The sequence below is a fragment of the Medicago sativa genome, chromosome 1, assembly GCF_051527215.1.
Source record: "Medicago sativa cultivar Bolivia chromosome 1, Bolivia_mono, whole genome shotgun sequence".
NCBI classification, from domain to species: domain Eukaryota; kingdom Viridiplantae; phylum Streptophyta; class Magnoliopsida; order Fabales; family Fabaceae; genus Medicago; species Medicago sativa.
Window position 1 is genome coordinate 18,395,201 of NC_140749.1, and position 122,777 is coordinate 18,517,977.

General features: G+C 33.9%; 12 protein-coding genes, 1 long non-coding RNA gene and 3 pseudogenes across 39 annotated transcripts; 7 read left to right on the plus strand and 9 right to left on the minus strand.

The window, feature by feature from the left end:
- Positions 1 to 4,013: 4,013 nt before the first annotated feature.
- LOC146953311 (ankyrin repeat-containing protein At2g01680-like) lies at positions 4,014 to 7,396 on the plus strand. Its single transcript, XM_085708644.1, has 3 exons — positions 4,014 to 4,450; positions 5,379 to 5,788; positions 5,940 to 7,396. The coding sequence occupies exons 1-3, from the start codon at positions 4,135 to 4,137 to the stop codon at positions 6,810 to 6,812; spliced, it is 1,599 nt and encodes a 532-aa protein (XP_085564770.1). The 5' UTR covers positions 4,014 to 4,134; the 3' UTR covers positions 6,813 to 7,396.
- Positions 7,397 to 8,445: 1,049 nt separating this feature from the next.
- On the minus strand, positions 8,446 to 19,728 carry LOC146953312 (protein VAC14 homolog). Its single transcript, XM_085708635.1, has 20 exons — positions 19,268 to 19,728; positions 19,064 to 19,177; positions 18,697 to 18,762; positions 16,260 to 16,349; positions 16,056 to 16,175; positions 15,878 to 15,906; positions 15,099 to 15,241; positions 14,922 to 15,016; positions 14,512 to 14,598; positions 14,262 to 14,369; positions 14,023 to 14,114; positions 13,755 to 13,836; positions 13,298 to 13,363; positions 12,665 to 12,780; positions 12,448 to 12,568; positions 10,845 to 11,006; positions 10,541 to 10,669; positions 10,139 to 10,207; positions 9,260 to 9,583; positions 8,446 to 8,907 (listed from the first exon to the last, which is right to left on the minus strand). The coding sequence occupies exons 1-20, from the start codon at positions 19,355 to 19,357 to the stop codon at positions 8,809 to 8,811; spliced, it is 2,202 nt and encodes a 733-aa protein (XP_085564761.1). The 5' UTR covers positions 19,358 to 19,728; the 3' UTR covers positions 8,446 to 8,808.
- A 3,113-nt stretch (positions 19,729 to 22,841) lies between these two features.
- Positions 22,842 to 27,908, minus strand: LOC146953313 (methyltransferase). 4 transcript variants are annotated; one of them, XM_085708561.1, is made up of 10 exons: positions 27,790 to 27,908; positions 26,446 to 26,576; positions 26,301 to 26,366; positions 25,380 to 25,724; positions 24,812 to 25,064; positions 24,606 to 24,663; positions 24,428 to 24,514; positions 24,142 to 24,273; positions 23,899 to 24,037; positions 22,842 to 23,198 (listed from the first exon to the last, which is right to left on the minus strand). In XM_085708561.1, exons 2-10 carry the CDS (start codon positions 26,553 to 26,555, stop codon positions 22,979 to 22,981), a joined length of 1,410 nt encoding a protein of 469 aa, XP_085564687.1. In that variant the 5' UTR covers positions 26,556 to 26,576; positions 27,790 to 27,908; the 3' UTR covers positions 22,842 to 22,978. The 4 variants fall into 4 exon arrangements, with proteins under 4 accessions (XP_085564687.1, XP_085564692.1, XP_085564694.1 ...); XM_085708566.1 differs by having other exon boundaries at positions 26,446 to 26,643; XM_085708568.1 differs by lacking the exon at positions 26,301 to 26,366.
- A 1,251-nt stretch (positions 27,909 to 29,159) lies between these two features.
- LOC146953314 (uncharacterized) lies at positions 29,160 to 30,005 on the plus strand (annotated as a pseudogene).
- Positions 30,006 to 30,228: 223 nt separating this feature from the next.
- Positions 30,229 to 31,299, plus strand: LOC146953315 (uncharacterized). The gene has a single exon (XM_085741408.1). The coding sequence runs from the start codon at positions 30,229 to 30,231 to the stop codon at positions 31,297 to 31,299; it is 1,071 nt and encodes a 356-aa protein (XP_085597534.1).
- A 36-nt stretch (positions 31,300 to 31,335) lies between these two features.
- Positions 31,336 to 32,295, plus strand: LOC146953316 (uncharacterized). Its single transcript, XM_085741417.1, has one exon. The coding sequence runs from the start codon at positions 31,336 to 31,338 to the stop codon at positions 32,293 to 32,295; it is 960 nt and encodes a 319-aa protein (XP_085597543.1).
- Positions 32,296 to 49,586: 17,291 nt separating this feature from the next.
- Positions 49,587 to 54,668, plus strand: LOC146953317 (putative UDP-3-O-acyl-N-acetylglucosamine deacetylase 1, mitochondrial). 2 transcript variants are annotated; one of them, XM_085708655.1, is made up of 7 exons: positions 49,587 to 49,743; positions 49,833 to 50,141; positions 51,660 to 51,866; positions 52,539 to 52,640; positions 53,085 to 53,149; positions 53,892 to 54,036; positions 54,182 to 54,668. In XM_085708655.1, exons 1-7 carry the CDS (start codon positions 49,591 to 49,593, stop codon positions 54,233 to 54,235), a joined length of 1,035 nt encoding a protein of 344 aa, XP_085564781.1. In that variant the 5' UTR covers positions 49,587 to 49,590; the 3' UTR covers positions 54,236 to 54,668. The 2 variants fall into 2 exon arrangements, with proteins under 2 accessions (XP_085564781.1, XP_085564789.1); XM_085708663.1 differs by lacking the exon at positions 52,539 to 52,640.
- Positions 54,669 to 57,869: 3,201 nt separating this feature from the next.
- LOC146953318 (E3 ubiquitin protein ligase RIE1-like) lies at positions 57,870 to 62,596 on the plus strand. Its single transcript, XM_085708674.1, has 5 exons — positions 57,870 to 58,562; positions 60,107 to 60,226; positions 61,077 to 61,209; positions 61,297 to 61,455; positions 62,160 to 62,596. Exons 1-5 carry the CDS (start codon positions 58,081 to 58,083, stop codon positions 62,319 to 62,321), a joined length of 1,056 nt encoding a protein of 351 aa, XP_085564800.1. The 5' UTR covers positions 57,870 to 58,080; the 3' UTR covers positions 62,322 to 62,596.
- A 1,204-nt stretch (positions 62,597 to 63,800) lies between these two features.
- On the plus strand, positions 63,801 to 66,340 carry LOC146953319 (uncharacterized). Its single transcript, XM_085708684.1, has 2 exons — positions 63,801 to 64,551; positions 65,998 to 66,340. Exons 1-2 carry the CDS (start codon positions 63,877 to 63,879, stop codon positions 66,154 to 66,156), a joined length of 834 nt encoding a protein of 277 aa, XP_085564810.1. The 5' UTR covers positions 63,801 to 63,876; the 3' UTR covers positions 66,157 to 66,340.
- Positions 66,341 to 67,241: 901 nt separating this feature from the next.
- LOC146953320 (uncharacterized) lies at positions 67,242 to 69,742 on the minus strand. Of its 2 annotated transcripts, none has more exons than XR_015009748.1 (2): positions 69,262 to 69,742; positions 67,242 to 67,574 (listed from the first exon to the last, which is right to left on the minus strand). It is a non-coding gene; the product is annotated as an uncharacterized LOC146953320 (long non-coding RNA). The 2 variants fall into 2 exon arrangements; XR_015009746.1 differs by having other exon boundaries at positions 67,242 to 67,597.
- Positions 69,743 to 72,959: 3,217 nt separating this feature from the next.
- On the minus strand, positions 72,960 to 74,612 carry LOC146953321 (gallate 1-beta-glucosyltransferase 84A24 pseudogene; annotated as a pseudogene). Its single transcript, XR_015009727.1, has one exon. The product of XR_015009727.1 is annotated as a gallate 1-beta-glucosyltransferase 84A24 pseudogene (transcript).
- Positions 74,613 to 77,765: 3,153 nt separating this feature from the next.
- Positions 77,766 to 81,588, minus strand: LOC146953322 (uncharacterized). Of its 21 annotated transcripts, none has more exons than XR_015009794.1 (6): positions 81,225 to 81,572; positions 80,862 to 80,979; positions 80,523 to 80,591; positions 79,660 to 79,742; positions 78,944 to 79,333; positions 77,766 to 78,174 (listed from the first exon to the last, which is right to left on the minus strand). XR_015009794.1 is itself a non-coding variant. In XM_085708714.1 (4 exons), the coding sequence occupies exons 1-3, from the start codon at positions 81,484 to 81,486 to the stop codon at positions 79,664 to 79,666; spliced, it is 381 nt and encodes a 126-aa protein (XP_085564840.1). In that variant the 5' UTR covers positions 81,487 to 81,588; the 3' UTR covers positions 77,766 to 78,167; positions 79,660 to 79,663. The 21 variants fall into 21 exon arrangements, 3 of the variants coding, with proteins under 3 accessions (XP_085564840.1, XP_085564832.1, XP_085564857.1); XR_015009789.1 differs by having other exon boundaries at positions 77,766 to 78,167; positions 79,163 to 79,333; positions 81,303 to 81,571; XR_015009787.1 differs by having other exon boundaries at positions 77,766 to 78,167; positions 81,303 to 81,571.
- A 6,177-nt stretch (positions 81,589 to 87,765) lies between these two features.
- Positions 87,766 to 89,156, minus strand: LOC146953323 (uncharacterized). Its single transcript, XM_085708801.1, has 2 exons — positions 88,347 to 89,156; positions 87,766 to 88,035 (listed from the first exon to the last, which is right to left on the minus strand). The coding sequence occupies exons 1-2, from the start codon at positions 89,071 to 89,073 to the stop codon at positions 88,001 to 88,003; spliced, it is 762 nt and encodes a 253-aa protein (XP_085564927.1). The 5' UTR covers positions 89,074 to 89,156; the 3' UTR covers positions 87,766 to 88,000.
- Positions 89,157 to 99,082: 9,926 nt separating this feature from the next.
- Positions 99,083 to 103,120, minus strand: LOC146953324 (receptor-like protein EIX2). Its single transcript, XM_085708780.1, has one exon. It carries the CDS (start codon positions 103,013 to 103,015, stop codon positions 100,160 to 100,162), a length of 2,856 nt encoding a protein of 951 aa, XP_085564906.1. The 5' UTR covers positions 103,016 to 103,120; the 3' UTR covers positions 99,083 to 100,159.
- Positions 103,121 to 104,842: 1,722 nt separating this feature from the next.
- LOC146953325 (gallate 1-beta-glucosyltransferase-like) lies at positions 104,843 to 106,385 on the minus strand (annotated as a pseudogene).
- Positions 106,386 to 109,525: 3,140 nt separating this feature from the next.
- Positions 109,526 to 121,145, minus strand: CPSF73-II (cleavage and polyadenylation specificity factor 73 kDa subunit-II). The gene is made up of 13 exons (XM_085708790.1): positions 120,955 to 121,145; positions 120,689 to 120,866; positions 120,529 to 120,601; positions 119,204 to 119,321; positions 118,663 to 118,736; positions 117,414 to 117,550; positions 116,541 to 116,604; positions 114,886 to 114,951; positions 114,143 to 114,212; positions 113,564 to 113,668; positions 112,372 to 112,513; positions 111,561 to 111,657; positions 109,526 to 110,565 (listed from the first exon to the last, which is right to left on the minus strand). The coding sequence occupies exons 1-13, from the start codon at positions 120,977 to 120,979 to the stop codon at positions 110,110 to 110,112; spliced, it is 1,605 nt and encodes a 534-aa protein (XP_085564916.1). The 5' UTR covers positions 120,980 to 121,145; the 3' UTR covers positions 109,526 to 110,109.
- Between the last annotated feature and the right edge of the window lie 1,632 nt (positions 121,146 to 122,777).

Sequence of the window (122,777 nt, forward strand, 5' to 3'; positions counted from 1 at the left end):
GTAATATTTTCAACAGATCTAATCAATGAAGCGTCAAATTCGATCGATCCTATACTATTGTACTGGCCAAATATCAAGAATATGGTTCTCATGTCGTTGTCGTTTTTGAGCTTCATCCGGCTGAACCGAACAGCTCCGGCAGAGTCAATTGATGAACGTCGATACTCAACATCATCCATCCTCTTTGTACCTCTATGGTTGAGTTGACTATTGATTTGATCTAGGTGATCCTTCAATTCGGAGAACGTTATATCAGTGCGAATCATGAACAGATGGGGTGATTTTTCCCTGTTGTAGTAAACTGCAACTAGTTTGATGTTCGGATGAATGGCAAAAATGTCTATGATTTTTTTGGGTGTGGTTTAATGCTTATGAAAACAGGAACACTAATTTATAGAAGTTTTAGAGCGTCGTGGACCACATAAACTGTCGGTGTAATGTGGACCAGATAGAAAAAATTATGTACATAAGAGTTTCAGATTGTATAATTCTAAATATTGCTCACCCTATAAAGTATGAAGTTTAACTCATTATTAAAGCATTTAGGATTGTATTATCCGAAAGTATCTGGAATATTTTCAGATTGTATAATCTGAATCAGCTCAGAGTGTTGGACGGTTACTTGCTCAGAAAGAGTAACTCATGGAACACGTTTTTCAAAAGGTTTTTATCAGCTTTAATGGCTGGTCAGGTTCTTTGAACACATTTCTTTACGCTCGTTTATGAATCGTTTCACTTTACGCAACTCATTCTTCACAAATATCCCCTACAAATACCCTTTAATCCTTCACAATTTACCATCACATCATCTCGCACTCTCTCCTCCTCATTTCTTCTACAACAATGTGTTTCCATCGTTAGTCTTTCATACAAAAAGGATACTCTAGAATTTTAGGGATTGTATGATCGGTCAATGGAAATGGTGTCATGCTGCAAAGAAGTGCCATATGTTTGGGTGTGAGAATTGGTCTGCTAGAGTGTAAGGTTGACCATCAAGGTCTCTTTCACCCTAAATAGGAAACAAACCTTACCACAGCCTCCATGATGTAGTTTTTCTACATGTTATATAACTATGTACACGTGAGTATATATAGGATCGTTTTCCGCAGGGAGTTGCGTTAATCATAAGCATTTTCACAATAGTTCACATTAAGGTATCCTTTATAAATTGTTTGTTTGTAAAACTAAATTCCTAAACGACATAAAAGTAAAAACAAGAGAAGATCGAACTATTTCGCTTGCGGTATAAGATAACAACCAAGCATAACAGCAGCAATCTCTCGATCGATTAACAGACTCTAGCTTTATAACCAATATTATCACAATCATTTCTACAACATCCTTCGTGTCCAAAGCGATATCGTTATTTCTAAATTATCGTTTAAACATTCGTGTCCAAATCCCTTAAACGATAGCAAAGTCGATCGGATAACTTAATCGACCGTGTCCAGCCTGATTAAGTATCCGAAAGCATTAAGTTCTTGATTAAAAGCAATTATCAAATGTTTACAAACTTGTCAAGAGTGATATAACTTAAGATAGATTGTTATTCTAGTTCTAGATTTAAGAGTTCGTGTCCAAATCATCTTGAATCTCTTTGAAAGCATTAAACACAAGAATAACAACAATATTGAATCATTAAGCTATAACCTTATACATTAAAAGATCAAAAGATTACATAATAGCTTGTTTGTTTACCTCAATACTACAAGAGTAGATAATAGCTACACATAGACATGTAAACTATGCAAAGGATGAAGGAAAGATGAAGATTCCATGTCAAGATCCTTCGTGTCCAAAGCGATCTTGAGTTGAATCTACTCCTAAACCACTTGCTTTGTGTTTCTCTCTTTGAAATAGCTCTAACCTCTCTCTTAAAATGTCTAAAATTATCTTAATAAAACAGTGAATGAATAAAAGAGAGGTAAAAAATCTATTTAAATGGGGCTGAACTCGTGTTGGACGCTTTCGCGTCCTCTGGACGCTTAAGCGTCCTTCACAAAATATCCCCCAGTGACCAATTGCAAGCTGCCACCTCAGTAATGAAAATATCTTCTGGCAGAAGTAGATGAGTACGCTTTCGCGTGCTGATGGCGTGCAGAAAGCGTCCTACGACGGTTTGTTCTGGAGCTTGCACGCTTTCGCGTGCTGAGGACGCGAAAGCGTCCTACTTGATTCATGAACAGCATGCTGGCAGCGTCCTGAAAGCGTGCTCTAAGCTGCATTCGACATTTCTCACGCTTTCGCGTGCTGAGGACGCGAAAGAGTCCTACTTCAGATGACCAAAAAGCATTCCAAAAGCGTCTTGAAAGCGTGCTGAAAGCTGCTTTCGACATTGAGGTCGCTTAAGCGACCAGAGGACGCGAAAGCGTCCTACCTTTGGTTCAAAAGCTTCTTTCTTGTATCTTGCTTGTTATTTCCTGCATAAATTGGGTAGAATTAGGCATTTAAAGCATAAAGGGTATAAATACAACAATTGGTAGCTTTTCCTTAGATAACTTGCATAACAAGTCACTAATATGCCTCTTTTAATACATGAAAACTATTACTTTTAAGAACTTATCACTCCATCCCCCACCCCACCCCATCTTCCCGAGCTTCAACTTCATTGTAAATATATTGATATATTAATAAAAATGAGAATTTATATCATCTTTGTCCCTCTAATTTTGATATATTTATATTTATTTTATGTTTTTGTCATTTATAATTATGTCATTGAAATAATATACGCCACTGTTTCTTTAAAAATCTGGGCAAAACATAATTCGGATTATATAATCTGAACAAATGGTATTTTTGAAAGGAAAAAAAATTAAGGCGCGTGAAAAACGGTTAGGATGGGAAAAATAATAGTCATTGTTTTTAAGAAATAATACAAATAGGCTAAATAGAATTTTCATTGAGAAATTCTTTTCCTACCCTCCAATTGGATGGCGGCAAATGTAATTCAAACTTCTTTCGTAGGAGGTGGGGTAGTTTTTTTTAATATATTCAAATAAAAGAAAATTGATTATATATTTTAACATAAGATGAGAAAAAGTATAATTCAAACTTCTCGTAGAGCATAGAGATGTAATTTACTTTGATTTGATATTAAACGATTCAAATTACATAAATTGATTAATTTTAAATGATCTTGATCAATGTCGGATCTCTTTAGAGACACATAGGTGCCACAATACCACCCAACTTTTTTTTTTTTTTTTGTATATAGACATTACTAAAATACTCTTGATACAATTTTAACTTACACACATAGTCTCTTTTTGATACCCCTCCATTCACACATGCAAGTATTTTAGTAGGCTAGTTTTAATTCTCTAAAGCTAAGATTGGCTATCTAGTTAGTAGATAGTATATTTGGAGCTTTAGTTTTGTGTTGGAGTTGTTACGGTGATATTTTTTTGAATGAAATTGTGTATAACTTTTATGAATTTCGATCAAAATATATTAATTAATATATGTCACTTCCCCTAATATTTTAGGCAAAATCCGTCACCGATCTTGATAATTTATTTGGATTGAACGGTCCAAATCTAAAGTGGTGGGGAATCTATTTCCCTTAAAAAAAAACTAGAAAGACCAACATAGGATATGAACCAAAACAAAGGGACAAAACAAAACTACAGTTAAAAAAATAAACAAAACTACAGTTAACATGAATTTTATGCATAGATAGATTTATTTATTTTTTGTGTTTTCAGAGAAAATGGACATTTATAATTTGGAGTTTCGCCACAAGGTAAATTAAGTCTAGTAAAAAAAAAAATTAATCGAATGTACTTAAGAACAATTCGTTTTTTGTGGAGTTAATTAATCATTTGAGATGATCACTGCTTTGCATAGATAGATATTTAGATAAGAAAACCGGCAACAAGTACAGGTACAAGGAACCAAAAAGATTCTGAAGAGACATCATTAAAAAGACAAAACTAAATACAATCCATCACCTTCATCATCACATGCATTTTCTGTGCAACAAAACCAAACGACAAATATATTACCAAAATAATGCAACACTTTTGTCTTCAAACTCTACTTAGATTCTCACTCCTCTTCATTCACATGTGTTTCTCTTGTCTCTAAACAAAAACACTTCAACTCTTCAACTGTGTGTTTTTGTTGCATGACATGGATTCAAAGTCACTATGTTTCATGACCCATCAAGATATTTTCAATGTGGTTCGATCTGGTGATCTTGAAGGACTCAAAGAGGTGCTGAAACATGTTAACAAAGGTGAATCCTCAAATGGGCCATCATCATCAATTTCTGAATTCTTGTCCATGCAGAATGATGCTGGAGAAACGTTATTGTATATAGCTGCAGAAAATGGTGTTAACGATGTTTTCAGCTTCTTGTTAAGGTTATGTGATTTGGAGATACTCAAAATCAGGTCTAAATCTGATATGAATGCATTTCATGTTGCAGCTAAGCGTGGCCATTTAGGTATATTGTTTTTTCATATTGTTTCTAGCTATTCATTTTCATTCTTTTTCAGCAATTGGGTATATTTTATTGATGGATCAAACCTAGACATATTTTTTTGTTACTCCACTGAGCTACACCATCAGAATAGTTTCTGATTTTTTGTTGTTGTTATATACATGTAACATGCCATGTTTTAGAGTAATTTGTTCTTTTTATTCTAGTTGCGATCGTGATTGTGGTTATGCTGCGAGCCTTTATATTGCGGAAAAATGTGGCTGATTAGGTCCAAATTGATGTCGCGATATCGTTGCAGAGACCTAATGATTATGTATATTGCGATCCTCCCAATTGCGGTTAGGGACTCCGATTTTTTAAAATCATGTGATTAGTTATTCTACTTTTTTTTTTTTTTTGAAAGAATGATTAGTTATTCTACTTGAATCATTAGTTTTTCTCTTTTTATGAACCTGCCATGAATGAAATAGGTATGGTGATATAACACATCTTTTAAAAAAATTAGGATAGTAGCTGCAGTTTGATAATAATTCCTAAGCTTATAACTGCAATATCTGCTAGCTGCAGTATCTGCTACATATTCATAAGGTCTCACATGACAGGTCCTACAAAAGTAAAATATCAAGGCTAAGGGATAGTTACAATGTTGTCAATCCTAGTTTGCGAAAAATCGGAGTTTGTTCAAATTTCGTAATGCGACAATGCTATAGCACTGATATAGCAGCTATATGAGTCTGACCACAATTTGTACTTAATTGCATATCACGAAATAACAGCAGTTTGTTAAAATTCCATTGCGCTATAGTACCGCTATTATTTGACAACACTGGATAGTCATCAGATTGCAAATTTGTATTCTTAATTTCCTTCAATATTGCTGATATTAAGGATTTCAATTATGAAATATTAAAATGTCAATCTTTTTTTCCAGAAATTGTGAGGGAGATTTTGAGTACTTGGCCCGAGGCTTGTAAGTTATGCGACTCCTCGAACACTAGTCCACTTTATTTAGCTGCTGTTCAAGACCATTTGGATGTGGTGAATGCTATTTTGGATGTTGATGTCAGTTCAATGATGATAGTAAGGAAAAACGGCAAAACAGCGTTGCACAATGCGGCTAGGTATGGCATTCTCCGCATAGTGAAAGCACTTATTGCAAGGGACTCGGCAATTGTTTGCATCAAAGATAAAAAGGGTCAAACAGCACTTCATATGGCTGTAAAAGGACAGTGTACTTCAGTAGTGGAGGAGATATTACAAGCTGACCCAATGGTGTTAAACGAAAAAGATAAAAAGGGTAATACAGCTCTTCACATGGCTACTCGGAAAGCTCGTTCGCAGGTTAATTAAACCATCTTTTATTTCAGTTTTTTACCACTTGGTTGCTTTGCTTCAGTTTTGTTATAAACTAGTTCATCCATTATTTTAGACCTATGCATAATTATGTCATGTTCGTAGTTTTCTTGACACATTGTTATTCTATCTATTTCAGATAGTGAGCTTTTTGTTAAGCTATGCATCTATGAATGTCAATGCAATCAATAATCAGCAAGAAACAGCCTTGGATTTGGCAGATAAACTTCCGTACGGAGATTCATCTCTGGAAATCAAGGAAGCCCTTTCGGAATGCGGTGCCAAGAATGCCAGGAATATAGGCAAAGTGAATGAAGCCATGGAACTTAAAAGAGTTGTGAGTGATATAAAGCATGAGGTGCAGTCACAACTCGTACAGAATGAAAAAACTCGCAAACGAGTTTCTGGTATAGCTAAGGAATTGAGGAAAATCCATAGGGAAGCAATCCAAAACACCATAAATTCTGTTACAGTAGTTGCTGTCCTTTTTGCATCAATAGCCTTCATGGCTTTGTTCAGTTTGCCAGGTCAATATAGAAAGCAACAGCCGGAGGCAGGGAAGGCGAATATAGCTCACGAAGTTGCCTTCAGTGCTTTCTGTCTTTTGAATGCCACGTCTCTTTTCATTTCTCTCGCAGTTGTTGTTGTTCAAATCACTTTGGTAGCTTGGGACACAAGGGCTCAAAGACAGATTGTGTCGGTGATTAACAAGCTAATGTGGATGGCTTGTGCGTGCACTTGTGGAGCTTTTCTCGCAATAGCTTTTGTGGTTGTTGGAAAGGAAAGATGGATGGCTACTACTGTAACCGTTTTGGGAACACCAATTCTAGTTGGGACATTAGCTTACTTGTGCTACTTTGTGTTTCGGCGACATTTTGGATTCCGAAGTGAATCCCAGAGAGTACTAGCTAAGAGACCAAGTGGAAGCAAATCATTCTCCTGGTCTTACTCTGCACATATATCAGACGAGGAGGAATATAATTCTGATATTGAGAAGATATATGCTCTTTGAGCCGAGCGAGTGTGTTTATCCGGCCGATATAGAGAGAAAGTGAAACGTTAAAACAAGTTCTCTTAAGATTTTGAATGGCACAGTGGGATCATTTGCAGTCTCTCCTGCCTCTGCAGCGAAATCTCAATTTTAGGATTAACTAACAGCCGAGAGACTAATACCTTCGACCATTAGATTGATCCAACACCTGAGATTTGACTCGAGCAAATGGAGGGACTGGAGAGTATCCGAGACTTCAGATGGCCTTGTCATGTGAAAATTTTCTCTCTTTTGGAAAATAAATAAGTGGCTTCTATCAGAATTTGTAAATGTATATGATAGGAGAGATAAACATAAAATTCTCATGTGCCACTGCCAAGGTCTGGTAAACTTTAAACAGGAGAGTTTTTACTACATTGTTTGCTAGGATTTGGCTGCTTAATTTGCAGTTAGCTATTAAGCTTTTCTGAGAAAATTGGTGGGATTTCATATTATGTTACTGATAATATGAAGCCTGATGTTGATTTATGTATATAAAAAAAATACAAATAAACTTCTACTATGCTTGTACCTTGCTCTGGAATCATGAGAAGAGTTTCACATAATTTTGTTGGGGTTAGACCTTGATTATTAAGCTTATGAGAAGCTTTATTTTGCTATGAAATTATTTAGGTACAAGGAGGGGCTACTACACACTATTTATGATTGTTTCATTTTCTAAAATGCCAATTTGGTTGCCTTACAGGTTACTTGTTTAAGAGTAAAATGAAGTAATGACAAAGACAGTCAAAAAAGTGGGTTGGATGCAAATATCTCTCTAATATTTATAAGTTGATAGGCATTAGCAATGCATTCACATTGGGAGTATGTCTTAGATATGAAATGAGATTCCTATAAATTTCATCTGATAAAAAAATGTACATTGAAAAGAGGGTTTTGGTAGTATTCTTTGTTGGAGTTTGTTTGTTAATGCTAAGCAAAGGGGGTTTTTACCAATTTAGTGCCTTTGAGAACTTCAGAAGTGTCTTTTTGGGATTAATTAATTAAATTTTTAAATGAAAACCCTTCTGCAAATTGCATAAGGTCATTGGTAGTTAATCACACTCATTAGGCGGTTTTACAAAACTTTTGGCATCATATGAAAGATTAAATACATTGTAAAATGCGATAATTTATTTTTAATTAGAAATGTTTAAAAATTTAAACCATAAGAGAATAAAATTATGCTGTACTACTAGTACCTATTTTTTTGCACTATTTATGGCGTTGGTTCATCTTTTAACAGGAGTTCAAGTAGGTTAATTATTTCTGTACGATGCCTATATTTCAAATCCATGGACGACTTATGTAAATGATTATTATAATATTATGACTTAATGTGACTTTTTTTTAATATGGTTGTGTTGGGTTAGGATGTGAAGCACACGTGCTTACAGGAAAGATATGTTAGGGCAAGCAAGGCATCAAAGTGTTAGGGAGTAGTCAAGTAAACTCAAATTAGCAATGCATATTTTTTTGTTTTTGTTTTTTGGTGGTGTGCAATGCATATGTTTATAAGTGTCAATTTAAGTTATTTTACACAAAATAAAAAAGTTATAAATAAGTGAAAGAGTGTATAATGAGACATTATTCTTTTTTAATAGTACACTCGATATAAAATGGATAAAACATATTTTAGCATTATTTCTATCTTTCGGAGGCATAGGAGGAGCATATAATTTACCCTAAATTATAAGAAACTTTACTAGATAAAATATCCCATCTAGGCTCTAGCCCACAAGGATTTCAACAAAAATAACAGAACCACGTGAGCATCACGTTCTTCTACAAGGTCAAAAGAATAGCCCAGAAAACCCCCAAGTTTCATCTTGATTCCAAAACCCAATATTCACCATCCCAACCTCTATAAATAAAACGAGCTACTATGATTTACAATTTTACAAATCATACCCGACCGACCCCATTCAAAGTTCATATGCACTGATTAGACTCCACATAGATAGAAACAACATTAGAATTATAGTTGTAGTTGCCCTGAATTTCTCCTTGATCTTGAAGGAGGGACATTTAGATCAATAGACTGAGGTTTCTGTGGCTCTTCCTCTTGTTGCGCCTCCTGCAAATAGTGAAAACAATGACATCAGAAAACAGAGTGAATCAGAAGGATTTCTAAACTCATGCACCAATAATTTAAATTTGATAAATTCTCAACTAATAATTTATGAATTTAATTCATATGCACCGACAGGGTAAATATTTTTTACACTGACAGTCAATCACAATCATCGAATCACTAAAAAAATTGAGTTTAACTATATTTATCTTAAAAAGTCTTACAATGGGTGATTTGTGATTGATTTGACTGAGTAAAAATTTTTACAATGCTAGATATGAAAATAATCACATACTCTACATGAAACATTTTAAAATAATAAAAAATCAACAAGCAGAATGAAGAGGCTAGCAACCTTTGATAATGAAGGGGACAAACTGAGGCTAGCGACTTTTGGTAATGAAGTGGATAAACTGCGTGACGTTCTTCGTGATTTAGCATGTACCCGATGTTGCTGCTGCATTTTCTGAAACTGTTGTAGCCTTGCAGCAAAGTTAATTGCATTATATGAGCTCCCACCATCTTCAGTAACATCACCATCCTCTTTTGTTCCATCAGGCATCTGAGGAAGAAATTGGTAATAATCCCCGGAAGGCTCTCTATTCAGTTGCGCGCGATTGAAAGAATACGACGGCACAGCTTTTAAACGAGTTTTTAGTATCTTAAAGGCTGCACTTTGCTGCATAGTGGTACAAAAATATGAGTCAAACTGTAAACAGCATGCCATAAATTCAAAACTTGCACCAGTAGATTCTGAACGACGACATATATACTAGGTATGTTGATAAATGTATGCTTTTTAGTTACACAAATGTTGTTATATGCACTGATTGAATAGTTCTTCATAACTGACTTATTATATACTAATACTAAATGTCTTGCAAATCAAAAGGTGTGCAAAATGAAGGGAATGCATATAATATACCACATCCCTTCCTCAGAAATAGCTATTACATAACTGAATTAAAATAAGAAAAGTATCTATTTTAAGAACAGAGTAATATACACCAGTAAAAAGAGTAAAGGGGAGAGAGAGAGAGAGAGAGAGAGAGAGAGAGAGAGAGAGAGAGAGAGAGAGACAGAGAGAGACAGAGAGAGAGAGAGACAGACAGAATTCAAGTAATAAAACCAGCGCTGAAGTTTAAAAAATCACCTCCTACCAAGAAAGGATGTTGAAACACACTCGACTCTTACAAGACAATTAAAGAGCTAACAACTTTTTAATTGCAGATACCTGAGGTAGCAACATCAGAAGACCATACAATGCTTTGAATAGCCATAAATATCTTGCAGGATCGAGAAGCTGCAAAGTTAAAGTTCTAGTACATGAGAGAAGTAAACCACAAGTTCAAAATAAAACTATCCATTAGCCACATAACTAATGAGTAATACTATTATAAGCACAAAAAACACCATAAGAATCATATTTTATACTCCCTCCGGTCCTCTTTATAAGAGAAACTTGAGTCAACAAAAATTAATGTATCTGGTTATAAATTCAGTCTAGATACATTGAGTTTTGTTGACCCAATTTTCTCTTATAAATAGGACCGGAGGGAGTAATTAGGGACGAATGGAGCATTACAAAACTTAAACATGCACATTGAATTAAAAATGGTCTGTTTTGATTAAGCACCTGCAATCTAAGATAAGCAAAGATTGGAGTTTCCAGCAAGCGAATCAATTTATCCAGTTGGACTAAAAACTTCACATTTATATCCTCCTCCTCCAGAGATTGAATAACAGCACTTGCATGTCGGTAAGTCTGTGGTGGAAAATGCAAAATTTAATTACATAAATGGGGGTGTGAACCAAATAAAGCTAAAGCTAGATCCACAGAAAAAAATCGTTTACTGTGTGTCCAATTGCACAATGGGCTGGAGAAAGAAAGATTTAAAATGGAAACAAATGAACATAACCAAGTTATAGATGATATATACCTGAGCTACAAAGCAGAGACTTATAATTGCCATTGGAGAATGACACCAAGAGGCATACAAAGAAATATACAAGTCCTTCCCAGCAGGATTTACTAGTGATTGCTTTAAAAGATCTCGAATCTCAGACAATTCTGATGATGTAAGTAAGATCAAATTCAAAGCCTGAAAAGTTTTTTCAAAGGGAAGAAAAACATATACAGTGAATACTGTTTCACCACATAGGATTGTCTGAATTTCAGACTCATAAAAAACAAAGAAATCGAACAATGAAGCAGTTAAAGGCAACAAAAAGATATTATTGCCAATGGTGTCCCGGAACTGTTACCCCAAAAACATCTAAAAAAGGGCAGCCTGGTGCACAAAGCATTAACTTCTGTGGTTCTATAAAATGGATTATAGCCTACAATAGAGGGCCATACAGCATTTTTAGGTCACCAACAAAAACAAATTTCCATCAAATAGCAGAAGCCATGATCATTGCAATCTTGCACTTCCAACTCCATTGAAGTACAATTTAAGTTTGTTAAATATGCTGTTGGCTAGACCCTAAAAAATATTATGATTTTCCCATTAACCCTTCCATTACATTTCACTATTATCTAAGCACCATTAATTATGTTTTCGGTTTCTAAAAATATCATAATGACCTTAACAAGTCCTCAATATAATATTTTGTTTACCAAATGCTCTGTCTAGTTGCATGCCACGTGTGCACTTAACAATTGAATGCAACTGAGTACCAGTGACGGACCCAGGAAATTTGAGTAGTGAGGGCAGTATTTAAAATAATGAATAAGTAAATTCAATTTAGGTTTAAAATATTAAAAAAGTATGTTTTAAAAAAACAAACCAAGGAAAAGAAGAATAAAATTGGAAAGAATTTAATTAGCGTATTCTATCGGTATATAATTATTCTACACATACATCCAATGATGTGCTGCTACGAAGAAGACTATTTTTGACTAACAAAGTGCACAATCAATGACTATTTTAAAATTTTGATACATTTAGGGACTATTGTGACTATTTGTTACACATTAAAAGACCAAAATGATCATTACCCTATTATTATATTTTATTATACTTATAAATATATGACATTAAAGAAGAAGAGACCATAACTAAGAGTCAAACTACAAGCTAAACCAAGTAACATAACCAAGTAACATATATATGAATGGAAAAAAATTAAAATTGGTGTGAGGGCCTTGGCCCACATAGCTCTCTATGTGGGTCCGTCCCTGCTGAGTACTGACAAAGAGATCATTTGGTAAACGAAATAACTTTATGGAGGACTTATTTTGAAAAAATTTAAAATAGGGCAAATGGGAAAATAGCAAAATTTTGAGTGACCAAAAAACATGTACTCCATAATATTTTTTAAAACATGAATGTTGGATGAATCTACAGCGTCCAAAAGCTACAGTAACCTTGCAAAGTTAGCTAGTTGTGTTGTAAGAAAAGAGTGAACACCAAATCCTACCCATTAATCGAAACAGTTATGTCTCTCCATCCACATAACAAAGCATATTATTATTAATGAAACAACAACATGAAAATCTAAGGCAGCTATTTGTTTAGCTCAGGGAAAAGTCAAACAAACCTGAACCATAATTGATGCAAAATCCAAATCAGATTCTCCTTCTAATATTGTAGAAAGTTCACGGTAGACTCTCTCGGCATTCAAAAGCACACAAAGGCGACGGATTATCAAAGCACCACGCCTAGATTTAATTGTATAAAATGAAAATTTTAGTGAAAGGATAAACTATTATTTAACTGGAAGAATACATATGACCGGATGAAGGAAAATAGCTTACTTTTCCAAAAGAGAATTATCTAGTCTGAAATTGTGCACAAGGAAAACGACAAGATGCCGGAAGTGCTGAGGATCTCTTGCAATGCATGCATGAACATCAAGAACTAAAAGAACAACCTATTTGATATTAAAAAATTCAGATGAATTAATGATAATTCATGTGAATAATTTCCAGGTTCCACAATTAAACAATATAGCATACAAGGGAATCGTCAAAAATATCACTTCTTCATTCAGTCAGGCACAAGAGCAATGTTTAAATAACAAACCAGAGACTAATGGTAATCAAGAGTTTCAGAATTATAGAACAAAAATGAGTTTTTAGAGTGAGATTGATTTGTTAGAGATAAGAAATACATAAAGGGTAAGAAGTCATTCCTAATATGAGGGCGAGCCAATGTGGCTTCAAAGAAAAATAAACATGTATAAGAACAAGTTGAAATCCTTTGGCTTGTGATTAGAAATAGAGAACCCAAGCCACTCACCTGCTCCACCTTCCAAAACACCATATTCGGTATTGCAATTATTTGTCAAGGCATTTTAGTATGTATTTACACATTTTCTAGATATTTAGAAGTAAATTATTTGATTTAATAAAAAAAATGGGATATAAGAAGGTATTAGGTGAAATTACCTCATCAGATGGATCTGAAAGTGCTTTGAGTAGGGTGTCAAATATGTCATTTAGGTATGTCAAAACCTGTTTCAGACAAGTAATCAGTTGCAAGTCATAATCACCAATGGATATATGGAATGTAAAGCGAAAAAAGTGATTACTCCGAGAAGGGCTTGACAATTACAAAATAAAGTTTTACACAAAATAGAGAAAGTCAGAATAAATTGGTAGACTAATGTATGTTTTCCAATCCTCATGACCAAACAATAAATTGAAGTGCCCGTGTTTCATTGGCTTTTGGACTGACGGTGAACCTATAATCAAAAATCTATACATAGGGCATAAAAAATAGAATGTTTCAAGAGACAGTAGCGTCAAAATGGGCATGACATTGAGCTCTATGATAGACATCAGGGAGGATATTAATATAGCAGCCTTTATGTATCAAAACAGAAGATGACAATAATCTAATCACCTCAATGCGATGTCTGTTTAACAGGGTTGATATCCAATGCAAAGCTTCGATTCGAGTAGCCTCCCATTCACTAGAGAGTTGCCTAACCAAGCAAACCATTCCCAAAATAATAATCAGTGCAAACTATAGTTGGTTAAACAAAAGGGATTCTCTCGCGATCATTTTACAGTAGCCTGACTATTGCTCACCACTGTAAAAATCATTTTTTTTCAGTTACAAGTTATATGAAATTCAAACCCAGCCTTTTTCCAAGGTTAGAAAACTACACCTCCTTGCAATGGAGAGGATTGCTCCTACATCAAACGCTTCAGCTGGATCGGCATTGATTGCTCGTAGCTCTTCATTGGTTTCCCGAGCAACCTTACAAATAAGCCACAAACAAATTATTTCACATTCGTTGATGTACTTGTACTGAGTTCTACATGCCAGGCAACACTAAAATATGGGACAAAATGGAGAACTTGAAAAGTAAATTGTAAAAAGAAAGTGAGGAAAACACAACCCTACCACTCTAATTTTCTCTTCTTTATCGGATATGCAAGGCAGAATGGCTCCAAGAATGTCAGCATAGTATGGAACAAGCTGGTCTCCACCAAGTTTGACAAATTCATTTATCTGTTGAAACATCAAAGCAGACATTATTTGAGAAAAATAATGAACAAAACAATAATAATTTTAACAGGATGCCAACGCTAAGCAAAACACTGATGACAGTAAAGACTTGTTTAACAAGTCATAAAATTGCAATGCCACTTACCCATGTGATAGCTGTTAACCTAGTAAATTCATCTGGAGAACCAGCCCTCTGTACCAGAATTTCAGCCATTCGACCATAATCTACAGACTTCAAGAGTAGCACTGCTTGAGTCAGAAAATTACAAATGAACAAAACATATTGCAAATGCTTCAAAATAGTACACATAAATGATGCACAGCATAGTTAATCAACACAAAATGCACAAAAAAAAAAAAAAAAAAAAAAAACAGTAGTCGTCAAATAGATAAATCCTTAACATGGGAAACCTACAAAAGTGGATAATAGCTGCAATTGAATCTTCCCCAGTGAGCTAACAGGGGAAAAATGACAAAAGCAGAACTGGCACCTGAATAATTCCAAAAGATTTGCTACTAAAACAAAATATAAAAATATAATAGAAGAAATCTTACTGGAGAGTTCTTTATCTCTTGAAGAAACTCAGAAAGAGCTGAATCAGCTTGTTGACGTATTTCATGACTTGAATCACTCAACATATTAAACAAACCTGAGGCATTTATAAATGATTAGATGGTTTGATTTTGTACAAAGATGTCGAGAAAAACTCGTTCTTTGATTGATGCACTCACCATCAAGAAAATCAGGAAGAAAGCCCAGCATATCAATATCTGGGACACTGTCCAATACAGTAATCCATCCTACCAAAAACTGGCGGACATATGGATTTAGTACATTCATGCGCTCCCTCAATAATGGTATAAATTCTTCAATACTGAATATCAAAAAATGAAAGAAGAGGGGTATGAAGCAGTATAAGTTACATTAGGAGATTCACATGTCAAAAGTCTCTTTGAAAGGCAAGATAGTCATACAGAAAAGCATATACAGTTAAAACTCTATAAATTAATAATGTCAGGACCGGAGAAATTTATTAATTTAGAGAGTTATTAATTTATCGATAAATTAATAATTATTAATTTAAAGAGTTTTTAAGTAATTATACTGTACATACCAAAGAAAAAGGCAAATTAGTGTATGCCTCTTAGAATTACGTTGCAGCGAACATTGGGACTCAACGTAAATTAGTAACTACTGTGTTCATATGCATTGGAAATCAATAATGACTTTTGAAGTACAGTAAATGTAAACAAGAGGAACAAATGTGTTCAATGTATTCTTAATATATTTTTTTCAATTTCTATGAATTATTAATTTATGATTTTCTTGGGACCGAAAATTATAAAGGGATCTCCCGAAAAATTATTATCTTATTATTTTATCGAGTTTTTCAATTTTTTACATTGGCCCAAATCGGGACCGGACAAATTTATTATTTTAGAGAGTTTATTAATTTACCGAGTATTAATTTAAAGAGTTTCTACTGTAGTTTAATAGTAAGAGAGTGCACCTGAACTGATCACTTTCGGTCACAATATCCTGTGTTAAAAGATTAGAGTGTAATCAATAGTTAATCAAAAAAGATTTGAATCATTAATTAGCTAATCTCTATTTGGATAACATTTGATGTATGAAAGCATGTAGGAGTTTTAAAAGGCTTGTTGGAGTTCAGGAGAAACTTATTATACCTTCACAAGTCGATCTAAGAGATGTGCAGCACTTTGTACATTGGCATCTGAATCTGCAGAAAGCTTGCATAAGGCATCAAAGATCTGGTTGAAGAATACAATAAAGTCTCCTCTCACAACCTAGCAACAAAACACAATTCACATTGGATGATTTTATATTATTCGATTCAAGCTTTATATAAGTAAGCATAATCAACTCCTCACCTTAGCAATGTTATATAGTGCTTCACAAGCATAATAACGAACTCTGCTATCTTGATCGGAGAAAGAATTTAACACAGGAGGCACAATTTGCTATCAAACAAAAGATATGTAGGTAAGAAGAACGAAAATGAAAATACAAATACACATTATATACACACAAAACATACTCTCATATAACACATGTTGTCACGCACATATGGAATAATGTCAATTAAGCTTTCAAAAAAATAAAAGATGATACTAAATGACGTGGTTTTCCAAAATTAATTGTGCAAATAGATAATACTAAATGACGTGGTTTTCCAAAATTAATTGTGCAACAGATAATACTAAATGACGTGGTTTTCCAAAATTTCTCATGCTAAATAGACAATGCAAAAGTGCAGTTGGAGTATGTTCAACGATAGTAAAAGCAACGCATTGATACAGAATAATAATGAAAATTATGTGGTTTTCCAAAATTAATGTGCAACAGATAATGCTAAATGACGTGGTTTTCCAAAATTTCTCGTGCTATATACACAATGCAAAAGTGCAGTTGGAGTACGTACAACTATAGTAAAAGCCACGCATTGACCCAGAATAATTATGTATATGACGTGGTTTTCCAAAATTAATAGTGCAACAGATAATACTAAATGACGTGGTTTTCCAAAATTTCTCGAGCTATATAGACAATGCAAAAGTGCAGTTGGAGTACGTTCAACTATATTAAAAGCCACACATTGACACAGAAAAATAATGTGAATGACATGGTTTTCCAAAATTAATTGTGCAACAGATAATACTAACGACGTGGTTTTCCAAAATCAGCAGATAATGCTAATGACATGGTTTTCCAGAATTTATCGTGCTATATAGACAATGCAAAAGTGCAGTTGGAGTACGTTCAACTATAGTAAAAGCTACACATTGAAAAAGAATAATAATGTAAATGAGGTGATTTTCCAAAATTAATTGTGCAACAGATAATCCTAAATGACATGGTTTTCCAAAATTTCCCGTGCTATTTAGACAGTGCAAAAGTGCAGTTGGAGTACCTTCAACTATAGTAAAAGCCACATATTGACACAGAATACTAATGTTTCCAAATATTAGAATTAGAATATCTTACTTAAATCGCAAAAATAATTTTACACACCTACATGTGTACAACTGTAAAATATCAACTTTTATAAGCAATCCCAAGGAAGCCTGATATAAACTTAAATGGAAAGCAGTTCAAAAAAAAATTACTTTAATCATAGGCTTAATAACACTATGTTCTTACTCAGTAGGAGGGAAAAAGTGCTACATACACTAAAGAAAGGATTTAATGCACCATGAAAAGTGAATTATTCAACCCCATTATAAGATAAAGCGGGAAGGCTATATGAAATTTTGCACCAAGATACTTTCTTATATTGTTTTCTACATTCGAAAAACTTAAGTGATTCGTCAAATCCCTTCATCTCACCCTCAACAGAGATTTGTGTTATGGGGTGCCTAAGCCTCACGTCGACTGGTATGGGATGCTCAATGAAGTACTTAATTGGATTTGTTCTACAAAGAAGCATGGGTGATTTTAAAATGGTACGGGTATGCCTACCGTACCCGTGGGACTCCTGTATTTCTCGTATTCCGTTTTAAGTGAAATTTGCGGTTTTTCATATATTAATGTAATAACATAAACACATAATATAAGTTGTGTAGTTGAGCTTCTTTGTTGTTGTAACCTAACGCAATTTTTAACTTTAAAACTTTTATTGCAATGTTTTGATCTGAATTGAGCAGTTTAGATCTCTCACGTTACGTTATAGAATAAAACTCTCATACTTTAGATTGATGTACCCATACCTAGATTAATTTTGAAAATGACATATCTCGTACCTGGTACCAGACACATACCCATGCATCATGGGCTCTAACCAATTGATAGCTAACTTTTAAGGGAGGACTTCCAGAGTACTTTGATACTCATCAATTGATATCAGAGAGGGGTTGACTGGAAAGGCCAAATGAATCACTAGCAGAATACAACTGACTGAACTTCAGCATTCAAGAGGGATACTATGTTAGTAACTCAGGTATTATGGGTGTCTAAGTCCCGCATCGATTAGTATGAGATGTTTTGTATAGTAATTTAGTAGCTAGGTTTTTTTCCCTTCATAGAATGTTATTTAAGTGCTCAGGTACTTATCGATTATCATATGACAAACACAGCCCTGAAGCTTATACTCTCTCTCTCTCACACATACACAAATATTCTTTTCCATAAGATCCAATGTCAACTACCAAGATTCTAAGTACACTATAATAAACTTTACATAATTTCGCAAGATGCAAACTACCAAGACTCCAAGTACAACCATATGAAGCATAGCCCATCACAAACACACGCACATAGTTGTCGCGCACAAGCACACAAATATTAAAGTAACATGTATGCAACCCTCACCTCGAGATGCTGAGCAGCTTCATTGGTCAAACCAACAGTAGCAGCAGCTAAACTTATCAACCCACCCTTTAACAAACCAAAACAATAACAATAATCACAACATACTCAAATTATTAAACTAAACCAATAAATCAACAATACCAAAATTCAAAAACATAAGTTTAAGAATGAACACCCATTTCGGTCCCTCACAATTTTCATTAGTCGCCGACATTTTCATACAGATGACAAATTAGTCCCCACTCATTACAACAAAGAAACTAATTCATCCCAGTATGAAAATGTCGAAGACTATTATGGGTATTATTTTTTGTCAGAGACTAAATTGGACCGCGGTAAAATTGTGATAATTCACTCTTAAAACTACCTTGCGATGATTGGCTTGTGGTGAATAAGTAAATTCAGTAGTCAACAAAGTAATGACAGCAGTAATCTTATCATGATCACCAGCAGAAGCAAGCTGCTTCACAATCCCCTCAACCTAATTCCACAACAATTCCCTCAAATTTCACCAAATTTTCAACAATCAACTGAAAAAAATTAAAAAATTGAAAATCACGATGAACAAAACCTCGAGTGCAGCATTTTTGCGTTTTTCGTAAAGCTTATCGGCGAGGTTACGGAGCACGGCGGCCGGCATGACAGTGAGAGCATCCGCCATTGAAACAGGTTGAAATCAGAAACGAATGAAGTGAAATTGAAATTGAAATTAATATGAAATTCGTTTTCGGATCATTTCCTGCTCGAAACGAAACATTGCGGATTTCGTTTCGAGAATGGAAATTTTGATTTTATTGGAATTGCGATTCAGGATTCAGAAGAGAAATTGAAAATCAGATCTAGAAATTGGAATTGGAATTGAATTTTTCCGTTTGTGTGAAATTGTAGTTGAAATTTGGAGCTATATGAAATTTGAAGTTTCTTTTTTAGGATTTAAGATAATTAATAATAATTAAGGAGTGAATGAGTGTGTGTTTCTGTTTCTGAGAAACTGTTGAGCTGGAAAAAAGAGGAAATCACGGAATTCTCCTTAACTTTTTTAGGAGTGAAGACGATCCACAATAAAAAGGTCTTAACTCTTACCTGTGAGCCTAACTCGAATCTCGGACACCCAACTTATTCATTTATAAGGTGAATTCTAGTCATTAGATTAACTGAAAAAAAAAAAAAAAAAAAGTCTTACCCTATAAGTTTTGGTATTTATTAAGTATTAGTACTATTGTCGAAGATAACAGAGGGAGAAAAATAAGGAGAGAATTGTCAAAAAATTATCACACTAAAATAATTGTACAAATATCATTTATCTACGATCTTATATTCAAAGCAAGAGAGTTGAGTTCATGTTGTTTTAAAATATTGGTCGGCTAATTTTATTATTTTTTGCATCATCCATCCAAATTACTTTCCTTTATAGTACATTATCCTATTTTGAAAAGGTATTTTGTCCACAGTATTGTTTAGAAAGAAAAGTGATGAACCAGTTTGCTTTTGGCTTTGGGTGTGGCTATGGTTTGATGATTTTTTTTAATTAAAGATTTGAATTTTTAAGTATTGAACAATTTTTTGTTTTGATGGACAACATGTTATTTTCTTATTTTAGATAACTTGTATCGCAGATAAAAAAATTGTATTGTGATTTAGTGAATGACAAGAATGATACTTTGTGTCGAGTCTCTTGCCCCCCATTTGTCCAATCACATGAAAGAAATTAAAATCAAACACACTAATTGTCGTGTCTTATCTTTTATTTTTTAGGGACTAATGAGAAGTTCCAGAAGCAATTTTGGTTCAATTTGGCAAACAAACTAGCAAAGGCAGTGAGCAAATTAGCAAACAAATACCGTAAAAGAACTCAACAAAGCAAACACAGTGAGCAAATCAACGTTTTTGGTTCAATTTGGGTTCAAGTTCAGTTTTGGTTTTTTATCAAAAAGGTTCAGTTCAGTTAATAACAGTTCTTTAAGTATGGTGAGTTTCCCTTGTCTACATCAGGTTGCGGTTGGTGAAGCTATTGGTTTATTTGAAGCCCTCCAATGGCTTAGCGACATGTCTTTCGACAATGTTGATTTCGAGCTAGATTCAAAGGTTGCATGTGATGCTTTCCTTTCTCTTAGAGATGATATTTCCGAGTTTGGGCATGTTATCGCATCTTGCAAAGCTCTTTTTTCCGCTTTCTTTACAAACTCCAGGATAGAGTTCACTAGGCGACAAGCAAATGCAGCCGCTCATGTTCTAGCAAGAGAGGCTATATTTCTAGCTAGTCCCATTATTTATTATCATATCCCATCTTGTATTAACAATATTATTATTAATGAAATGCAATGAGCATGTTTCTTTCAAAAAAGGTATGGATCAGTTCATAACTTTTACATAGCAGTTCAGTTCGGTTCAATTCGGTTCAGCAGTTCGGTTCAGTTTTGGGTTTTTTTGCCCACCCCTAGTTAACTCTCGCTCGCTACTCAACTGCAGTTACCTGCCGTTATGCCAACGACAACAGTTAACCATCGTTGTGTTCTGGCTTATAACAGAATAATAACTCAATTTCCTTCAAAGCAAAGATTGCATGTAAAACAATATAAAATGTTGAATGACACTGAAAAGGAAGGTGTTCAGAGATGTTTTAATGAACTTGATCCAACTGCCCTATCAACTGAAATATTTTTATTGGCAAGGCAGCATGATCAAATTCAAAACAACATCTTCATGTTCAGATCCGCTGGAGAAGTGTTTTTATAAGATGAAAGTGAAGGTGTTCCAAGATGTTGTTATGAGGTTGATCTGGTTGCCTACCAATGACATATTTCTATTGACAGGGTAACTGGATGAAGCTCAAAACAACATCTTTATAGTGAATTTCGCCAGAGAAATTTTCATAGTTATTTATTGAGTTTACAACAAATGAACCAAACACACCTACTTAAAGAACTTTCTGTGCATCGTGAACCACAAAAATTATCGATGAAACCTCAACCATATAAAATTGTCAGCAACAACAGTTAACTGTCGCTAGAACCAACGACGGTTAACTGCAGTTGACATCAACGACATTTAACTGTTGTTGCTCCCAGATAACAAAGGCAGAAGCATTCTTTAAAAAATTGCTTCTACACAAAATTGCATTAAGAATCACCAAAATTTTCCTTAATTTGTAACCCATCATACATGCATTCAACCCCTCATTCAAATAATTTATAAAAGAAACACAATAAAACAAAAGTCAATTCATTGCCAAACGAAACAAAGATCATTCAAAAGTCATTTATTTTCATATGGGTATAGAGGTCTATCATTTTTATTTTTTAAATAATATTAAAACAAAATATTTTCTTAGTAAATATTAAAACAGAATGTTGAAAGGATAAAAATGAGAGCCTAAATTGTTGGACTAAAAACAAAACAAAGGCTAAAAAAGAGTAAAAAAACGACGAGTGAGGTTTTTTTCTCTTAACAAAAGTCATAAACTACTTTCTCTTCCACCTTGTTTCTCAAAACCTCACCGCCACCTCCTCCACTTTCACACTTCCTCTAGCGAAAAGTGGCATTTCTCCATTTTTCTCTGTTTTTTCCTTCTATTTTCCTCCTGTTCGATTTTTTTTCTCATCTTCTCACACACCCTCTCATCTCTCCTCAACATTGTTCTCTCTTTCATCCACCATGCAGATCATGTTGCTTAAACTCATTGGAGAAGTTACCCTTGGAATAGTGGTTACACTAATGATAGACCACGCTCACTCCATAGCAAGTACACTAACTCTTTCTCACCTATAAAAAACAGTTTTTTTTATTCAATCAAACTATAGAGCAAACATTCACTCCACATTTTTTTATTCAATCAAAACTAATTACAAATAAAAAAAAAAATTAACATGTGGGGTCAAGTTTTGGTTCTCTATAAACAACCACCATTAAAATAAAAACTACTTAAATCATACACGACAATTTGACTCCACAAAAAGTAACTTAGTGTGTCCATTTTAGTTGCTCTCGTTGAAGATGCTCTTACATACATGGTAAATGTCTTTTTTTTTGTGTATAAACACTATATACCTTTAGTCTTGTGACCATACAAGAATAACTAAAAAATAACACACTTCCATTTCAATTCATTGAATTACGACGAAGATAATAAAATAAAAATAAATAAATAAATAACAAACAAGTAATTCTTAATCCCCCAAGGTATTTCAATACATCGCAAAGTACATAATCAACCAGACAAGACAAGAAATTTAACACAATGTTCACAAGGGATACAAGATAAAGAAGAGAAGGATATAAATAATCAATTCAAAGGTTTAGCTAATAGTAAATGATTTTCAGGAGAAATGCTTGGTGGAACATATCTGACAAGCTTTGCATCTAATCCACGTTCTCTTAACCACATCAACCTCCCTATGTCAATAATCCACTTGCACTTAAATCCCAGTGCTGCTCGTTTTGTTGCTTCCATTTCTGAAAGAATTTTTTCAACTCCATCCGAATACTCATTTCCTTGCTCCTTTCTACAACCAAAACACAAACTTTTAAAATACAGATTTTAATAACTTATTTAACTTTTCTAAAGAAACAATGATCCTCTAAAATGATAGAGTAAAGTGAGTAATATTAACCATTGATAAACAAATTGTTGATGTTATATGCACTTGCATTACAGAACCATGGGTGGTTACAATATCAACCATCGATTTTCTCGCTTTACTAACTTCTCGTCTTAGACGAGCCAAATCCCTTCGAAAGTGAGTAGAAAGTAAAGTAACTGATATTTCAACACACCCATGATTTGCATGTAATATCAAGTTATCAACCATAGATTTATTCATCAATAGTTGATATTACTTCAGATAGTTCAATAACAAGGTTTGAGGCAGGTAGCTAGTAAAATTAAGGGTTAATTAAGTAAATGGTCCCTATAAATATTCAGAATTTCATTTTTAGTCCCTACAAAATAAAATCACACTTTTTAGTCCTTGTAAAAAAATTCGTCAGCATTTTTAGTCCCTGTAAAAAATTTCATCAACATTTTTAGTCCCTGTAAAAAATTTACGTCAGCATTTTTGGTCCCTAAAATGCTAAAGGAAAATATCATAGGGACTAAAAAGTGTGATTTTATTTTGTAGGGACTAAAAACAAAATTATGAATATTTATAGGGACCATTTACTTAATTAACCCTAAAATTAATGATTAAAGAATGGAAGGATTACATCGATTGCAGATGCGATATACAATTAGTAGTATCGGGAAGATCTGAGTCATGATTAGCATCTACTGCCCAGCTGGTAAACCATGTAATGGCATGAAATTCTCCCTTTGTCATTCCCAAATCTAAGAAAAACTTTTTATCTGCAAGGTGACGATAACAGTTAGCTAGTAACCAGAAGTTATCAATATAAACAAACTATAGTATTCATAGGTAAAGAAGAAGATTAGGTAAAGAAAAAGATTACTTGTATAGTGCTTCCACTGGCAAAGATGGTGACAACATGTTGCTATAGCTAAACCTCCAAAATTAATATTAGAAATGTTTTGTTCGCTACTATCTTTTATATATTCAGGAAAGCAGCATCTCAAAGTCAAATCTGAGGAAACAATTGGATAACCATTTTTTAATTAGAAAAATTACACAAATCATTTATGTTTTCATCAATAAAACATCACTATGCCATGTAACCAAAAAAAATAAAACATCACTATGAATTTCATCAGAGTGCATATTTAAATTGCATAAATTACCTGTTGCAGCTCCACATAAGTGTTTACCAGTGGCCAGAAATGGAACTCCTTGCAAAGACTCAACAGCATTCAAATTTAAATCTTCAACTGCAAAGTTGGATTTTTGAATTTTATCGGGCTCAGAACAATATCAAGTTCAGAAAATATCTTATACAACAAGAGTACTGAAGACACTCACTGTCAATTCTCAAACGCTCTAACGTCAAATTCTCATTCTGTCGCAAGGATCGATCAGCCTAGAAATAGTATTGGCATGACGTTAGTAATAAATATATAAACAACTAATAAATCAAAGATCGCTGCACGGTCAAACACTTCAGGAACATCTCCAAATATGATTGTCGTGATTTATAATTTAGTAGCAGTTCCAGGTCTAAGTCCCACCTTCAACTTGTATGCCTTTCGCTCGACGAGGAAGACTCTGTTGATTCCATAACAATCTGCAAGCATTTGTGTTAAATACCCTCTACCAGCTCCAAACTCAATGACCGTAGAGACGCCATCCTCCTTCCCCTCATCTGGTTCTTCACATTTTGATGGTTTGCTTTCAAGAGAATTCTTCAATACAGCAAAATTTTCCAAATTTCCCACAATCGATGCCTGTTGCATTATATGTTTCTCCTGGAATGGCAATTTCCTGCAAAATACTAAGTTAGAAATAAAACCAAACCCGTCAAACAATGGGTTAAATTCAGTTTGCCCCGTTTTAGTTAGGGTTGAAACCTTGTAAATTTGACTTAGTCATATTGCAAGGTGTATTTACTTCCATTATCAGTTGATATGGAAGTAAGCTTTGTTCTAATTGAAGTAAGCAAAAGGACTTTAAGTTGATGAAACTAACTACTGGGTTAAAGTAACAAATCAGAGTCTGATAAAATGTTTTTGATGCAAACTACATGTGACAACCTGAAATTAGCCCTAAAATAATTTCAAATGTTTTGCCAATACCTACCTTTCTTCTTCTTTGCTTTTAATCCAAAGTCTGCAAACTTCCGGCATCTGAAACGAGTCCTGAATATCTTTACACAAGGATTCATGAACAGATTCAATCTTCTCAATCAAATTGCAGAATTTGGGCACACTCATCCCATGAAGAGCATTCCTCTTCATTTCTGACGAAATGGTCATAGTAGTCAATTTTGAATCATTAATCCCTGAAGTTTCCTCCTCTTGTTGTTCTCCATCAGAACCAGCATTGATACCTTTTTTATAGAAAGGTTGGTCGGACAGGGATTGAACCTGTTTCAGCAATGGGCACCGCTTAACATGCCAATTTAGATTTTGCTCGAGCACCGAACTGTCAAATGATGAAAGGACATTATCCAAATCAAAAAGAGCTAAAAGATTAAAAGAATGAACATGAATTGAAAATGATAGTTACAGGTGAGTGTGTGATAGAACCCAGAAATTTGAAGGTAACACTATTTATTTAACTGGAAAGTTATGAGCTCAAAGCTCTTACAATGATGAAAATAAAAAACTGAAAGGATAAACCAGAGTTCAGAGAACTCCTACTAGAGCTAAGCTCCTAGACCAGAGAGAACTTCTCTCATAAACAACTCTTAACAAACTTTCTGAATGCCTCCCCCTCGAGGCTTCCCTCTCTCTTATAACTGAAATTCTCTTCTTAATGACTAACCCTCTAGGCTTCCCTCTCTTTGATAACTGCAATTCTGCCTAATTATTTTAAATGTTTGTACTACCACAGCTTCTACATGCTTCTAGAAGCTGTGCTTGTGTGGATTGGACCAACACATGTACAGGAACTCCGGGTTCAATCAGCGTTTGTGTGTGTGTGTGTGTGTGTGTGTGAGAGAGAGAGAGAGAGAGAGAGAGAGAGAGAGAGAGAGAGAGAGAGAGAGAGAATACATACTGTGATGGATCTACGGGGCATGGAATCCACTCGCCTTCTGCTCTTGAATTATGATTACCACAGAATCTAAGTCATAGAATTTGAAGAAAGTGAGTGAAATGAATGAATCAAATAATAGATAGGAAGAAATAAGACCGAGACTTACAAGGAACCGTTGAGAAGGGTGTTTGAACAAAATCTGTTTTTATTGGGAAGCCAGAAACTGCAGCGCTTAGTCTCCATATTACTTCCAAGGTTTTCGGTAGATTTTCCCATAGTTGTATGACCAAAGGTCAGCTAAGTCAACAGGGCAGGTCAATGAATTAGCAGTCTAAACACAAGAAAAGTAATTGAAGACAGAAACCTGGATAAAGAAGAAAAAAAACAGACAGAGAAATGTATTCAATAAGTATATCCAACGACCCCTTCCCTTGTGTATAAGAAGTTGGGATTATGAAATAGAAACTAAATACAATGCTGGTTCAATAAATTGTATCTCCATCGTGGTTTCAAAAGTCCAACTACGTATAAGCATGATGTTGAAATTTGGGGCCTAACTCATTCTTTCAAAACCGGCTTGTAACGGCTTGTAAGGTGTGAGGAGTGCCTCCTCTTTATAAACTCTTCTCAAGAGTCCCATCTATCTGATGTGGGACTAAATCCACCCGAGGCTGCAATGAAGGCAAACCAAAGGCGACTAGAGGTGGACCGCAATAAAGGCGGAATTTCCAACACACGACATGAAACCAATTTTTGCTGCTCAAATAGTTCATATATCACATCATAGGTTTTTGAATAACATATTTATCTTAGTGATAGGCTACTCAAAATGATTCCAATGTGAAGAATATAATATCATACGCAATGCTCTAATAATGAATTACATATCTGATTAAGGGTCTTGTTAAGGAGTACCACCCTAAAAGAACATAATAAGGAACATTTTTATTCTTTCATCCGTACTCTTAGTCTTAGATCAGTGATCAGTCACTAGCATCATCAGTTTGATTAAATTGGCCATTTTCTCCATTTCATGTCTCACAAAAACAACTCCTTGAGTAACACAACCCAGTAAAAAAATTAGAAGTAAAAAATAAAACTTTGGTTTTCGGTGGTTCATGACATTCTACATGCATGTTTGGTATCACGGTGGGACGGTGAGCCACTAAGATGCACACACTTAACCATTTGATTTATCAGAAGAGAAAAATATATTCAAACACCATCATTAACCAAATAAATCTTCACGTTGTGGCAAAGCCTAGTTCAGCTTCATTTGGTTCAGTCAATTATACAAACACCATAAAGGCATCACACATTAACTAGTTATAACCACAAACCATAGATTACTATCAACAAATTAATAACTGATTTGAATTTTCACATCCATTGTAACAAACGCATTCAAAATATAAAAAAAAAAAAAAATAACACAGAAAATAAACATTGCACATAAGCTATATCATAAGAAAACGCGAGTAAGAAGTAGAAAGATCACAGAGACAAGTACCTAAGGTAACGAAGACTTCGCAGTTCGTGTCTCAGCCTGAAACACAAAGACTCTGTAGAAAACGGGGAAACAAAAAAACCACGCACAACACAGCCTGGTACATACCTCGTGTTTGGCTTAATCGTATTTTCTCATGTTTTGGCTTAAGTATTTTCTCATTTTTGTTCCGTTTGGAATATATAAATCAAAATAAGTGTTCCGTTTGGATTATATAAACTGAAATAAGTTTTGATATTTTCGGATTATATAATGTGAAATCATATTTCAGCTAACAACATAAAATTAAAAAAATAAAACAGTAAATACAATTTTTTTTCAGAAAAAAGGAAAATACAATGGTATCTTTTTATTTTTTTAATGGTAAATATTGATATATTAATTGTTAGGAAAATGTTAACCGGTGTCTCCGGTTCGGTGCACTGGTTAAGCATACTAAATATTAACATATTAGTCGTATTATTTTCTTTTTGTCAACACGACTTTCAACTACTTAACTCTTAGTTCAAATTAGCCGAGCTACCAACTTACCTCCAATGTTTAAGAGACATTCATAAACTACAAGATTTGATCAAGAGAAACATAAATAATTATATAAAAAAAATCAATATATGTGTGTGACATGTGTTTAGTTTTATAATGATACACATTTGAATTAATTTTAGGCAATGTTTATGTCACTTTGACTATATCTACAACTTTCTTATCACCTAATGATTACATTTGAACTAACTTTGGGTGAGGTCTATGTTAATCAACTTTTACTGCATCTACAACTTTTTTATCATCTACATCCATCTCCTTGTTCACCAATCACCGCACTATACTGAAAGAAAAAAAATCGTTCATTGTTGTTCTTCTCATTCAAGTTTGTTTCTCTTTCACAATTAAAATGGTTTTTGGATCAAGTGAATTGTATGTGTTTCTTACTCGAATTTTGCTCTTTACCCAAATGATTTTGCTCATTCCCAAAGTAAAATACATATATACCCCTACGCATTTTAACATGCGCCACGTGAGTTAACATGCGCTGCGTGACTTAAGTCACGCAGCGTGAGTTAACTACGTTAAGTATCATTTTCCGTTCAAAACCCAGCAGGAAACCACAAAGCACCATTTTTTCTTTCCCTCCACCTCCAAAAACCCAAAAAGTACGAATTTTTGGGTCAAAATCTTCATTCCAAATCATTGCAAATCGTCAGGAAGCAAGTTTCTACGCTCATCAAGCATCAAAGAACAGGTAATGTATCCCCAAAACTCATCCTATTTTCCTGGTTTTTTACCTGTCACGTCATTTTGTTCAGTAGGTGCTAGGGTTGTGCGTGAGTTAACTCACGCTAGTTGTAAGTGTTGCGTGAGTTAACTTGCGCATGAAGATAACACTAGCGTGAGTTAACTCACGCTAGTGTGTTGCCCAGATTTTGAAATTTTGCGCCTCTTGTTTTACTTGCTTTGCTTGCCGCACAAGTCATTTATTTATTTTTTGTTTGTTTTTTTTATTGAGTAGACATTGAGTGACATGGTTGAAAATGTGGCAGAGGAAGGCGTTGAGCCCAAACCGGGCAAAAACAAAGCTTCTGGTGAAGCTTCCGGCGTAGGCAAACCAACCAATGATGTGAAGTTTGAAATGAAAATTCCTTTTAAAGTTGAAGCTCACATACTTCACAATCAAGCAAAATCGGTGCCTACCGGTAACTTTGAAGAGAAGCCTAAACCAGTACCTACCGGTGTTCGTGTTATTGAAGTAAACACCAGTTCATTTTTTACAACAAATGAGAGATGGAAAGATCGAGAAGAATTGCTTGGTTGGGTTCGTCGACAAGCGGCTAGGGCGGGATTTACTATTTCTATAGATAAATCTAGTACAATAGCGCCATACATGACGATGCAATGTGAGAAGAGTGGTGAATACAAGCCACCTAAGATGAGGAAGAAACCGAAGCTTGAAGGCACGGGATCAAGGAAGTGCAATTGTCCGTTTAGGTTGAAATGCTTCTTTGAAAAAAAAACACAAGAATGGTGGATTGCAATGCTTTGTGGAGTTCACAACCATGACTTGGCGCCAAGTTATCCGGCCACCTTCTTGCGGGTCGACTAAAAGGGGAGGAGAAGCAAAGAGTTATTGACATGACAAAGAGCTTGGCAAAGCCTAGGAATATTCTCACGGATTTGAAGGAAAAAAACAAAGAAAGTGTGACACTCATCAAGCAAGTGTATAATGCACGAACTAGATGGTGCAAGGGGCAAAGAGAGGACAAGACCGAGTTGTAATACTTGATTACAAAGTTGGAGAAGCATCGGTATGTCTATTTCACAAGAGCATATAACGAGGAAACCACTTTTGAAGATTTATTCTTTGCTCATCCGGATTCAATTGATATGCTCAACACTTTTCCAACCGTTTTGGTCATGGACTCCACCTACAAAACCAATACATACTGAATGCCATTATTTAAGATTGTTGGTGTCACCTCTACCAAATTGACCTATTCAGTTGCATTTGCCTTTCTTTCCTTTGAAAGAGAGAATAACTTCATATGGACACTTGAGATGTTGGTTGGTCTTTTGACCTCAAAACACAACATGCCTAAGGTGATTGTCACGGATAGGGACCCCGCTTTGATTAAAGCCGTTGCCGAAGTTCTCCCTAAAACGGACCATGCACTTTGCTATTTTCATATTGAGAAGAATGTAAGATCTAGGTGCATCACGGATTGTAAAGTCAATGCCAAGCCTTCGAAAGGAAAAGGAAAAGTTGTTACCAAAGAAGCAAAGGAAGTGGAAGATGACAAGCAATGTGAGCTTGTTAAGAAAATAGTGAGTGCTTGGAGAGATGTGGTTAACTCTCCTACAGAGGATTCATTTGCAATTGCATGGTTGACATTCAAAGATGAGGTATGCGGAGTGTTTCCATTGTTTGTTAAATATGTTGAGGAAACCGTTTTGCCCCTTAAGAAGCATTTTGTGAGGGCATGGATGAATACATACTTGCATCTAGGGTGTAGGACCACCAACATTCTTGAATCGGCTCATGCACAATTGAAAAGATACTTGAGGAGTAGTGTGGGAGATTTGGCATCATGTTGGGATGAAATTGACAAAATGTTGAAAAACCAATTCGGTGAGATACATGGGAGTTTTGGTAGGAGCAAAACCATCATGGTGCACAAATACAAAAAAAAAAACAAGTTATTCTCCGAGTTGGAGGGTTATGTCTCTAAGGCCGCTTTGGGTTTCATCGATGAAGAATTTGAAAGGTCTAGGAGATTTGGCTTTTCTAAAGAAGATTGTGGTTGTGTGCAAATGGCAACGTTCGGGTTGCCTTGTGCTTGTATTCTTGCCGAGAAGAGAAAGAAAAAATTGTCTATTCTTTTGGATGAAATACACCCTCATTGGCGAAGGTTAAGTGTAATTGGAGAAGAGGTTGATGCCAATTTTTCCGTTACGGAGGAATGGGACGCCATTCAAGAACGTATCGAGAGGGCCCCTTGCAAGATGAAACTCTTCATCTAATACAAGTTGCGTGAACTAGGATTTCCGGAGGAAACAATGTTGAAGCCACCTCCGAGACAAGTGGCCACCAAGGGGGCACCTAAAAGGGTGAAGTCTACACCAAAAATGAGGTCCACCGGTCGAATCCCCTCTAGGTGGGAGACTATTGATGCTCAAAATCCCGATAGTCAATGCTCACATGGCAAGAGTAAGTCTCAAAAGACTAAAGGTTCACGTCTTGGCACTTGCTCCCGCTCACAAACTTCAACTCCTACTTCAAAAAAACAACCTTATTTGCAAATACCATACATGTCACAAATTCCAAATCTCATGAGACCTTACATTGAAGACATTGTGAATGTTAGAGGGGATGGTAATTGTGCTTTCCGGGTTGTAGCTAGGCACATGGGATTTAATGAGGAAGATCATGTTTTGGTTCGTCATGCACTTATTAATGAGTTGAAAACTCACAAGAGTGACTACTTGCCAATATATGCTACCGAGAGCCGTTACAAACTTATCTTGGATGGTTTACACCCTCCAACAAGTAAAAGTGGTATTGCACCTCCAGAAAAGTGGTTGACCACTCCGGATATGAGTCACATTATTGCTAGTTGCTACAATAGAGCGGTTGTTCTATTGACTTTGCCCAAATTGGGTGGTTCATGTGAGACATATTTTCCAATCTGGAGTGCTCCACCACTTAATCCATATTCCAACATAATGTGCCTTTGCTTGATTCCGGACCACATTCTTCATGTGAAGTTGAAAGAAAATTGTCCTCTACCACCTCCTCCTAAGGAGTGGATGACTCATAAGATTGGTGATGCGGAGCAATGGCTTTTTGAGTTTTTGGATAGAAACGCCGCCTTCGATGAGCTCATGTCAAAGGAGCTGAAGCCGCCAAAGAAACCAACAAATGAGCACAATCCTGTTACTTTGGACATTCCAGAAAAGTCAAAGCAAGAGAACGATGTCATGGATGAAGATGAAGATTATGCACTATCACTAGTCTAGTTAGATAGGTTATGACACTTTTGGGTCGGTGGGTGTTCGTCCTATTTTTTGGTGGTATTACACCCGGACATATTTTTTGGTGGCCTATTGTGTAATTTTGATATTTATGGCCAATATGTAACTAATATTATATAAATATATGAAAAGAATTAATTTGGATCGTTTACGTGTCATTAAGTGTGTTTAAATTATTACGGGTCATTACCGACGAATTTATGAAATTTGGTTCGTTTATATGTGATTATTACGTGATTGTGAGAAAAACGATGTTTCTAAGTAATTTTGATCGATTATGTCGTATTATCCGATAAACTTCTTAAATTGGCGTAATTTGGTTAAGTTATGAATGTGACGTGATTACGGTCTTTCTAGACTTTTCAAAAATCTGTTCTGTTACTGCATGCATTTAATGCAGTTTCTGTTTCTGCTATGAACGTGAGTTAACTCACGCTAGTGCAAATGGAAACGTGAGTTAACTCACGCACTGCATTACACTAACGCATGTTAACTTGCGCAAAGTTTTTCTACAAATAACACTAACGCATGTTAACCTACGTAACGTGACTTAACATACGTGAACATATGCACTAGCGTGACTTAACATGCGTAGGGGCAATTTGGTCTTTTACTTTGGGACTGAGCAAAATCATTTGGGTAAAGAGCAAAATTCTTCTTACTCATTGTACTTGTTGCAAGAAAATCACGGATCTTTTGTCTACTTTACTTTTGAAGTAGCAAAACTTTCATGATTCTTCTAATTGCCAAAGAAAATCATAAAGCAATGTCCTTGTATGCATTGAGAATGGTTATACCTACCAAAACAATTACTCCCTCCGGTCATATTTATGAGAAACAATTGACTTTTTAGATTTATGAAATAATTGATGTATTTGGTCTAGAATATAGACCGGATACATCAATTATTCGATAAATCTAAAAAGTCAAATGTTTCTTGTAAATAAGACCGAATGAAGTACTTATTTTCTTCAAAATTTGTGTTGCAATTGTTGAAAGAATTTGAAATACTAATATGTTTATGTTCATGTCCTCGTTGGTGAGAAAGAGACAATAGTTATTGTGTTTGGTAAGTCAGTGTAGCACTTAGACCGTCCATGTTTTCATTTTTATTTGAGATGATCTGAACATATTGGGTTTAGGATAACTAACATGATCTTATTTTTAAAACTTTTTGAAATGTATCATCTAATCTTCCAAAGTAAAACACTACATTACATAGTAGAACAAGGTGTTAATTGAGTTTAAAATCGTAGATAAAATTGAATTAATTAGAGATATGGCTAATCAATTCAATTTTTCCTATATTTTAACATCATTTAATTAAAATGTTGTTCTACCATATAGTATAGTTATGTGATTTGAAGGACCAGCTGACACAATTAAAAAAGTTTCAAAAACAATATTATGTTATTTCCTACTGGAATCAATGTGGTCAATGATCTCAAATAAAAACGAAAACAAGGACGGTCTAAGTTCTATACTCACTTAACAAAACAATAATCATTGTTTCTTTCTCATTAAAACGCACATGAACATACACATATTAGCATTTTAAATCTTTCAACAATAACAACATATATTTTGAAGAAAATATAGTTTAACTACAACCATTATCTTGGAATACAAATACATTAATTTATGGTTTTTGTTGGTAATGAAAAAATTCGTATAAAGTTTGCCACTTTATTTAAAGTAGATTAGACAAAATATACATGATGTTATTGAAACAAATACAACGAGATAAAAACAAGTGCAAACCTTGAGATCCGAAATCTATTTTATTCGCAAAAGTGAAGCAAATCACATGATTAAACCTTCGATTCTAAAATCACATGTAAGAAGAAATCAGGGTGGAATTTTCAAATAAAAAAACATGATTAACGCAAAAGATATAAACGAAAATGGTTGAAAAAATTAAGAAAAAATATGAAATTTAAAACGAGGAGAACAATTATGAAGCAGATCTAAATATCAAAACACAAAATTTAACAATTAACGACAATCGGCGTAGCATCAAAACACAAAATTTGAGAAAAACATATAAACAAATTTGAAGGAGAAGAACATGAATGATGGTTTTTTCAATAATATAGTGAAGAAAGATGATGAACAAGAACCAAACCTTGGTATTTGTGGCAAGGTTTCTTCGGTGTTTGTTGTTCTCTTACAACCTTTGCAACATATAAACAAATTTGAAGGAGAAGAACATGAATGATGGTTTTTTCAATAATATAGTGAAGAAAGACGATGAACAAGAACCAAACCTAGGTATTTGTGGTAGGGTTTCTTCGGTGTTTGTTGTTCTCTTACAACCTTTGCAGATAGTTCATAAATAGACTGTAGAATGGGCCCCCAAATCCTCGTAACCCGACTCCACGCAAATAGTTACATATAGGACTGATGTCAAAATAGCCCATCAGCACGAGGTATTAGACCTATTACTTTCTACACCATATGTGTTTCTCATGTGCCCTACTTTTTTTACAAAAATATCATTTGTTCGGATTCTATAATCTAAATGTTTTTGTTATTGTTATGGATTTTCATATTCTAAAATTCAAAATTTGTAAACCTTATAATTAACAATGAGTATCCCTTCCATTATAACAGTTTTGAATTTTGCTTTTGAAAACAAAGTAAAAAATAATAAAATCTGTCAATTAAAATAATATATATATATATATATATATATATATATATATATATATATATATATAATACCGGCACAAAATTCTAAAAATCAAATTAAGTTAATACAAAAAACAATTTTTTAGATCATGAAAAATAAATAAAAAATAAAAAAGGGTCTAAAAAAAAATGTTTTTTGCGTGATATTTCAGACTATTCAAAGGGGTCTTGATCATTGACTTTTTTCTCCTGGTTTTATGAGCAAGTTTCGGAGCAATCCGATCAAATAGTCTGAAAAGTAGATTTTCAATTGGAACTCAATGGGAACAACTAACAATGACCTGAAACACAAATGTGTGGGTTATGATGGTTAGTGTAGTTCTTAAAGTGACTAACACTATTACATACAGACTTTCCCTGAATGCTTGGCAATAGAGGGGTGTGTATGAAGTGTTCGGATTTTATAATCTGAAGAAAAAAAATAAGAAACACGCCCTGTTACATTGAGTTTTCAGATTGTATAGTCCGAATAAATGAAAAACTCATTTTCCGCCCAAAAACAGGGGGAACTCGGTTCAGATTCTGTAATATGAAAAATCTTCCAGGGCATTTATGTAAAAATAAATAAATAAATAGGGCATGTGAGGTGACTACAAGATGAGAAAAGTAATACCCGAGACATTACTAACGGTGCTTAATAAATGTTTAAATAGTTGGGGCTTTGGGGTTGTTTTTAGTTTTATATCGGAATATTTACTATTAGGGGTGGCAAAACAGGTCTGATATTTCAGGCCAACCCGTTTAACCTGCCATTTTAGGCAACCTGAGCTAAGATTTTGAGCTCATACCCTATAGTTGGCTTGTCCCGTTTAATCCGTTGAAAAACGGATTGTGGTGGGATGAGGCGGGTTGGCCCGCGCACTTCTTAAAAATATTTATTTAATTTTTATTGTACTAATAAATAATAAATTTCTCAATTTTTAAGTTTTTCCTCTAAAAATAATTCGACAATTCTTTATTAAACAATTGTTTTTCTCTTTATGTGGGATTAAAATGAGGATAAAATGATTATTAGAAATAAAATTGACTTTGTAAAGCGATAGCATATTTTTTTAATAATTTGTCACAAAAAAATTTTGTTAGACAGGCCAACCCGTCCGTCTGCCTCTTGACGGGGGCAGGGTGTGTGGTTGATCCCACCACCTTAAGTTGGTCCACTCCACCCCCACTCAGTTTTTAATGGGCTAATAGTGAGCTAGACCTAAACGGGGGCTGCCTTGCACTGCCATCCCTATGTACAATCATATTGATATTTTTTTTAAGGGTATTGTCATATTTAGTGCAATTTATTTTAAATTTTTTGCACTGCTACCAACTTTGCTCTCAAGAAAAAGCTTAATACCTTCTCTTAAAGCAATTTTAGTGCATGATGCACTATCTGCAAATTTCTTATAGATGATGACAATTATAAAATGCTTGCATTGAAGTAAACATGACATGACAAATGGTGAACTAAAACTTAGTGGGCATCACCAATATATAACCAACCTCAAAAGGAAAAAATCTCAAGCATTGAAATCATTGATATAAAAATCACAAGTATTATATTTATTATTTTATATCATTAACTTTTGTATTATTTTTTATTTCATTGAAAATGTAGTTATTATGTATTATTGGTTTGTATTTTTGTATCATTTTTAATTTTATATATTTATTATTATTTACAATTTGGTAAAAAAATTTAAAATGTTTGTACAACATTAATAATTTTATGCATTTTAATTAAAATAGTTAAATTAATATTAATTTTCAATCAAAACTAATTAAAAAAAATGATAATACCCACTTTAATTAAAGTAGTTTGAGTTCTTTATAAACAACCACTGTTAATACTAAAACTACTTAAATTAGCTATGGATTGCGTGTTAATTTGGCCCCACAAAAAATAATTTAGTTTACTCACTTTAGTTCATCCCATTAAAGATGTTGGTATAGCTAATTTGTAATTGTTTGTTACGGTCTATACATAACTTGTTATTCGTTGTAGTTGTGATATTTAGAAAATCGATAGAAGGGTGAAAAAAATTAGGTCTTAGAGACTCTATCAAACACATTGTGTTTTTTTTGTCAAGAGGACTAATGGTTAGAAATTCTTAAAAGTAAATATGTCGGGGGTTTGAACCCCAACTTCTGCATACATCAACGTCTCTGCTAACTGAACTGTGCTAACATAGAAACACACTACGCATTTCTAATACTCCAATTTTAAAAGTTTTAGAATTTATTCAAGTACTTAATTTGGGATTAATCTTTTGTAATATGTTTAGTTGAATAATGAGTTGGCAACGTATATGCGGATTTTTTTTTATGCATATAAAAATAATATTTCCAATAAATACGCATTGCCAACTCATTAATACAATTAGGGTGTTGTAGGAATCTCATTGGATCTCATTTTGCTTAAAAAGAAACTCACCCAACAACATGTTAGTTCATCATTCAACGTGACACATTTTAAAAAATAAGCTTAAAAATTCATGTTGGAGAAAATTCTAATTTTTTTTATATAAATTGGTGGACTGTATTTTCAAATTTTGAAATGGAGTGATCAAAATCGTGAATAAGTACAAATATGAAAATCAAAAGTGTATTTAATTAAGGATATAAATTTTGATTTTCAAATTTGAAATTTGAAAACATAATAAAGTTTTTATCTCACGTGAGTCTTTATTCTCAACTTCAAAAATATAGGTCTCAGTTTTCAAAAACTTCAAAAAACTTCCCCACAGCATTTTAAGATTATTTCATGACGTCCAAAGTGGAAGAATGGTGAGCCGGCAAGTTACTAGATAATGTGATAACTTGACTAGCAGAAAGGCCAACAAGATCATATGTTGCATATAACCAAACCTTCAAGATTTATAACATTTGGACGATCAAGCTTCCTCAAAACAAGTATCTCTCTTGCCATAAACTTCACACTCTCCGGCTCCAAATTATCAAATCTCACTTTCTTCAATGCCACTATCTTCTATGTAACCACAAAGTCTTTAGCTTTATAACCCTTGCCCAATCCGAACAAATCAAACACAGATACACCACCGTTTTCTTACCATGTTTCAAACTAAACCAAGAGGGGGTGTACTGGAATGAGATTTCAAAAGATTTTAAAAGATTTTTTTGTTTTAAAAAAGTTTTGTGGTATTCAATATCCCATCTTCACTTTCTTTTCAACCAGTGGTGATTCGTGACGTAGAATATCCCATCTTTTCCTACTCCACTGGAATATCCCATCTTCACTTTCAGAAATGCAATGTTTGATATTACATAATTTTGAAGAGAACTCAAACATTCTATCAATCTTTGACTTATTCACCTTCCCAAATATTGGTCGATCACAATTCACATTATGTTGTTAACTCTTTGCATCCATCTAACAATAAAACACAAGCAACATATAACTTACCATTGGCGTGTGGTAGTGATAACGGTGGCTCGAGATGAATTGCTGCAATTATGGCCACTGCAGGATTATTTCCTATAAAAGACCTTAGGTTCAAAGCAACAAAGCTAGCTGAGGCAACAACTACAAGGATTATTGTAATCCATCGAAGAATGTCAACTGGAATAAGAAGTAGAAACTGAAAATTTTATGACAAGTAGTTTGAAAATTTGTTCGATGGATTAGATCAAAATACAGAGTCATTTCATATTTTATAAAATCTTAAAAGTCTTTGAGTTAAAATCCCTCAAAAACCAAATTATAGAATCTTAATTTTAAAAAGTCTTAAAATCCCATAAACTCTTGCAATTTTTTTTAAAAATCTTCAAGACTTAATAGTCTTTTAAAATCTCAATCCAATACACCCTAAGTTTCTCTAAATCTACAAAGTTCACAAATAAGGGGTATTTGCCCTTTGTTTAATTTAAACACATTCTTTTAGTTTTTAACATTTATTTGCCAGTATTAGGGCAACTTAATTTTTAATGAATAACTCAGGGATCGATTTGACGGTCTAACAATTTGTAATGACTTTCGTTTAAAAAAAGAAGTAAAAAAAAATTCAAAAATTTTTCAATCAAATTCATCCGTGTACACATGAAAGTTGACTTGAAACTCCACGTCAACGCTTAATGTAACACGTCAACACCGTTAACAATGGGAATTGAACGAAGGACTAAATTGATTGACATTTATAAAATTTCCAGGAATGTAACGACCATTTAAAAATTTTTGAGGATGAAATTGATCAATACACACAAATTGGAGGACTAAATAACCTTTTCACTAAAAAATAAAATTGTGTAATTTTCTTAACTAGTTTGATAAAAAAAAAAAGATAAATATATTTTTAGTTCCTACAAAATTACAATTACAAGCTAAACTTAGAAATTCGTGATTTTTTTTTGTATGACCGAGACTTGAACCCCAAACTTTATACTCCCTCCGTTTTAAAATGAGTGTCGCTTTAGCCAATTGCACACAGATTAAGGAATGAAATAAAGTAGTCAAATGTCATAACAATTTTACCAAATTATCCTAATCAACTATTAGGGTGTTTTTTATTAAAGAAAGAATAATACTTTGGAAGTAGTGTAACATAGTATTAATTGAAGGGTACAATTGAAAAGAAAAAATTATTATTGTATTGGAAACTGAAAGTGACATTCATTTTGAAACAATTTTTTTTTTGCTAAAGCGACACTCATTTTGAAACGGAGAGAGTGTATACTCCCTCCGTCCCTTAATGTAACCACCCTTTGCTTTTTTCACATTTCTTAAGAAAAGTTGTCAGTGTAATTAATGTGTCTGTTTTATGTATTAATATTATCAAATTGTCCTTTGTTTGTATGTGTAATAAATTTGACTATTCATATTTCAATACAAATTAGTAGTATTAATTAGGGGTATGTTTAGAAAAAAAGTAATAAATGCATCTAGTAATTTGAAAAGGAGTTTACATTTAGGGACAAAAATAAAATCAAATGGGTGTTTAAATATAGGGACGGATGGAGTATTATGCATTGTCATTCTAACTGAGCTCGCAGAGACAAACTCATGATTGTATAGGATTAATAAAAGAGTATTACTTTTCCCACCCTATGCCTTTCCTAGCGCGCCCTATTTTTTTCCCAAAATACCCTTCGTCCGGATTATATAATCCGAACTAGTTCCGGAATACATATTCCGGATTAATTCGTGTAGTTTGACACTCCATTCACCCTGATGGTTGATGATACCAGTTATAAAAATAGTGGTCCGGATTATATAATCCGAAGGCGTTAGAGATATTCCGGAATATATAATCTAAAACATGTAAATCACCCCGTTGAAAGTCAACAAAAGAGGGTGGTGAACGACAGTTCCGAATTATATAATCCGGAATGCGTTAAATATGTCCGGATTTAATAATCCGGAGTGCATCAGTTCAGAGGCAGAAGCCATCTGTTTTGGCTGAGCCTCTGTTTTAGAGCAAATTCAGTCAATGTTTTTGGCCTTTGACCATACGCAAACCAGAAAATCAAATTATAACATCCAAATTAACAACATAATATAATTTTTAAACTTTAATAAAACATAATTATCCAAATGGTACATAACATAATTATCCAAAATATTCAAACATTAAAATTACATAAAATAGTATCAGTCCCTAATAACTACACCTCTGCTACCACCGCTGCCACCACCTCTGCCACCACCCCTGCCACCCTCAGTAGCTTTCCGACGACGGTAAACTTTGGCATCATGCACCTCTCTCAAGGCATCCTCCAAATGCTGCCATTCCTCACTCCCTTTCGGCACCAGACCGCTTCTCATCACATCATAAATGTGGTCTCTGATGCGGGTCATCCTTCCGCTAAGCTGTAAGTACGCAAGGTCTCCATCATCTTGAGCAGCTCGGGCATCAAGGACCTCATGCTCTGGTGGTTGTGGCACCGGTACCGGCATGTCTGGAAGAATCATGCGTGGATGAGACACCTGGTAAAACCACTCGATGTATCCATCTTCTACCTCCACACCATGAACTGCAACCTGTCCCAACTGCTGAGGTGTCAGCGTATAATCAAGGACACGCTGAAAGCGGTTTGTGATCTCCGCCAAGTTAACATCAACAGGTGCACTCTGAACAGGATGTCTCGGTATGGTCTGAACCCGCCCAAACTGGCGAAACACCCTCTCCGGCAGATATCTCACCATGCGCTCTCCGCATCTCAGCCATCCAGAGTAAAGGCTGACCCGCTCAAACGGACGTGCCTGACGGTGCTCTCCATATGGGGCCATGACAACCCTCGTCAAATCCAGCGCATCTAGATAGCTCCTGTACTGGTCCACTGTGCCTAAACCATGCAGTGGCACAAAAAGCATCGCGCGTGGATACAAATTCTCCACATATCCGTCCCAGACATCCTTGCTGCCCATACCTATGAAATGATGAAACACCCAAGCCTGCACCAAAGACAACCACATATAAATATACAAACCATATACACTTAAATTAAAAAAAATAAAATATAGTTCTTAATTTATACCTGCAGCAAACTCAGGTATCCTGCCAGCTGACTAGTGTTCCAACGTGCAGCATTGTTGAGCTCCTTATACAACTTAGTTAGTGCCGCAGCTCCCCACGAAAAACCAGCACAAATATCAAGGTCTCTGAAGTACTTCAGGTAGACAACATCCACAGCCCACTGGCTTTTGTCACTGAAGATCGTGATGCCCACCAAGTACAGCAAATATATGCGGACAGCCTGGTCCCGCAACCTCTCCACCTCCTCAGTCACACCATACTCCTCCACCAAATCCCTCTGCTCCTTCAACCGCTCCTTGAATATCCTCTCCAAGTAGCTAAATCTGCAATGTGCACCTTTGGTCTTCTCGATCTCTTTGAGTGCATCACCCAGATCAGACCCCAAGTAATCCACCATCCATTCCACTGCCTCGTCCCGTGTTATGGACCCGTGGGAAAGGAGCATGCCATCAATGGGGATATGCAGCAAAGAGGTCACATCATCAAGTGTGACCGTCATCTCCCCAAACGGAAGGTGGAAGCTGGATGTAACGCCCTCCTTTTTATTTAATTATTTTTATTAAGTTAGAGTCTATTTATGTGATTTATTTATTTATATGAGGTGTTAGTATTTTATTATGTGGCATTATTCTATTATTTATTAGAATATGAGAATTATTAGAGTAAGTAGATTTGGAGGTAGTTTTGAGATTAGATGTCTTTTTATGATTTAGTCGATTTATTTTGATGAGTGATATTTTGTTATGTTATATGTTGGTATTTACTAGAATAATATATATTTGTTATTTGTTAGAGATATATTTGTTATTTGGTGTAGAAATATATTTGTTATTTGTTAGAGATATATTTGTTATTTGGTGTAGAAATATATTTGTTATTTGTTAGAGATATATTTGTTATTTGGTGTAGAAATATATTTGTTATTTGTGAGAGATATATTTAATTTAGAAATAAATAAGATTATGAGGATTATTAGTGTGAGTGGAATTGGGGGTTAGAATAGAAAGAAGAATAAGTTGTTGGGCCTAAATAGATTTGGGAAGAATATTTTAGTATTATAAATAGAGAAGCTTAGGTTAGAAAGAGTTTACCCTAAAACCGCTTTTTTGGAAAAGAGGAGAACAAGAAAGAAGAGAAGAGAAGAGAAAAGTCAAGAGAAGAGGAGAATACCTTAGGAAAGAAGAACGCTGCTGCTGATTCAGGAATTAATCTAAGGTGAGGGTGAGACTATCTTGCATTAATATTAAGTTGTTAAATCATTAGATTGCATCTAACAAGTTGGGGAAAGTTTGTGAGAATTTGAGAATTAGGGTTTTGAGAGAGATTTGATGATTAGATGATGAAAACTTGTTGAATTGATGTAGAAATTGTATACAGTCCTTAGATAACCCATATGATGATTATTGGATGTAGTTTTGAGGTTAGAACCATGGAATTGGATGAGATGTTGGTGAATTTAAGAATTAGGGTTTAATAATTGTAATAGGTTGTTAATAGATTTGAGAACCCTTTGAATTTGCATACAGTAAGTTGATGAATAATTAGTGTTCTAATGATAGGGTAATCATAGGGTAATGATTAGGGTCAAGTTTGGAGAGTATTGGATCGAATACGAAGTGGAAAAGATTTCCCCAAAGCGAAATCGCAGCTGAACTGCGATTTTGCTGTCAATGTGCAAAACGCGTTTTTATTGTCTCAGTTTGACAAGTTTAAGTTCCGAAATGGGTTTAGGTGTAAACATGAAAGTTGTAGGTATGGATGTTAGCTTTCTAATGTCGTTGGTCTCACGTCAATAGGATTTATAGAACTTAAGTTATGGTCAAATTACTGCATGTAGGTCACAGTGAATTTTTATGGACTTTCAGCACAACTTTTCCGAATTTAAAATGAAAACTGGTATTGATCGGTACAGAATTGGTCTTAGGCTTAAACATGAAAGTTTTAGATAATTTTGTTAGCTTTCTAGTGGCTTTGGTTTGACGTGAAAATGATGTTTGGTCTTTGAGTTATGATGAAAATACTACAGGGAGGTCTTAGCAAAATTGTACGGTGACAGCATTCTCTGTTTCATGTTTTTGCGTTTTGTTCATATGTTTCTGTTTTGAATTAATCTTTGTTGTAAACATGAAAGTTGTTGATATTTGTGATATCTTTCCAGTAGCTTTGGTTTGACATGAAAATATGTTGTGGATAATTTATTATGTTTTTACAAAGATAGATAGTGAATTATTGTCGATGTTTAAATACGATGTTATATGAAGTTGTTTATGATTGATGAATATGATGTTTTAAGATGTTGTTTATTATCATTTGATATTGTTATATTATGATATGACATGAATTATTTATGTGATCCATATGTTGTCAAGATGTTAAGACGTTATGATGATAAGAGTTGTTAAGTCGTCAAGTCGTTATGAAGTCATCAAGTTATTAAGATGTTATGTTGTCAAGATATCAAGATGTTAGGATGTCATAGATGTTCATGAAGTTGTCTAAGTTGTAGGAAGTTGAGTCCATTGCATACTCATATACGTTGGTTGGGGGCTTGATGCTCTGGAATGCTTAGTCATTCACACGATTGGTTGGGAGCTTGATGCTCTGAAGAGCCTATTTACGCTCATATAAGTTGGTTGGGAGCTTGATGCTCTGTATTGGTACCAAATGCATTTGCATATCAAGAAGTTTTAAGATGATTTAAGATGTGAAGTTGTCGAGTTGTCAAGTTGTTAAGTTGTCAAGATGCTAAGATGATTTGAGATGTTAAGAGTTACATAGTCGAGTTGAGTCGCATTGTCGAGTTAAGTGAGGTTTGATTATGAAGTTTGATTGTGATTTGATGATTATGATTTAATGATGATGTTTGTTTATGAAGTTGATTATGAACTTGATTATGAAGTTGTTTTCGATAAATGCTATGTTTTGATAATGATACTTATGTGAATTATATGATGATGCTTACGATTATATTTGGTGTTAGATATTGATGCTTATGATAATAATTTAAGATAAGATGTTTTATGAATAATAATTGAGATTACTTGATGAAGTATATGACTAATGTAGGAAGGATAATGACACTAGTTAAGGAAGTTTAAGTTATTAGATATGATTAATGAATTATAAGATGTTTAAGTTGTTGAATGTACTTTATATGATTTATATGCTTAATATTATTGTTTGAGAAATCTCACCCCTCTGCTTGGAAATGTTGCTCTTCGTATGGGTAACTTGCAGGTAACCAGGATTAGTTGCGGTCGTGAGTGGACTCCTCACAAGTGTGTCTTAGGTGCTCTGATACGTAACGGGATGGGACTTGACTTTACTTCTATTCCTTACGTATTGTTTATGAACTTTTATGAATAAATATTGACCTAAGACTTATGAGATTTTCTGATGAGACCTGCGTGCCAAAGACTTTTTATGTTGAATGAACTAATTCCGCTGCGAAGTTTTGAATTACTTATGTTAAATGATTTTGAAGAATAAATTGTTATTTATTCAGTTTATGAATTTTTAAGAAGTGTAGCATTCCGTTTAAAGTTGAATTACATTGATTTTTAATTATGAAATTTTTACGTTGGGAAAACGGGGTGTTACAATTGGTATCAGAGCAGGTCGGTCCGTCCGGCCAAGTAGATGAGTCGTTGTGTCGTGTAGTCGTTTTTTCTAGTTAGTAGTTATGTTTTTATGTGATCATGTTTAACTGACTAACTTGATGTGGTTTTTGTGTTTTGTTTGAAGAAGTAATGACTAAATTTATTTTCTATTGTGCTTGAATTTCGAGGACGAAATTCTTTTAAGTTGGGGAGAGTTGTAACGCCCTCCTTTTTATTTAATTATTTTTATTAAGTTAGAGTCTATTTATGTGATTTATTTATTTATATGAGGTGTTAGTATTTTATTATGTGGCATTATTCTATTATTTATTAGAATATGAGAATTATTAGAGTAAGTAAATTTGGAGGTAGTTTTGAGATTAGATGTCTTTTTATGATTTAGTCGATTTATTTTGATGAGTGATATTTTGTCATGGTATATGTTGGTATTTACTAGAATAATATATATTTGTTATTTGTTAGAGATATATTTGTTATTTGGTGTAGAAATATATTTGTTATTTGTTAGAGATATATTTGTTATTTGGTGTAGAAATATATTTGTTATTTGTTAGAGATATATTTGTTATTTGGTGTAGAAATATATTTGTTATTTGTGAGAGATATATTTAATTTAGAAATAAATAAGATTATGAGGATTATTAGTGTGAGTGGAATTGGGGGTTAGAATAGAAAGAAGAATAAGTTGTTGGGCCTAAATAGATTTGGGAAGAATATTTTAGTATTATAAATAGAGAAGCTTAGGTTAGAAAGAGTTTACCCTAAAACCGCTTTTTTGGAAAAGAGGAGAACAAGAAAGAAGAGAAGAGAAGAGAAAAGTCAAGAGAAGAGGAGAATACCTTAGGAAAGAAGAACGCTGCTGCTGATTCAGGAATTAATCTAAGGTGAGGGTGAGACTATCTTGCATTAATATTAAGTTGTTAAATCATTAGATTGCATCTAACAAGTTGGGGAAAGTTTGTGAGAATTTGAGAATTAGGGTTTTGAGAGAGATTTGATGATTAGATGATGAAAACTTGTTGAATTGATGTAGAAATTGTATACAGTCCTTAGATAACCCATATGATGATTATTGGATGTAGTTTTGAGGTTAGAACCATGGAATTGGATGAGATGTTGGTGAGTTTAAGAATTAGGGTTTAATAATTGTAATAGGTTGTTAATAGATTTGAGAACCCTTTGAATTTGCATACAGTAAGTTGATGAATAATTAGTGTTCTAATGATAGGGTAATCATAGGGTAATGATTAGGGTCAACTTTGGAGAGTATTGGATCGAATACGAAGTGGAAAATATTTCCCCAAAGCGAAATCGCAGCTGAACTGCGATTTTGCTGTCAATGTGCAAAACGCGTTTTTATTGTCTCAGTTTGACAAGTTTAAGTTCCGAACTGGGTTTATGTGTAAACATGAAAGTTGTAGGTATGGATGTTAGCTTTCTAATGCCGTTGGTCTCACGTCAATAGGATTTATAGAACTTAAGTTATGGTCAAATTACTGCATGTAGGTCACAATGAATTTTTATGGACTTTCAGCACAACTTTTCCGAATTTAAAATGAAAACTGGTATTGATCGGTACAGAATTGGTCTTAGGCTTAAACATGAAATTTTTAGATAATTTTGTTAGCTTTCTAGTGGTTTTGGTTTGACGTGAAAATGATGTTTGGTCTTTGAGTTATGATGAAAATACTACAGGGAGGTCTTAGCAAAATTGTACGGTGACAACATTCTCTGTTTTATGTTTTTGCGTTTTGTTCATATGTTTCTGTTTTGAATTAATATTTGTTGTAAACATGAAAGTTGTTGATATTTGTGATATCTTTCCAGTAGCTTTGGTTTGACATGAAAATATGTTGTGGATAATTTATTATGTTTTTACAAAGATAAATAGTGAATTATTGTCGATGTTTAAATACGATGTTATATGAAGTTTTTTATGATTGATGAATATGATGTTTTAAGATGTTGTTTATTATCATTTGATATTGTTATATTATGATATGACATGAATTATTTATGTGATCCATATGTTGTCAAGATGTTAAGACGTTAAGATGATAAGAGTTGTTAAGTCGTCAAGTCGTTATGAAGTCATCAAGTTATTAAGATGTTATGTTGTCAAGATATCAAGATGTTAGGATGTCATAGATGTTCATGAAGTTGTCTAAGTTGTAGGAAGTTGAGTCCATTGCATACTCATATACGTTGGTTGGGGGCTTGATGCTCTGGAATGCTTAGTCATTCACACGATTGGTTGGGAGCTTGATGCTCTGAAGAGCCTATTTACGCTCATATAAGTTGGTTGGGAGCTTGATGCTCTGTATTGGTACCAAATGCATTTGCATATCAAGAAGTTTTAAGATGATTTAAGATGTGAAGTTGTCGAGTTGTCAAGTTGTTAAGTTGTCAAGATGCTAAGATGATTTGAGATGTTAAGAGTTACATAGTCGAGTTGAGTCGCATTGTCGAGTTAAGTGAGGTTTGATTATGAAGTTTGATTGTGATTTGATGATTATGATTTAATGATGATGTTTGTTTATGAAGTTGATTATGAACTTGATTATGAAGTTGTTTTCGATAAATGCTATGTTTTGATAATGATACTTATGTGAATTATATGATGATGCTTACGATTATATTTGGTGTTAGATATTGATGCTTATGATAATGATTTAAGATAAGATGTTTTATGAATAATAATTGAGATTACTTGATGAAGTATATGACTAATGTAGGAAGGATAATGACACTAGTTAAGGAAGTTTAAGTTATTAGATATGATTAATGAATTATAAGATGTTTAAGTTGTTGAATGTACTTTATATGATTTATATGCTTAATATTATTGTTTGAGAAATCTCACCCCTCTGCTTGGAAATGTTGCTCTTTGTATGGGTAACTTGCAGGTAACCAGGATTAGTTGCGGTCGTGAGTGGACTCCTCACAAGTGTGTCTTAGGTGCTCTGATACGTAACTGGATGGGATTATGTCTTCTATTTCTATTCCTTACGTATTACTTATGGATTTTTATGAATAAATGTTGAACAAGTCTTATGAGATTTTTATGTTGAGGCTTGCGTGCCAAAAATTATTTTTATTGTTGAACTAATTTCCGCTGCGAAGTTTTGAATTACTTATGTTAAATGATTTTGAAGAATAAATTGTTATTTATCCAGTTTATGAATTTTTAAGAAGTGTAGCATTCCGTTTAAAGTTGAAAAATTCTGATTTATTTATGAAATTTTTACGTTGGGAAAACGGGGTGTTACACTGAAGTCTCCTCGTGCCACCTCTCCATGAAAGCACAGATCAGCCCATGATCAATAATCGTGTAGCTCGTATCCTGGAGCCAACCAAGGCCTGTTCGACGCAATCTGCTCTCCCACCACCGTGCAGCCATGATAGGTCTGGTGTCATCATCGTGCATCGCCTCTATCTTCTTTCCGTTGTTGATACATTTTAATTTTCCACGCCACTGCATATATTTAAAATTAATAAAGTGAGTTTAAACAGTACATAAACAGGCAGTTCCAAATATAAATCATATATAAAGTGAGTTTAACAGTGCATACCACGCCATCAGCCGCCTTCCTGGCCACGTGCACATGATACCTCCACAGCAGGTCAGTATGGTGTGGGCCACCGGGATAGTCCTGTAGTGGCTCAGGGTCCACCACCTTCTCCTTCTTCTTTCGCCTTTGTTGTGGCTCGGCATCTTCCATCTCCTCGTCCATACCCTGCAGCTCCTCCTCAAGCTCCTGCTCCTCCATATGCTGCAATTCCACATCAACATCAGCCTGCTCCTGCTCCATATACTGCTGATGCTCGACATCAGGCTCGACATCAGCATGGCGTCCTCTACCACCCCGACGCCTCGGATGAACACCACCTTCCTCCTACAGCCGTCGAGAACGCTCTCTCCTATGGGAAGCATGCCCTGCCTCTCTTACGCGTCGGGTATTTGATGTTGAACCTTCTGTAACATTCAAATTAGGGTAATCAACAATAACAATGAAACAGCACAATCAAACAGCACAAAACAGAAACAAAACAACGTTCTGGGTTACTCCGGATTTCGTAATCCGGAGGAGCAACAACCTAGTCCGGAAAACGAAATCCGGATTGCATTCGAACGGAATTCAAAAAAAATACGAACTAATTGAACTTGCTTGTGTAGAGAAATCGAACTTACCTTCCATGATGCTTGACAAGGGTTGAAATGCGGTGCTTTTGAGCAAGAAAACTCCAAATTTGGTCAAGATTTTTGGTGTCCGGATTTTGGGATAATGTAGAGAGAGAGAGAGAGAGGTGAAACTGTAAAACTGTAAAAATGGGGGGTGAACTTCCTTTTATACCTCGCAACTGTCCGGATTACATAATCCGGATGTTTTATCTATATTTCGGATTACATAATCCGGAGGGTATGTTGGTAATTTACGTAGGGCGCGCGAGGAGACCATAGGGTGGGAAAAGTAATATGGTTAACCTTTAAAATGCAAGTAGTGTGTAGTTTGGGTTTTGGTCCCAACAAAAATGTTTTCTTGACTGGTTGTGATATTTTTTGTCGACTTTCCTGGCTGGTCGCAAATGCAACAATGTCTCTTCTCAGCGCTCTCAGATCATCAAAACTCGTCACATGGAAACCCGTAACTCACTCTCTCTTATACCCTGTTTGCTTCATTTCAAATTTTTCACTACCCAAAATCACACCTATTCTCATCATCTCTTTGTGCAGACGGGGAAGCTTCAACAAACTCTAAGAGGAATTGTGGAGCGGAAGGGAATCTCATTGCATTCTGGGAAGGTTTCGACGGTGAGATTGTGTCCTGGATTTGCAGGTCAAGGAAGGTGGTTTGAGTTTAGGAACAATTTGGTTCCTGCTTCTGTTGAATTTGCTCAAGTTTCGCCGCTTTGTACTACTTTGTGTAAAGATGGGGTGAGGATTAGGACTGTGGAGCATTTGCTTTCCGCGTTGGAGGGTTTTGGGGTTGATAATTGTAGGATTCAGATTGAAAATTTGGATGATCAAGGTGATGATGCCGAGGTAAGAAGTTGTTAAATGTGAATTGTGAATTTATTGATTGATTATGTTTGTGAATAAATGAAATATTAATAGTATTTTCATGAGTAGAATGTAATGTATTAATATGGGCCTGTTTATATGGACTTATTTGAGCATATTTACTAGTGTACTCATTTGTGAGACTGTTTTAGATTGCTTACCGAAAAGCTTATGATTTTTTCAGAAGCTGTTTTCAAGCTTATTTAATGGTTTAAGCACTTCTGAGACTGTTTGAGAGAAGTTATGACATGTTCATATGTTGTTTTCCACTTATTTTCATAAGCTCTATATGAAAACAACTTGATTTATTTTATCTTTATACATAGAGAATATAAGGATGACTTGATGATTCAAGTGGGGGAATCAAAGAGCGGAGTGATAAGGAGGTCAAGAGTTTGATCCCCACTCTGAACATAAAAACTAACACTAACATTTGCTATTTCAAAAAAAAAAAAATACAAACTTGGTCTGATATGTTAAAGAGTCCCACGTCGGTTGAGAGATGACTTGAATAAGTGTTTATAAGTGGGGGCAGTCGTCACCCAGTTTTGAGAGGTTGTGTTAGGCCCGTCCACAATTTCTAAGGTGGTATCAGAGCCTCCTCCAAGACCCGTTGGACCACCTTCTATCAGGTTTCCGGGCGTGAGAGGGGTGTTAAAGAGTCCCACATTGGTTGGGAGATGGCCTGAATAAGTGTTTATAGTGGGGGGAAATCCTCACCTCACAAGCCGGTTTTGTGAGGTTGTGTAAGACCCGTCAACAATTTCTAAGATTATACATAAACACTTGTAGGATAGGCACATAATTAAGTTGCTTATCCAAACATGACCTATGTCACATATTATAAACTCCTTTTACAGTTTTCACATATACTACCTACTTAGAAAAGTAGACATTATATTTAATGTGTCCATTTTGCGTATGGATGCTCTTAAAAATACTCTTTTGTACATGCAACAGTTAGTTATGATTCTAATTAATCTCATGCTGAATTTGTAATTTGTTGCTGAAAACCAACAAAATATCCAAAATATGCACATCTTGATTTCTGCAAGGTTTTGGTCCAAATATTACAAGAGGCACCTTTGAGTAAACTATTTTTAAGCATTTATTTATCCAATAAGTTGTTGAAATAAGTTAAAAACAACTAACGGAATGTAATAAGTTGTTTTTGTAAAAGGATAAGTGTTTATGCCATGATATAATTAATAAACCCAAATAAGTTCTAAATAAACTCTTCCAAATGCCTTCATAATATACGAGAAAAGGCCTTAGTAGTTTACCACAAATCTTTTGTTCAAAAAAAGTTTACCAAAAATCTCTAATAAGGATAGTACAGCTTGTACTTTCATATTCACTCTCCTAGGCTCTGTTTCATCAAAATAAAGATAGCATTTTCAATTTCGTGGAAAGAAAATAATCCGTAATTAAATTTTCTTGCTGTTCCTTACATTTAGTTCTTGAAATAAACAGTGTTATTTTCCTTGATTTCATGCGCAGATTCCTATATTTGATGGGTCGGCTAGGGAATGGGTGGCAGCCTTGGAAGAAGTTGGTTTAGAGATAGCAACTGATGTTGATGGGAAAAGCTGTGAGAAAATAGCTCCACATGTGAATGAACCGGTACATGTTTGGAGGAATGATTCTTTTGTTGCAGCATTTCCTTCAGAAGTGGTTGGAGTAACTTATGGCATAAACTTTCCACAGGTAAGGATAGGTTGATACATTATATTGAGGATATCGATCAAGATTTTTCTTAGCATATTCAATTTAAATATTTCCATGTACTTTCTGTTTTCTTCAATACACTATCCCTACTGGACATTTATTATAATTGAAAAGTTTTGCTTGCTTTTCTGTTTACTCTATAGATCTTCATGTTTTACCTAATTTTCTAAGGTTGAAAGAATATATTTTACACGTCTTTCAAAGGAGACTGTACTTATTACTAATTCTTGATGGGAAATAGACCACAAGCTGCTACTTGAGTTGAGGAAATCTTTATCTTTGTGTTCGAAGTGTCAAAGTTAGAGCAACCTTTTCTCTTTAGGTGGGATTAGCCACATAAATCAAAAGACGCCATTGTACTATTGCAAAACCGATTCTCACTTAAAGCTACCAAAGGAAAATAAAAAAGAAATCGGAAACCAAATATGGTTTGTTATAGTATCTATAGCAGTTTGAAGAAGCTGTTTCCCCATCATGATTACCCTTGCGTGAGAATCGGAACTTTTAACTTGTTCTGAAAGAATATTAGAGAACAAATCAGCTAAATTTTTGCATTCAGAATCTTTTGTATAGCAAGGTCACAACTTATAAGATGTGAAGCATTTGATGGTTTGACATTGAATAATAAGCAAATACACCTTTCTTTTACAGGCACCTGCAATTGGCTGCCAGTGGTTTTCTACAACCCCCTTTGATGATTTGTTTTATTCCATGCAAATAGCTTTGTCCAGAACCTTCTGCATTTATGAGGAGGTTAGTTATAAAGTTCATTCATTTGTAGTCTATTTATTGCCTCGTTACAGTTGCCATGTGTTATTTAGTGCAAAACTGAATATTATTTTAGATGCCACGTGAATGTGTTTGTAACTCTGTAAGTTTAACCAGATGTACAAAACCTTGCTTTATTTCACTTAGCGAGGTTGACCAAATAGATAACTGACAGTAATGTGTTTAATCAAAAACCCAAATTTTCAGTTAAGTTGAGAATTGCTGAGGAACTCTCGTATCAGCCTTCAGAGCTGTAATCAATTGGTTCTGGTCATCCTAACTGCAATTGTATCAATCAAATCCCTTATATGATTGATTGTCATCTTTTCCCTCTCTTGTTAGTTCTTGCCTGTTGAATCTACTAGTTTAGTTGTACATGTTTGATACCATGCAACCAACACTGGGTGGATACTCTTCTTTAATTTGTAGGTTGAGCAAATGCAAAATGCTGGACTTATCAAAGGGGGTTCTCTAGAAAATGCCATTGTGTGCAGGTATTTGCTTTGCTACAAATTTGTATTATAACCGTTCCTAATGCCCAGCTATGTGATAGCTAGCGACCGGTTTTGATAGCTTATGATACTAAAGCATAGTTAATGCAGCAACATTGATTCATTAGAACTTTCCCAAAATTTCATACATGAAGTTATTTACATTTACATAAACACATATCTAAGCTTACGTCCATGAAATTAGGTACATAAATCTAGGCACCAGATGCATAAATTAAAGTCACTATTTCCTCGAAGTATGGCACTATTTGTTTGTGGTATTTATAACTTTGTGACGACTCTAGAGTTTTCGTAGGCGTTTAATCTCTGACGTAAGACATGGTTTTATGAACTCTTTGCAAGACTCAATATTAGAATCATATACCTTAATCTCAAATAAAAGATCAATAATAAATCAAGATTTTTCTATTACTGGTCTTGTTCTGTATGTGAGAGAGGATTGGTAGTGTAAGAGTAGGAGATGAGAGAGAGAAGAGTTAGGCTAGAGTTAGTTGGGATTTGGAAGCAATTAGGCACTTCAAAAGTTGCCTGGGTTTCTTTCTTTTGACTTTCTGTTTTTTTTTTTCATTGTAGTCACTGTAGAGAGGATCTGTTACCATTCAAATACAGACCTTCATTTCCATTAGCACACTGAAATCTGAATTTTCTGTTCTATTTTTCTTTTTTTTTATTGCTAGTAAATATCATTGTATGATACTAAAATCAGTACTGATTTCTTTTGCAGTGCTAGTAAAGGTTGGTTGAATCCACCTCTTCGTTTCAGTGATGAACCATGCCGTCACAAGATTTTAGATCTTATTGGTGATCTCTCGCTGTTTGCTCAGTTTGGTAATCAAGGACTCCCAGTGGCACACATAGTAGCTTACAAGGTTTTGGCCTTTGGTTCTCCTCCTTTTACTATGTATTTTGATTTGTCAGTTTGATTGTTAATGTGTCACAAGTGCTGATGATGTATCCTGTGCAACCTGAGACGAGTATGATTTTTAAAGCAATTGACTCTTATGATATATGCAGGGGGGCCATGCATTACATCTTGATTTGGCACGCCGACTGATGGGAATGACGTGAAAAGCTTACAACATTTCCTCTGATAACCTAGAAGCTATTACAAATTTTGGCAAATTTGTTGCTGAAGTTCAACTTTATGCTTTTGAGCTCCTGTTTGGCCATGGTGGAATGCCGAAATGCATAGACGTCTTTTTGTTTCTCTTCATTCTCTCTTTCGGAACCATCAAAGAGGTGCAGGAGGCCGACCAAGTTCCCCTAGTATTCCTATCACCACTGCGCCAACTTACGACGAACACATACAAGCAGAAATTTTTGTAAATGAAAGTGATTCAATTTCTTAATATTTCAAATATATTATAGGGAAACATATTCCCCTCACCAATCGTGTCGTGCAGTATTTATGTATTAGTCCAATCATTTGATAAAAAGTATTTATGTATTAGTCCAATCATTACACTCAGTAGGAATTAATAATTAAACTTCTTAATATCAATCTACAGGCTAGTGAATTTATACAAGTAAAAATTGGGGAAAGAATTGGATCGTGGGATTCCATGACCATGGAAACATATTCCCCTCACCAATCGTGTGCAGTATTGATTTCGATTGTCAAATCTCAAATCATTGAGAGTTTGTATGAAGTTAGCTTGCGAAGGTGTTATGTGACTCGTCCCATTTCAAATCAGTGTCCAAATTGTTTACTGCATAATATTTGTGTAAATGTGTGCTGTTATCACTTTGATGACTCCGGGTTCAACATTGATGATGATGAATCCGTGCTAGACCTTGGAAAATTGCCGCAGTAACGACCAAACACTAGAATCCAGACTATATGAGAAGAAAAATTACTATATTTCCAAGGGTAAATTATGTGGGAAATCTCAATTGAAACAATTACATTTGGCCAGACACTAGAGACTCCCCTAATTTCTTAAAATGTAAGCTAACATGTCCATCAGATAAAGTTCAGGATCTGTGAATAACCACTTCCACCATAGACGTAACAATGAAGTTTTAATAAAGACTTGCTCAAGTTGAAATTGATAAAAAGACAATTTTACAATGTAGGTGTTTCTTAACTTAATTTGAAGTTTTAGATTTGTCTTTGGTCCTTTTCTTTCAAGTTATTCCTATAAGTATTGAGATGCAAATATATTGGACTTTTTTGTATTTAGTTAGCTCCTTAAATATTAAAAAGTTAATAATCGTGGTACATGAAGAATGAACAGAAAGCCAACTATAACTTTTTTTGTTAGCCAACTATTTTCCCCCTCGAAAAGCCAACTATATTTATGTATTAAATACTTAAAAGGATCAATTTGAATAAAAAATATAACAGATTTTAAAAAAAGGAAGGTAAAAGATTAGTCTAAATTTTAAAATAAAGTCAACGGATTTGTAGATTAATTTTTCCTAAAACTATAATATATTATTAGATATTATTAGATTAATCGTAGGAATGGGGGATATTTGTTTTTTATAAGATAAAAATTTAGATGAGATTAATTTTAGTCTCCTTAAAATTGTATGAAAGCCTCAGAGGTCCAAATAATACTTAAAGAGATACTAAAATACTAGTATTACTATTCATCAGAAAAATTCTCAAATTGACGAATGTGATTTCAATTGAGATTTTTATGGGACTTGAGTAAAATCATTACCATCTAAACTAATTTGTTGGAAGAATGAAGTGTTATAACGGTGACTCGTTTGTGGGATATATGAAAAAGGGACTTGGTGACAATGATGGAGAACGTTCTTCACACAATTTAGGATTAAATAAATGGAAAATCTATTCCTCACTTTGTCTGATCGTACAAAACAAGGGTAGGGGCATAAATGTAAATATCTAAATATGTTTTTTTAACAAAACTGACTGATAGCTAAAATAGTAAATACATTTCTGTCTCAAAAAATGCACATTTGATTGGTTGTAAGTTGTAATGGTTGTGCAATAAGATACATGTTTGCATAACCATCACAACTCATTTGTTTACAGGTTGTAGAGATTAATTTCATATTGATTTGGCCTTCTAAGTTCGAACATTCCAACTACGAGGTGAAGTTTGTTAGGAGACAAACGAACATGGTTGCTCATAGTTTAGCTAGGGCGGCCTGTTCTTTGGCTAGTCACCGTATTTTTGATTCTTATCCTTCTTGTATTAAACATTGGATGATTAATGATAATAGTTAACTTTGTTTCGGTCAAAAAAAAAAAGTTCGAACATTCCAATACTAGTGATGAAGTTTTTTAATAATTTTTTTTAGGAAAGTTTTTTTAATAACTAGTCACCTATTATGAAAACAAATAATAGTCTCCGTGAGCTTAGCTCAGTTGGTATGGACAATAATATACGCAAGGTTTGAGGTTCAAACCCCGAAGACCAAAAAAAAAAAAAACAAATAATAAGACAACTAGACTTCGAGAAGAATCAAATCAAGTTGTCAATACTTAAAAACAATTAACAAATCAACATTGTTTAATACAATTGCTATTATTTTGGATTGGATCGGTTTTGACAATTAAATCTAAAAGTATTTTATTAACATTAACAAGTGTTTTTTTTAAGAAGCCAAAATGATATATTACTCGACAAAAGTGGTTCAACTCGCACAAGGTGTGTTAACAAAAGTGGTTCAAATCGCACAAGGTGTGCTAAGGAGAACCACCCAAAAAGAATACAAAGTTAAGAGTCCGTTGCCTTAAAGCATATGAGAAGAAACAGAAGAAAAAAAACTACTCCCTAACACCCATGCATAACAAAGGATGCCGCCACCAGTCATTGTAAATGAATGCCGTTGTGAGGAGCTTAGCATTTAACCATGAAAAAGACAAAAACTTAACAAAATCTAATTATTTAATCAGGTCAAAAGTCCTGTTGTTTCTCTCCTTCCAAATGACCCAGACAGTAGTACGCCATATTACTTGCAGATAAGAATAAGCAAACCGCGGTAAACCCGCTAAATGACCAAAATGATGAAGATGATCAGTAACCGATTCAGAGGATATGAAAGAGATACCAACCCATTGATAAATATGGTGCCACAAGCCACTAAAGATGTCGCAACACAAAATAAATGTATCGCCGTCTCCGGGATGCCGCAACCCCCCAACACAAAGGGTGTCATCAGAGTGAAGCACCCTCCTACGAATCAGATTATTTTTAGTTGGCAATCTGTTTCGAAGCAAAAGCCATACAAAAACTGAGACTTTCAACGGAACTGGCTTCAACCACACCATATCAGCAAGAGCACGCTCCCCAAGTGAATCAAATGACGTAAGATAATGATATGTTCCTAGGGCTGAGCATCCTTGGATTTCTGATAAAAAATATTCTTTAAAAAAGTTAAATATTTTAATTTCTAAAGTATTGAATACACACATTTTATAAAAACTTTAATTTAAGTTCAATAAAGAATGCCTCAAGGATATTCATTAACATTTCCTAAACAAAAATTAATCAATTTCATTTAAATGTATGTTTTGTTCAACCATTACCAAACATACAGTAAAATTGAATTCAATAATAAAAATATAGTAGAATGAATTATTCAATTCAATTATCATTATGTACTATTTTTTTAACGGTTGCAACTGTGTAGTAAATTAAATAGAATTGAATGAATTGATGAACACGTAAGTAACATATCTATGGAGATCATCATAAATTAGTTTCTTAACCTATCAGTTATCACCACACCGTATTCAACAACAATTATTTTTCCTTAGCATCCACCTTTCAACGCATTAATCTCCTCCTTCTTAAATAATCACTTATTCTTTTCTGATTTCTCCGTTTTCTTTCACTCTCTTCACTAACAAATAAAAACGCGCGCGTTTCATTAATCACTTTTCTTTTCAATTTCAATTATGCAAACGCGCGTTTTCTCTCTCTAGCTCAAACATGTCAGCACGACAAATCATCGAAGTACCACAAACACCGCTTCTCCGCTCACATCATGAAGGCAACGGCGGTGGCGGCCGCCGTACTTCCCTCGCTCAGCTTCTCGGACGCGCCACCGGACGAAGAGGACCATCCGTTCTTGTCCGCGAAACGGCGGCGCGTGAACTCGAAGAACGTCGTGCCGATTGGGGATACTCGAAGCCAGTTGTAGCGCTCGACATGTCGTGGAACATGGCGTTCGTTGTGGTATCGGCGGTGATGCTTGCGTTCACCGTTGACGAGCATCCGAACATGCCGATCCGCGTTTGGATCGTAGGTTACGCGTTGCAGTGTTTTGTACATGTTGTCTTGGTGTGGATTGAGTATCACCGCCGTAATCGGAGGGATTCGCGGAGGAGGCAGAGGGATAGTGATGCTGAATTCAGTTCCGACGGTAACGATAGTGATGACAGCGATGGCGACGTGAACTCGTCTCAATCCAGGTGAATTATATTCGATTTTGTAGTTGTTTGACTTTGTTACTATTTCTAGCTCAATTTTTTTTTTGCATGCTAGGGTTTATGTTTGTATCAATAATTTAATTTAATTTTGTTACCTTATGATATTAATTCTGCATTATACAAGTAGTGTATTTTGATTTTAGTGTTAAAAATGTAAAATTAATAGAACTGAAGAGAGTATGATGTTTTGTTTAGTATAGTGTTTAATGAATATTTTTGTTGCTTGCAATTTAAGTTCCAAGTTTTAATGAGATTGATTGCAATTAACAACATAAGATTATATTATATTTTAGACTTTACAACGAATTTGGGGTCTTCATTTTAGACTTCATAAATATAACATATAACATAGGATTGAAACCATTATTGTGTAAGAAAGCCCGAGAGTGAAAGAAAAACGTGAGAAGAGAAAGTGGGCAAAAGAGATAGGTAGAGGGAGACAGAGAGGGCAACTTACAATAGAAAGAAAAGTGAACAAAAGTGGGCAGAAGAGTGGAGGAAAGAAGCCCAAAGTGGCGATTGGAAGACAATTAGTGCTGGCTGAAAAGTCGGTCAGCAAGCTTGGTCGGTGGCTGGTTCACTAATGTAGGAAGCTGGGCTGTGTGAATTATGGAAGCTGCGTGTGACTACTGTGTATGGCGCAGACTCCAAACAGCGAACATCCTTCATTTGAAACCCTTAGAATTCCCCCTCTGGAACGTTTGTTTTTAAGGGCATTTTTGGATTTTTGGGTGTTCAACATTGTTGCCCTCTTGTCACGTGCTTTGAATGCTATTACGGCTAGTGGTGGAGCTTGTCTTGTTTCTTTGAGGGGGCCATAGCTACGTAATATATATTATTTGTGTAATGTAAATATAAGTTGGCATTGAGGTGAAGCAGTAAAAAATAAAAACCATTTTTTATATCAAGAACTGAGTTTAACACACTAAAGACACTTTAGTAACATTTTGTGCAATTATTCAATGTGGAACTGCAAAAATGAATCCTGCTGGAATCGATACCAAGACCTAGCAGTTGTGAAATTTTGCCATTGCATCACTTGCACTATATGATAAATCAATGTCAAACATCTTATATGATCCTGATATTTAAATAAACCTGGTGGAGGAAAGACTGCCCCTATCATTGAGAAGCTCTGCCGGTGATTACAGCTGCACGCCTGCACCATGAATTTTTTACACTACATACATGAAAGTAGTGTTACGCGCAGCTACATCAAGGGGCTATCCACGACTATCATCGGACGTTTTCCTATCTTGTAGTTTCATTAGCATTTGTGTATGGAATCGGTCCACTGATAGTGCCATTCCTCACATTATCCGATGTCCGCAGAACAGGACTGTGGCACACTTTGGAAAAAGGAAATAAAATATTATCTCCTCTTCTAAATGACCTTGCTGCTAATGCATGTTAATCTACTTTAGCTGTATGTATAGATATGTGGTTGGGCTTACTATCATCTACTTCTTTGTACTGTATCAAGTTATTTAGATTTGTAGATACTTATTTTGGTTTCTCTATAACAGATTCACCAAGCGATGTGAATCAATAAATACTGGGGTTTCATTCCTTTGGTGGATGGTGGGCTTTTACTGGGTTGTCTCTGGTGATGATATCCTTCTGCAAGATGCTCCACGCTTGTACTGGTAAGCTTTTACTTTTAACATTTAAGAATAATGTTTATATATCAATTTTAATAGTATGATGTCTAACCTACTTATGTAGACTCAAGCGCACACACAGAATATTTGCTATTTGTACCGGTGCTGAAGGTGCCTGAAAATGCACATGTGTATATATATATATATATATATATATATATATATATATATATATATATATATATATATATATATATATATATTTGTTGATTTTGGAGTGGATTTATTATGTACGAAAGACATGCTCCTTTTGAATTGTTTGTTTTAGAGAGACGGAGCCTTCTTCAATACCCTTTGTTTATAAGAGAGGATACCTGCATATTTAACAACTAGTGGCTAGTTCCTTTTAATTGAATTATGCATTTAAAAAAATAATTCCTTATATACTTGTATTTCAAGTAAGTGAAACACATGATTGAATATTAATCACCACTTACTACAATAGAATAGAACCAAGATGATTTTTCAAATTCGTAAATTTCAAAAGTACTAGGGACAACTTTTTCAATAAAAATTTTCTTGATCAAAGGCCAATTTTGGTCGTCCATTTATAACCGCATCTTTTGGTCGTCCATTTATAACCGCATCTGTATGGTCCTTGGAGTGACAACCCAACCAGTCCTTAAAAAAGAACAAGATCGAGTCCATTAATTGGTACCAAAGGACCAATTTTATCTCTCAAATAAATGGAGAGCATATGTGACACTGAGGGTATTTATAGATGACCAAAATGGGTAGTTACTCAATTTTTTCTAGGTTGTTGATTATTTGACGAGCTATGCAAAGTTTGTTGCTGTACTAATGAAAGGAATGACTTGTTTTTGAATCTTTACAGGCTGGCTGTTATCTTTTTGGCATTTGATGTTTTCTTTGCCATCTTCTGTGTTGTTTTGGCATGCTTGATCGGCATTGCTCTCTGTTGTTGTTTGCCCTGCATCATTGCTATTCTCTATGCTGTTGCGGGACAGGTATGAATAAAAAATAGTTTGGACTGACTGAACAATAACATGAGAACCTTCTAATTGTTCTATTTATTTCATTTTGAGTGAATATAGGAAGGTGCATCAGAAGCAGATCTTAGTATACTTCCAAAATACAGATTTCGAATATCAAACAATGAGGAGAAGGATAGTGGTGGAGCTGGATCAATGGTTCCCATAGAAACCACCAGTGCATACATGGCAACTGAACGAATACTTTTACCTGAGGATGCGGTATGATTTCCTGAAACACAATTTATTTCAGTTTTGTATATTTATAATTGATCACTTCTGAGAAATGGAAATCAATTGTTCAATGGAAATCAGTGGTCCCTGATTTTATATTTTAGTCACTGCTCGTGAACATTGTCACTTTTGTTTTCATGCATGTGAATCTGGTCATCAAAGGTAAAAAACTAATGAAACAAATTATTTAGAAACTAGCTTATGAAGTCCTTGATATTTTAGAAATTTGTGAAAGAACTGATAGATGTTGAAATTTGAGTTAAACAAACAACGGCGGGAATATCCTTTTCCCTTTTTGTATCCCTGTTATAAGAAGTTAAATTTTAAAGGCACAAAGAGGTTACAACTTTATGGATGCTTGACTTGAAAGAAAACACCAATTGATTGCATTATTTGAAACTTTTTTTTGGTTACTTATATGTCACTTCTTTTAGTACTAAAGGATGGGAGGAAAGAAGTGTAGAATTGATGCATGTTAAAAGAAAAAAGGGACTAGCAAATAAACTGATAGTAGGTGTCTATTAAGATTATGTTGATGGTTTTAATTTAGTTTCTTCTAAATATTTCTTGGAAGAGGAACTTTGTTGAAGATGTAGGCCTGAGCTCTTCTAGAAAAAATACTGATGTACCCAGAAACCAACTTACAATTTTCAGAGTTTATTTTTATTCTTATTTGCTGTTTTGCATTTCAGGAATGCTGTATATGCCTCTGTCCATATGAAGATGGAGTAGAGCTCCATACTCTTCCCTGCAACCATCATTTCCATTCTTCATGCATAATAAAATGGCTAAAGATGAATGCAACTTGTCCTCTTTGTAAGTACAATATTCTCAAGGGAAACGAACAGGTATAACACCTTACTGGGAGTTTTCAACGCTGTTGTGTACTTGTGTATATGTAGAAATTCAAGACAAGAAACACCGATTTGCTCAGTTTTGATAATTGTTTGGCTGATCTATTTAGAGAAGATTTAGGTCATTTTTTCATGAATAAGTTAGCCACGTTACTATACTGAGTATTATTTTGTCCTTTGCTAGAGTCATTTGAAAGTTATCCAATTATGGATTATTGGAGTTCTCTGTAAAATATGTTGCCGTTTTGAAATGTTAATTAAATACTATAAGTTAATTCCTGCGTGTGTTCTCTGAATTGCTCAAAATTTCGCGAAAACAACCATATGCGATTCTAGCATCCGATCCACTTTTAAGGAAAAAAAAATAAATCCTATCAGTGATAGGTGAGCTATGTTGTGGGGACTAATGAGCAATTACCAAACTATAATGATAATGATTTTTTAAGATTTCAACAATGTCATTATGTACAAATAGTCCCGAGTCACTTGGCACGTGGACTACGATTAACGTTTGCGGTTTGATTTTGAGATTAAAAGTTACCTGAATCACAAGATAAGAAAACATATGGTTTGGTTTTGTTCGGTTGAGTTTTAAAATAATATATGAACCAAACCAAACAAATGTGGTTTGCGTTGGGTCGGTTGATGTGTTTTTTTTAGATAATACTATTTTTTTTTTTGTTTTCAACATTAAAACCAATTAAAAAAATTAAAACACGACATATTCTGAACAATGTTTTAAAATTCATCCAACATTACAATTTCATTTACATCCAACAATGTTTACAACTACGCATACCAAATTAAAAATGTGAACAGAAGGTAATCTTATTTTGTAAGAAATGCAAAAAGTTAAAATTTTATTATCATTTTTTAAAAGTAAATACATCTTTGAAATAAAAAGTAAAGAAGAAACTTAGCAATGGAAAAAATATGTCATTTTATAAAAGTTTCCGTTGAGATTTTATGAGTATTGGTCTAAGTGGCTTATGTTTAATTAATGTTTTTCTTATGTTGTCATTTGGTTTCATTTGGTTCGGTTGATAAAATAAAAATTACAAACCATACAATTGAGTAAAAAAATGATCCAAACCAAATGTGGTTTTTTATTGTTTTGTTGGATTGGTTCGTCAAAATATATATAATTCATGATAGTCATAATTGTTGTGGTATCAAAAATACCAATATATATCATTCATTAGAAACATTAGCGAAAATCGAAATACAAAGTAATCAATCATTAAAACGCCATACAAATTATCATACGTTGTACCATTTTCCATCCCACCCAATGCTTCAAGAGTTACTCCCAAAAAATCCCAAACTTGTGACCGGTCGATACAAACCGAAGGGGTAATTTTAGAAATTCGAGGGGCATGTTGAGCAAAAGTCAGAATTCAATCAAAAACCCAAAACTACATTTAAGAAAAGCCCAATAACAAAAAACCTACAAAACACAAATCTCATCTTCACTTTCTTACCTCTCTCTGCATTTCTAGGGTTTCATCTTTTCTCAGCGCCGCATTCTCCTTCTCTCACTCTCTCTCAACCAACAATGGCAGACCGAGGAGCTACCGGAGACAGAGCCGGATTCGGAAGAGGTTTCGGAGATCGTGGTCGAGGTGGCAGAGGCGGAGATCGTGGCCGTGGAGGTCGCCGCAGAGGCGCTGGCCGTCGTGAAGAGGAAGAAAAATGGGTCCCAGTAACAAAGCTCGGCCGTCTCGTCAAAGAAGGCAAAATCCGCAGCTTAGAACAAATCTACCTCCACTCTCTTCCCATCAAAGAACACCAAATCATCGACACCTTAGTCGGTCCCACGCTGAAAGACGAAGTGATGAAAATCATGCCGGTTCAGAAACAAACCAGAGCCGGTCAACGAACCCGGTTCAAAGCCTTTGTTGTTGTGGGTGACAACAATGGTCATGTTGGGTTAGGTGTGAAGTGTAGTAAGGAAGTTGCTACTGCAATTCGCGGTGCGATTATTCTTGCGAAATTGAGTGTGATTCCTGTGAGAAGAGGTTACTGGGGGAATAAGATTGGGAAGCCACATACTGTGCCGTGTAAGGTTACTGGAAAGTGTGGTTCTGTTACTGTTCGTATGGTTCCTGCACCGAGAGGTTCTGGTATTGTTGCTGCTAGGGTTCCTAAGAAGGTTTTGCAGTTTGCTGGAATTGATGATGTTTTTACTTCTTCAAGGGGATCTACCAAAACCCTTGGCAATTTCGTTAAGGTCTGTTTTTTTTTTTCCTTCATATTTTAATTTGTTTTTCTGTCTTTTATTTACTGTTTATGATTTTATATATGAATTGTGATAATTATTTTTGATTTATATTACATGTTATATGAAATTATTGTGTCATTCATTTATTTGATTTTTAACTCATATATATTCATATGTAAAATGTCCTGTTTTATATATTCATTTATTTGAGTTGTATAATGTGGACCTGTTTGGATAAACAACTTATCTGCAGCTTATAGCACAACATTAAATTGTTTTGTAAATGCTTATAAGCTGTTTTCATAAGCTATATTGGAGAACTTATGGAAATTAAGTTGAAAAAATCTTATGAAAACTGTCTTAAGCTGATTTCATAAGTTCTCTCAAACAGTCTTACAAAATTTATGCTAGTAGATAAACTCGAATAAACCAATCACAATAGACCCTGTATGCTAAGAAGCGCGAACACAGGCACTAGATGCAATTAATCATTTGCAAAATTTGGTGTGATTATATGTAGCTAGGTTAGTGACAGTGTTAGTTTGGATAGACGCAATTTATCTACTATCAATTTACGAGATAGATGGACATAAGTGATAGGTTAGAGGGATCCTTTAAAATAGCGAAGTCACTAATGGGTCCTCTAATCTTCCACTTGTTTTTATCTATCTATTTCCCTTGAATGGACAGTAAATAGAAGCTAGATAAATGGAGCAAATTTTAGTAGACCTAGACATGCTTTCAAATGATGTGTTGGTGCTAAATAGGTTTTATGTGTGTACAAACTTGAGTGGTCAATCTTATTGTGAGTAAAATTTAGGATGTGACGTGTGAGTATAGTAAATTGATTTGAAAATAAATGATGGCTTTATTTCAATATTTTTTTTGAAGGAGCCTGGATATTTCAATATGATTGGTTATGTATGTATATTTGTATAATATAAATCTTTAATTTGTTCATCAATGGTTATATTACCCACTTTACATTTTAAATGGATTTGCTTACTTAGTAGAAGTCAGATCATAGAATTTAACTTGAAATGGAAATGTGTTGTTTATTTTTGAATGAAAATGTTCAATTATAATCAACAGACTTGTTGGGTTTTCAAAATCTAATAATTTTATGCATGTTTTATAAGATTTCAATTGTATATTATAAACAGGGGCCCTTGGAATGATATTTTGAAATTGACTCCCTTGTGGTTAAGAACATTAAAATCTCATTTGTTTGTATAATCAAATGGTATTCTGTTTGTATTTTCCGCATATAAACTTTATTAGTTGTCATATATTGAGACAGTGCTGGATGAGTAGTTTGTGTTGGTTTGTTTCATTGGTTTATAGTTCTGGTCTTTTTTTTCCTGCAATCGAATCTATGTATGCCAGAATTTGTTACTCGTGTTTGTTCATTACTTTTGCTATAAACAGATTTATTAATGCTATTTATTTTTGCAGGCTACATTTGACTGTCTGATGAAGACTTATGGTTTCTTGACACCTGAATTCTGGAAGGAGACTCGCTTCAGTAAATCTCCATTCCAAGAGTACACTGATATGTTGGCAAAGCCCACAACAAAGGCCTTGATCTTGGAGGAGGAAAGGGCGGAAGCTTAAGTTTACCAGTTTTGCTTTTATTGGATAATGTATGTTAAGCATATTAGGAACTAATGCTTTCATTCTTTTTTGTTGCTACTGTGGTTTACTTTCTTTTTGAAGGACGTAGTATCTTTCTTTATTGCGTTTGGTTGTTTCGTCTTTTTAAGTTATATAATTGAATGAATTTTTGGCAAGTTTGAAATACCATAGTTTTCTACTTGATTTATTTGTCTGTTGCAACTGAATGGTGGATTTAAGAGAGGGGGGAATAAGTGGCTTTAGTCATTGTTCTCTTGAGATCTTTGTAGTCATGATAGTTGTCTTAGAAGTGATATGTGAATTTGAAATGATAAGGATATTCTTAAGACAGGCTAACAATTGATATAAAATTGATTGTGCGAGTTTCATACCTTAATAAGATGAGTTCATGGACAAATTTCAGAAGTAAAAGCTGTTTAGGTACGGTTTGGGTGAACTGCGTATATAATTCCATCATTGAAAATGAAAGTTACTGCGTGTAGCTAGGTATGCTTTTATGTAGCCTCTCATTGCATTGCAGTGAATTCAGAGTTAGCCAATGTTAAGCCTGAAGCTACAATTTTGTGGCAATCCAATTGAATTTATCAAATAGATGTGTAGCATCACTGTTTTTTTACTGTTTTTTTTTTTCTTTCTTTCAAACATACACTTGATTAAGTTGCAGTAGAAGTTGGCTCATGATCCAAATAAGCAGAACCAAATAAATATGTGTAGTGAAATTTAACCGGTGGGTTTGGAAGAAGCCATTGTTAGAAGCATTAGAAGGAAAAACAGTGCAGTACATAGGAAAGTGAGGTGTGGTGCAAGTTTAGTCGTTTGTGATGGAGAGTCAGAATTGGAAGAACTAGGAATGAAGCAGTGTTCGTATTTGAATTTTCTAACTTCAGGATTGTGGATGCTATCATATGAGGAGTTTTCTGTGTGGAAAAAATCGGGCATTACTATCCCTCTTAATATAAGAAAATCATATGTTGTGGAAAACTTATTAATACCCTATCTTCATTGGCTGCCACATCCCACAATTAAGGGCAAAACATGTCTAAAAATTACTTTTTGCAACTAAATGATCTCACTTAACTAATATGATGTCATGTAACTAATAGTTTAGTTTATTTGCTTATGAGAGTAACATTTCCATTACATGCCAACTAAACAAATGAAAAAAAAATTCATTTGTAACAAAGGTCAAAAAGTCGGACACCACATCAATCAAATACTTTACTCTTGCTACATTTCCCAATGTCACTTGAAATTCAAAAATTTTTCCCTCCCTTCACTTATTTCAAATCTTATACTCCTATAAGATATTGTCTTCCACATAAAATATTTTCACTCCATTCTTCTCCCACTTTTCATCATTTAGCTTTTGCCTCTTCTCAACTTCTTGTCTTCAATACCTTCAGTTCATGTTTTCTTTTGTCTACAACAAATTATAAAAACAAAAACAAAAATATACGGGAAAGTAAATGATGAGAAAACTCAGGTAAGTAAATGATCCTTTTATTTTATTTTTGTCATTTCTATTGAATTTTAGCAATACTTGCTGTTTTGAAAAAAAATATATATAACAACTAAAGTGTAAAAAAATAGTTTGAGGAAGAAAATTTACATAGTTTGAGTAAGAAAATTTTAGCACTTTATCTTTTTTATTAATCTCATTATTTATCATTGTCATCATCGTCCTCTACTTCATCTTTGTGATAGTGGAAGTGTTCTTTTTGTAGGAAAGTAAGTTGAAGAATGTTGTCATCTCTCCAACAAACATCAAAGAAATATATGGGTAAATAAATGATGAAAAAGCAACCAGAGGAGTTTGATAGAGTTTGATTATGATATGTAGTTATATCTGTATTTTAAACTTCGATTAGTTTGTAACAAGTATTGTTACTAAGAAAATCAGTATATACAAAAGGAAGAAAATAGTTCCGTTCTGGTTGAAGCACTTTTAAGAGTAGTTTAAAATGGATGGAAAACTAATTTTAAAAAATGATGAATTTTAAAGGTAACTCCTTTTGAAGATCCGATTTCAAAGAAAGACAGAGGAGAATGAGATGATGAGTAATATGCAGTTTTTTTTAAAGTCGCAGGAAGGAGACTGGTTGTGGTTGAAAGATGGTCAAGTTGTTTTTGGGTCGGAGAGATGGTTAAGAGTTCAGTTTTTGATAAAAAAAAAAATATTATTATTATTAAATAACATTTTTTTAAGAAAAAGTTGATGTGAGGCTATGATATATCAAGCGTGTACAGTTGAAAAATTGATGTATGATGATAAAAAAAATAATAAAAAAAACTGGTGATAACCTTAAAGGTGTAATATTTTATTTTATTTTTTTGGTATAAAATGAGGTGGAAAAAATCTTAAAAAAATTGTTGCAAGATGAAAGATGAAGTGGGAGATAAATCCATGCCATTACCACTGTCTTTTGATTTCTATCAGAGAAAAATCAAAGTTTAAATTTTCAGATTTATAACTCCAATGCCTCTAAAAATATTATAGCTGAAGAATAATAAATTTTTAGATTTCCTCAAAAAAAAAATTTAGATTTCCCTCAAAAAAATAAATTTATAGATTTAACAATATAAATAATTTTCGGATTTTCCTTCAAAAAGAAATAATTTTTAGATTTGAACTGGACAAGGTTTAGAATCTCAAATAAAAATCAGATCTTCAAGATTTAAGTTCACAAAGAGTGACAAATTAGCGGTAAAACAACATGACAAATTATGTAATTAAACAGGAAAAATACATAAGCATGGTTTTTTCAAAAGATTGGGGATAAATACAAAAACAGAAAATAAATAGCACATTTTCTTCATCACATTCAACTATTTCTTTGTTCCCTTTAACTAAAAAACATAGACAGTTAAACAGTAAAAGCAATCATACAATAGAGTCTAAGACTTCTTTTTTGGTGAATGTAAAAAACAAAAATACATAACAAAAACAAATAAGATGAAGTTTTCTGCATAGATCTACAAACAATTTACATATCTAAGAAAGTTGTTGTTGCTGCATGTGCAAAAGAAGAAGTCATGTGGTTTGGTGCCCAAATCATAATGAAATAGGTACAAAGGAGAGCTTACATTATAAAGGTTCCAGATCTACTGTTAGACTCCATAGATGAGATCAAAGTTGGTCGAAAATAGTTCTTATAGCGGCAGCGGTGCTACAGTGTCAACATGATGATTTTTAAAAACTAAACACATGGGAAAAAAATAAACATGATATCATCTCATGAGATTGGAAGCCAGATTTAATGGACATTAGAAGCGAGATGGTTGTGGAGACGCGGTCACAGCCCACACAGAGAGAAGGAGAGGCGGGTAGGGTTTGTTTACAGAAGAGAGAGTTCTTTGATAAGTGAAGAGGAAGAGAGAGAAAAGGAAAATCAAATGAGAAGTGTTTGTTATGTGTGGTGTGAGTTGTTGAAGGAATAAAAGAAAAAAATAAATGAAATAAAAAAAAAGGAGAATGTGGGAGAGGAGCCTCCACGCGTGACAACATTAGTGTTAATTAATTGCTTTTAATTTTTTTGGTCCACTTATTAATTGTTTTTAATGTTTTTTTTTTGACAAATTGTTTTTAATGTTATTTATTTAGATAAAACACACTATTAAGATTTAGATAAAACACACTATTAAGATTTAGATAAAGATAAAAAGATAAAAAATATAAAACACACTATAAATATTGTTATGTTTTTTTTAAGGAAATATTGTTTTTTTTTTTGAGAGAGAGGAAATATTGTTATATTGAATATTAGAAAATATGGTATAAATATTTGTCACGGATATATACTCCTTCTGTTTTAAAATAATAATCGTTTAAAATTTGTGTATCATTTTCTAAAATACCTTTAACTAATCATGGTTAATGGAGTAGTTAAATTGAATTAAATTCAATAAATGAGAGTATAATGGTGGAAAAATAATAATAAATGTTGCATAGATAGTTTAAAGTAACAATTAGTATTTTGAGACAAAAACAATATTAAAGAGACAAGTATTTTGAGACAGGAGGGTGTAAAAATACACAAATATTTGTCATCAATGCTATTTAATTTTTTAAAAATAATTATCGTACACAAGACAAATCATCAATAATATAATTTTTAAAATAACTATTATAAATGGGGCAAGTCGTCATTGATACAAATTTTAAATTAATTATTATACATAAGACAATTTGCCACTGTTGAAAGTTAAAAATATTATTATACACGAGATAAGTCATCGTGAGCTTAGCTCAGTTGGTATGAACAATGCATAATAATATGCAAGGTCGGGGGTTCGAACCCAACCACCACAAAAAAAAAAATAACTATTATATATGGGACAAATGGGACAAGTCATCACTGATATAAATTTTAAAATAAATATTATACATGAGACAAGAATAGAACTATAATAATTATTAAACATGTGGCATGTCATCAATGATATATATAAACGGGACAAGTTGCCATTGTTAAATTAAAAAAAAAAAATTATACACGGGCCAAGTCGTCATTGATACAAATTATACACATGACATGTCATTGATAAAAAAAAAATATTTTGCACGTGACAAGTTATCAACAATATAATTTTAAAAATAATTATTTTACACGGGGCAAGTCGTCAGTGATACAAATTTTAAATTATATTTTATACATAGGACAAGTTGTCACTGCTAAAAATTTAAAATCATTATTATAAACGGTCAAATTGTTATTGATACAAATTTAGAAATAATTATTATACGTAGAACAAATCATCGGTGACACAAAATTAAAAGAAATATTATACGTAGGACAAATTGTCATTGTTAAAAGTTTAAAATAATTATTATACACAAGACATATCTTTATTGTTAAAAAGTATTTTTCCAAGTTTTTTTTTTCTTGAAAGAAGTATTTTTCCAAATTGATATTTTAATTTGGCAAATATATTCTAAACTTTTATATGTTGATATTTTTTTTTTGAGAAAAATTATATAAGTAGATATCATTATTGTTTAAACTCCCATATAAAAAAACCTCGAAATTAAACAAATCATCCACACCAACGGGTACCCGTGCGGATGCACGGGTATCTTACTAGTTTTATATACAATCATAGTCACTGTTACATGACAACGTTTTCCTTTTAAGTGTTTCCAACTCATTTCATTGGATCCCTCCTCCTCTCTGTCAGTTAAAGTTCATCAGTGATGATATGTATTCTAGCAGTGTCAACCTGGCTAGTAGTGTTGATGTCATTCCAGACCCATAAGAGGGCTTTTCTTCTGCAGGATTCTTCCTTAATTTGGGTAGTTGCACTTGCACTGTATCATATTCTGCTTTGTGTAATCATGTTTTCAAGAGACAAATCTTGTTGCAGATGCCTTGTACAAGTTTTAGGAAAGTTCAATCTTGATTATACGTTCCTTCCTTTTGCATATCGTGTGTTTGATGCTGACTTGTTCGTTGTTCTTGTTATGCAGTGTTGACTACACGAATCGAATGTTATATCGTTATATCAGGTTGTTTTAAGCAAGCAATGTCATATTATCTAATCATAAATCATGTTTAATAATGAACCATATAACTCAACCTGGAATTACAATTCTGTAAGGTGACAGTAAGAAAAACTTGTTTAACATTTTTTTCACTATGACCTCCAAAAACCAAACTATAGCAGAAGCAATAAGAAGCAGTAAAAAGCAAGTTAATTCAAGATAAGTTGCTCTTGTCCCAAATATTGACTTCATAATTTAATTCTAAATATTTCCAGTGTTAGTGTAATTCAAATAATCTCTCAAAAAATAGTATATTTTCTATTGAGTAAATGGTCATTTTCTTCCCGACTCTGCACCTCGCTTTTATAAAGGTCTCTGACTCATGATTAAATACAAAGTAGTATTTGAATATGCAGTTCGTTTGGTTTCCAGCGTTAAAAAAATTTGTTCACTGATGAGGTGACGTGCATGAGGTGTCACATGGACTATAGTGAAAGTAGAAAATGGTCACTTTAGTCCCTAATTCGAAAATTAATATCCCCAAATTGAATCTCAAATCCCTAAATTCCGAATTTAATCTCCAAATCCCTAAATCTCATCTAATTTCCTCTTTTGTTCGAAATCAATTTCTTTTTTGTTGTTAATTCTCTAGATTGTACCGAATTCTAATGTTTATAAGAAATCACCACATTTTAACCCTAAATTTTAAAAAGAATAATCATTCCCTCATTCTACAGTGTAAGTGCAGTGAAGCTGATTAGTATGTTTCTTCATGCATGTTTGATATTCAATTTGGGAAAATATTGATTTTCGATTCAGGGACTAAAGTGACTATTTTCTACTTTGATTTTAGTCCATGTGACACCTCATGCACGCCGCCTCATCAGTTAACAGAAATTTTTAATGCTAGGGACTAAACTAATAACGGAAGTGCACATTCAGAGACTACTTTGTATTTAATCCCGAGTCAAAGACCTTTGTGAAAGCGAGGTGTAGAGTCAAGGACCAAAGTGATCATTTACTCATTTTCTATTAGTACAAGCGTTCAGAGTGTCCGTCTATCCGTTCTTTTTATTACGCTTAACGCATGTAAATTATTAACATTATTTTTTTGTGAAATTAGTTAGATGTTGATTAAAATTATACGTAGAAATATTTGTAATTTCAAATTGTAACCCCTAAGATCAACCTTTATATCCTTTTTTTTCTAGGAATATATTTGATAATTTCAAAATAGTTCACATACCTATTTACAAGTTATAATGAATTCAACGACCTCTTTATATGATATATCATGTCAAAGTTGATTAATAATTATGGTATCTTATATTTAAAGATTTTTTTTGTTTCAAAATGACTTACAAAGGGACACGGTGACCATATATCCCAACAAATCATGGAATCATATTACTGAATCATTTATGTTTCCATGATGTTATGTCTAAAAATACATGGTACAATCATTTATGGTACAATTATAATTGTGCAATCATTTTGATTTTCTTAATGTCTTCCATAAATTCATCAAGATTCCGATCAGAGGATCCACCAATGGCCACTGCTTCCTCCGCCATTTTCTTCCACTTGATTGCATTTTGCTTCAAATCCTCAGCTTTTTCCCCTATTGTTGCTTCTAATAAGCACTTTTTCACCTCATCTGTTGTTACAAATTTATTTTCAATCATACCATAACCCAATCTAATCCCTACACCAAAAACATCTACCAAAAACTTTGCATTTGTGACTTGATCACCCCATGCTGGAAATGTCAACATTGGAACTCCTAAACTAAGCGCTTCCATCGACGAATTCCAACCACAATGTGTTATGAAACATACCAATGAAGGATGAGCCAATACTTCTTCTTGTGGACTCCATTTCACAACTTTTCCTCTCTCATTTGTTTCCTCTAAGAACCCATTTGGCAAAACATGTTCTTTTAGCCCTACTTCCTTAGGAGGTGGTTTTAGTACCCACAAAAATGAAACATTAGAATCCAATAACCCATATGCAATTTCATTCACTTGTTCTTGTGGAAGGTACACAATAGTCCCAAAAGAAATATAAACCACAGAATCTTTTGGCTTTGTGTTTAGCCACTCTATAATATTACAATCATCACTCTTAACAAAATCTCCACGAATATTACTTGCATCTTTAATATTTGGATTTTTAAACAATGGACCAATGGATCTTATGTGGATTGAATTTTTTGAAATATAGTCAATGAAATCATGCTCTAGTTCTTCATAGGTTTCTACTAAAACACAAAACACTTTAGATAAATTCTTAAACTGTTCTAAGATGAGTGTCCCTAGAAATGGATATGGATTAAAAGGATGCAGAAAATCCGGGATTTCATTGTATTTAAGAACTTGAAAAGGTAATTGAACATCAATATAAGGTTCTTTTTCTGAAGGGAAACGTACCAGTTTGTTGAAATAGTTATAGCAAGCAGAAAAAACTGCAGTGGATTGAACCCATAATAAAACAGAAGGAATACCATGTTCATGAGCTACATCACAAACCCAAGGAACAAAAGGATTGTTTATGATACAAGAAATAGGTTTGTTTGACTCAACATGATTCTTGATCATTTGAGACAGAAAAGGTTTCCCAAAAAGTTTTAGTTGTCCTGTGTAGTCACAAAGATTTTCCCTAATAGGATCATCATCTTGTAAACCATCATCAAAGAACTCAAAAGTGAGAGAACCATCACCTATTGATGTGAGTGATTTTTCAACAATGTTGTTAACAGTTTGTATGTCTTTGCCAGCTTTCTTTGTTGTGATGAAGATGACAGAAGCACCCTTTGCAGCAAGACACTTTGCTAATCTAAGAAGAGGGTTTATGTGTCCTTGTGCTGGAAAAGAGATAAGAAGTATATGAATGGGAGCTTCTGATTCCATTTTCTTTTTCTTTGGTGGATGCTTTAGACAAGACTTTAATTTATAGGAGTGGTAGCATGGGAATATACTTTCAATTCCATTTTATGAACGATATATTAACAACAATTATTGTTGCTCTTGTGACAAAAAAATAAAAAAAAATCATTTATTGTTGCTACTTGCTCTCATTAGAAATAGAAAGTCTTCCAAAAAAAAAAAGAAATAGAAAGTTGTATGGATTTTCTCAAGATAAAATTATATGTCGGTTCCATTTTATTCATAAAGACGATTTGCTTCAATTTAATACGGTTTTTTTTAATCAATTTTTAGAAAAATGGTTATAAATGCACGATAAAATAATCCGTTTGATATAAAATATAATATATTATAAATTAATATTACGGGAAGAAAATCATTGATTATTTTTTAAACATATAACATAATAAAAAAGAATAAATTAAACTAATAAATAGTATTAAAATAATTATAAACCAACAAACAATATATTTATGCAATATAATACTAACAAAAAATATTTTAAAAAAGTATTAAAATATATGTATGTGCCTAAAAAAAATGTATGCACGTGGTTTGGTCCGTTTTGGTCCATTTACTGCTAGAAAGACAATTGAAATAAATATTTTTGACAGAGAAGGACAATGAAATTAATCATATTGGTCACCCTACCTAGTCGGTGTCCTTTACTTATCCTTGTGGACTCTATTTTACCACATTTCTTTTCCCACTTGTTTCCTCCTGCAAGAACACGTCTAGTAGGACGTGTGGTTAGTATTAAATAGTGCCTTTAAAACTGAATCAACTCGATAGAAAATCACAAATCAAACGAACACCTATAGAAATAGAAGGTGGCATTTAACATGGGACAGGATAATCACAAATCAAACGAAAACCATCTTCCCCAATTATTTTCTCTCTCCTCCATTCTCCACTCACCCACCACCACCAACATGGAGGATTTGAGTAGAAAATGAGTCATGTTTGGTTTTTCTCTGCATGAATCATAACAGTCCATTTTGTGTAATAAAATTTGCTTTCAGATTCAATCGAATTATTGTGTTCCCAAATGCTTCTTATTTCAAAAAAATGCTCCCTTAACTTCTCCGAACCCAAATTCCAAAATCTCAATTCAAAAATTGTGTCTTGAATAATTGCATCTTGGAACTGTAACAATCAGACCCCAATTTGAAACATGCAAAGGCTAAGTTAGTAGTATTAGTTTTGATTCATTCAAATCTAAAAAGTCAAAAAATGGTGGTTTTTGATATCTCAATGGTGGTTCTACATCACGGACAATAACAAGCCAGCATAAACGAATTCATAAAATTCATTACTTCTAATTCCAAATCAGGGAGAAAAATAATTAGAGAGTGGGTGTCGTGATTGTACACATACTAGTGTGTGACCCGTGCGCGTACGCACGGACAAATTTATCTTCGGACAACACAAGTTAGAACAACATACAATTGTACTACAATGCTTGACAAAGCGTGTATCGACGACTTACATTCGCATCTCAATTTTTGAATGAAGCATGTCCCAACAAATACATTAATATTAATATCAAATACTTTGATAAATATTCAAAGTAATTACTATTGAAATTAATCTTTAAGACAAAAATAACTACGGAGCTAATAAAATTCCAAAAACATATATACTATGACGTTCAACACTTTCAACAAAGGAGAATATTATATCACGAACATCAAATCTACAACACTAAGACTTTCTTACCAACGAAAACTAAAACATTCCCAGCACTTAAAACATCTTTAAAAACTTCTTCATGCATATCATTGGTAATTGAGGTCAACGACGTCCATCGTCAGCAATATTTAAAATCTTTATGATTTTGTGTTTGATGACCAACACATTCACAGGGACACAATCTTCACCAAAACTAGTACAGGGAGGAGATTGAGAATCAATAACAATGTATTCTTCTTGTACAACCCCACCATCAACAACATCATCCGAAGCTACATCCGGATTACCTATGGTCATTTGTATCCCTTCATCAAAATGATCTAAAAACCAATAACTTGTTAATCTTTGCTGACACTGCATTTTTTTACCTCTACAAAAGCAAATAGAATATGAGTTCTAGATTCATATAACACAACTTATATTCTCCATTGACTTCTTCAAACTTTGAACATAAATAATTCCTTCTGGAATTTATAATTGGATAAAAAATACTTAAAATATACATGGAAAATTTGATCAAGAACAATACCTTATTAATTTGACGACTAAGCCATTGGAGAGCATGCAAAGACACAAATAGAGAAGATTATTTTGTGATGGGTAAATTGGTAGAAAAAATATAGTAATTATTACTCAAGCCCATATTAATTTATTGAATAAATACGTGGATTTAGTTAAATTAGTATAGAACATATAATAAATTATGATAATGCATAATGACATAAATACGTAAATAAATACCCAAAGATTATTTAAAAATTTATTTCAAAACAAAGGACTTTAATGATAACAAAGACTTTAGAACCCCTCAATTATTCAAAATTTTCAAAACTAACAAAAAGTAATCATCCAGGCAAAGCCTAGTAATGGAAAAACAAACAACAAAATTACTCCTGTATAAATGTTTCCCAGTTCTTCAAAATTTAAAACAACAATAAGTAACAATATCAGGACAAGTAAGGTGATGCAAAGAAGAAAAGATTTAGACATTTTGAATGTATCGATAAATTTTAAGACGGTGATGTGAAGATTATAATTGAAGGTGTAATATATATAGAGTAGATTTTGTAAAATGGCCGTTACTATTAACGGTACAGTTACCGTTTGCGACACTATTCATGACCGTTGTTCAAACATTCAAATTATTTTAAAATTCCGTACAATTATTGTTTTATACCGTGGGTTACTTTATAATAATTAATTATCGTTGCTTACACTGATCATAACCGTTGGTTACTTCACATTTTATGAAGAAAATAAAGATTGTAATGGATTCACCTTAATATTATAAACAAAGATTAAAACCCAATTTCAAGAGTCACAAAAAGGCAATTATAAGTATTTTATTTTATCATTTGTGTTCCTTCAAAAAAAGTTTTTTAAAAAATAAAATAATGTTATAACTGATTTTATTAAAAAAAATCAAAGCATAAACCATAGAACTTCTCATTTAAGAAGTTGAAAGAGAAAATGAAACATGCCAAGATTTAAGGTTTAGTTCAATGGTACCACTTCCACCCGTTGTATAATGTTAATAATAATGTATATTTCATCTTAGATTCTTTAAAAAATAAAAAAATAAAAAAAAACTCTATTACTTTTTACAACTGACGCACATCATTGAAGATGGAGCAATCTAAGAAGATAGAATAAACATGCTAAACTTCATAACATTGAAGAAAAGAAAGAAAAAAAAAAGACACCATTCACTAACTATTAGGGTACATAGAAGTCAATTTGAAAAGTAATACAACTAATTAATAGCAAATGTAATACAGTCAAAATATGAAGCTCATTTATCTTGCTTTCATCATCCCACATCCCACCATATTGCACTTTCATCTCATAACTACTATCATATGCAATGCAATCTTGTACTGCGCAAATCATGTGCACTGTCCACTTAACAAAAACACACAAACCAACAAACCAAATTACTCACATAAAGAAAAAGTGAAAGGGATGCTTAGCAGTAAGTATTTGAGACATTTAGGTAATTATGATCTTAGCTTAAACTTAAAGTTATGACAGCCCTTGATGGTTCAAAAAAAATGTTTTTTTTTGCACTTAGATAGCTCTAGATTATTTACCGAAATGTGTACATTGTTTGAAATCAAATATTCCATGGATTTTGATAACGACAGAAAATGCCAAGAATTAGTATATTTGTCAAGAAAAAAAAATAAATAATGTGATTCATTCTTGAAACATTCATTCTTAATAGAACAGTAGTGACTATAGGTTGTTTGTGTTAACATGAATCATTTGTAAAAGTAAATACTATAGCCATGAGCCTGTAACAGGAGAAACTTCAAAATTCCAATCCCCAATATCTCTTTTCTATTGGAAACCGTGGCAGCAGTTTATAAACATAATTAGCATTTAACTCCAAGGCATATAAACCTTCTAAACCCCAAATTACCAAGCAGCCGAAGCCAACATTCATGACAGTGTTGTTCTATGTTCATACCCATAAATAAAGAAGCCAAGTCTGCCCAGAAGGGAATATTTAATATACATAAATAAATAGTTAATTCCTTTCAAAAAAGGGTAGTGTTAACTTGTGCCTTAAGGGCACAAGATATCATTTCCCTTCAAAAAAATTATTGAAGACACGATCCCTCTAAAAGAGTAAAACAAATGTTTGTTTAAATCCTAGCATAAGACTTACTCAACAACTTCTCAAAACTTTACAGGATTACAATCCTTCAAATCAACCAGTTGAGCGAATAAGTAGAGAATATTCTGGCACGTCAAATGCATCGCATCCTATAGTATTTCCACAGGTCCAACCTCATATTCTTTTGACAACTATCTAAATCCATGATAGGCTATTTTCACATACTTATGGCAACTTTATAGATCGTTAAAATCCATGTAGTGAATTTACCTTCACTGACTGCAATACAATGCAGCCTTAACAGACACTTCTGCACCAAACATTTTGGCTAAAGCCATCATTAATATTGAGATTTGTCAATGACTCAAGACTGTCAAAGTATGGATGATCAAGTGCTGTTTTGGCATATATTCTCTCAGCAGGATTGTACTTGAGCATTTTCTGCAGGTACATAAGTGCATCCAATTACAACCACAGTTCGGCGGAAAGAAAATAAGAGACACACATTATTGAACATGGTGAAAGTGAAGGTGGCATGTTGTGATTTTATTTGAAGTATTGTGCTATATACACAATCCAGTCATAATTTCCTATCACTACATGAAAGTAACCTCAGTTCAGATAACTACCGAGACTAAGATATACTACGATGTATCAATAGTGATCATCATCTTGTGAACTGACACTGATTAAGCAAGGAAAAGTAACATTGAGGTACAAAGAATTAGCAGAACACTCTTGTAACAAGAGTCATAACCATATATCACCTGATTAAAATGCAATTTTTATGGCCAAATTCTGACATCTATCACCACTTGACTGTATGCTTTCTACATCTATCACACACACCCTGCACAAATAACAGCAATAATAAAAGCATATAGTCATTGGTTCCATGATCAAAGTTGACAACACACGTATATAAAAAGGAACCAATCAGAGCAATGTGAAATCTCCAAAAGTTAGGGAGAAAAAATCAAGATGCATGTGACATGAAGATAGAATAGATGGAAGGATATAGTGAATAACATGCATTAAGGCAAGTATCTTGGTTCTAATGGGAATCTCAAGAGAATCACAATCATACATATAACTCCTTTACCTTTGTCTAATGATGCATTGAATAATTGTTAAAAAAAAAGAGTGAAATAAAAGATGTAAGAGGAGTATGAATATTAGAAATTGGAACCAAGAAAATATATCAATGTTGATGAAACCGGTCACCTAGCACTATGGTTTCTAGGCACCTGAATTGAATATAGATGATGAAATGTTCCCTGCCACTAAATGACAACATATAAGTTTGAGTCTTGAGGCTTAATTCCTATTGTGTGTAACAGTTTTGAGCCAGACTACCATAGCCCACATACAGTTCCACACCATTTCAGGATCACAATTTAATCATGATAAATTATATTGTTTTGAACTCTTGCATGTTAGTTGAAATTAGGTTTTTCTCTCCCTCTCTTTTCAAATAAATCCGATAAGCAAAGAAAAAAGAATGATAATTTATAAATTTTACCAATCTATGTATGCAGGATATGAATTGGGCTTATGGCAAAACAAATCAAAAACTAATAAGCAAGTTAATTGAAATATTCATGAATAAAAAAAAGGAATGGCATCAAACCAGGTAATTATAATGTTGATGAGGATTCACTTCTGCATTTTATCAAACACATTGTGTGCATATATGAAACTGAAAAAGAGCAACATAAGATTAAAAGATATGATTAAATTAGATTTCAAATGCACACACAATCAATATGAATAACATAAACATCAATAAGTGAATCACTAAACTATATATAGCTGATATGAAAATAAACAAAAATGCAAAATTTGAAGAGGAAGCAACAATGAAAAATAAACACAAAACATGAGAAAAAAAATGGATTTTGATACCTTTGAATTAACAAAATCATATTCTGCAATTGATTAACGGAATGAGACAAAGACGGAACTTTACCTCCTTGTTTGTGTTTGTTGCCAGTCATGAAGAAGTTTTGCAAATTCTTTTTGGAACTTTCCTACCCAATCTGTTTCAGCTTGAATAGGAGATGGGAAACACAAACAAATCAGATTTCCTACAAAAGTAGATAAAAACAATCAATCAATAAACAATAAACAAAAATCAAAACCATACCCACAACAAAGAATCAAGCGATTTCTCGACCAAGTTCACAAACAGAAAACTAAAATGCAGAGGGATGAGACGATGGAGCAAACACACACAAGGCAAGCTTATATAGTAAATGAGAACCACACATAACTGCTACTGCCAAATTAAATAAACAAGAGAAGGAACACAATTATTCAATTGGAAACCCACAAGCAAGAAATAATGCAGCTCGTGCTCACTGATCCGCCACTAAACGCGACGACCCTCTGACAAACAGTATAATTTTACCGGGAAGGAGCGATAACGGTCCACCACGACTGTAAAGTGTAAGGATGTACCCTGACACAAAAATCTCCATGGACCCGCAAGAGAAGAAATGGATTTCACGAAAACGACAACGGGAGCCTGAAATTTGGACGCGAGCGGTGGTGGGGAAACCCTTGCGAAAACATCGATCTACATGATCCTTCATAGAACAGTGAAGCCTTCCTTGTAAGATTTATTGATATTGAAGAAAAATTAGAAGAGTATGGAGGAGAGAGAAAATAATTGGGGAAGATGGTGGGGAAAAAAATTCAGTACTGATGGATTATGATAAAATTGTGTTCTTCATTTAATCAATTGGTAGAACTCAATTGACCCATGATGGGAAAGGATTATCCTTTCCCATGTTAAATGTCACCCCTATAGAAAACCACAAATCAAATCAAATTAACTCAAATTTAAAATTGTGAAAAATCATGTTTGGTTTAAATGTATTTGAACAAATTTAGTTTACGGTTTTTATTTTGTCAACCGAAAACAGAATTATACCATTAATTAATTAATTTCTCCATTTGATCTTATCCTTTTAAGTAAAAAAAATTCATCAAGTGTACCAAAAAAATAAAGGGTTAATTAAGTTTTTGCTCCCTATAAATATCTATAGTTTTGTTTTTAGTCCCTATAAAAAGAAATCACACTTTTTAGTCCCTACAAAATTTTTCGTTAGTGTTTTTAGTCCATGTTAAATTAAAATTTGTTTAATTATGCTTAAACTTCTAAATTTTAGAAAGATTTTTTACAGACATGTTCATAACATTGTAAGACACTCTTTTAAAAAATATTTTAGTTTTTTAACATGTAATGAATTAAATATGAATTTTTCTAAAAGCAAAATTTTCAAGATTATATTAATGAAAATATGGACCTAATAATAAAATTTTCAATTACTTTTTTGCGGAGGAACTTTGTATAATGTTCTAAATAAGTATGTAAAAAATATGTTAAAAATTTAAAAGTTTAAGCACAATTAAGAAAATTTTAATTTTACAAGGACTAAAAGTATGTGTTGGTCCCTGTTAAATTAATATTTGTTTAATTATACTTAAACTTTTATATTCTTAAATGATTTTTAACAGACATGTTAAGAACATTATAATAATCTCTTTTATAAAATTAGAATTTTTTAACATGTAATGAATTAAATATAATTTTTTTTTAAACGCCAAAAATTCAAGATAAAACTAACGAAAATTTGAACCTAAAAATAAAATTTTGAGCTAAATTATTGCGGAGGCATGTTTTATAATGTTTTAAACAAGTATGTAAAAAATCATTATAAAATTTAAAATTTAAGCATAATTAAACAAATTTTAATTTAACAGGGACTTAAAACACTAACGGAAAATTTTGTAGGGTCTAAAAAATGTGATTTATTTTTATAGGGACTAAAAACAAAAGTGCAGATATTTATAGGGACTAAAAACTTAATTAACCCAAAAATAAAAAATAAAAAATTCAACAAGTGGCAGCATTTCATTCATATACAGAAGGCAGTCTTTTTGGACATTAAAACCAAATTGAAATGTTTTGTTAAAAAAAAAATATCAAAATGAAATACGATTCACTGAAAAACAATATAGCGCCTATAAATAATTCTTGATTTACCCCAATTAAATATCTAAATAATACTACAAATATTATCTAGAATTCAAAAATGATCCAATATAACATAATTTCCTTTCTCCAGCATCATAAACACAAGAGCCTAAATTATGAGCACATAGTTTCTGAATCTTGTTAATCCAGACAGCAAAACACTACAAAATTGCTGCACAAGACTATTCTCAATCAAGTTTGCAAAGAAATGCATAATAATTCCCAAATTAGTGTCGCCATATAAGTCTTCTGAAGAATTTCTGTCACCAAATTAGTCCCTCAAAGATTGAAAGATATAGTATAGTCACTTAGTCCCTCAAAGGTTGTGTTGGGATTTGGATTGTCTAACTCTAGGATTGTAACTTCAGTATTTTTGTCAATATCTTTGAGTGTATAGAAGAGAGATATTGGATTAATAAAATAAGATTGCCTTGATGAAAGGGATTTGTCAATATCTTTGAGTGTATAGAAGAGAGATATTGGATTAATAAAATAAGATTGCCTTGATGAAAGGGAATGGAGAGTAAAGAAAGAGGATTTGAGTCAATGCTTGATTCGAAAGGCCCCTAATGACATGGAACATGCCATGGTGTAGAAACTGCACTTGTCTGTGCTTAATAGAGGTAATTTGGAGTACAATTTGCCATGTTTCCAGTATTGATGCTTATAGCTCTAAGGGCATTTATGTATGTTTGATGTAGAAATAATGACGATATTGCAAAAGTCGACATTTGAGTAATTTTCTCTGTTTAAAAAATTGTGCAATATCACTAATCTACATACACTCATAATCTTTGTTTAGGCTAAAACACGGTCTACAAATACTTTGTTTGATGCATTCTGTGATATTGTAAAATTAGATAAATATCGACAAGTTTACAAGAAGGTGAACACATCTATGCATAAATTAACCTCAAAAAAATAATTAAGCAAAATTGTGCATGTTTTCACATTGGTTTGGGATTTTCTCTACTCCAATGATAGTATTATCGTGAATCAAAGGACACCATTTTTATGTCTGTACGCATGAAGCATAGTCAAAGAAGGAAGCACAATTGTGTTACATTAAGCACGACAGTGTTCAATGCTGCCGCTCCACATCAAATATTAGTTTTGCTTATAAGTAGTGGCCCTCTATCCTTCTCCGAGGACTTCAGGGTGACTCGTGATTAGGAGCAAGACTTGTTGATGATGACATCAAACTTTGTCATCATCAACGAGCAAGACCGTTTTCTAGGTTTTTTATTATTTATTTTTATTGAAGCTTTTAACTCTATTACTATGATGGTTATGATGAATCTTATGTTTCGGATTTCTTGATGTTTCCCAACTACGATGTAATTTGTGTTTCAAATTTGAGTTTCTTGCATAACTAAACAAAGAATCTGGGGAAAATAAGTATAATCGAACAATATTACTACAATGTCTGTTAAAAGACAATATGTAATCTCTCAGCGCCCAGTACTTCAACTCATCACAGGTTAGCTTCAATCCAACAGTGCGGCATCACCGTGAGAATTGAAGAACTTTTATTGATTAATTGAGGGGAACATTTCAAGAATTGACATAGGTAAAATCAGACAGGTTAGATTTTCTGCATTGAATCCTTGTTTGATTCTTTTTAATTTCCGTCTCAGTTCTCAGCTTGTAACTGAAAGGGTTCAGCCTTTTCCTTTTGTTGTCTTACTCTTTCTTATTCAAGGTAAAATCATTATGTTATGTTTGATGTATCTATTGAAAAGAATTATAATGGGTGAATGCTTTTATGATTTATTCCTCAGCCAAAGGCTGGTTTTTATAGAGAGAATACAATTAATGTTCTTCTAGACTAGCCTAGAGACTTGTTACATTGGAAAAATAACATTGGAAAAATAACAATGGAATTCTCTAGACTTGACTAGAGAAAATAACATAGGGAACAACATCCTAGGAAAATAAACAATTAATGTATTTTCCAACACCCCCCCTCAAGTTGGTGCATAGATATCTATCATGCCCGACTTGTCTATTAAATGCTCAAAGGTTGGTCTTGTCAAGCTTTTGGTCAAGATATCTGCAGTTTGCTGACTCGAAGTCACAAAAGGTAGACATATGATTCCAGCGTCTAACTTCTCTTTTATGAAATGTCGATCAATCTCAATATGTTTGGTTCTATCATGTTGAACTGGATTATGAGCTATGCTAATAGCGGCTTTACTGTCAGAGTATAACTTTAATGGAAGCTCAATTTTCATCTTAAGTTCTTCTAGGACTCTCTGGATCCATAATCCTTCACAAATACCATGAGCCATAGCTCTAAACTCTGCTTCTGCACTACTTCTTGCTACAACTCCTTGTTTCTTGCTTCTCCATGTAACAAGATTACCCCAAACATAGGTACAATATCTAGAGGTTGATCTTCTGTCTGTGATTGAACCTGCCCAATCAGCATCGGTGAAGATAGACACATTTCTTTCATTAGTCTTCTTAAAAAGTAAGCCTTTTCCGGGATTTCCCTTCAAATATCTCAGTATCCTATAGACTGCCTCAAGATGTTCCTCGAAAGGAGAATGCATGAACTGACTTACAACACTAACTGAGAAGGCAATATCAGGTCTGGTGTGCAACAAATAAATCAATTTCCCAACCAATCTCTGGTATCTTCCAGTATCAATAGGAACACTGCCTTCTCCCCAAAGTTTAGCATTAGGATCCATAGGGGTATCTGCTGGACGACATCCACTCATTCCTGTTTCTTTCAATAAGTCCAGAATGTATTTCTGCTGAGAAACCACAATACCCTTCTTTGATCGAGCAACCTCCATACCAAGAAAATATCTCATGGATCCCAAGTCCTTGATTTCAAAGTCTACTGCTAATTTCTCTTTTACTCTTGCCATTTCCACTGTATCATCTCCAGTAAGTACAATATCATCAACATAAACAATCAGGACAGTGAATTTTCCATCGTGGGAGAACTTTGTGAACAAGGTGTGGTCAGCCTGTCCTTGAATGTACCCTTGTTTCTTCATGGACTGAGTGAATTTTTCAAACCAAGCTCTAGGAGACTGCTTTAATCCATACAAAGACTTATTTAGTTTGCAAACATTTGATCCAAATTTGTTTTCAAAACCAGGAGGAATGTCCATATACACTTCTTCTTCTAGATCGCCATTGAGAAAGGCATTCTTAACATCCAACTGATGTAGAGGCCAATCCAGGTTAGCAGCAAGAGATAAGAGAATTCTTACAGTGTTCAATTTTGCAACAGGAGCAAATGTCTCAGAGTAGTCTATACCATAGGTTTGAGTAAAGCCCTTAGCCACTAAGCAAGCCTTGTACCTTTCAATTGACCCATCTGAATTATACTTCACAGTAAACACCCATTTGCATCCAACCGTCTTCTTGCCATCTGGTAGTGTTGTGACACTTCAAGTTTTGTTCTTTTCAAGAGCTTTCATCTCCTCAAGTACAGCTTCCCTCCACTTCGGAATTTCTAGAGCAACCTGTACACTTTTTGGAATTTCTACACTAGACAATTTTGAGGTGAAGGCAGACAAGGATGAAGACAAATTTGAATATGATATAAAATTTGACATAGGGTGTTTAGTGCAAGATCTACCAGGTTTTCTAATGGCGACAGGATCATCTATATCAGGATACAAAATACGACTCTCAGAAACAGAGACAGACTTACCTTTCCTTTTCTTAGGAGGTTGATTATTCCCCGGTTCAGATTCATGACAGTGTTGAGATGTGGACTCATCCCTTTCTTTGTGGTGCTTCTTCACAAAAACCTTCCCTTTCCAAATCCTGTTTCCTAGTTCAAGTCTGTTATCTTCAAGTGACTCATTATTTTGTGGCATTTCAACTAGATCATCACTATAATCGTTTTCAAGATTCTCATTGTTTTCCACATGAGAAAATGTAGGCTCGGATTCACCAAGTTCCTTACTCATAACAGGAGTAGGATCAGATATAGAATCATGGCCATTTTTTGTTGGTGCAGAAGTAGAAGTCTTAGAACTTTGTGATACAGGCAAACTATTTAAAAAATTCATGTCCTCAGTTTGAAATGAATCTTCCATTATAACCCCCCCTTGAAGATGAGGGTCATCAAAAAAATGTTTATTTTCAAAGAATGTAACATCCATCGTGACAAACATTTTCTTGTTTTTTGGATCAAAACATTTGTATCCCTTCTGGGTTGGGGAGTATCCAACAAAAACACATTTTATAGCACGTGGTTCAAGTTTTCCAACATTTTTGTGCAACCAAAGATTTTTAATGTCAAATCAGTTGAAAAACGAGTACTAGGAAGACATTCTTTGAAAGTATTAATTGGAGTTTGAAAATTAAGAACTTTGGAAGGCATCCTATTAATTAAATATGCAGCTGTTAAAACAGCATCACCCCACAAATAGTTTGGAACTTTACTTGAGAAAAGTAAAGCTCTAGCAACCTCCAATAAATGTCTATTTTTTCTTTCGGCAACTCCATTTTGTTGAGGAGTATTGGGACATGAACTTTGATGTACAATCCCATTTTTAAGAAAAAAATCATTCAGAATAGTGTTAAAATATTCTTTGCCATTATCACTTCTAAAGACTTGAATATTTGTTTGAAATTGGTTTTGCACCATTGCAATAAAATCCTTAACAGCCTGACAAACATCTGATTTCCCCTTTAACAAGTACACCCAACATACTCTTGAATGGTCATCAATAAACGTGATAAACCACTTTTTGAGAGAAAGTGTACTTGTACGGTTAGGGCCCCAAACATCACTATGAATAAGAGAAAAAGGTTTTGATGGTTTATAAGGCTGTATTGGAAATTGGGAACGCTGATGTTTTGCAAATTCACATGCTTCACATTTAAACGAAGAAATGTTCTTATTATGAAATAACTTAGGAAACAAGTGTTTTAAGTAACCAAAACTAGGATGACCTAATCGTAAATGCCATAACATAACGTTGTCATCATTATTATTCAAAACAGAAAAAGACTCAAAGCAGGAACTTATTGTTTTTGAAGGTAGTTGTGATGCAGATCCACTGTCAAGGTAGTAGAGTCCTCCACTCTTCTTAGCACTGCCAATCATCTTCCCCGAGTTCAAATCCTGAAAGACACAGTGAGATCTGAAAAAATTAATTTGACAATTTTTATCTTCGATTAATGTACTGACAGACATTAAATTACATGATAAGTTTGGAACATGAAGGACATTTTCAAGAGTTAAGAGTGGAGACAACACAACTGACCCTTTACCTGCAACGGCTGAAAAAGAGCCATTTGCAATTTTTATTTTTTGATTACCTGCACATGGACTATATGAAGAGAACAAAGTGGATTCACCTGTCATGTGGTCAGAGGCACCTGAATCTACTATCCAAGTATGATTGGGACTGACACTAAGAAATGCAGAATTACCTTTTGTTGCTATAGAGCAGGAAGGAGTTGGATACTCGAGGAGTTTGAAAAGTTTGTCTAGTTGTTCCGTAGTGAGTGGAAGCTGAGTCGAAGAGGATTGCTGCCCTTGATCAGAATTACTAGCCTGAAATGCACGACTACCTTTCTTCTTCCAGTTAGGAGGTTTTCCTTTGAGCTTCCAACAAGTTTCACGCGTATGCCATTCACGCCCACAATGATCACAATAAGGAATCACTTTGTCCGACCTTTTTCCCTCGTCGAGGTTCCTAGTAGCCAAAGCCGAGCTTTCAGATTCAGAGCTTCGTGGTGTCTTTCCCATCATAATTCCTTGTCGTGCCTCTTCCCTTCTTATTTCTGCAAAAGTTTCACGAAGAGTTGGCAATGGTGTCTTTCCTAAAACTCGACCTCTTACCTCATCAAGATCTTTATTCAGCCCAGCAAGAAACATGAAGACACGATCATTTTCTTGCCTCTTGAGAAACAGAACACTATCTTCTGTACACCTCCAATTGTCATCATAACAGAGATCCAACTCTTGCCACAGGGTCAACAACTCATTGTAATAAGTGGTTACACTTCTGTCACCTTGTTTAGCATGCCATAACTTTGATTTTAAACCAAAAATTTGGGAGGAATTTTGGATATCAGAATATGTTTCCTTAACAGCTTCCCATACATCCTTTGCAAAAGGCAAAAACATGTAAGGCTTACCTATTCCAGTTTCCATAGAGCTTACCAACCAAGCAATAATCAAGGAATTTTCAGACTTCCATTGTTTGTAAAGAGGGTCTTCTCTTGCCGGTTCAGCTACTGCTCCTTGTAACGCCCCATTTTTATTCTATTACTTTTAATAGATGTGTGAATATTTTTATATGACTTTATCTGTTAAATTTATGATTTTATGTGAAATATGTGTTTTTGGTGATTTTATGTGATATATGGTGTGATGCTATTTTATTATATGATTTAGGGAGTTGTATATTATTTAAATGAGTATGGCTTTATTATTTGTGGAAACATTAGGAGAAATAAAAATAGGAGTAGAATTATTATTTATTTTGGTTAATGGGAATTAAGTAAATAATTATGAGAGTTTAGTGGGAGTTAAATGAAAAGAAAGGAGTTATATTTTTTTGGGAGTAAAAGAAAGAAAATCAGATAGAAACAGTTTCACGTACAAACAATAGAAAAACTGGTTTTGGAGAGAAAAAGGAGAAGAACCAAGAGAAAGCTAGGAGAAGAGCTAGGAAGAGAGAATCCAACCGTTTTTGCTGTAGAATTTGCTGTGATAAGGTAAGGGTGGGATTCCTTTCAATAATCATAATATATAATTTGAAAATTGATGAATTTGTTGTTCTTGGTTTTTAGGGTTTGAGAAGTTATGTTAGATGATGAATTATGATGAAACTTGTTGTTGAATTGCATGATTATATGTTGTTTTATCCCCTATGTTGTCTAATAAACCTGTAAACATGTTTCTAATTCATTTTGGGTGATTAGGGGATCAAAAATTGGGTTTTGGGGTGAAAAATGGTGCAAAAATCGTAACAGCCTGTGCCAAATCGTGCTCCGATTATTTACGAATGAAAATGCAAATTTTGACCCAGAAAATCGTACTCCGATTTGACAGCTTTCCCTGTTTCGTGTTCTTGCGTCTTTTTCACCCGTTTCTGTTTTGAATTAGCTTTCGGTGTAAACATAAAAATTGTAGATAATTGAGTTAGCTTTCTAATGGCTTTGGAGTGACTAGAAAATTATTTGTAGATTTTGAGTTATGATGAAAATAGTCCAAGTGGGCCTTCAGAAAATTTTAAGAAAACTTAGAATAACTAATCCCAAGTTAGTCCAAAAACTTATGGTTGGTTTCCCAACTTCAAACTTAAGTGTTAGGGATTTAGTTGAGGTGCTTTATGGATATTTGACTTATGTTCTATTGATCAAAACTTAATTGCTATTGAAGGATGTTTTGAACTTTGAGAGGAATGTAATTGAATTTATATATACGCTATGTTGTTGATTTCCGTTGTTGATGTCGTTGTATCATCTGATGTCGAAGTTGGGGAGTGTGTCATAATTGTTTTAGGCACATATGTTGTTGTTGTAGTCGCTGTTGAAGTTGTATGTTGATATACACAAGTTGAGTCTATTTGCATACTCACATCTGTTGGGGGCTTATGCCCTGGAATGTTCATCATTCAACCCGTTGGGGGCTTATGCCCTGGAATGTTTATCATTCACCTGTTGGGGGCTTATGCCCTGGGATGCTTTAACCATCCAAATTGTTGGGGGCTTATGCCCTGGAATGCTTAGCATTCAACGCGTGTAGATTGGTACCACATGCATGATGCATTAGTTGTCGTGTTGTCATTGCATTGTCGAGTTGTCGTTGTTGTCGTTGTCGTCGTCGTTATTGATAACGAATTTGTTGTTGTTGTTGTTCTTGATGATGTTGTTGTTGTTGTTCTTGAAGATGTTGTTGCTGTTCTTGATGACATTGTTGTTGTTCTGACGTTAATGGATGATATTAATTGATGTTATATAATGATGAATATATATGTTGTTGATGACTAAGATGTGGTAGGATGCTTTATCCTTATTAAATGATGTTAAGTTGATGATGTTGCATAGTCGAGTTGGTGTTCTTTGTTGATAATGACGTTGGTGTTGTGGTAGATGTTGTTTAAATGTTGTTGAAAACGAATATGATGCTGAGTTATATGTATATATGAACTTGATAATGCTTGTTGTTGAACTGTTGTTATTTTCATTAATTTGATGAATTATATATTATTATTGGATAAGTTTCTCACCCCTTCTGCGTATATGTTGCCTCGACCGTGGGTAATGTGCAGGTAATGATGGCTTGTAGGTTAATTGGCTCAAGTGTCTACGGCTCTGATACATATTAGGATGGGGATCGTCGCGAATGTCTTCTTCATTTCTTTTATGTATCATATTTTGAAAAGACCTCGTTGTTGGATTTATTATTGTTGAGGATAATGTCTATTACGTTGAGGCCTTTGTGCCAAGATTTTCATTGAGGTTGAATTTGGTTGAAACTATATTTTTAAAGAATTATTCCGCTGCAGTTTATTAAGATATTCTAAATGTTGGTATTTAAATAATTAAATATTTTCTATTTATGAAATTTTGAAAAGTAGTGTGACACTCTGTTGTGTGATTACTCTGATTTTATTAACTAATATTACGTTGTTGGGAGAACGGGGTGTTACAATTGGTATCAGAGCAGGTCGGTTCGTCCGGCCAATTAGTGGAGTCGTGTCGAGCCATGTAGAGTTGTTTGACAATTTATATTGTCTTAGTTGTGCTGATTTTTGTTGTTATGTAGAGTAGAGACCTGGAGGCTGTGAATATTATCTGTTACAAGAGAAATAGAATGGCTGGAAGAAACGATGCTGCGGTGGCTGCTGCGTTGGAAGCTGTAGCCCAAGCTATAGGACAACAACAAAATGTTGGTGCTGGTGTTAATGCTGACGTAAGAATGTTGGAGGCCTTTCTGAGGAATCATCCTCCTACCTTCAAAGGAAGGTACGACCCTGATGGAGCACAGACATGGCTCAAAGAAGTTGAAAGAGTTTTCAGGGTTATGCAATGTACTGATGACCAGAAGGTACGTTTTGGTACGCACATGCTAGCTGAGGAAGCTGATGACTGGTGGGTGAGTCTCTTACCTGAATTAGAGCAAGGTGATGCAGTTGTGACTTGGGCTGTGTTTAGGAGGGAGTTCCTGAACAGATATTTCCCTGAGGATGTTCGCGGAAGGAAAGAGATTGAGTTCCTTGAGCTGAAGCAAGGAAACATGTCGGTGACAGAGTATGCAGCCAAGTTTGTGGAGTTGGCTCAGTTCTATCCACACTATACTGGAGACAATGCTGAATTTTCTAAGTGCATAAAGTTTGAGAATGGTTTGCGTGCTGATATTAAGCGAGCCATTGGTTACCAGCAGATCCGTGACTTTTCTGCTTTGGTGAGCAGATGCAGAATCTATGAAGATGATACCAAAGCTCACTACAAGGTGATGAGTGACCGTAGGGGTAAGGGACAGCAGAGTCGTCCGAAGCCTTACAGTGCCCCTGCTGACAAGGGCAAACAGAGGATGCCTGAGGAAAGAAGACCCAAGGGAAGAGATGTTCAAGCTGAGATAGTTTGCTACAAGTGTGGTGAGAAAGGCCACAAGAGTAATGCATGTACTCAACGGGATGAGAAGAAGTGTCATCGTTGTGGCAAGAAAGGGCATATCATGGCTGAGTGCAAGCGTGGTGACATGGTTTGTTTCAATTGTGATGAAGAGGGTCATCTTAGTTCTCAGTGCAAGAAGCCTAAGAAGACTCAGACTAGTGGGAAGGTGTTTGCATTGGCCGGTACACAAACGGCTAATGAAGATCGACTTATCAGAGGTACTTGTTTCTTTAATGGTACTCCTTTAATTGCTATTATTGATACTGGTGCTACACATTGTTTCATTGCTGTTGATTGTGCAAATAAGTTGGGTTTAGTTATGTCAAGTATGCCTGTGGAAATGGTTGTTGAAACTCCAGCTAAGGGTTCAGTAACAACATCGTTTGTTTGTCAGAGTTGCCCTATATCCATATATGGTAGAGATTTTGAAGTTGATCTTGTATGTTTGCCATTGACGGGTATGGATGTGATCTTTGGTATGAACTGGTTGGAATACAACCATGTGCATATTAATTGTTTTAGAAAGACGGTGTACTTTTCTTCTGCTGAAGAAGAGAGTGGAGCAGAATTTTTATCTACCAAGCAGCTGAAGCGGTTAGAGCATGATGGAAACTTAATGTTTTCCTTGATGGCGTATTTGTCTGTAGAGAGTCAGTCGATAATTGATAGATTGCCCGTGGTGAATGAATTTCCTGAAGTTTTTCCTGATGAGATTCCAGATGTGCCACCAGAGAGGGAGGTTGAATTTTCGATTGATCTTGTACCGGGTACGAAGCCTGTGTCGATGGCTCCTTACCGTATGTCAGCCTCCGAGTTGGCAGAATTGAAGAAGCAGTTGGAAGAATTGCTTGATAAGAAGTTTGTAAGACCGAGTGTCTCACCTTGGGGAGCGCCGGTATTGTTGGTGAAGAAGAAGGATGGTAGCATGAGATTGTGCTTAGATTACCGTCAGCTTAATAAAGTGACGATAAAGAACAGGTATCCACTTCCGAGAATTGACGACTTGATGGATCAATTAGTGGGTGCTCGCGTGTTTAGTAAAATTGATTTGAGGTCAGGTTACCATCAGATTAAGGTGAAGGATGAAGATATGCAGAAGACGGCCTTTAGGACACGGTATGGCCATTATGAGTATAAAGTGATGCCCTTCGGTGTCACTAATGCGCCAGGTGTGTTCATGGAGTATATGAACAGAATTTTTCATGCTTTTCTGGATAAGTTTGTTGTTGTATTTATTGATGATATCTTGATTTATTCTAAGACTGAAGAAGAGCATGCAGAACATCTGAAGATTGTGTTGCAGGTGCTGAAAGAAAAGAAGTTGTATGCAAAGTTGTCAAAGTGCGAGTTCTGGTTAAGTGAATTAAGTTTCCTTGGCCATATTATTTCTGGTAGTGGTATTGCAGTTGACCCGTCGAAGGTTGGAGCGGTATCACAATGGGAGACTCCTAAGTCAGTTACAGAGATTAGAAGTTTTCTTGGTTTGGCTGGTTATTACAGAAGATTTATCGAAGGATTTTCGAAGTTGGCACTTCCATTGACTCAGTTGACCTGTAAAGGTAAAGCTTTTGTGTGGGATGCTCAGTGTGAGAATAATTTCAATGAGTTGAAGCGAAGATTGACAACGGCTCCAATTTTAATTTTACCAGAGCCGGATAAACTTTTTGTGGTATATTGTGATGCGTCCAAGTTGGGCTTAGGTGGTGTGCTTATGCAAGATGGCAAGGTAGTAGCTTATGCTTCGAGACAATTGAGAATACATGAGAAGAATTATCCTACACATGATTTAGAGTTGGCTGCTGTGGTTTTTGTGTTGAAAATTTGGAGGCATTATTTGTACGGTTCCAGATTTGAAGTGTTTAGTGATCATAAGAGTCTGAAATATTTATTTGATCAAAAAGAGTTGAACATGAGGCAGAGAAGGTGGCTAGAGTTGTTGAAAGATTATGATTTTGGCTTAAATTACCATCCGGGTAAAGCTAATGTGGTTGCAGATGCCTTGAGTAGGAAAACGTTGCACATGTCGGCTATGATGGTGAAAGAATTTGAATTGCTGAAACAGTTTAGAGACTTAAGTCTTGTTTGTGAATTGGCACCTCAGAGTGTGCAGTTGGGTATGTTGAAAATTAATAATGATTTCTTGAAGAGTATCAAAGAAGCCCAGGAGGTTGATGTGAAATTTGTAGACTTGATGGGTGCTAGTAATCAGAATGCAGATGGTGATTTTCAGGTTGATGATCAAGGAGTGTTGAGATTCCGAGGTAGGATTTGTATTCCTGATAATAATGAATTGAAAAAGTTGATTTTAGAAGAAAGTCACAGAAGCAACTTGAGTATCCATCCGGGAGCTACAAAGATGTACCACGACTTGAAGAAACTGTTTTGGTGGTCTGGGTTGAAGCGAGATGTCGCACAATTTGTATATGCTTGTTTGACTTGTCAGAAATCGAAAGTTGAACATCAGAAGCCTGCTGGTTTGTTGACGCCTTTAGATGTGCCGGAATGGAAATGGGATAGCATCTCCATGGACTTTGTGACGAGTTTACCAAACACTCAAAGAGGGCATGATGCCATTTGGGTTGTTGTCGATAGATTGACGAAGTCGGCACACTTTATTCCAATTAATATCACTTATTCGGTAGCTCAGTTGGCGGAGATTTATATTCATAATATTGTGAAGTTGCATGGTGTCCCGTCGAGTATTGTGTCGGATAGAGATCCGAGGTTCGCTTCGATATTTTGGAAGAGCTTGCAAGAAGCTTTAGGCTCTCAGCTGAAGTTGAGTTCAGCTTATCATCCGCAAACAGATGGTCAGTCGGAAAGGACGATTCAATCATTAGAAGATTTGTTGAGGGTGTGTGTACTTGAGCAAGGTGGAGCTTGGGACAGTCACCTACCATTGATAGAGTTCACGTACAACAATAGTTACCATTCGAGTATTGGTATGGCACCTTTCGAAGCTTTATATGGTCGAAGGTGTAGAACTCCTTTATGTTGGTTTGAGTCGGGTGAAAGTATTGTGTTGGGACCTGAAATAGTTCAGCAGACTACGGAGAAGGTCAAGATGATAAGAGAGCATATGAAAGCGTCGCAGAGTCGACAGAAAAGTTATCATGACAAGCGTAGGAAGGACCTTGAGTTTCAAGAGGGTGACCATGTGTTCTTGAGAGTCACTCCTATGACCGGTGTGGGTCGTGCATTGAAGTCCAAGAAGTTGACTCCAAAGTTTATTGGTCCTTATCAAATATCTGAGAGAATTGGCACGGTGGCTTATAGAGTTGGTTTGCCACCACATCTTTCGAACTTGCATGATGTGTTTCATGTGTAGCAACTTCGGAAGTATGTAGCGGACCCTTCACATGTTATTCCTAGAGATGATGTGCAAGTTAGGGACAATCTCACGGTGGAAACTTTACCTTTGAGGATTGATGATCGTAAGGTGAAGACGTTGAGAGGCAAAGATATACCTCTAGTGAGGGTTGTTTGGGGAGGAGCAACTGGTGAAAGTCTTACTTGGGAGTTGGAGAGTAAGATGCAGGAGTCATATCCTGAGTTGTTTGCTTGAGGTAATATTTCGAGGACGAAATTCTATAAGTTAGGGAGAGTTGTAACGCCCCATTTTTATTCTATTACTTTTAATAGATGTGTGAATATTTTTATATGACTTTATCTGTTAAATATATGATTTTATGTGAAATATGTGTTTTTGGTGATTTTATGTGATATATGGTGTGATGCTATTTTATTATATGATTTAGGGAGTTGTATATTATTTAAATGAGTATGGCTTTATTATTTGTGGAAACATTAGGAGAAATAAAAATAGGAGTAGAATTATTATTTATTTTGGTTAATGGGAATTAAGTAAATAATTATGAGAGTTTAGTGGGAGTTAAATGAAAAGAAAGGAGTTATATTTTTTTGGGAGTAAAAGAAAGAAAATCAGATAGAAACAGTTTCACGTACAAACAATAGAAAAACTGGTTTTGGAGAGAAAAAGGAGAAGAACCAAGAGAAAGCTAGGAGAAGAGCTAGGAAGAGAGAATCCAACCGTTTTTGCTGTAGAATTTGCTGTGATAAGGTAAGGGTGGGATTCCTTTCAATAATCATAATATATAATTTGAAAATTGATGAATTTGTTGTTCTTGGTTTTTAGGGTTTGAGAAGTTATGTTAGATGATGAATTATGATGAAACTTGTTGTTGAATTGCATGATTATATGTTGTTTTATCCCCTATGTTGTCTAATAAACCTGTAAACATGTTTCTAATTCATTTTGGGTGATTAGGGGATCAAAAATTGGGTTTTGGGGTGAAAAATGGTGCAAAAATCGTAACAGCCTGTGCCAAATCGTGCTCCGATTTTGCCAAATCGTGCTCCGATTATTTACGAATGAAAATGCAAATTTTGACCCAGAAAATCGTACTCCAATTTTCCAAATCGTACTCCGATTTGACAGCTTTCCCTGTTTCGCGTTCTTGCGTCTTTTTCACCCGTTTCTGTTTTGAATTAGCTTTCGGTGTAAACATAAAAATTGTAGATAATTGAGTTAGCTTTCTAATGGCTTTGGAGTGACTAGAAAATTATTTGTAGATTTTGAGTTATGATGAAAATAGTCCAAGTGGGCCTTCAGAAAATTTTAAGAAAACTTAGAATAACTAATCCTAAGTTAGTCCAAAAACTTATGGTTGGTTTCCCAACTTCAAACTTAAGTGTTAGGGATTTAGTTGAGGTGCTTTATGGATATTTGACTTATGTTCTATTGATCAAAACTTAATTGCTATTGAAGGATGTTTTGAACTTTGAGAGGAATGTAATTGAATTTATATATACGCTATGTTGTTGATTTCCGTTGTTGATGTCGTTGTATCATCTGATGTCGAAGTTGGGGAGTGTGTCATAATTGTTTTAGGCACATATGTTGTTGTTGTAGTCGCTGTTGAAGTTGTATGTTGATATACACAAGTTGAGTCTATTTGCATACTCACATCTGTTGGGGGCTTATGCCCTGGAATGTTCATCATTCAACCCGTTGGGGGCTTATGCCCTGGAATGTTTATCATTCACCTGTTGGGGGCTTATGCCCTGGGATGCTTTAACCATCCAAATTGTTGGGGGCTTATGCCCTGGAATGCTTAGCATTCAACGCGCGTAGATTGGTACCACATGCATGATGCATTAGTTGTCGTGTTGTCATTGCATTGTCGAGTTGTCGTTGTTGTCGTTGCCGTCGTCGTTATTGATAACGAATTTTTTGTTGTTGTTGTTCTTGATGATGTTTTTGTTGTTGTTCTTGAAGATGTTGTTGCTGTTCTTGATGACGTTGTTGTTGTTCTGACGTTAATGGATGATATTAATTGATGTTATATAATGATGAATATATATGTTGTTGATGACTAAGATGTGGTAGGATGCTTTATCCTTATTAAATGATGTTAAGTTGATGATGTTGCATAGTCGAGTTGGTGTTCTTTGTTGATAATGACGTTGGTGTTGTGGTAGATGTTGTTTAAATGTTGTTGAAAACGAATATGATGCTGAGTTATATGTATATATGAACTTGATAATGCTTGTTGTTGAACTGTTGTTATTTTCATTAATTTGATGAATTATATATTATTATTGGATAAGTTTCTCACCCCTTCTGCGTTTATGTTGCCTCGACCGTGGGTAATGTGCAGGTAATGATGGCTTGTAGGTTAATTGGCTCAAGTGTCTAGGGCTCTGATACATATTAGGATGGGGATCGTCGCGAATGTCTTCTTCATTTCTTTTATGTATCATATTTTGAAAAGTTGTTGGATTTATTATTGTTGAGGATAATGTCTATTACGTTGAGGCCTTTGTGCCAAGATTTTCATTGAGGTTGAATTTGGTTGAAACTATATTTTTAAAGAATTATTCCGCTGCAGTTTATTAAGATATTCTAAATGTTGGTATTTAAATAATTAGATATTTTCTATTTATGAAATTTTGAAAAGTAGTGTGACACTCCGTTGTGTGATTACTCTGATTTTATTAACTAATATTACGTTGTTGGGAGAACGGGGTGTTACACTCCTGTTAAAAAACCAAGCTTCCCTTTGCTATCCAATACCAAGCGAACAGTTTGGGCCCATTCATTATAGTTATTCCCATTCAGCTTAGGAATATTAACCTTGAGGGAGTACGAGGAACCCTCCTGGTCATTGCAGCCTATGTTGAAATTGCTATCGCCGTTGTTTGCAGAAAAGTCTGTTATGCCATCTCCGCGACCACCGCCTCTACCGCGGCCACCACCGCCACCACGACCACCGCCATCTCCACGGCCACCACCACGACCAACGCCTGACTCAGGTGGTTGTTCGCCATGGTTGGTGGTGGAGGATCCGGTGTAGGCCTGTGATAGGGAAGGCCACCTGTTGTGATCCGCCATGAGAGGCTAAATGGGTATGTGAAACTGGTTAGGTAAGAAAGCGGGTTGATCAGAACCCAGCTAGTTGTGGAAAGTTTTACAGTGGGCTCTGATACCATATTGAAAAGAAATATAATGGGTGAATGCTTTTATGATTTATTCCTCAGCCAAAGGCTGGTTTTTATAGAGAGAATACAATTAATGTTCTTCTAGACTAGCCTAGAGACTTGTTGCATTGGAAAAATAACATTGGAAAAATAACAATGGAATTCTCTAGACTTGACTAGAGAAAATAACATAGGGAACAACATCCTAGGAAAATAAACAATTAATGTATTTTCCAACAGTATCACATAATAACTTGAAGCAAATGTTGCACATTTCCTTCCAAAAATTACCAAATTTCAAAGCACAACAAAATACAGTCAACTATCATGCAAGAAAGTTTGAATTACATTCGTTTTATTTAGTACTGCTTCCATCTTATGTGTACTCCAGGATGCTAGCTAAAATATAACAGCTGAAATGGATTCATCTCATAACAAAGAAGTTGAAGACCCTGAAACAAAATTCAATTTCAGTATTTAGATACAATATTAAAGCAGTGGAATTTCCACAGAATAAACCTCACATGTAGTCAAACAAAAATAGACAATTTTCTATTCATCAACTGTGAAAGAAAAACTAAGCAATTAATCATTTTATGCAGGGAAGTTAATACAAATAGGTTAACTTAGATATTTAATCAAAATAATTGTAGTTTCATTGAGTTGAAGATATAACTTCTAAACAGTCTTGGAAACAACATTAAAGCAGTGCAATTTCCTTGGAATCAATGGAATATGGAAGCAAATAAAAATAGCCATGAAAAAAAGATGAAAACAAGTAACTAATCATTTAATCAGGACATGTGACATGTCTAGATTAACTTAACAAACAAAGATGATATAGATTATGGGATTGATATTGTCTTTGATGACAGGTTATTGATCACTGAGAAATGCAATACAAATTGTAGAAGTGCTTTAGTTACACATATATCAACAATGATAATATTAAAACTGTCATATGATTAATGATTTTCGGTAGTTAATTAAGCAACTATCCCAAGGCTAAAAGTATTCATTTAAAACATAAAAATTAAAATAGCATAGTAAGAAAGAACAAAAGTACTTGCCCAACATTCATGCACTTTAGAGCAACTAGCCAGGTACATTGATCACTGCTTCCACCACCTGAAGATTCTCAATATTAAAGCATTCAAGAATTTGGAGTAGGTTTCTCTCCAAGACGGCAGTAATGATATTGAGCCTACAAAACCAACGAAACTAGTGAAGAATCCTATCCCCATGCTCATGTATAATGCTTCCAAAAATATTGAATTGTCATCTTCTGCATCAGTTGTCGGCACTTGATGTTTTGGTGGATCTTCCCCAGGACATTTTATATCAAGTGGTTCTCCACAAAGATTATAATTGCCTTCAAAACTTGAAGCGCTGAATGTCTGCAGCTGCGTTCCAATTGGAATTTTTCCATATAGGTGATTGTTTGACAAGTCCAACCAAGTGAGACGATCAATATGAGCTAGACTGGAAGGAATTCTGCCTGAAAGACGGTTTCTTGACAGATCAAGAAATTCAAGTGACTTGAAGTTTCCTATGTTTGCAATTATTTTCCCACTGAGATTGTTTCTTGACAAATTTAATGAAATCAATCCAAGTAAATACTCAATTTCCATTGGTATTTCCCCTGTAAGATGGTTGCTTGACATATCAATGCTTTTTAAAAGCCTATCTGCATTTCTGTAGGGTTGATCTACACCTTTCCACGTCAATAATATGTTGACAACATATGGTACAAAAAAAGTCGAATTCGTGGGTGAATACGAATCATGCGCTAATGAAGTTGAGTTCATTGTGTCTACAGCCATTGATGTAAAATTGTTTACACATGGTGGAATTCTTCCTGAGAAGCTATTTAGTGACATGTCTAAGACACGCAGTTTTCTCAAATAACAGAGATTTGAAGGTATACTTCCACTGAAGTTATTGGCTCGGAGGCTTAAGATTACTAGTTGGTGTAAACTGCCTCCAATCCATGAAGGTAACGGACCATGAAACGTATTTTCTCCAAGGTCCAAGATAGCCAACTTATCTGAGCAATTCTTCAATGAAGAAGGAAGTTGTCCACTCAAACTATTATTTCTTAGAACCAAACCTTGCATGTTAACAAGGGCACCCATCGACAATGGGATCTTTCCCGACAACTTGTTATTACTGAGGTCAACATAGTATAGCGTGGTTAAATTGTTCCAACAGTCAGGCAGCTCACCCTTCAATTGATTGTTTGATATATCCAAAAGGCCTAAAGAGTTAGGTTTAACATTGCTGCATAGAAAGGACACTAAATCTGAAAATTTATTATTGGAGAGATGCAGTGCTACTGCTTGCAAGAAAAGTGAAGGAATGGAACCTTCAAGTTGATTTGAACTCAAGTCTATTTCAGGATTGTAGGTAAACTCGAGTTTCAAATTGGAAACCTTGCCAGTGATATTGTTTTTTGAAATGTCGAGCACCAATAAGAGTTTTTGGGTGAGGATCCAATTAGGAAATGTAGAATTGAGATTGCAAGATGCTAGAAGCAAATATTGTAATTGAAAAGGAGGAACCCAATTTGCACTAACTTTCATAGTTATTAAGTTCTGAGACAAATCTAGTTCTTCCAATTTGGAAAGGTTAGTGAAATGGGATTCAGAGACAATGCCTTCAAAAGAGTTTCCGCCCAGATTCAAACACTCTAACTCCGTAAGTGATCCAATGCTCGTGGGTATTTCTCCAATTAAATTATTGTCATTTAGAATCAACCATGTCGAAGATGAGAGGATTGACAAGTCAGGTATCGTGCCAGAAATCTGATTATTCGATAAGTCTAGTACCTGTAATGAGGACACATTTCCAATGCACCGGGAATAGTTATTATGGATGATAAAATCTGAAATCCCTCCACTCAAGCGGTTATCACGAGCTTCAAATGACTGCAAGGTGCATATATTTCCAATGGATTTTGGGATCTTGCCTTCTAGACTGTTCTCTGAGAGATAGAGATGCACGAGTGAATGCATTATGTTGCCAAAATCATCAGGAATGGTACCTTTTAACAAGTTACCGTAAAGTGAAAGCTCTTGAAGATTGGAGCTGTAGTTAAGCACCCAGTGGAATATCATCGATGATGTAAACTGATTGTCAGTTAGTACAAGTTCAGTAAGAGAACTAGCTGAGAAGTTCAAATGAGACTTAGAAAAAGGAAGCAAATTGGCATCAGAAAGGCCGCACTGTCTTAGACGCAACTCTTCAAGACTTGGAAGCTTCGTTAGGAATTGCAAGGTGTGATGAGAAGAACCGTTGAGAATTTGAACAAAACTCAAGTCAAGATGTCTCAAAGAAGAGAGATTGGAGAGCCACTCAACACTGACTTGACTTTGGTTGATTCTGAGATCAAAACTATTGCAGAGTAAAAGAGATTGCAACAATGAAAGATTTCCGAGTTGGAAAGGAATTTCTCCGATGAATTCATTGTAGCTGAGATCAAGGTGTCTCAACTGTGAGAGGTTGCCAAGTTGAGAAGGAATCTTCCCATGATAATAACTATTTGAGAGATTAAGGTATCGTAACTTGGTGAAGGAGCCAATAAATTCTGGGATTTGAGTGAAAATAATCAAATAACTGAGGTCTAAATATTTTAGATGTTGTAACTCAGTTATTGAAGGATTTATTGTAGTCCTTTCACCACCCAAATAACGTGTTTCTGAACCATGCAAATCGAGACTTTGAACATAACCTGTTTGGTTGTTGCAACGAACTCCTTTCCATTTACAACAATCTGGGTTTCGATTGTTGTTCCATGTCGACAACATGTCATACTTATCTTCAAGGTTTTGTTTGAATGTGAGGAGTGCATGTCTCTCCCTCTCTTTGCACTTCATGTCTCCATTCTCCGTTGATGAGTTGAACCCAACAATGAAGGACAGCACCAACAATACATGGAACATAAGAATAATAATATAGTTTCTCGTCATAATTTTACCAAGAAAGTAAAACTGAGTTTCTTTAAATGATACTATATTCTCAAGAGTATTACAAACACACACATATAATCCTCAAACTAAAAGATTTTTTTTTTCTTTTTTCAGAAAGAATTATGTTCAACAAAGATTTTATTTTTCCTGCTTCCTCTTATTATCTTATCTTTTAATTTCTTGCCCATTGACGACATTATTTTGGTATTACTACCCTTTTCCACATTGGAGTATCTTTTTTATCACAATTGTATTTTGTTTCTATTTCGTGAAGATACATAATTGTAGTCTAATTTTTATCGTCCATCCATTTAATGTTCAAATGATACACATAGTCAAAGATAAGATTTTGTCATTTATACAATCTAAATTCTTAATTGATAATTGCATCTCATACGTGTGGTCAAGGACAAAGGGATTTTGAATTAATTCATGCACTTGGAAATCTTTGCGATTGTTGCCGCTATAAAGAGTGTTTTTTATTCATACTAATCTAAACCTAAATTATAAACCAATTTAAAAAACCGAAAAATGCATAAAATCGAATACGATTGGATGTGTTTATATGTTCTTTTGTCAACAGAGGCACTAGACACTATTAATCATTTGCAAAACTTGACACGATTGTATGTAGCTAGGTCAGTGCCGTTGTTAGTTTGGATAGACGCAATTAATCTACTATCTATCTATTTACTATCCATTTATGAGATAGAGACACTGGGATCAATTAATCTTCCACTTGTTTCTTATCTATCTCCCTTGAATGGACCGTAAATAGAAGGTAGATAAATTGAGTAAATTTGAACTCTACCCATATATGCTTTCTATATGAAGTGTCGATGCAACTGAATGGTGGATTTAAGAGAGGGGGGAGCAAGTAGCTTTAGTCGTTGTTCCCTTGAGATCTTTGTAGTCATGATAGTTAGCCTTAGAAGTGGATATGTGAATTTGAAAGTAGTCCTCCTTTTAAGTGTTTCAACCTCATTCATAGGATCCCTTCCCTCCCCTAAAGGCTTTTCTTCTGCAGGATTCTTCCTTTATTAGGGTAGTTTCACTGTATCATATTCTGCTTTGTGGAATCATGTTTTCAAGAGACAAATCTTGTAGCAGATGCCTTGTACAAGTTTTAGGATAGTTCAATCTTGATTATGTTCCCTCCTTTTGCATATCGTGTGTTTGATGCTGACTCGTTGTCGTTGTTCTTGTTATGCAGTGTTGCTACACAAATCGAATGTTATATCGTCATATCATGTTGTTTTAAGCAAGCAATGTCATATTATCTGATCATAAATCATATTTAATAATGAACCATATAACTCAACCTGGAAGGTGACAGTAAGAAAAACTTGTTTAACATTTTTTTCACTATGACCTCCAAAAACCAAACTATAGCAGAAACAATAAGAAGCAGTAAAAGCTAGTTGATTCAAGATAAGTTGCTCCTGTCCCAAATATTCACTTGATAATTTAATTCTAATTATTTCCAGTGTTAGTGTAATTCACATAATCTCTCAAAAAATAGTATATATTTTTTATTATGCGTATAAATATTTGTAATTTCAAATTGTAACCCCTAAGATCAACCTTTATATTCTATTTTTTTCCTAGGAATCTATTTGATAATTTCAAAATAGTTCACATACCTATTTACAAATTATAATGAATTCAACAACCTCTTTATATGATATATCATGTCAAAGTTGATTAATAATGGTAGCTTATATTTAAAGATTTTTTTGTTTCAAAATGACTTACAAAGGTCCCTAAAAAAAATGACTTACAAAGGTCCCTAAAAAAAATGACTTACAAAGGGACACGGTGACCATATCCCAACAAATCATGTAATCATAGTACTGAATCATTTATGTTTCCATGATGTTATGTCTAAAAAGTTGGTTCAATCATTTATGGTACAATTATTAGTATTATTGTGCAATCATTTTGATTTTCTTAATGTCTTCCAAAAATTCATCAAGATTCCGATCAGAGGATCCACCAATGGCCACTGCTTCCTCCGCCATTTTCTTCCACTTGATTGCATTTTGCTTCAAATCCTCAGCTTTTTCCCCTATTGTTGCTTCTAATAAGCACTTTTTCACCTCATCTCTTGTTACAAGTTTATTTTCAATCATACCATAACCCAATCTAATCCCTACACCAAAAACTTTGCATTTGTGACTTGATCACCCCATGCTGGAAATGTCAACATTGGAACTCCTAAACTAAGTGCTTCTATTGAAGAATTCCAACCACAATGTGTTATGAAACATACCAATGAAGGATGAGCCAATACTTCTTCTTGTGGACTCCATTTCACAACTTTTCCTCTCTCACTTGTTTCCTCTAAGAACCCATCTGGCAAAACATGTTCTTTTAACCCTACTTCCTTAGGAGGTGGTTTTAGTACCCACAAAAATGAAACATTAGAATCCAATAACCCATATGCAATTTCATTCACTTGTTCTTGTGGAAGGTACACAATAGTCCCAAAAGAAATATAAACCACAGAATCTTTTGGCTTTGTGTTTAGCCACTCTATAATATTGCAATCATCACTCTTAACAAAATCACCACGAATATTACTTGCACATTTAATATTTGGATTTTTAAACAATGGACCAATAGGTCTTATGTGGATTGATTTTTTTGAAATATAGTCAATGAAATCATGCTCTAGTTCTTCATAGGTTTCTACTAAAACACAAAACACTTTTGATAAATTCTTAAACTGTTCTAAGATGAGTGTCCCTAGAAATGGATATGGACTAAAAGGATGAAGAAAATCTGGGATTTCATTGTATTTAAGAACTTGAAAAGGTAATTGAACATCAATATAAGGTTCTTTTTCTGAAGGGAAACGTACCAGTTTGTTGAAATAGTTATAGTAAGCAGCAAAAACTGCAGTGGATTGAACCCATAATAAAACAGAAGGAATACCATGTTCATGAGCTACATCACAAACCCAAGGAACAAAAGGATTGTTTATGATACAAGAAATAGGTTTGTTTGACTCAACATGATTCTTGATCATTTGAGACAGAAAAGGTTTCCCAAAAAGTTTTAGTTGTCCTGTGTAGTCACAAAGATTTGCCCTAATAGGATCATCATCTTCTAAACCATCATCAAAGAACTCAAAAGTGAGAGAACCATTACCTATTGATGTGAGTGATTATTCAACAATGTTGTTAACAGTTTGTATGTCTTTGCCAGCTTTCTTTGTTGTGATGAAGATGACAGAAGCACCCTTTGCAGCAAGACACTTTGCTAATCTAAGAAGAGGGTTTATGTGTCCTTGTCCTGGAAATGAGATAAGAAGGATATGAATGGGAGTTTTGGATCCCATTTTCTTTGGTGGATGCTTTAGACAAGACTTTAATTTATAGTAGTTGTAGCATGGGAATATACTTTCAATTCCATTTTATGAACCATATATTAACAACAATTATTGTTGCTCATGTGACAAGAAAAATATATCATTTATTGTTGCTCTCATTAGAAATACAAAGTTGTTAGGATTTTCTACACTCACTCAATCTTTTGATACTTAAAAGTTTGTATTAATTAAATCTAACTTATGGGTGATATAATAAGATTCTTGCTAACAAGTATTCTAAGGGTATTGTTTAAGGAATCTACTATAAGAAATTTTATCTTAAAAATATAAATCAAACATATATAATTACACAATTTTTAATGTAAAAATTACTACTACCTTCGGCCCTAAATATAGGACCATTTTAACAAAATCATTAATAACAATTTTGTTTTTAATTACTATTACTTTTACAATTATATATTTTTAACTTTAATGAAAGATGGTTGGTTTATATTTTCAACATAATATTTATTGTTGATCGAAGAAAAATAAGTAAAATAAATAAGGGTATATTGATAAAGAAATAATTAATGTAGTTAGAAATAACAAAGGGGACTTACGAAAAGGGACAAAAAAAAAGCTCAAAAGGTCTTATAATTAAGGACTGAGGAGGCAATATTTACTATTTTTTCCACACCTACCTCTTCTTCCTCCGGTCTTGAATATAAAAAGAAAAAAAATCTTTTTTAAGATTCATTTAATAATTGATGTATCTGTCTATAATATAAATCAGATACATCATTCATTCAATAAATTTAATGGACAAATTAAATTTATCAGGGAGTATAAAAGCTAAAGATAGACACTCTAATATACAAAGGACATATTAGGAAAATCAATCTACAAAATGGACGAATTAAATTTATTGACCTTTTTTTAATATAAGTGAAAAAAAAGTAAAAGGTCTTTATAAAGTAGCAAGAAGGGAGCTTATGTTCGATAACAAAAGCTGTATACTCTATTAGAGGTGTTTTTGATACGGTATGGTGGATAGGTTTTAAAACAAAAAGTCATTCAATCTCAAGTCAAAATTATATATAATGGTTATATATAAAATGATTTGGTTCGATTTTAGATGACTAGTTTAAAAAAATGATTCGGTTCAATATAATGCGGTTTCCTTTGGATCGATTTTTAGAAAAATATAATGGTTATAAATGCACAATAAAATAATTGATTTAATGCAAAATATAATATATTAAAAATTAATATTACAGGATGAAAATCATCGGCTATGTTGAAACATATAACATAATAATAAAAAAAAGAATAGATTAAACAAGTAAGTAGTATTAAAAAATAATCATAAACCAACAAACAATATATTCTCTCCGTCCCAAATTATAAGCAAAAAAGCCTCATTTTCTTTGTCCCAAATTATAAGCAAAAAAGACCAACTTTTATCATATTTAATTATAGGGTCATGTTAACTTGTGCCCTAAGGGCACAAGTTAAGAATCTAAAAAAGAATTAAAACATAAATTTTGTATTAAAAAAATAAGTTTTTAAACTTTCAACACATTGAATGCACAATTTCCAACATAAAATTTCTATATTTGACTTCTAAACTTGTGCCTTAAGGGCACAAGTTAGCATTTCCCTTAATTATATTGTTTCAAAAAATTATCTTTTCCAAAGGAAAATTAAATGCAAAGTGCATTCAATTTGCTCTCTCTTTCATTTTCTCAATAATCAATAACCACTGAAAATTGTTTTTACATCTTCCTCTAAAACTTATTTCAAGGATAACACAAGAAACTATGTTGCAAACTATTATGTTTTGATTTTTTAAATAAATGTGATTTTTTTTTTCTTATAATATCGGACAGATGGAATATTTATGTAATATAATACTAACAAAAAAGATTTCGAAAAAGTATTAAAATGCATGTATGTGCCTCTCAAAAAATGTATGCACGTGGTTTGGTCCGTCTTGTCGTTGTCCATTTACTGCTAGGAAGACTAGAGATGGCAATTGGACCCAGACCCGATGGGCACCCGCAAAAAATACCCGCTATGGGTAGGGTAAAACCCCGCTTTCTTGGGTACGGACATGGGTATGGGTAATTACCCGCAAATTTGAATGGGTATGGGTACGGGGATGGGCACTGTACTACCCAGCCCCGCAACCCGCATATATGTATTTATATAATATGATAAATAATTGATTTATTTTTCGAGTACAATTAATTAATTTATTTAACTACTTAAGTCTAACCCTAAACCTTAAACAACTTAATACAACTTAACAAAAACTTTAGTAACAATTTATTGTGACTTTAACATGCAAGTGCAACTTTTTAACGTATAACTGATGTAATGTATCTATTTTTTCTTTCTTGCTAGTGATATTTTAGATGTTTTTTTATTTGACTAAATACTACGATTCCTACTATTTTATGAGTTGATTTGAAATCTTTTGGATCATGGTTTTATTTCAATTGTGGTATTTTTTTAATTGTTTTTTCATGATTAAAGTGCGGGTAATGGGTGCGGGTATGGGCACTTAAGTGCCCATAGGGTATGGGGAAGGGCACTAAAGTTGTTGCCCACGAGGGTACCGGCACGGGTACGGGCATATTTTACAAACGCGGGTATGGGGATGGGTACTATAGTACCCTGCCCATTGGGTACCCATTGCCATCCCTAAGGAAGACAATGAATTAATTATTTTTGACAGAGAAGGACGATGAAATTAATCATATTGGTCTTTGTCCTTTACTTATTCTTGTGGACTCTATTTTACCGCATTTCTTTTCCCGCTTGTTTCCTCCTGCAAGAACACGTCTAGTGGGACATGTGGTGGTATTAAATAGTCTGTTTAAAACTGAATCAACTCGATAGAAAACCACAAATCAAATCAAATTAACTCAAATTTAAAATTGTGAAAAATCATGTTTGGTTTAAATGTATTTGAACAAATTTAATTTCCGGTTTTTATTTTGTCAACCGAATTATACCATTAATTAATTAATTTCTCCATTTTATCTTTATCCTCTTAAGTAAAAAAATTCAACCAGTGGCAGCATTTCATTCATATACAGAAGGCAGTCTTTTTGGACATTAAAACCAAATTGAAATGTTTTGTTAAAAAAAAAATATCAAAATGAAATACGATTCATTGAAAAACAATATAGCGCCTATAAATAATTCTTGATTTACCCCAATTAAATATCTAAATAATACTACAAATATTATCTAGAATTCAAAAATGATCCAATATAACATAATTTCCTTTCTCCAGCATCATAAACACAAGAGCCTAAATTATGAGCACATAGTTTCTGAATCTTGTTAATCCAGACAGCAAAACACTACAAAATGCTCTATGTTATTGCTGCACAAGCTATTCTCAATCAAGTTACTTGCAAAGAAATGCATAATAATTCTAACTCATGCTGTTTTGTTTAACAGATTCTCATTCCATCTGGTGCTCTGTTAATTCATATCCATAACTCAGAGCTCTACAATGCTAAATTAGTTTCCTTGCAACCTTTCATATTCACAGTTTGCTTTGGTTGTACTTTGGAAGATTTCCTAAAACAATAATGCTTCAAAAGAGAGATGCGCGGAATTACTATATTAGCAGATATTCTCCAAAATGTTAACTGTTTCCCTCGAGATCAGGCACCACAAAGCTTTGAATGTAAGAACATAAGTCAATAGATCTTGTTACTTGAGCAATATATTGTGTCACCACCATTTACCAATATGTAAACTAAACCCCGTGCTTCTTTTCGTCCAACATGAGCAAAATTTCATCTTCTTGTACAATCTTTGCCTTTTTATTATTATTATTCTCCATGACCAAAACTCCATCTGCTGCTCTTTCATCTTCAACTTGAAGTTCAGGTGTTAAGTATCTGTCTATAAGAGTAGAGTTACATGTGTCCACTGAACTGCATTTCTGAAACTTGAAGTTTGGATTCAAGCAGTTTTTGATGAAAGTGTCGGACGCTTCTGCATTTACGTACGGAGTTGAAGAAATTCTTACAATTTCGTTGTTTGCAGGATGGGAACACGGAATCCTCAATTCAGAATCAATTCTATCTTTTAGAGAAACCATCTTAGGCTTCTCACCATGCACTAGCATAACATGCTTTGGGGAGAGAAATTTTATAAGATCCATTATCCCTTTAGAGTCAGTGTGAGGACTAAAAGCCAACTGATGAATCTGTCAATAAAATTATTTGAGAAACAAAATCAGCATGACTCGATTACCTTCCACGTCCCACCAGTCTACTGTTTTTCCTTTTTTTCTTAAATAAATTGTTAGCTTATAAAAAAAAGATTACCTTCCATGTCAGTTTGTACTATACATTTTTTAACTAATTTTATATACAATTTAGAGTACCCCTGACTAGATCTCCAAAAGATCAGTGTCGCCATATAAGTCTTCTGAAGAATTTCTGTCACCAAATTAGTCCCTCAAAGATTGAAAGATATAGTATAGTCACTTAGTCCTTGTATCATCACTTTAAGTATCCTTATGGACAAAATTTGTAACAACGGCGTATTTTGAGGACCGATACGGCGACACTTCAATCTTTAACGGACTAATCTGGTGGCAACAATATCTAAATGGCTGAAGTGGCGATGTATCTTGATCTTGGGACAATCATATTGACATTTAACTCTAAAATTTACTTTCTAACTATATAGATTTATTAGGATTCATGCATTTCAAGATTTGAAAAAAAAAATTGATTTCAATAGTATTAAAATATATCTCTCGTATTCCAAAAGCGCTCAAGTTTTCTATTCAATTCTGTGATAAATGGAGAACTTCAGTAAGCGGCACAAGCATTAGCTGAAATGGAGCATAAATTTTTTAAAAAACCTATTTTCACCCTGTACTCCAATGTTTAAGCAATAGAGGTTTTTGTTTTATCTATCCAACAAACAATCAACATAGAAATATGGTTTCAGATGTATTCTTGTTCTCAAGTCAAGTCAGTTCAAACCCATTGCACCAAACTCATGAACTTAGACTAGTATAATCTGTGAAAGTAAAGAGGTATCAGTTTCCTGCTTTTTAATTTACTTATTTTGATCAGTAGGCCGATTTATTTACTTGTATATGCTGCTGCTGGTACTTATTTTCCTGATGAATTGTTTGCACAGAAGATAAATTTCCTTGTAAATAAAAGGGTGGGAGATAAAATGTACCTGGCAACGCACATCTATCTGAGTATCGGGATCTGTATCAACTTTGGTGGGCTTACCTGACGTTAATTTATGCCCTACAGTTCCAGCCATACAATACCTACAAAACCAACACGGAACTGAATTTATAAAAAAAACAACTGATATGCATATATATTAAAATAATAAGATGAATGTATACATAAAGAAAAATAATACTAGGGAAAAGACAAAAGGAATGGGGAAAGGGAACAAACCAAACCTTCATTTAGTTTTTCTCATTGGCAGCCAATAAGATTGACACAAATGAGGCATTCACACATATTTTTCTTAAAAATGAAAATCGTATATTGAAGAGACAAGAAAAGAAATGGGGAAGGGAGCATCTATATGCACGCAGTATTGACACACTGTAGAAAGATCAAGAGAGAACAAACCAAATCTTCATTGAAGTTAGTGTAACGGGCAACCAATAATATCCACAACAATGACACATTTAAGCCCCCAAAACCCCAAATTTCCAGACTAATAAGGAAAGCCCCTGTTCTAGAAGCATCACAAAATGGTAACAACTTTTCAAGTGCCTAGTGAAGGCATGTCCCCTATGTTGCCACAAAACCAGCAAACTATCCGTACCAAGTCATCAAGCAATCAAAATACACTTAACTACTAGGTAGCAGATTTAAAATAGTTTCATATCCATATACTTTTAAATGTGATACACCAATTGTGGAGGACATTCATCTGCATTTTGTTCATCTTCTATCTAATCGGCATAGCTACTATAAAAGTTAAAAAGGAAAGAAGTAAAGAAAAAGAATATAAATGGGCATACCCAGGCAAAGCGACAAGATTTTTTTCTGAAGGTGCCCAGTGCTTGAAAACTTCAAGTGAAAATCCACCAAGTATCATCCCAGGAGTGGCAAAGAGAACACAAGGACCAGGAGCATCTAACATAGACCTCTCAAATTTGTGAACTGCAGCATCCAAACCAGGAGAGTGAGACGTAGAACATTATCAGATAATACGTTTTTACGCAACAAATTATACCTCCGTTCTCGGCTATTATAGCATGCAATAAAAAAATTAATATGACTAGATTATATTAAGTTCTTTTCTTTATAAGTAAATTTAATTTGGAGCACAATTTCACATATACTCCAATAGAACTTAAAAGCATTTTTCTTCAATTTTTCACCTGACCTGGAACATGAATACATGTTTATCAAAGTTAGAGGGCACACCACACCATCATTATATCACATATTTAAACACAAAAGAAAACATCTCCTCAAAAACTAAACCAATTTACTAAAGCTTTTTTCTTCTTTTTCAACATATTTAAAATTGTCAGCGCCAGATATGAAAATATCTATCATTCTGTACCAGATCTACTCAATCATTTGTAAAAAGTGCAATATAGATGACATGCCTAATGAGGTGGCCGACATACTTCCTCTCTTGTAATTTTATAGATGATTAATGCCTAATGAAGTGATGCAATCATCCATTCAGCTTTGACCTTCTAGGGTACTATTGACAGCTGCCAGTCAACTATCATTATTTTAGCCACAAAGTCGACTAAGTTACCCCATAACATATAAATCCTTCGCCTGCATCACTTACTATCAATTTTTCTAATCTTTCAAATTCAACAAGCCCCCAAAATCCCCCTTTTGTGCTGTCAGGAAATTTGTGTTTTTCACCTTAAATCTCATAATCATTTAGCAAAGTAATTTATTTATACCAACTAACTGTAAAGGCTGTTGAATATAAAGAACATCTCTAACCACAAGAATGCTCGAACACAAGGCTTTGTATAACAGAATAATGGAATTGCTACATTTTTTTTGTTGTTAGAAAAATGGAATTGCATGTGAAGATGACTGGGAATTATAACATTTTTGATCCACCAGTTCCAACTAGTGGGAAAAATGCTTGGTGATTGTTGTTTCATGCATAGATGTGACTTCACACGTGAAATAAAATTTTGAAATTTCAGAGAACTTTATAAATAAAAATATCACCATTCTTAAAATCAAATGCATTATGTGTGGAGTATGTGTCTTTAATCTTCTGGCTTGTCCAACCTATAAGCATCTTGTGATACGTATTAGCTTGAATAGTTAATCCTGGAAGAAAAAAAATCCATATTCAAATAGTTAGTAGAATTAATATACACAAATACCAACAAATAACGAGAAGTACACCAATATGAAGATATACAGCTCAGAAGTCACATAAAACCAAGGCACCAAAAAATAACTTTATTGCTATGTTCGAGCCTAAATCAATGATGAAAATTAAAAATTCATAGGCGTCACATATAACCAAGGTACATTCCGTGTTGTTAGTATCACAATAGCCCTCCACTTCTTTCTTTTATTTTTGAAAATTGAAGCATGTTTTTTGTTATGTACTCTATTTACAAGATTTCATATGTTGCCATTCCTTTAGCATCAGAACACAATTCAATGTCAAAAACAAGATAACCCCCTAAAGCAAAGTTTCGGTGTAGGATTTGAATGTGAAAGAGAAAAAAGCATGTGATAATATTTGGCATAAATAAGTGTATCTGTAAACCAGGGATGCTAGCTAATTCAAACCTGATGAGAAGTAGATAGGAACCTTCAAATTCATGCGCTCCCAGTAGTCATCCAACAAAATACGCAGTTCCTACATATCATAATAACTTGGTGAATATACAACAACCTTGTCACATCTTGATCCATGTTTTGAATTTCGATAGCTAAACGGGTCACTGAACCAGAATCCTAAGTAGTTCACTTCATGGTTCATTAATCCAACCTTGGTCATAATGGATTGAAGAAAAATGTCTTTTGAGCGGTTAAAATGAAAACTAAATAAAGATCAACTTCAAAAATATCATATCTCCAAACATTGAAAAAAATATCAATATCATTTTATTTTTGGTAATAATATCGATGCCTATTTTAATTTTACTTAAACTATATTAAGATATTTGGATAAGCTTCTATATTATAAAAGCACTGTTCAGTAAATCCATTTTTGATGACCTGTAAAAGGCTAATTAAAGAAAAAGTAAGGGATATTATCAACATTATAAATGATGAACCGTGGAAACAATAACTTGCCAGAAATCCAGCATAAAACATTAAGGACAGCATTAAGATCTCCTAGAAAAGATACGCACAAATGCACATCAAAAGAAGTTACACTAATCTCTCTCCCGCCTACTTTTCCTCCCCCTCATGTTGTCCCTTTGAAAGAGCGTTAGGAATAAGAAGGGCAGAAGCTCAACATGAAATCATTATATGCAATAATTTATTCTACAGAGTACAGTCATTAGCTAAAGCAAACAGAATACCTGAGCTCTTCCAAGAGCAAATGTTGGAATAAGCACCTTTCCTCCTCCAGAAACACATTTATGAACCTAAATCAATTAATTTGAAGTTTAGTATCCAACATAAGAGTAATTGTAGATCACTGTACTGGGATCAAAAGTAAATCATAAAGTAAAAGAAACACAAGCATAAAATGAAAAATGAAAAAATAAAAATAAAAATAAAAATAAAAAACAAATTAAATTTGTAACTTGATTTTTATGCTTATTGAAGCTAAAAGAGCAGTTACGTATTCTTTCTTCCAAATTAAAACAAGGACTCCTCATTTAAGAACAAAGAAATGCTAATGATGTCTAGATATCGAAGATAGAAATTAATTATAACAAACTTCACTGAATAAAATTAGATTTAACTTAAATAAAAGCGCTATAAATCTTAAATACTGGATCCTTGAAAATATTTTGGTTTTAGTTTGATATGTTAAGACAGCATAATAGAAAAGCCACAAACAAATCTTGGCACTAGCACACAGGAGGAGTACAATAAAAAATGGAGACAAATGAAAAGATGATAGCATAGGATAAGATCTTGATCCCTCCTAAAACAATAAAACAAGGGGACTGCAGGAAAATGTATATACTGACATAATTAGCCAACCAAACTTCCAGACTATCCATTATATGGGCTTGTAACTAGTACCAAAATTCCTTTTCCTCATTTCTCAACTCTCTCTACAACTACAACAAAACAAACATAAAAAAACCTAAAACGCTAGAGTCAATGGCATATTTGGTTTCAAAGAAACATTTTATGCTTTTACTTTTTGTTTTCACTATTAATAACAAAATTGTCACATGACTCAGTTCCCTGTTTTCATAGATTTGTAGAGGAAATAGTGATTAGAAAAAGAATTGATTTCACCATTTCCACACAAATCTTTCAAAACAAACAACAGTGAAACTGAAAACAAGGTTAAAGTTTTGTAATCTAAAGAGAATAATGAAAATGAAATTAAAAAACGTTTTCTCGGACCAAATAAACTTGGTCCAAATATTCTAATAAAGTTGTTAGATAACCCTATTAAACAGTTATATATAGCTAATAAACTTGGGTAGTTACAGAGGGTAGGATACCACAGTATGTGTAAATAATAGAAGAGAGGAGAGGAGGGTGGTAAACTAGTAGTTTGGGAAAGAATTGGGGTCTTAGACAACAACAAAACAATCAAGACCCAATAGCAGAAAAGAGATGTCAGAGTGAAGTAAAATGAGTTTTTTCTAGGTCGCAGTAGAAGCATCCCTGGACGACGTTACGTGGAAGTTGCCCCTACAGGTTCATAATGATATCATGAGGTACAGACACTCAAAGATCTAGAGTCTATATTGTAATCAAGGGATATTTTCCCCTGTTTCTTTGTAATAACTATCATATGTCCAACAAAATGCACCAAATAGGAGCAAAATGGCACAAATCCAGAGCACCATTCCTTCTTTACTTCAGTCAAAACATGAACTCTCTAAAATACCAAAGGTCAACTTCAAATATAACTAAGGACAGGTCAATGGAAAGTGAGATCAACAATATTTCTACTTCAAAGATTTCTGAGATAAAATAAGGTACCAAATTAAATAAACACTTCTAGTTCAATTTCTTTGAAGCAAGTTTTGAAAATACATACGGCTTTGAGGAATTCCCTCTCTCGAGCGCATTTTGAATCACGTATCGTAGTTGCATAAGTGGATCTGAAATGAGATTTTTAGAGTCATATCTGAAGTGAGTGCAAGAAAATCCTTCTTATAACAACAAGCAGTGAGTGCAAAACAGGTACTTGCATTTGAAACCATAATGAACCATTATTAAATATTGAAGAAACACCTAAAATGCATATGAATGCTGCTGGACCTTGTAAGTTGTAAACATAACAATGGCAATATAATTTGCAAAGTTTGACACTCCTATGTTCAATTATACAAATTAGGGTAGAAAGCATAACAAGATTAACAAATTAAGGTGGAAAATACATTTAATCGAAAAAATGAAATTGGTTAAATAAAGAAAAATGAGGGCACAAGAAGTGATCTCATAGCCACTTGGTCATGTAGGAGTGAAAATATGGTTTGGTGATTTGAGGAAGGGACATAAAGGTTGAAGTAATAAGGATGTCATGAGTTCAACTTGCTCTGCTAACAAAATAACAACTAACATTTCTCAGTCAATATATATATATATATATATATATATATATATATATATATATATATATATATATATATATATATATATAATCACTTCACTTGATCATTAATGTTTTGATAGCATAGCATGTAAGGACCAACTTTCCAAAAATCTAACTAGTTAGGGGCAGACCAATGATTGGTTCATATTTCTAACAATAACATAAACATGTAAATAAATCATCGAGATATGAACTAATACAATTAGTATACCCTATAAACAATAAACATGTAAAAGATATCATTTATAACCTTCAATACAACGTTGAAGATATCATTATAAGACAGATTTACACAATCAATGATGTTCTTCTTACTCAGTTATAAGAAGGTCAAGTCGTAGTCGATCAATTTGAGCCGCTCCTAGGTGTCTATCTGGTGTCATATTGTAGTCTCCTGTATAAACCATTTCTGCGTCTCCCACTTTTACATAGAACATTGCAGCTCCAATAACCTTAACAATTTATAATAAAAATAGGCTGAATGGTCAAATAAGAGTACTAAAATATCAATTCAAGGTATAGAAAGAACAAAAACGATTCATACAAGATAGATATAACAGCAAAAGTAACCTGAATTACAAAATATTAATGTCAAAAACATCCTCGTATAAAATTACGAGTTATCTTACACGCAACGCTACTTCACATGGAGGAGTAATAATGCTAAGGTTGGGCTATCAGGTATGATATATATTATTCATGTATCAGTTCAGTCTGTGATGTGGGTAGATTAAGTGAAGAGCTTCAATAGCTCAGTGGCTATGCTTAAGTTTAACTAAAAGATCAGGAATCAGACATATGATGGAACTAGATGATATGGAAATTGAGGGACAACTTTTGAGATCAAGAACAGAATTAACCATTCCAGTGTTTCACAATATTGAAGGACAACATTCATCCCAAAATTACTGTATACTCCCTCCGGACTTTATTGTAAGCAAAAGTAGGTCAAAGAAAGTTGATGTATTTGTACATCAACAATCACTAACATACAAACATTTGCCATTCCAAAAAATAATAATTGTACATCGATTTTCTTTGACCTGGTTTTGCTTATAATTAAGGCCAGAGGGAATGTGTGTGTGTGTGTGTGTGTGTGTGTGTGTGTGTGTGTTAAGTAAGAGTCGACTATCTTATCACACTGTTTTTAAATAATAATTTCTTTTCAGAGTTGTAGTCTTGTAACACTGCTTAAAGGGAACATTGGTACATCAGTTGAAATTGTCACCATGTGACTGAAAAGGAATAAGTTCACCTAATGGATCAACCTCTTGCAAATACAATTAAAGCTTAAACCCTAATCTTGAATGATACTGGACACGTTCAGTTAGAACTCTGAGAATCCTACCCCTTCCAGACTTTCAACAAGACTCTTTCATCGTATTCTGTTTATGTTATGTATGGTTTCTGATTTGACAATTTTTTCGGCATCTAATCCTCTACCATCTTATTTACACAAAAATTCACAAGAACTTCTATGGTGAGAAAATAACCAAAATAACATGTGTTAAATCTATTACTGCAAAGGAAATACGAGTTCATTGATGAAGTTCACAAGCCTTACATGTCCTGCATAATATGCACGTATCTGCAGGTCTTCATCTACTTGCACAGTCTGCTTCAAATCTACGGCAATAACTGTTTACAGGAATCAAATCAAATTAGAACAAGTATAATCAAGATATAAAATTGAGATGCTAATGTCAGAGGTGTGGTGATTTTGGGTGGGAATCGGCTGTGTCCAACAGTCTAAAACACACACCAAACTACTAATTGACCATGGCAAAATCTTCTCTAAAATTCACACAAAAATGTAAAACCATGTAATTCTAGTTTCTCTCTCGACATAATCAATTACAAAGAAAAAAAAAAACAAAAAAAAAAAAAGAAACTGAAATGACATTTATAGACTGGAAAAATAATATTTATCCTTCATTAAAATCCTTGTGACACAGTAGCTGCATAGAATTCTAACTTAAACATAGTCATAAGCAACTATGCCAGCTACAATATATATCATGTATCCGTTATTCCTCAGTGACATGTCTTATCTAACTCAAACCAACATATAGATACTACAAAAAGTAAAGAGGATCCTATGTTACCTTTCTTCATGCACTCAGTAATATGATCAGAAGTGAATTGTTCTTCCTCACCCCGACGATCAACCAACACTTTCCGAAAGTCTTCCAACATCAAAGGAGACAAAGCTTTTGTTGGGTACTGCTTAATATCAAATACAAGTCAAGCAAAATTTATTATTGTGGAATTACAACCAAGGAGGCAGTGCTTAAACATTCAAAGCACCATAAGCATTGACTGGAACAGCACCCATCAAGCAAAAATTACAACATGATTATCATCCAACAAATGTTAATACAAAAACAACCACTATTAACCACCAGCATTTTTCTGCCAATTGTTTCCTTCCTTGTATAAATTTGAAATTTCAATCAAGAATACCCTTTTCTACGAGATACTTTCCTATTTAATTAATTTAAGGGTTTCTTTAACCTGTTAAACTTAGCATTACTTTTTACTTTTCTCAATCCAGAGCCGCACATTCGGGAAACATTTCATAAAGGTTTCACATTCTTTTGTCATGTCAAAAACGTCCAACAAAGGCTACATTTACTTTGTTTTCTGTTTTCATTTCAATTATATTTGTTTTTACTAATACAAATAATTACAAGATACTAAGAATTAATAACTAATAAGGGATTATTCAGTTAATTATAACATCTCCTTTCACACAATCATCAAAACATACAAAAAAACAAAGTCTTATTTTCATAACAATTAGTTATTTAGTACAAAAAAAAAAGCAATTAGCAACTAACTTGAAAACAAAAACAATGCATGCATTCCACCAAGGGTGTGTTTGGATTAGCTTATTTGAGTTTATCCACTAGCAAAAACATTACTGAAATTATTTGAAAAAGCTTATGGAAAAAACTAATGAGATATCCATAAACTGTTCTCCTAAGCTCTACATGATAGCTTAAAAACAATTTGATTTTATTTTATCTTTTGCTATAAAAATAGCTTATACCTAAACACTTAAATGATAAACGCTTAATTAAGTTGTTTATCCAAACATGGCCTAATTTGAGTACATCTAAGAATTTTTAGTACATAACGCATTTTACTTATCAAAAACATATCAACCGAAAATAATAACAAATAAAACAACCCATCATACAGTGTCAAACGAGAAGTGTCAGGAAGGAACACTCTCTTTTCAACACTCGCTCTTTTATCAGGTGAAATCAATGCGGAACTCACACTTAAAACATGGCAGCCGCATGAAATGGTGGTTCCTACATTGACTTCATTGAATAAAAGAGTGAATACTAGAGTGTTGAAAAGAGAGCGTTAATAGCATTACACTGAGTCAAACATTTCATCAAACAGGTAATAGGCGACCCACCGTCATATAAACTGGTCCACTGTACCCACAAACTTCAGTGAAGTAAGGCAATGCTCCAACATGATCCAAGTGACTGCACCAACATCAACAACAACAACGTCAAAAAATGATTAAAAAAATTATACATTAAAAAAAATGAAGAAATGAATGGTGAAGTTACAAATGAGTGATGATAATGCAGTCAAGAGAATCATTGTAATTCCCAGTTCGTGAAATCTTTTTGAAATCAGGAAAACGACGGTGATCAGTGTGATGCATATGCATGCCGCAATCGAACATGATTGTCTTTCCATTGATTTTGACTATTACACAGCTTTTTCCAACTTCTTGACCAGCACCTGCACGTTTATTGAAATTGATAACTGTAAAAGAGATTCGATTGTAGCATAGAATGAAATGAACGAAGGAAGGAAGGAAAATATATACCTAAAACTAGAGCTTGGATTGCCATTGATGATGTAATGGTTGCACAGCACTTGCAGGAGAAGAAGAAGTAGTGCAGTGAGCTATATGCACTCACTTCTTTTTCATTAACTCTCTCCAAACCTGCGTTTTCTTCTCTAAACGTGAGTCTTGTTTTTGCTGTGATGTTTGGATAGAAGAAAACGTGAATCTGCAGAAGGTGGTAAAGTGTCCAAACGCGGGTTTAAAGCAGAAGAGTAATTTTGTTAGTTTTTTTTTTTTTATAACTTAATTTTTTTTAAGGAATAATATATAACTTAATCAACAGACCAAAAAAAAATCAGCATAAATTAAAATCAATTCAAACAACATGAGAAGTGTCGACAAGTTCCTCCTCAGCATAAATTAAAATAATTATCTATATAGATATTAAATATGTAGTTTTAAATACAATTTTTTTTGGTATAGCTCAGTTGGTATGAACAATGCATAAAATATGCAAGGTTTGGGGTTCAAACCCCGGCCACTACAAAAAAAAAATACAATATTTTTTGGTTACAGTTTTGAATACAATTAGAAAAACACTTTTTAAAAAAAAAAAAACCATTTTTGTAATTGCGCATTCAAAAACAATTTTTTTTGGTCAAAACAAATTTTTTTTTTGGTCAAGTAGCCTAGTGGCTAGAGAGCTCACACAATTAAATGTGGAGAAGTGGAGTGTCCGGGGTTCGAACCTCGGCCCCTGCATATAATATGCAATATCCCTACCAACTGAGCTAAACTCAGGGGGATACATTTAAAAACAATTTTGATCTAAATTATCCAAACAACATGAATCGATAAGAATTACTTTTAGAGGAATATATTCAAACATAAATCAATTCATGTTCAACTCACTTTTAATCAAAATCAATTCTATCAAAATCAATTTTAACCACCGCATAACCAAACACAAGCTCAAGTGACCATTTAGGGTGTGTTTGGTAAAAAAAAAAAACTATAAGCTAGTTGATAGCTGAAAAGCTAACTTATAGCTGATGGTTGATGGCTGATAGCTTATAGCTGAAAAGTTAGCTTGTTAAAATAAAAAGTGTTTGATAAAATTAGTTGTTGAAGTAGCTGATAAGTATAAAATGACGTAAAAGGACATGTTTGTGTTTTTTTTTTATAATTCATATATACAATTTTTATTACTTAATGTATTTATTAATTCAATTGACAATTTTTATTTAACAAAACTTTCTTTTCATGAATTTTACTTAACTAAACTTGCATCACTATTTATTGTAAATTTTATATAAAATTGTTTATCATTGAATTAAGAACATGTAAAAAAGAACGTGAACAAGAAAATGTGAAAAGCCGTACCATGATGCTAACGTGGGCAGTTATGGGTAGTTTTTTTTAATTAAAATTAAATTAAACTAAATTATTAAAAGGTTAAAATTGAAAGAAAATATAAAAAGCTATAAGCTCAAAAGCTACTTGAATTAGCTTCTCAAAAAATGTTATAAGCTAATGAGAAAAGCTTTTTACCAAACACCTCTCATTCTATAAAAACAAGTTTATAAGCTAGTCCAACAAACTATAAACTAGTTTATTTGTGTTACCAAACACAGCCTTAGTAAGGTGTTTGGTTGTGAGTTTGATTGATAAACAAGTGTTTGGATTGTTTTTTGATAAATCAATTTTGTGTCCAATTGAAATTCCAAACATCTTTGGTATAAATCACTTGTGTTATGAAGTATCCAAACATAAATTACTTTACACTTAACTCAACTTTAATCAAAATCAATTCTACAAAATTAATTAAAATAAATCAATTTTCGCCGCATGCTTAGATAGAG

Excerpts from the sequence above, each read along its gene's own strand:
- LOC146953322 (XM_085708714.1), bottom strand. The coding sequence starts at position 81,486 with ATGAAGGATCATGTAGATCGATGTTTTCGCAAGGGTTTCCCCACCACC. Across the intron at positions 80,980-81,302 it reads ACCGTTATCGCTCCTTCCCG|GAAATCTGATTTGTTTGTGT; the intron begins GTAAAATTATAC and ends CTACTTTTGTAG. Across the intron at positions 79,743-80,861 it reads CAACAAACACAAACAAGGAG|GGTGTGTGTGATAGATGTAG; the intron begins GTAAAGTTCCGT and ends TTATTTGTGCAG.
- LOC146953319 (XM_085708684.1), top strand. The coding sequence starts at position 63,877 with ATGGCAGACCGAGGAGCTACCGGAGACAGAGCCGGATTCGGAAGAGGT. Across the intron at positions 64,552-65,997 it reads CCCTTGGCAATTTCGTTAAG|GCTACATTTGACTGTCTGAT; the intron begins GTCTGTTTTTTT and ends TTATTTTTGCAG.
- LOC146953315 (XM_085741408.1), top strand. The coding sequence starts at position 30,229 with ATGCCATTATTTAAGATTGTTGGTGTCACCTCTACCAAATTGACCTAT.
- LOC146953311 (XM_085708644.1), top strand. The coding sequence starts at position 4,135 with ATGGATTCAAAGTCACTATGTTTCATGACCCATCAAGATATTTTCAAT. Across the intron at positions 4,451-5,378 it reads AGCTAAGCGTGGCCATTTAG|AAATTGTGAGGGAGATTTTG; the intron begins GTATATTGTTTT and ends CTTTTTTTCCAG. Across the intron at positions 5,789-5,939 it reads CTCGGAAAGCTCGTTCGCAG|ATAGTGAGCTTTTTGTTAAG; the intron begins GTTAATTAAACC and ends TATCTATTTCAG.
- LOC146953324 (XM_085708780.1), bottom strand. The coding sequence starts at position 103,015 with ATGACGAGAAACTATATTATTATTCTTATGTTCCATGTATTGTTGGTG.
- LOC146953316 (XM_085741417.1), top strand. The coding sequence starts at position 31,336 with ATGTTGAAGCCACCTCCGAGACAAGTGGCCACCAAGGGGGCACCTAAA.
- LOC146953318 (XM_085708674.1), top strand. The coding sequence starts at position 58,081 with ATGTCAGCACGACAAATCATCGAAGTACCACAAACACCGCTTCTCCGC. Across the intron at positions 58,563-60,106 it reads GTGAACTCGTCTCAATCCAG|ATTCACCAAGCGATGTGAAT; the intron begins GTGAATTATATT and ends TCTCTATAACAG. Across the intron at positions 60,227-61,076 it reads GATGCTCCACGCTTGTACTG|GCTGGCTGTTATCTTTTTGG; the intron begins GTAAGCTTTTAC and ends GAATCTTTACAG.
- CPSF73-II (XM_085708790.1), bottom strand. The coding sequence starts at position 120,979 with ATGGCAATCCAAGCTCTAGTTTTAG. Across the intron at positions 119,322-120,528 it reads GTGGACCAGTTTATATGACG|TACCCAACAAAAGCTTTGTC; the intron begins GTGGGTCGCCTA and ends GATATTAAGCAG. Across the intron at positions 116,605-117,413 it reads CTTGACCTTCTTATAACTGA|ATCCACTTATGCAACTACGA; the intron begins GTAAGAAGAACA and ends ATCTCATTTCAG.
- LOC146953323 (XM_085708801.1), bottom strand. The coding sequence starts at position 89,073 with ATGGAAACTGGAATAGGTAAGCCTTACATGTTTTTGCCTTTTGCAAAG. Across the intron at positions 88,036-88,346 it reads CTGCTCTATAGCAACAAAAG|GATTTGAACTCGGGGAAGAT; the intron begins GTAATTCTGCAT and ends TGTGTCTTTCAG.
- LOC146953313 (XM_085708561.1), bottom strand. The coding sequence starts at position 26,555 with ATGGGAAAATCTACCGAAAACCTTGGAAGTAATATGGAGACTAAGCGC. Across the intron at positions 24,515-24,605 it reads AGAGCGTTTGAGAATTGACA|TTGAAGATTTAAATTTGAAT; the intron begins GTGAGTGTCTTC and ends CCAACTTTGCAG. Across the intron at positions 24,038-24,141 it reads CCAGTGGAAGCACTATACAA|ATAAAAAGTTTTTCTTAGAT; the intron begins GTAATCTTTTTC and ends GTCACCTTGCAG.
- LOC146953312 (XM_085708635.1), bottom strand. The coding sequence starts at position 19,357 with ATGGCGGATGCTCTCACTGTCATGCCGGCCGCCGTGCTCCGTAACCTC. Across the intron at positions 16,176-16,259 it reads CACTATATAACATTGCTAAG|GTTGTGAGAGGAGACTTTAT; the intron begins GTGAGGAGTTGA and ends TTTTGTTGCTAG. Across the intron at positions 15,017-15,098 it reads TCTTCCTGATTTTCTTGATG|GTTTGTTTAATATGTTGAGT; the intron begins GTGAGTGCATCA and ends TAAATGCCTCAG.
- LOC146953317 (XM_085708655.1), top strand. The coding sequence starts at position 49,591 with ATGCAAGTAGTGTGTAGTTTGGGTTTTGGTCCCAACAAAAATGTTTTC. Across the intron at positions 49,744-49,832 it reads AACTCGTCACATGGAAACCC|ACGGGGAAGCTTCAACAAAC; the intron begins GTAACTCACTCT and ends CTCTTTGTGCAG. Across the intron at positions 53,150-53,891 it reads GAAAATGCCATTGTGTGCAG|TGCTAGTAAAGGTTGGTTGA; the intron begins GTATTTGCTTTG and ends TTTCTTTTGCAG.